The sequence below is a fragment of the Poromitra crassiceps genome, assembly GCF_964638095.1.
Source record: "Poromitra crassiceps genome assembly, chromosome: 14".
NCBI lineage: Eukaryota > Metazoa > Chordata > Actinopteri > Beryciformes > Melamphaidae > Poromitra > Poromitra crassiceps.
The window spans coordinates 21,232,231-21,376,409 of record NC_139633.1 but is presented as its reverse complement, the minus strand read 5'-3'; the positions used below and the strand labels follow the sequence as shown (position 1 = coordinate 21,376,409).

General features: G+C 43.1%; 8 protein-coding genes across 10 annotated transcripts in view; 3 read left to right on the top strand and 5 right to left on the bottom strand.

The window, feature by feature from the left end:
* LOC310789451 (uncharacterized protein) overlaps positions 1-1,137 on the bottom strand; it is a gene marked incomplete at its 5' end in the record, with an annotated part of 4,969 nt that extends 3,832 nt beyond the window's left edge. Inside the window, one exon of the mRNA XM_083651093.1 lies at positions 1,039-1,137. Within this exon, the coding sequence (XP_083507219.1) occupies positions 1,039-1,137 (99 nt within the window). The remainder of the gene's footprint in view (positions 1-1,038) is intronic.
* Positions 1,138-4,914: 3,777 nt separating this feature from the next.
* On the top strand, positions 4,915-11,818 carry LOC310788878 (transcriptional repressor CTCF-like). The gene is made up of 13 exons (XM_083650455.1): positions 4,915-5,120; positions 5,827-6,097; positions 6,213-6,392; positions 6,555-6,924; positions 7,109-7,279; positions 7,594-7,727; positions 7,867-7,987; positions 8,092-8,241; positions 8,982-9,142; positions 9,251-9,433; positions 9,542-9,674; positions 9,946-10,101; positions 10,468-11,818. The coding sequence occupies exons 2-13, from the start codon at positions 5,852-5,854 to the stop codon at positions 10,758-10,760; spliced, it is 2,298 nt and encodes a 765-aa protein (XP_083506581.1). The 5' UTR covers positions 4,915-5,120; positions 5,827-5,851; the 3' UTR covers positions 10,761-11,818.
* Positions 11,819-16,736: 4,918 nt separating this feature from the next.
* LOC310788859 (rho family-interacting cell polarization regulator 2-like) lies at positions 16,737-31,174 on the top strand. 2 transcript variants are annotated; one of them, XM_083650439.1, is made up of 17 exons: positions 16,737-16,863; positions 20,297-20,384; positions 21,127-21,246; positions 22,105-22,183; positions 22,334-22,357; positions 22,450-22,503; positions 22,633-22,782; positions 23,998-24,061; positions 24,158-24,201; positions 24,294-24,419; positions 25,305-25,453; positions 25,570-25,678; positions 27,472-28,107; positions 28,208-28,449; positions 29,126-29,216; positions 29,356-29,449; positions 29,567-31,174. In XM_083650439.1, the coding sequence occupies exons 3-17, from the start codon at positions 21,155-21,157 to the stop codon at positions 29,632-29,634; spliced, it is 2,022 nt and encodes a 673-aa protein (XP_083506565.1). In that variant the 5' UTR covers positions 16,737-16,863; positions 20,297-20,384; positions 21,127-21,154; the 3' UTR covers positions 29,635-31,174. The 2 variants fall into 2 exon arrangements, with proteins under 2 accessions (XP_083506565.1, XP_083506564.1); XM_083650438.1 differs by having other exon boundaries at positions 21,124-21,246.
* A 315-nt stretch (positions 31,175-31,489) lies between these two features.
* On the bottom strand, positions 31,490-39,492 carry vrk3 (VRK serine/threonine kinase 3). Its single transcript, XM_083650580.1, has 16 exons — positions 39,486-39,492; positions 37,787-37,953; positions 37,456-37,614; positions 37,187-37,306; positions 36,942-37,043; positions 36,615-36,755; positions 36,082-36,125; positions 35,865-35,931; positions 34,173-34,257; positions 33,980-34,076; positions 33,769-33,861; positions 33,493-33,625; positions 32,963-33,080; positions 32,661-32,719; positions 32,421-32,557; positions 31,490-31,919 (listed from the first exon to the last, which is right to left on the bottom strand). The coding sequence occupies exons 2-15, from the start codon at positions 37,950-37,952 to the stop codon at positions 32,421-32,423; spliced, it is 1,521 nt and encodes a 506-aa protein (XP_083506706.1). The 5' UTR covers position 37,953; positions 39,486-39,492; the 3' UTR covers positions 31,490-31,919.
* Positions 39,493-49,789: 10,297 nt separating this feature from the next.
* On the bottom strand, positions 49,790-67,144 carry rab27a (RAB27A, member RAS oncogene family). 2 transcript variants are annotated; one of them, XM_083650933.1, is made up of 6 exons: positions 66,924-67,144; positions 59,723-59,883; positions 56,522-56,607; positions 56,282-56,385; positions 53,490-53,613; positions 49,790-52,673 (listed from the first exon to the last, which is right to left on the bottom strand). In XM_083650933.1, exons 2-6 carry the CDS (start codon positions 59,873-59,875, stop codon positions 52,478-52,480), a joined length of 663 nt encoding a protein of 220 aa, XP_083507059.1. In that variant the 5' UTR covers positions 59,876-59,883; positions 66,924-67,144; the 3' UTR covers positions 49,790-52,477. The 2 variants fall into 2 exon arrangements, with proteins under 2 accessions (XP_083507059.1, XP_083507058.1); XM_083650932.1 differs by having other exon boundaries at positions 59,723-59,890; positions 66,936-67,144.
* Positions 67,145-71,879: 4,735 nt separating this feature from the next.
* pigb (phosphatidylinositol glycan anchor biosynthesis, class B) lies at positions 71,880-76,744 on the top strand. The gene is made up of 12 exons (XM_083651056.1): positions 71,880-72,345; positions 72,911-73,046; positions 73,344-73,461; positions 73,579-73,683; positions 74,114-74,244; positions 74,339-74,479; positions 74,562-74,613; positions 74,870-75,081; positions 75,182-75,246; positions 75,347-75,566; positions 75,858-76,035; positions 76,135-76,744. The coding sequence occupies exons 1-12, from the start codon at positions 72,228-72,230 to the stop codon at positions 76,246-76,248; spliced, it is 1,590 nt and encodes a 529-aa protein (XP_083507182.1). The 5' UTR covers positions 71,880-72,227; the 3' UTR covers positions 76,249-76,744.
* A 164-nt stretch (positions 76,745-76,908) lies between these two features.
* On the bottom strand, positions 76,909-86,575 carry ccpg1 (cell cycle progression 1). Its single transcript, XM_083651055.1, has 10 exons — positions 86,486-86,575; positions 85,087-85,166; positions 84,390-84,504; positions 84,012-84,097; positions 83,712-83,901; positions 81,055-81,363; positions 80,645-80,760; positions 79,981-80,097; positions 78,461-79,704; positions 76,909-78,359 (listed from the first exon to the last, which is right to left on the bottom strand). Exons 2-10 carry the CDS (start codon positions 85,144-85,146, stop codon positions 78,176-78,178), a joined length of 2,421 nt encoding a protein of 806 aa, XP_083507181.1. The 5' UTR covers positions 85,147-85,166; positions 86,486-86,575; the 3' UTR covers positions 76,909-78,175.
* Positions 86,576-94,064: 7,489 nt separating this feature from the next.
* Positions 94,065-139,446, bottom strand: prtga (protogenin homolog a (Gallus gallus); the record flags this gene model as incomplete). Its single annotated transcript, XM_083650663.1, has 19 exons — positions 94,065-94,466; positions 94,561-94,677; positions 97,668-97,809; positions 97,928-98,047; positions 98,275-98,461; positions 100,014-100,184; positions 100,823-100,950; positions 101,436-101,622; positions 101,759-101,854; positions 110,145-110,333; positions 112,352-112,657; positions 113,868-114,032; positions 117,104-117,351; positions 117,785-117,944; positions 118,066-118,362; positions 118,777-118,910; positions 119,096-119,240; positions 137,244-137,546; positions 139,380-139,446. 19 exons carry the CDS (start codon positions 139,444-139,446, stop codon positions 94,065-94,067), a joined length of 3,564 nt encoding a protein of 1,187 aa, XP_083506789.1.
* Between the last annotated feature and the right edge of the window lie 4,733 nt (positions 139,447-144,179).

Here is a 144,179-nt window from a genome sequence, read left to right as displayed (position 1 = left end):
ACACAGAACGCTCACCGCCCCAAAAGAAATATCACACACTCTGCCACTAGCTTTCTCTACTGTCTCTAGAGGTGTTCCCTTGTTTAAGTGATCCTCCGGCCTGTCTGTCATACATGCCACCTGAGGGAGCCTGGTTGCTCAGTAACGTACAGCAGGGGGTGACATGATTTCACATGACGAGGGGGAAAGCCTGAGAACTCATTTTGCCAATGGAAGGTAATGTGAAGAAGAGAATTGCAGGTCTACAGCGATACATCATCCTGACCATGTAACATCTGACCATGTAACATCTGACCATGTAACATCTGTGCCCACAAGTAGCAGTACAAAGCCATATGGGGGGGGGGGGGGGGGGTGGTTGACTGCAAAACACAAATTTAGCAGGAGTCGCTGTTACATGATATCCTGTCAAGGGAATTGCTTGAATTTTGCCTCGTTGGACATCGGCAGTGACTATGTCCACAGCCTAGTAGCACTGTGACAACATGTTCAGCTCTATGAATAATGGAGATGATCACACACACACACACCCTCCACACACACACACACACACACCCTCCACACACACTATGCATTGTAGATTTTCCTACAGAATCCTATGCAAAAGAAAAGCAAAAAACACTAGCTTTATTCGAAGACATTCCGACCAAACACCCATGATCATACATAGTCACGCTCTTATACGCACGCACGCGCGCGCGCACACACACACACACACACACACACACACACACACACATAAATTGCAAAGTCTGGGTGCTTCAAACAGCTGGTCGCCGGTACAATGGGAATGCCTCATTCAAGCAGGGACCAGGCATCCTCCACAGTGCTGCTCTCCCTCCATCCCTCCCTTCCCCCTGCCTCGCCCCTCTGTACCCTACTAGATCTCTGCTCTCTCCCTCCCTTCCATTTTGTCCCCCCCCCCCCCCCCCCCCCCCCCCACACACACACACACACACACACGCACAGACACACACACACACCACCTTTCTCTCACATCCCTTTTTTTTTTATCTTTCCTCTCCTCTTTCACGGTACCTGCGGTCTGCTGGGACGGTAGTTGAGTTTTTGTCGGTGAGGTCTGGGTCTGCTCTGGGTGTAGTGCCTAAGCGCTGGTCCGCCCAAAGGCAGCTCCATTGGTGAGACACGGCACGCTGTTGCCGTGGAGCTCTTTTGCCTTGGCTCTGTTGCTGAGGCACCGTTGCTAAGAGCACGAGCACAGCAGTATGTAATGCCTCCAATGGAGTGGGAGGGGCCAGGCTGGCTAGACTGACAGATTTGACAACAGAACCTCGCCTTTCCCAGCTCCCCCTCCCCTCCCCTCCCCGCCCCTCCCCTCCCCTCCCCTCCCCTCCGAGAGAATAACCATGAGCAAAAGATGGCGATAAAATAATGAGAGGCAGAGAGAAAGAGCTAAACTGACAGTGCTGTGATATTTGTACCAGCCCTGCAAATGCACTGAAGAACTGTAGGCCTGAAGCTATTGTAATGGCACTAACTGAAATGAACAAAATGTTCTTCTGATGATTATGTAACAAATTAATAATTAATCTTTTATGTGGAGCAGATGCTCGGAAATGCTGGAAGTGGTGGGTTATCTGTGTAGATTGGAGAGGAATAATGCATTTGGAGGACAGTGCACATGACATGAGTAATGGTTCTCTTATCAAATGCAAAGGGGGCCGTCTCTCGCCCCAAAGACACCGATAGCAGAGGAACACAATGGTTTGTGCCCCGGATTAACAGCTGAAAGGATTGTTGAGAAAACAGAATAAAATGATTGTATTCACAACCTATTAATCATATGAAATATAAATCTATTTCCAGTAGATGACTTTGTTGGATTCAATATTGAAAAGCGAATGAAAGTCTTCATAAGTCTGAGATAAGTTAAGATAGCATCATACTAAAAAGTGGAAAACAGCTGTTTTAAAAATACTTTTGCTCAGTTTTATGGCCTCTACCCTGAAATGACCCAGTAGTTAATAACCACGTATACTGTTGTTATTAACTACAGTATCAACTACTTAATACTGTAGTACTACAAAGAGCTCCAGTAACCTCTATTTCCTGTGGCTCAACTGAAACCTCATAAGCCAACTGGCCATGCAGGCACAAAGAGAGGAGGAGAGCAGCTCATCCAGAAGCTGTTTCCTCTCTGAGTGGTTAGTTCTCTTCCCAAAGCAACACAGCAGCCCAGCAATAGCTTTTTTCCATTTATGAGTCTGTATTAACTTTTCCATATGGAGCATTGCGACATTGGTTATTTTAGGGCTACACTGCAGGTCTATGTAATAGGCCTACATTATTACAACCTACAAGCCAATGTTATTTTAGGGTGACTGAGTCAGATAGACGTCGTTATTTCTACTCTCTGGATCTTGTTTGACAGGCTGTGAAGCTTGGGTGCATCTTCCAGGTTAGTTAGATCCCACCCCGTACTTTCAGTTGTCCACGTGTTTGTGAGAAGCCCTCTCTATTTTTGTGGATATAGCACAGACAAATAAGATGAAGTCAGTTTAACTGAATTAGGCAGAAGATGAAAGACCAGATTGAAGAGCGGATGACATTGTAATCTGAGCTAGGTTCATGAGCAGCAGCTCCTCTGATGAAAGTACAGTTGGGCCGGCAAACAGTGAGAGGGGAACAGGCACAAATACAGAAAACAAATAAAGAGTTTAATTCCATATTGAGGTACCCAAAATTGATAAATAAATGAATGTAGACTTGGCAATGTATATTGTACTTTTTAAAGAACTAACTTAAAGGATAGGTTCATTCAACAATGACAATTCAGTAATTATCTACTCACCCATGCCAGTGGAAGGTCAGGTGAAGTTTTTCAGTCCATAAAACATTTGTGGGGTTTTCCGGGGAAACAGAGTTAAAGCATTCTCCTAAAGAATAGAAGTGGATGGTGACCAACTTTTAAACATTACAAAGAAGAAGAAAAAAACATAAACTGCCTCTTTACTACTCGTCTGGCATAATCCAAGTCTCCAGAAGCCCCGAGATGCCAACTTGACTTGAAATACGTCATGTCCCATTTTCACTGCACTTTCAGCTCACAGCTAGAGTGAAGATTTCAGCTAAAAACAGGGTGTACATGACTTCTTTTCAAGTCAACTTGGCATGATCTCAGAGCTTCTGGAGACTTGGATTACACAGGACGAGCAATATGGAGGCATTTTATAGGCATTGTGGAGGACAAGTACCTGGGAGTACAGTACATTGACAATAAACTGGACTGGGCAAAGAACACTGACGCCCTCTACAAGAACGTGTAAAGCCGTCTACTTTCTGAGGAGCGTGAGGTCCTTCAACATCTGCCAGACAATGCTGAGGATGTTTTATGAGTCTGTGGTGGCCAGTGCCTTCCTGTTTGCTGTTGTGTGCTGGGGCAGCAGGCTGAAGGCAGCAGATGCCAACAGACTCAACAAACAGATCCGTGAGGCCAGTGACGTGGGGGTGGAACTGGGCTCTCTGACAACAGTTTCAGAGAGGAGAGATCCAAGCTATGTATGTGTCATCCTGGACAACGTCTCCCATCCAGTCCATGATGTGCTGGTCAAGCACTGGACCACATTCAGTGCAAGATTGATTCTACTCACATGCACCAGAAGCACAGCCTGGGTGTGTCCATCAAACTCTTCAACTCCTCTCTGAGTCTGAGTCAATAGACTGGCCCTCGGATTTATTTCACCCATCAGCAGGTTCACAACTCTCATTATATTTTATAGAAGTACACATCTTAACTGTGCAATACTGATTCAATACTGCAATACTGTATTTTGTTAAATAGTCCAATGTGCAATGACTAACCAAAATATTTGATGTGCAGTTTACTACCTACAACTTACTTGTGCACTTTACTACTACAATAATCTTGCGATGGGATCACACAAATGTGGGCCATGGGCGTAAAGTGGGCTACTTCTGGCCCCCTTGCTCGGATCACACCGTCTTCTAACTCTGCCTTCATTGTGATCTGAACTACACACCTGTAACGTTTCGTGACTGCATCTGGTAATGATTGTTTTGATGTAAAAAATGAACTACAGACTTGTTTCATTCAATCTACACATCAATTATACAATTCAAACTCCCTACGAAGGAGACAAGAAGCCGGCGATAGGCCCGCCCTACACCTACAACAGCCACATTGCCCTCTCAAGACTTTTTTTACTGCTTCATTTCACAATGCATGTCTTTCTGTAGGTTATAGTCATGAACGTAAAAAAGTCGTATTTAAAATGAGTAATTGTGATGTCAGTGATGATGTCATCAGTGATGTCACTTGATCAAATTGATGTCATCAGTGATGTGTCATCAGTGATGATGTCATCAGTGATGTCACTTGAGCAATTGTGATGTCATCAGTGATGTCACTCGAGCAATTGTTGTGATGTCATCAGTGATGTCACTCAAGCGACTGTGATGTCATCAGTGCAAGTGGGCTCTGTGGTGGTGTCAGTCCCCGAAGTCTCCACCCTAGGAATCGAGCGTGCATAGCGTGCAAGATTCCTAGTATATATCAAATTTTAAAACGTGTGCTAGTTAGTATGTAGGCTAACGACGGTTACTGGGATAAAGTAAAAAACGACTGATAGCATATTTATAGAGATAGTTTCCCATTGGTAAAATGTTGCATGATACATAGGCTACAACACTAGTAGGCTACTTATACTTCTAGGCCTACTTCTTCTGCTAGCCTAGTACTACACAACAACAACAACAACAACAACAGTTGTTCATCATCTTCATTCATCATCTCGGTTCACTCACTGGTCTGGGACACCACGCCCACGCTTAAATTCAAAACCGCGCGATCTGCTTTGCTCTCCCCCCTTTTCCCGTCGGCCCTCTGTTTGCGCATGTCCGTTCAGCACTACGGGTCGCCATTTTGTGTTAGGCCAACTCTTCTAAAGCGGGAGAGAATTAAGTAGCTCCGCGCAAGAGATAAAGACGTCCGCATCGGGACCGAGGGGGGAAACACAGACATCGAGCGTGCAGGAGAACATACCGTGAAGAACAAGGACTCTGAAGAAGTGAAAGAGTGACTTCACCCCCGCACCGGGAAACGTTTTTGTAGGAGCTGTCGGCGGCCTCTAGGTGTCACGGTAGGGCTTGCCGTCCAGGGCTGGCGGGGGGTGTTTGTCTCCCTCTATCGTTATCCAAAACGTTGAAAATAAGTCTGTAAAATACAGCTGCGTGTTTCAGTTGAACACAGTCGTGCTTTAGGTCTATATATTGTAGCATTTTTAGGCAAATGTATGTATATAATAGCAGCGTTACGGTTTTAAGTTTGTTTAGGCCTGTCGTCCATCTTCTCGTGCCCTTTGTTTCCTGTTTTCAGACTGCTCGCGCCTCCCGAGTTACCAAACTACATCCGAGTTGATAACGTTACTTTGTATCGTCTTCAGATGAATATATTGTTGTCCAGAGTATAAAGGTTGTATTGTAAAATGTTTCTATGACTTTGAAGTACATATCGCTAAATTCTGTTCGTCCGTAACATCGCAATCGTTTAGCGAATCACATGACGTTAAATTAAAAGGGAGTAAGTTACCACTCAATGTAAAGAATGATGTCATGTCGTCTTAACTACGATGACTACCACCTTAGTATCTGGGCAAGAGTTTGTGAGTTGTATAGTTTCCAGCTGTCCTCATATCCCCTCAACCTCAGAAGAATTACATTAAAACGTACAAACTTACTACACCCCCCCCCCCACCAAAACAAACAAACTTACAGAGGAAAACCATATCAGTCCCATATGCCATGATCTCTATTTGACTATTTGTATGTGTTTTCCCTATTTGGCAGAGTGTATGTTGGTTGGGCTGCTTCCATGGAGGGTGAGGTTGTTTCCATGGAGGCCGCTTCAGCTGCTGCCTTGGGTCCAGAGGTTCTGCCAGAGGACGGGGAGGCCTTGATGCAGGGGGCAGCCATGGATACACAAGGCGAGGTGTCCGCTGACATGGGGATGATGGTGATGGATGCTCTTGATCCGACTCTGCTGCAAATGAAGACTGAAGTATTGGAGGGGGGCGGCACGGTGACCGTTGGTGACGAGGGTCAAATCATAACCTTGCAGGTTGGTATGGAATATAGAATGGATTATTATGCTGGATAATTATTTATTATCCCCATTGTTGGAGGGTTGCATTTTTGCATTTGTTGAAGTTGAAATGACTTGTTCTGCGACGCAGGTGGTGAATATGGAGGAGCAGGTGGGTGGTGGACTAGGTCTTGGTCAGCTTCAGCTGGTGCAGGTACCAGTCACGGCAGGAACTGTGGAGGGACTCCAGGCCACTTTTGTTGATGCCTCCGCTAATTCCGGAATGGACCCAGTTATCTGTCACACTCTTCCCTTGCCGGAGGGCTTCCAGGTGCGAAACCACATTGAACACGTGAAACCAAATTAATTCCCTTAGTTTGTACTTATGCCATCCGAAAACAATCTACCATACTCTGTGTTAACTGTTGTGCTGCCTACTTCATGGTGTTGAAGGAAAGTCTTCTCATGAAAGATGCACCCTGTTAATCCTCAGGTGGTGAAAGTGGGTGCCAATGGAGAGGTGGAGACTATAGAGCCTCTTGGGCTCCATGCTGCTCATGAGGAGCTTGAGGGGACTCAGATGGAGGATGAAGTGGCGGTGGAGGAGGATGACGAACCTGTTGATTCCCAGCAAGTCGACCCCACCTGGACCAATGACACAGACTACCAGCCCCTTGGCACTTTCCGCAAGTCAAAGAAAGGAAAGAAGAGCCGCCTGCGCTATGCAGAGGATGATCGTGACATTGGTGCCTCGGTCTACGACTTTGAGGAGGAGCAGCAGGAGGGGCTACTCTCCGAGGTCAATGCTGAGAAGGTTGTGGGCAACATGAAGCCTCCAAAGCCCACCAAGATCAAGAAGAAAGGTTAGAATTCAAACCTGTTTCTTTGTATGTATGTATGTATATCCCCAAGTCGCATCAGATATTTCCATTATTCAAAAATGCAACAACAACAAAATAATGATCCTAAAACAGCCTTGTCATCAATGGAGTAGGTATCTGGTGCTTTCTAGGAACCCATTACTGTATCTCTGCTTTTTGTCCCCAGGTGTGAAGAAGACGTTTCAGTGTGAGCTGTGTAGCTACACGTGTCCACGGCGCTCCAACCTGGACCGGCACATGAAGAGCCACACCGATGAGAGGCCACATAAGTGTCACTTGTGTGGACGGGCCTTTAGAACAGTCACACTGCTGAGGAACCACCTCAACACGCACACAGGTACTTCAATACACGCATCTCCACCGCTGTTTCAAGAAGTGTGCTATTCAGGAAGCCACATAATGGTGGGGGAAATTATTTGGTGTCGTTTGCAATGATTTGGCTCATTTGGTGAGTTAAATTACACTTTGCTCTTTCGAAACTGCTCTGATTCCTGCTAAAAATGTTGTTAGACCAGCAATTTCTCCATTCAAGATGAAACGGAGGAGGCATTTACCACCACAAGTTAATTTTCATCCCTGTTTCAGGTGTATTCTTGGTTTTACAGCTTCCTCTTATAGGAATACAAAACCTTTTCTTTCTTTCACTCTTAGGCACACGCCCTCATAAATGCCAAGACTGCGATATGGCGTTTGTGACCAGTGGTGAGCTGGTGCGTCATCGTCGCTACAAGCATACCCATGAGAAGCCCTTCAAGTGCTCCATGTGTGACTATTGCAGCGTAGAGGCAAGTAATCACACACAGATTTTTTCTGTCTTTTCTCTTGTTTTCTATGGATGTGTGTTTATGTAGATATTACTTACCTCATGTGAATTTCCTGTCGTCTGGGATGGGCTGATATTTTGAAGGTTTCTCTGTTTTCTAGGTGAGTAAGTTGAAAAGGCACATCCGCTCTCATACAGGGGAGCGACCTTTCCAATGCAGTCTGTGCAGCTATGCCAGCAGAGACACCTACAAGCTGAAGAGACATATGAGGACACACTCGGGTAAGACGCTCGCAGCATTAAGCGGTCAGAAGATGATCCTGGTTCACAACCAGTTTGAGAGAAGTCACTCAAAAGCCTGTAATACTGTCTCCTCTCTGTCGCAGGCGAGAAGCCGTATGAGTGCTACATCTGCCATGCTCGCTTCACACAGAGCGGCACCATGAAGATGCACATTCTGCAGAAACACACAGAGAATGTGGCCAAGTTCCACTGCCCCCACTGTGATACTGTCATCGCCCGCAAGAGTGACCTCGGTGCGTTGTGTTTTTATTACTAGAGCGTTTCTAAATAGCAAAGTTGTCTCATTTTCTGACACTAGGGAAGTTAAATGATAACCGTATTTGATGTTGGTTCCTTTTTTACTTAATAACCGGGTTATGGAGAAATCACATTACTTTGAACCATGTAAACATTGTAATTGAAATATTGCCATAAGCTGATTAGTCCCAGTACCTTGGAGTATTGGTGTGTGTATGTAAATGTACTCACTGTAGTTCTACTCAACTACTCAACAGGGATTTGGATGAATGTGTATGTATATCGAAGCGAAACTGCCATGAACCAAAATTAACTGGCTCCACTTTTTTTCTGATCCATATACAACTGGTTCAAACAGTCAAATGTAGTACCTGTCAGGTTCCTACAGAAGTATGGAAATTGATTTTTAAAATGTTTAGTGTTTTCCAGGTCTGGAAAAGTATGGAAAAAGGAAAAGAGTATGGAAAAATATTTGTTTCCAGACTATTGTCTATTGTGACTATCTGACTATTCATTTTTCTAAATGATAAATTTCAGAATTTAGAAAAAAAAAATGTATACAAGGGAGTGTTTTATCATGGCATCAGAATGTAAACATACATGTTAACGGTTGGATTTTAAAAGATAATAAACATCTAGCTCCCAACAACTCCCTCTCAACAGGTCTTGTAAGAGGGAGTTGGGTTGGCCCACTTCAAGTTCTTATATCTATACTGACTGACTCTTTCTGTCCTAGGTGTGCACTTGCGGAAGCAACACTCATTCATTGAGACAGGCAAGAAATGTCGTTATTGTGATGCTGTGTTCCATGAACGGTACGCTCTCATCCAACACCAGAAGAGTCACAAGAATGAGAAGCGTTTCAAGTGCGAACACTGCGACTACTGTTGCAGACAGGTATGTGTCGTGTGGAGTATGGATCGGCTGTTGCAGAGGTTTCCGTATCACACCTGGATTTCTCTTTTTGTTTATCTCACGCTAAATTGCTGTCCTCTGACCTCGTAGGAGCGTCACATGACGATGCACAAGCGAACACACACAGGGGAGAAGCCGTTTGGCTGCAGCCAGTGTGACAAAACGTTCAGGCAGAAGCAGCTGCTGGACATGCACTTCAAGCGGTACCATGATCCCAACTTTATCCCCACTGCCTTCGTCTGCAACAAGTGCGGCAAGACGTTCACTCGCAGGGTAGGCCCGCGCGCCGCGATGTCACATAATGTACCCTCCACGACTATCCTTCAGGATAGTTGATGTCACAGGGTTGTGATGGTCATTCGTGTTTTTTCTGCCCTTCAGAACACAATGCTTCGTCATACTGACAATTGCACGGGCGAGGATACCGGTGATGAGAATGGAACCCCGCCCAAAAAGGGCCGCCGTGGCAGGAAGAAGAAGATGCGTTCCAGAAAGGATGATGATGACGACTCGGGTACAAGCACACTACTATTTTCATAAATCACGGGTGTGTGTGTGATTCACTGTCTAGAGGAGTGAGCTGTTTAGTAAACAAGCCGAATGAAGTGGCCACTGAGTGTGACGCTTTCATATTGCTGTGCTTTGCGTCCTTTTGTGGTGGTAGTAGCTTTTGGAAAGACTCGTTAAGTTTGTTCATTATGTTCCAGTTTTAGGTCTTTGTCTTTCCAGCCTAAGAATGAATGAAGGATAATATCACCTAACTTTCCTTCCTCTCTCTCATGTAGAGGATGATGAACTGGACGAGATAATGGAAGAGGATGAGGACCTACCTGAGCTTGAGGTTGAACAGGATCCACCAGTCGTGCCGATCCCGGCCCCCATCGAGCCGCCAGCCAAGAGGAAACGTGGACGGCCGCCTAAGATCAAACCAGTCCCAGACAGTAAGTGTCAGACTTCAGACACTCTTAACTGTTTACTGAAGGTCTATCAGCATTTGATGTTTTTAGTTTCTACAAAAAGTTTCTCCTGAAATTTTAAAATAATATTCCTTTAAAGTAGAGGTTTTCAAAGTCTGAGACTGTGGGCCTCCCCCAGACAAAGCTTGGAAAAAGGTGCCCCCTCTCTCAATTCCTGGATGCCTATTGGACCATGCTTATATTATTTGATCCCATATACACTCAACAATTGAGACAAGATGGCCTGATATTGCTATTTGACATACTTCAGACTCAACCAAATACATAGGTCTGTTTAGGATAGGATTCTATGTGATCTCATTTTGATAACTAACCTGAAACTCTTCATAGTGGCTGCTACTACTATCATCCGTGTGGAGGACGAGGCCACCGGACAGGTGGATAACATCATTGTGAAGAAAGAGATTGAAGCTGAGCCAGAAGAGCTGGAGGTGGAGGAGGAGGAGGAAGAGGAGGGCGGCAATGAGGAGACCCCTGCAGAGGCTACCGGGGGGGAAGCGGAAGGGGCCGCTCAGACAGAGGAGGCCTTGGTCCAGGTGGTCCAGGTAGGAGAGCCGGCACAGGAGGCCCCGCCCAACGGAGACCTGACCCCGGAGATGATCCTCAGCATGATGGATCGGTGATGGGAGGGTCGACTCTGTAAACACACACAGACCCTTGAACACACCTTTGTTTAATTCTCTGTATTTAGGCTCACAAACACACATGCATCCTGCACAGAATTGAACATCCCTGTTGTAAGTTAAGATTTACTTTTAATCGTGTTGCTGATGAAGACTTGGCTAAGTCAAAGATTTTTAACAAGGATTTACCAACCAGAAAAATACATCATGTCTCAGAGTTTGGAGTGGCTATGATGAACAGTGTCATTAGTTGTCGTCCCCCCCCCCCCCCCTCCTAGAAAATTAATTTTCACAAATCTTGCCTGGGGAGGGTTGTATGCTGATGAGGAGAGCACACAGGGAAGCCAGCGATAACTTGATTACAATTTATTTTTCATTTATTTCACTGAAGAGCTCTAGATGCCTCTCAGTGGACAGGGAGCACTGCTCTCCTATACAGTTGACAAAAGGCCATATTTTTAGGGGGGTTGACCTTTCGTGTTGCCCCGTTGAATTGTATTGGAGAGCTGTGTGCCTTTCACCAGAAGCAGTCTGCAATGCATGATGGCAAAAAGATGAGGCTCAGGTTGAAAAAGACCAGAATTAACCTGATCAATGTCACAAAATTACTAGCCACAGCAGAAACAAGATAATTGCAACATTCAGGGGGCTAATGATAAGACCGTTCAATATATCCACTTCAATGGTGGTTTAAAAAAAATTAAATGTGAGATTATTTTTTGGTTTCTTTTACTGTGGATGGTGTATCCTAGATATCAGCCTTTTCTAGTTTTAAGAGCTTTTGCGCCGCTTATATTATGCTCCTTTCTTGCCGATGTACACCCTTGATTCTGCATATGATGTGCTAGCATCATGTCATTGATAGGTGCAAGGAAAGAATGTTTAGCTCCCTCGTGTCACCATTCCACATGGAGTTGATGATTTAGTTTTTTTTGTCAGTCTTTTTTGTACCGCTGACAGTGAAATGCTAGCAGCTTGAATGACGACTTACTGGATGGCAGATGAGAACAGATGTATGACTGTACAACCAATAAAAATAAAGTCGCATTGAAGTTTTAGGTTTCTGCAGTCATGCTTTTCTTGTTGAATAATTTATTTTTAAAATCAATGTGTGATGGGCTTGTGCCGTTCACATTTTTGTGGTACAGTAGGTTTGATCACAGTAGAGCAGTGGTTCTCAAACTGTTTCACATCAAGGACCCCTAAACTGACGCAAATTAGACCACAGCCCCTCATTTGATAAGACTTTGTCCCAGGGTCCCCATCTGATACGGTTTTTGCTTTTAGATGTTTTATTACAGAAAGTGTATGAAACAAATGACCAAAATAGCCATATATATTCTGTCATTGTGTTACTATGGATGGAATTATAGTGAAAATAAATGACCCCCCTTTTGCTGGGGACCCCACTTTGAGAAACGCTACAATAGAGCACTACAGAAATGAGCCAGAAGTAGCATGGTCTGTGGTTAACAAAAGTTTATGGGAGTGGTAATTTGTGTTCAGCAGGCTAATCTTTGTAAACTTGAATCACTTGTGACTTTTGAAATGTAAGTGTGTTCATTTTAAAACTCGATTTTCAGAAAACTCTTCAAAAGGCATAAAAGTGATTCATGTTCGTGAAGATTATCCTGCCGAACGCAAATTACCACTTCCATAAAATTGTGTTAACCACATACCTTATTTTATGCATTTAAGTGAAATCCCCATTCTAAAACCCTTCACTTTTCCCCTGAAGATCCAACATGTCTTGACTTCTGCCTACAAAAAATACGTCATCCCTGCGGTAGTCCATTTGGTGAGAAATGAATGAGTGCTCTAAAAAAAGTCAAATTGCATGGAAATGCATTTTATTGTGCAGGGTCATTTTTAGGGATGGGCATTTTAAGCAATTAAATAGTCGAGTACTCTCCTATTATGAACGAGTAACCAGGTACTCGTTGGGGGAAGGGGGTTTGTGATTACTATGGTAATGACGGAGCAGGGGTAATCTGCTGTGTATGGGGCTGTTCACACAACTTTTGCATTTTTTTTTTGCATATAAAAATGACTCATTTTTATATAACTCAATTTTTTTTGCATATAAAAATGACTCATTTTTATATTATGGTGTTCACACATTTATACATTAAGAGAATTTTAGCTCAAATATGAAACTGATATACTGACACCACTGATTAAGATTTGATATCTTGTTTAGCTTCTGGGGACTTGATTACAACTATTTTACCAGAGGTGTAAAAATTGTTTTGAGCATGATTATTATCTTAAAATTGGCTAAGTGAGTGGTGGCGGCAGTGTGTGTCACGATTGTGTTGTCACCATGATGTCACTTGAGCAATTGTGATGTCATCAATGATATACATTCTTCCTGGCTGAGAATAAGTGGTGGGTGTATAAGTAGGGAGAAGAGGACAAGTGGCGCATCATCTCCAGAGTCTCCCCACTAGGAACCGAGCACATGAGATTCCTAGTTATAAAATAAAACTATTATTTTTAGGCTGTTGCCATTACAAGCCAATGTTTCACTCCTATGTTTTTGAAACCTTGAAGTCATAACCAATATTTAGAGTTTGCAAAATGGGTCATTCATCTAAGTTGCTCAATAAATGTCTAATTTTGACCTTGATGCTAGAATGCATGTGCAATCACATGCCTTTTCTTCCACACTGAGCCATGGGCTATGATGGGTGTAGCTGTAGCAGCTACAGCTACAGTACATCCATCATAGCTCATGGAGCTTAAGCTACAGTGTAGCTTATCCTCAAAACTCTTTCAACAAAGCAGATCCATCCTCCACTGACACTAGTCCTCAAAACCTTTTCATCTAAACAAAAAGGGACTCATTGTTTAGAATGCTATGATGGCTTTTTCAGTTACTTAAGGGCTGTATACTATGGGAGAGCCTATGCAAATTTTGTGAATATGAACAATTATTCTCTGCCAAAGTCAGAAAAGACAGTAACAAAGAAGATCCAAACAATATTTTCGTTTTTACAACCATCTGAGGGCCTCGAGAACCCCAGGGTGCTCTTCCATCTCCCCATGTCACCTATTCACCTTATGTTCAGAATCAGATGTGACTATATAAGGTGAATACTAGTAGGCTATACAGTACAATTTTTCCTCATCCGATTCTCTGTGAAGAAACTCCAGGATTTGCACTGGTTTCTGGGAATTCCTGCTAAACCAGAGTGTAAAAGTTAGCTTGTTCTGCCAGCCACTTTGACAGGATTTGGCTACCATGTGGAGATCAGAATAACATAAAAAGATAGCTGTTTATAGACACAAAAGTATTATAACCAGTCTCTTACCAGTGAGTCTTTCTGCATTTCATATTATAACTTGCATGTCTTGGAGAGTTCAGTCGCGGGCCACACAGAGGCAGAGGTACACACGGCACCAGAAACGAGCAGTTATTTAATTGAGAAGATGAACGGCAGCATCCTCTGTTTTGACACCTGTAACTTCCTGTTTAACTTTTGTTTAGGAAAATGCGCCACATGCTTATCTTCCCCACCGCTTTCTGTAAAGTGTGAACAAACTGTCCTCTGTGCCTGCACGTGATAGATTTAAACTAAACATTCAGACTGAAATTCACATATACACTTTAAACTGAGCACCCATGGGTGACCTGCTGTTTGCTCCTTCCTCCGTTTCGGAACACAACATGCCTGTCGTTTTTTTCCGTTGGCTTCACCGTGGCGTCGCCAGCGCAGCAGCAAAAGCAACGGAGAAAACACAATGACAGAGCCAGAGACATCCTGGTTGCCCCAGCAACTAGCAACAACATGTCTTCCGGTTTGCAGATTTGCTCTCAAAATAAAAGCATAGTGATGTTTTTAGATTAGCTCGTTGATGTAGCAGCAGCAGCACCACCACCACACTTAGATATAGGCAAGAATAAGACAAAGAGAGATAATTATACAACAAGCAATTACATCATGGGGGGCTGTCAGCTCAACTTCACTGTGGCAGTTGACTTCACAAGCTCCAACGGGGATATCCCAGGTCTCCCCAGTATCTACACTACATCAGTCCGCAGGGCATCAATGAATACATTACTGCTATCTGGGCTGTGTGCAACGTCATCCAAGACTATGACAGTGACAAGATGTTCCCCGCCTTTGGCTTTGGAGCCCAGATCCCACGCACCTGGAAGGTTTCCCATGAGTTTCCTCTCAATTTCAACCCAGCAAATCCATTTTGTGCAGGGATTGAAGGGGTGGTGGAGGCCTATAGGGTGTGTTTACCCCAGGTCAAACTCTGCGGTCCAACCAGCTTCTCCCCCATCAGTCATGTAGCCTGCTTGGCTGCTTTGCCAAGCAAGCCCTCCAGCAGACCACTGCATCACAATACTATGTACTGCTCATCATCACAGACATGGACCACACCCGTGATGCCATCGTCAATGCCTCCCACCTGCCCATGTCCATCATCATAATTGGGGTGGGGGCGGTTCCAGAATGCACCAAGCCAGACTCTTGCCCAACGTGTATTGGCCGAGTTACCTCTGCAAGTGGCCTCCTTCTTTAGTTTATTCAAACTGAAGCCTCCCCACGAGCCTATTGCTTCATAGGGGCTCATCGAGAAGCACTTGCACATAACGTGTTGGCAGAAGTTCCCAGTCAGGTGGTGGCATTTTTCAATACCATGAAGATGATCCCACCAAACAACAACTCTGCACCAAACACTGCTGGGACCGCCTAAGACAAGAAGGAACAAACCACAGAGCTCTTCCCAATAGGGGACCAACACCCAGTAGAACCAAGCATGCTTCCAGCACAGAGAATCTCCTCTTTTCGCCCCGCTTCAGCTCATAATTACCCCAAATCCCCTCATCAACCCTTTCTCTCTCTTGTGTAACAAATGGCCAAACGTTGTACACAGGGACCCCCTTATAAGAGACCGTATGCATCCCTCCACTCAGACCTAGTCTCTCCCCAGACTAGGTCTGAGGATCAGAAGCTGGATAATCCTCTGAAGTTGTCTGCTCTTTTCATGTCCTAAAGCAGGGATACTCAACTTGCTTTGCCTGGAGGCCACTTTTGCAAAATGACAGGAGGCCAGGTGCCAGTTAATAAACACACATTAATCATATTAATTTTTCTGTAGCGGATTGTATTTAGGGTGTCAGTCAGAGTTTAGTCTGACAATTTTGTGCACACAGGATAGGTTAAGTTAGTTAGTACATATAAGTACCTGGGTGGTGAGCAGGTGGCGATATTTGAGAATTTAGCTGGAGCTCAGTCAAACTTTATAGTTTTCATTGTGAATTAGGAAATGGCCAGGGGGCCACTTGGCACCCTATCGTGGGCCGCATCTGCCCCCGGGCCACAAGTTGAGTATCACTGTCCTAAAGTAACTAGCCCAGTTACCATTTAAATCATTGTAATTGAGTTACTAAATTTGAAAAGTAATTAGTTAGATTACTAGTTAACTAGTAATAGTAGTAAACTAGTAAGTAACTAGTAGTTTTGGCAGTAATTACTGCAAAAAGTAGAAGTACTTACTAACTAGTACAGTAACTAGTTACTCCCAACACTGCTTATAAGATGTACAGATGGAAGAACATTCAGCCATACCAAATGTGTACATTTTAGAATTATTTACATGCAACATTTAAAAAATAAAGCATACAAAATACACTGAAATGGTGAAATAAAGATACTTTTTTTTTTATCTAAATTTTGTGTATTTACACATTTGCCCAGCAATGGATGGGCTGTATAATCCTCATAATTGCATGTTTCTAATAGTTAACTAGATGAGTAGACTAGTCTATTTAGACTAACTAAATGATATATTTATGTTTTGATTTGAATTCTTTTGCAATGCCATAACTTTACTTTTAACCAGGCTCAGCATAGTCTGGATTTCAGTCACATCTTGGTCAACTGCAAATAAACTTTTATTTTGAAAGCTACTGGCCGGATGTTGTTCGGGAACTGCTGCTGACTTGACCGCAGACACAAAAAACTGCGAAATCGCGGAGGACAGCGCCCAGAGGAGAATACTGGAAACCTCTCCAAACTGTGTTGAGCATCGCGACGGAAATGGCCTTCCCGTCGGATAATGTGGGTCATCGGATTTTAAAACACAGGTAGGGCTGCTGCTATGATCGCCAAGGTCACAACAAGAACCCTGTTATTTTTCTTTACACGGATGCGAGTCTTAACTAGTCTGCCCGACGTGAAGTTGCGTTCTAGCTAATGATGTGTTGGTGTGATGATGTCCCTTTCTTTCCGACATGATGGAGTCGGTCGGGGCTGTGATTGCCTCCCCTCTCTGGCTCCCTGGCTCTTTTTGTGTGTCGTGCTTCGGCGTGAGGACACTTTTCAGAGGGAGAGGGGGGGATCCCGGGCAGGACTCGACTTTTGTGGCCTGTGATGAGCTCCCGGGGTGGGGTGTGGTGGGTAGAGGATATATATATATGGGGGTCGTAACGTCAACTGTTCCCTCGAGTTAGCAATAAGAGCTCGGCGATGTGAACATGGATCCGATACTCATATAGTATCCGGTCGTCCGTTTACTTTAAGTGGCCTCAGTCTAGTAATCCACTCATATGTAATCGAGGTGGTTGTATTTCTTTCCCCCCACACCAGGACCCCTCCTCCTACACACGCTCTCTCACACACACAAACGTGTGGATTATTTTAGTCTAAATGTGCTTGTTGTTGTTGTGTGCGATGTAGTTAGTTAGATGCAGAGCTGAGAAAGAGATAGAGAGAGAGAGGGGAATATACAGCCTGGAGTCTTGACTATATATACGTGCGCGTGCGTGCGGCGCGCGTGTCTCCATCTTCTAGTCGTCGTTCACGCGCGTGACCGGCTCTATTATAAAACTTGTGAGTCTTGTGAGGTGATTGAAACAGCCTCCTCTTTGTTTCCGGCTGCCCGCGGAGAGGATTAATAAGCTACAGGCAATGATCCCCATAATGTCGATGAAAGGGACAAACACGTCACACAGAGGGACAAACACGTCTCAGAGGGACACACTACTACTAGGGCTAGGCGATTGACTCTGATAATCAAGAGTCCTGCTGAGCCTATCACAGGTGCAGGCTTGAGGTGTGTGTGTGTGTGGGTGGGGGGGGGGGGGGGGGGTAAGAAGTGTAGGATTTGTGCTGTCTGTCTGGCCTTTGGCATGATGGCTGTACTTTCATCCATAGCTGGGCCCACCTCAAGCAGTGCTAGGCTAGCAGCTACATCATGTCTTCTGACTTGTGTTTGTCAAAAAGTTGGGGTGTGTGTGTGTGTGTGTGTGTGTGTGTGTGTGTGTGTGTGTGTGTGTGTGTGTGTGTGTGTGTGTGTGTGTGTGTGTGTGTGTGTGTGTGTGTGTGTGTGTGCGCGCGCGTGTGCATGTGCATGTGTGTGCCCCATATGTGCGCGTGTGTGTGTACAGTACCTCGCCATGCTCCGCTCTCACCCTGACCGGCTCCAGCTAATCCTCTCAGCATGCGGTTGGGATTAGAGATTTACTGGACTCCTGAAGCACGGCAGCTCTCAAAACTTTCTCATCTAAACTTTGTACTGCATTGTTATTATTATTATGATGATTGTGCTTGCTGAAAGCGAAGCACAGTCTATTATTGATATTATTATGAACCTTTATTTAGACAGGTGATCTCATTGAGAGACAGGGTCTCATAATCAAAAAGAGAGATCTGGTCAGTCAGCAAGCAGCAAACGAAAACAAACTAAAATTGACTCATTGTTTAGGACAGTTGATGAATACTGCACATTCACTATGTGATGGCTTTTCCAGTTACTTAAAGGGGAACATCACCCAGTTTAAGCATCTGTGTGCTATTACTAAGGTCTGGGAGAGCCGACGCAAACTTGTGAATATGGCAATTCACTGCCAAAGCCAGAAAAGACAAAGTAACAAAGATGAAACTTGTGATGGAAGGATGATGGATCAGATATAAAGTCTGGAGAATGGAAGGCTGTTCTTGTGGATCCAAACAATATGTGGGTTTTTACAACCGTCTGAGCCAACAGTATCTTCTTATACAAGAGATATCAGCTGTGAACCATAGGGTGCTCTCCTATCTTCCCATGTCACCTCTACAGTAGCAAACAATACGGTAGCACTGAGTCCACACCCTGACTATGATGACTATGAGCAGGATCTGGGATCTGAAGCGCATATTCTCCTGTGAGTGATGTTGTCTCTGGAAGAGCATTTAAGCACGTTAAAGGATAATCTGTCTGTCTGTCTGTCTGTCCCGGCGACTCCTCCAGGCCGAGCACTTCACTCTCCTATCTGTTGTGTTATTAATACACAAAGTCTACACACACTCACACAGATGCTCTGTGTAAGCTTTGTGTTATTAACTCATTCACACATCCCATGTGTTCTGTTGGGTTTGGCTCTTGCTCGACAGATTTAGTCCGGTTTAAGTCTGTAATCCCTTTTGTGAGCATCTTAGCCCCGGCACGACACTCTGCTCCTGTAGAAGCTGTTCTGCGGATTATCAGGCCTCGGCAGGCAATATGGTTGAAATCCATATCACCATAATCATAAGGATCCACATCAGGATGTGGCTCACGTATGTCAAATCATCTTCATCCCATCATTGAACAGAATGGTCATTTAGGTGTGATATCAAACAAAGCTGACATTTCCAAATAATATTCCTGCCGTGCCTCGTTTTGTCCAGAGTTTTTACATGGAATTTGCTTGTTATCATCAGATTAGAGAGCAGAATTGTGTGTCACAATATCTCCAATTCGCCACACCATCACAATCATCACACAATACAGTTCCAGTGAAACACGACAAAGGATCATATGATCATGGCTCATTCATCTGACAGTAGCTTCACGCCCCTCTGAGGTGACAGGTCTTCAGACTTGTGTCTCTGATTATTGACTTTTCTCCTCTCATGTGGGAAGGCTTAGCAGAGCAGAGCAGAGAGAGAGAGAGAGAGAGAGACAGTTTTACACAAACAGCCAGGCAGAGATGCTTTTATACTCTCGGGCCAAACCTCTGTGTAGAATTTTCTGTGTAGAATTTCCTGTGTAGAGTCAGCCATGAGACTTCCTGAGCCGTGTGTTAGATGTGTGTGTGTGTGTGTGTGTGTGTGTGTGTGTGTGTGTGTGTGTATGTGTGTGTGTTAGATATGTGTGTTAGATGTGTGTGTGTGTGTTAGATGTGTGTGTGTGTGTGTGTGTGTGTGTGTGTGTGTGTGTGTGTGTGTGCGTGTGCGTGCGTGTGTGTGTGCGTGTGCGTGTGTGCGGGGGGTGGATAAACGGGGAAGGAAGGGGAAGTGAAGCAGAAGCGGAGCGTTGTGGACGCTGGACGCTGCTGCGGTCACCGCATGGCGCTCGCCGGCCCAGACTCTCAACAAAACAATGTGGAGGAAGTGAGAGAGCGGGTTCCCTCCTCTTTCTTCCACCATTTTCTCTCCGCTGACCTCTGGTGTCAGGATCAGGAACACACTCGCTGATCATTAGTGAAGAGGCTTCACTGTGTGGAGGGAAGGAGGGGGAGTTCGGCCTCTCATGTCTTCCTCTCTGTGTAATTGCAGGACATGTCCTTCAGTCTGTTAGAGCTGCTGTGCTGCACACAACTGTCCCAGCATGCTGCAGTAGTGACGGTCTTTCTCCACTCAACAGGTGAGCTCTCTCTGCCCCCCCCCTCTCTCTCTCTCTCTGCCCCCCCCTCTCTCTCTCTGCCCCCCCCCCTCTCCCTCTCTGCTCCCCCTCTCTCTCTCTGCTCCCCCCTCTCTCTCTCTTTCTCTCTCAAATTTAAATGGAATTTATTGGCATGAAATACAATAGGTACTTTTTCCAAAGCAACACTATACAAATGAAAATGGTGTGTGTGTGTGTGTCTCTCTCTCTCTCTCTCTCTCTCTCTCTCTCTCTCTCTCTCTCTCTCTCTCTCTCTCTCTCTCTCTTAATTCAATTCAGTTAAGCTTCATTGGCATCATGCTATTTTGTTAAAACATGTTGCCAAAGCACCTACATGTCCCTAACAAACAATGAAATAAAATCAGAAATGAATACATGTCTCCCTCCCTCTCTCTCTCTCTCCCTCTCTCTCTCATATCCTCCCCTCCCTCTCTCTCTCTCTCTCTCTCTCCCTCCCTCCCTCCATCCCTCCCTCTCTCTCTCTCTCTCTCTCTCTCTCTCCCTCCCTCCCTCTCTCTCTCTCTCTCTCTCTCTCTCTCCCTCCCTCCCTCCCTCCCTCCCTCTCTCTCTCTCTCTCTCTCTCTCTCTCATATCCTCCCCTCCCTCTCCCTGGCTGCCCATTGTGAATGCACTTGTATTGCACTGTCAACTTGAAAGGCCTTATCAGGTTTGTCAGACATGATTTCTCTCTCTCTCCCTCTCCCCTGACTTCCTCCTTCAGCAGAAGAAAAGTGCCTTCTAAGGGAAGCAGGATGTTCACGGGCTCCACCAAACTCCCTCCCACTAAAACACCCCAGCCCGACAGGCTGGATGAAGTGTACGCCGCCCTGCGCAGAGGCCTACAGTGAGTCAACACAGAGATGGAAGGCCATAGAGATATATAAATATCTGTCCTTGTTATTGATTACAGTGGATCGCTGCCAGGTGGAACTTCGCTCAACTAAAAGGGGAAGCTACTCTTTGTCAACATTGAAAACGAAAGCAGAGCTCAACAATAAGGTTTCCCCAGGGCAAGTCAAACGCCACGTCGGGGGAAAATCTAACTTCACCGTGGCTAAACACGTCTCGACAGGCTCCTGGAGGCACATGTTGTTACCTCTCGGTCATATATTATAATAAAAACACAGGATAATATGCTGCATTCATGTGTTGTCGGAATAATCTGAAAAATGAGATCGCGCCTGGGAAAATCCAGGTGAATGGAGTCGGAAACGACAGTACATGACTTTCCAACTCGACGTCATATATTATGCAAAAACCAGGAAGAAACATTGCGGACGGAAGTAGATGCTTTGTTGATGGTGTTGGAAACGTTTGAGTTTGCTCACATGTCATTTTGTAATACGGCATTACCGTTAGTTGCTGTCCACATAAAGTGACCTAGATTAGTTAGAATAGTTATCTATTATCGTTAACCCTGATTGGGTTTCCACATTCCGATCATTCCGACACCACGAGCACATGAACACACAGACGTCGGAAAAACAGATTTTATTTTTGTAGCTAGCAAAAGTTTGCGAGTTAACTAACCCCCACCCATTGTGGGAAACACTAAAACAATCTGTATAGGGGCAAGTAGACAATATGACTTTGGGCAAGTAGATTTCTGACCCAGTTGTCCGGCAAAGTGCGTGTGTGTGTGTGTGGGGGGGGGGGTGACGTTGGAGCCCTGGAAAGTCACAGTGATGGTTTCTGTTTGCAGGTCGTACCTGCAGGTCCACCAGCTGGAGCTGGACAGCCTGGGTCAGCAGATAAGGGAAAACAAGAGGAACGGTCGTCTGGTGAGAAGCCGTCAGTCAAACCAGTCGCACCGTTATGACAATACCAGCCTAGCTGCTGTCACCTCGACAGTATCTATCCCCATTCAGGATGTTCATTTGATGCTTTGTGATGGTAATTGTTTTGTTCTTGTCATGTTCTCTTCTCTGCAGGGGTCTTTGTATGAGCAGGATAAGGTGAGTTTCCTTACGTAACCTCTTTGAAAAGGGTAGAGAGAAGATGATGTATTTGTTTATTGAGTTGGTATTTGTTGCCCTTTTTTCCCCAGCAAGTGAAAGCCATAGAGAGGTTCATGCGCCGCTTGGAGTTCCACCTCAGCAAGGTGTGTACACAGCAGCGGATAATCAGTTGATGATAATATTAATAAACACTATTGGTACAGCTCTTTTCTTCACAAATTGATATAAAATAAATTACACAAATGAACCCTTTGTCAAATGTGTTTTCCCAGGTGGAGGAGCTGTATGATGCGTACTGTATACAGCGGCGGGTGCGTGACGGAGCAAGTAAGATGGTGGCAGCCTTCAATTCCACCACTGGCAGTAAGGAGGCGCGGGAGAGCCTGAGCGAGGCCAACAAGGGCTACAGGGAATGCACAGAGGTGAGTGTTTTACCCATAGACTGTGCAAAGAGATGATGGTTGGTTTGTGGACTCGCGTTTCGAAGCCTCTAGTTTGGTGTTTTGGCCGCTGCCATCTTGGTTTCCCCGCAGCTCGCGTGAGACCAGGGGTTTCCCACAGAGCTGCAGCTCCGCCTGCTATTGGTCCGTGATCGGCGAGCTACGCGATCACTGGACAGGCGACCTGTCAATCACGCCCAAAACATAGTCTGCTTTATCGTCTGCTTTACTCTAAACGGGTGAACAGCTGTCATGAAATGTGAAATTAGCTACACAGACCAAAATCATTTTTGAAACCACGCTGTAAACATGTAGCCGGATAAGCCATCCAGTCACGTGAACTCACATTTTTGTTTCGTTCTACGAGACCGTCCGGCCTCTGTCCCCCGGGGTTGGGCTACTTCAGATTCTACAAGGCGGATGGGCCAATCAAGGACCTGCCTCGTAGTTGACATCATAATCGTCCAATCAGGAATGCCGCTCGCAAAACAGTAATGGCTGCCTCCGTCTAGAGAAATAGACTCAATAACAACAATTAAACAAGAACATGTATGCAACAGTGGAGTTTCTCGGGGGAAAAGATGTTATTTCGTCGTTCTTCCAAGTGGATTTGGATTTGACTGGATCCCACACTGATTGGCTGAAGGACTGGCTACTTCCACCCACTGATCCACGTAACAAAACAGAATGCGAGTTTATTTGTTTATTTATTTAAGCGAACGCCAAGATGCCAGCTAGTCTTCCTGGGGTCCAAGCAGCATATACACATTACATTACATCACAGGCAATCATTAGAATATACACAAATAGAATACAAAAAGCATATACTAAAATACGTGTATGATGCCTCACATAAAAAAAAAGAAAAGAAAACAGAACTGATCCAGATGGTTTTAACCAGGCTAGTAAACATGTTTATTTACGCTGTAAAGACGGGCATTTTAACATGGGGGTGGGGGGATTGACTCACTCTTGTAGCCAGCCTCAAGTGGCCATTTTGAGGAATTGCAGTTTCTACTATTCCCACATTGGTGTCAACGTGGAAGTAGAAAGCCCCCTCGGTTTGACCTAAAGTAATTGTTTTTATATTCTGGTTCTCTGGGGTCACACCCAATCCAAAAAAAGAGAGCTAAAATTAAAGCCACGATGATCATAAGTTCCACCTCCATCTCATCCATCTCCCTCTGTCTTCTGCAGCACATGTGCTCACTGGAGAGTGAGCTGGAAAGCCAGATGGGCGAGTTTCACATTAAGATGAAGGGTGAGTCAGTTTCTGCACATACTTGAGACTCTCTGCTGTCTCTCCACTCTTTATCAGACCCTAGTCTTACTTTCTTGTCCGTCTCTGATGTTCCAGGTCTCGCTGGCTTTGCCCGGCTGTGTGCTGGTGACCAGTACGAGGTCAGAAACACATCAAAACGCACACAGATGCACAGATTTTGCTCCGGTCTCTGTTCCCACACGTCATGTTGGCTGAATGTCGCCCCCCTCAGGTCGTGATGCGTTACGGTCGGCAGCGCTGGAGGCTGCGAGGCCGAGTGGAAGTTAGCAACAAGCAGATATGGGACAGCGAGGATTACATATTCCTGCCTCTCGTCACAGAACTGCTGTCAATCAAGGTGAGAAAATTGGCTTTAAACATACCAGTAAAACTATGTGCACTCAAAAATATTCCATATCAAGTTCATTATAGGAAACTAAAACAAACACTAGGTATTTAAAAACCAAACCAAAACAACAACAAAAAAAGCCTAATAGGGAAATGTCCACCAGATGCGTTACGGCCGCGTTGCAGATCCGGTAAAACTGCCGGATCGACTCTCGCCCATGTTAATAGATGGGTGATACATGCGGTACGGAAAAATTATGCATCTGTTCTATTTTTGTCGGATCCCGCATACGTCTGACGGATTACATGAGTGTGGGTCTGTTTGCAGCCGTTTTTGGATGGATATTAATATAGGTGTGCCTTGAGATTTTGGCTTGCCCTTTGCTGTGCCTTGGACACAAAAAGTTTGAAAACCACTGCTGCCGTAGACCACTATGTTTGGCCCCATGATCCCCTCTGGCTCTCAAAGGAAGTGCCGACAGCATCGCCATCTGCACAACACGTGTGCAGGAAATAGGTGGGGAGAAAAGGTTTGGGATTATTTTGAGCTAAATAGTCTGACTTCAGATTGCTGTTTCGTTTGCTAATGCAATTCATTTGTACAGCATGAAGCCAAATTGGTCCCACCGAAGTTAGCTGAGAATGCATTGAAATAATTTATGATTTAATGTTTGTATGACAGAATATCTGTTGCAAAATACCTGTTCTGAACTTCTATCATTAAATGTTAAAAAACTGCCCCGCCCCACCTAGGGCAGGCGAGGCCGAGCCTAGTGCCTAGCAAAAATAAAAACGAATGAAAAATCCCAACCTGTTCCACATTGTTTGTTGGTAAGGGTCAGAAGCTTCAGCTGATTGATTGTTGTTGATAGTTGAGTCTGCTTTGGTTGCCCAGGTGACGGAGCTGAAGAGCCTGGCCAATCACGTGGTGGTGGGCAGCGTCTCCTGCGAGATGCTCGACCTGTTCTGCCCGCTGCCCCAGACGCTCGCTGTGGATATCAATGACCTGGGAACAGTCAAACTCAACCTGGAGGTCACCTGGAGGTCAATTCAAACTCAGCTCATTCTGTTGTTGTTGTGTTATGATTTCTCCGAGTATGAGGGTAATATGCTTTGCACTTGATCTCACTCTTTGTCTTTGTCTGTTTTTGTTTTTACAGCCCGTTTGATAAGGACGACCAGACATCATCCACCAGTACAGTTTCCAAACGGCTGTTATCCAATCAAAGCCCGCCTGACACGCCCTCCATGCGGGAGCAGGTTTTCTATGTGAGTCACATGACCAGAGAATATTCAATCTCAACATTTTGACTGTCCGCCAACAGCAACATTCTTCACACCTGTTGTTGTATCACCAGTAGTGTTGTTTGTGTGAGGGGTTTGTGTAGTACACTTACAGCATGTGCCGTGTCCACAGAAAGCGTTTTTTGAGCTGCCAGCGCCTTTCTGCAAATAATTTTCTCTGGTAAAGACGTGCTAGGATGTGGGAGGAGCACTCCTCTTCCCAGCACTCCCGGCGGCTAGTGTTTGTGGGTGGAGCACTCTGGGCACCTCAAGTAGAAAACATTTAAACTTTTGGAGAACGCTGCTCATCAATGTCACTTTTTTCTACCGAGCAATCAAAATTGAGGAAGAGGCGGGACTTGAAAGATAAGTAAACACGGCAGAGGAAAGGCTCTGGGTGAGAATTATTAATTGTATTATCTTGTTGGTTTGATGTTAGCTTGCTATTTACCTTGTATTGTTAGCTAGCTAACCTTCTATCAGAGTCAGCTCTGTGTGTTTGTGCACGTTGGAAGCGCTCTGGGCATTCATATTTTTGATATCCGAAGTGCTCCGTCCAGAGAGAAATGCTGTCTGTGGACACGGCCCCTTATAAAGCAGTTTTTCATTGCAAAATATGTTTCCTAAATGGTTTTATTTTCGTTTGCCATTAATTCCTACTGATGGCTGTTATTACTTTCATTTTGCTGGCTTGTTCTGTTTCAGCTGCTCCCTGACTGCTTTGTGTGTAGCGGTAGCAGTGATGTGTGTGAGGATATTCGCAGTGGAGTGTGTGCTAGCATGTGTGGTCGTGGGACAGGCGTGCGTGTCGCGAGGGGAGCGACTCCCCAAGTGAATGATAGCGGTAGTGGGATGTTTGAGACCAACCGTGTGTGTGAACGGAGCTGCGGTCCTTGTAGCTGTTTAATAGTGGTTGAGTAGCGCCTCCAATCTGTCCCTCCTCTTCCTCACCTCGCTGAAGAGCGCGGCGCCGCGGGCCGGCCGGAACCGCTCGCTGGTGGAACTGCTCCATGAGAGCTTGACGGACCGGACGGCAGCCTCACGTTGTGACTTCAGCGGCACAACACCCCGATTCACCTGTTTACAGCTGGTGTGTTGGCATGTAGCTGTAGAGTAGTATGGTGTGCTGTGGTGGAGACAGACCTGAGAAAAGGTCAGAGGGAACATATACTGTACAATGCCACTTTTCTGGAAGCAGTTTTTATAAATTGCTTTATGGGATAGGATAAAATAACGGTCCTTTACAGAAAAATAATTTCAAACCGTACTATACAGGAAAAATTATTTCAGCAAACAAAGACACATAGCACAAGTTCAAATAAGCCAAATTAATAAAATGTCATCTTAAAATGTCTGTAAACAGACAAAAAGACAATGTCTGTATTTGGATGTGATTTGTTCTTTGCTTATGTTCCTCAGGCAAGTCATTCCAGTTTAGGGACCCTGATAGCAAAAGCCTGTTCACCTTCAGTTTGAATCTAGACTGCAGAAAGGCCAGCAGCGCCCTCCGCAGCTGCAATTTGGACATATCTGTCATTAGAGACGTGCGTCTGGTGATTTGTAAGACTGAGTGTAGCATTGTGTGTGTAGTATTGTCTCACTGGGGACAAAAAGGGGTATTGTACAAACTATTTTGTTTCCTGGATCTAATTTGACAACCAACATGCACAAGAAAACCATAATCGTTTCTTATGTATAGACATAATAGACTAGTGACGTTTTAATCTAATGTTTTGCTCTCTCTCTCTCTCCCTCTCTGCGGCTGGGTTCCTCTCCAGTCTCTCCTAAAGAGGCAGGGGGAACTGGAGAACGGGACCGTCTGGTCCAACTCCTCCGAATCGTCCGATGACTCGTCCAGTCCGGCCATGGCGCACCCCGCCCAGCGGCTGGCGGCCTCCAACGCGCTGCAGGCCACGCCCACCTCCCAGCTGTCCTTCGCCCCTCACCGCTCCGGCACGTCCACGCCATCGCTCTCGTCCAACCAGGAGGAGGACGAGCCGGACGGCGCCGAGGCTTTCTGTCAGACGGACTCCCCCAAGTGGTCGGTGCCTAACGGCCACCTGCAGAGCACCAGCTCTGACGGAGACATTAGCCGAGATTGTACTGTGACCGATGAGGCGTCCGTCCAATCAGTGGAGTTTAGCCTCAGCTCTTCCCACGTCTCCTCAAACTGTCCCGCGTTGAATTTATCCGAATGTGGAGAGCCAGAAGTGTGTGTGTCAGCCCAGGAGGGGAACGATGATACATCCAAGGACTCAGCAGCACTTTGGGCCGAACAGTCTGAAGTGGAGACGGAGGACAGCACCACTGTGATGGGAGCAAATGCAGAGGGACTTAGAGGAGAAGCCTTAGAGGAAAACACTCATTCACGCCAGTCCATCCAGGAGTCAAAACAACCAGTAGACCCTCTGGTGGTGAGTGTGTGCATGTGTATGTGTGCGTGGTGGTTTTGCATGGGTAGCCATTATGTTGACGGTGATATTTTGACGCCTTAAATGTCCGTTTCCTCCATAGGTTTGTTTGCCTAGTTCTGCTAGTTTCAGTCAGGAAGTGGAGACGGCCCTGGAAAGTTTTGACTTTCTCAATTGCTCGGACCTGGAGGAAGAGGAGGAAGAGCAGGAAGAGGAACGGAAGGAAAATGACCAAGTGCAAACGGAAAAGAAGGCCGGAGAACACGGAGAGGACCAACACAAGACGGAGGAAGACAATGTAGCGGAGAAAGAGAAGGATGAGGAGGACATATACACTGGAGGAAGGTCAGTATCATCTGGGATGTTTGTGTCAGGAAGATCGCCAGAAATACTTGTTGTTGAGCACTGAATCGTTTCTCAACACCTACTCTCTTAGCTGGATTTCATAACGACTTCATAGAATCTGGGCACCCAGGGTCCATCAGTCTGACCACTAATAAGACAGACCGCTGATATTTGGAGGTTTCCAGTGTAGAGTGTGGACGTCCACGCCAAGACTTCCTGTTCCGTGTGCCACGGTTATTGTTTATAGTCCAATTGATGCGAGAATGGAGTTGCTGATCGATTGTAGGTGTTTTAGGTCCAGACCAGATTTTGGTTAATATAATAATAAATAGCTGCATATGAGATGTGGTCAGACTGTAAACAAGGACAGAAGGGGCGGGACATCCGCTCTACGGTGGAAACCCTGCTATATCGGCCGTCTGTCCCAGTCTTATTAGAAGTCAGACTGATAGACTCTGGGTTCCCTGATTGGACTTCATATAACTCCAATTCCATTTCACATAACTTGTCTGCCCTTTTGTCACCCATGCAGAAATTGGGTGACATTCCCAGTTTATTCATATTGGAGACATTTTACACGTTCATAAACCTGTTTTTGTAAATAAATAAATAATGTTGTAAATAAAAAATAATCTGTATATTTTATGTGATACATGTATTTTGTGTCTCACAATAGTGATGAGGAGGAAGGGGAGGCTCTGGAGATGCTTATGGAGGCCCCAGAAGGATTTAGGAACTCCGATGAAGACTGCTACTCCCAGTCACAGGTAATCAGAGCGTCAATATCTGTTGAACTGTATGCTAATGCAGTTGTGTTCCTTGTCCAGTGTGCTTTGTGTCCATATTTATGTTTATTCAATGGAAGTTAAATAATACAGTGCTTAACAAAATATATATTTTGAAAAGGGGTCGAGTGTGGAGGACCTGCAGGACTTGGGTCAGGTGGAAATGCCTGAGGAGCAGGAGCACCACAGCGAAGAAAAGGGAGATGAACAACCTGGTGAGAGAAGTTGGCCACTATGAGCCATCGTTGTTGATGAAACAGAAATGCATGTCTGATGCTTTGAGCATTTTGTTGATTTGTCTCGTTTTTTTCTTTTTCGCTTTCATCTTTCAGAGGAGACGTCCCGTGATCAGGTGGAGCGTCCCTCTACCCCCAGCAATTTGGCCACTACTGTCCTGTAATGATATAGTGGAACCATAGCTAAAGCATTTCCCAGACTCAGATCTGCTCATACAATCTTCCATTTAGAGAGGAAAGCCCCCAAGGATGTTCCACTTAACTGCTCAGACAAGCAAGCTCTGCCAAAACGGCCGAGATTGTGCAGACAGAAATGTATTTTGCCTTGTTCTGCCCAAGAACGAAAAAAATTGTTGCGGTTTCTGTACTCCAGTCGTGACTGAAGGTCCTTCCACTCCAGAGTTCCCAGTCTCTTGCCTCCACGCACAGACAGAGTTCCATATTGTAGCCCGGGTTAAAGGGGAAAACCACTCAATTTATGAATTCACAAATTGTTGCTGTCAGGTGATTAAAACCGTATTTCTGAAATGTCAACAATTCAGGAACTAAGAAAAACAGTATTGCTTTTAGCTTGATGACAATGCATTTTTGACGTTAAATCTGATGGGGTTTTGAAAGGGTTTCATGGGACCAAAAGCTTAGAGAATTTTCTCAACCCATCGAGGACTGTGCACCCATTCAAACATGAAAATCACCTAAATTGGAGTAATGAGATTTTCACCCCGACAGTGACACATTATCGGTGTATGACGTTAAGGCCCAGGAAAGTCCAGTCGCTATTTGTGGACAAGAACAACCCTCAGAGCTGGAAACCAGAATGTCCAAGTTATGATTTGCAATGTCACGTCAATGCTCTCAGCGGCTGGGAAACTAGACTTTGACTGTGATGTTTGTCTCAAGTTTTATAGCACTGAGCGACAGTGCTATTTTAATCTGTTCCAAACCAGGATTGTACCCTGATAAAGAAAATCCTCTCGTTCCGGGCATCAGACCGTTGTCGGGAATATTCACCAATACACACGGGGTGCAGGGAGTAACATTTCATCGCTGAAATTCAGTGGCATTTCACGTGAAGCCACACCAGAGGTTGTATTGTGTATACAGTATTAGTACTGGAGATAGACACTTTAGACTTGAAGGATAGGACTGCCTAATAATCTCTACTGAGAATCTCTTCACAACGTCCCACCAGATACAGACTGCATTTTGGTCCAGTGTTTACAAACAATGCAAACATACAATTTGCCATTTCAAAATATATTTAAACTTGCATGTTTAGCTGTGTCACACTGCCAGTGTGTGTGTGTGTGTATCAAAAGCTCAGATGATCAGTTTAAGCGTTTAAAACTACTCTTCAATCTAAAGAAGCTATCGAGTCTGTAGTTGTGTACAAGTGTTGCCTCAAGGGGGCGCTATACTCTTTCTGCATTATGCTTTAAATTGATCTACAGAGCCTCTTCATTCAGAAAGTGCCTCAAGTGACAGAAATGCAAGGTTTTACATAAATTAATGCCATGAATGAACGAGAGAGGAGTATGGACTTATGATCATGGGCAAAATACAGTGTTTATTTTCTGAATTACTTACAGAGTGTGCACAATAAGAGAATTATTTACTGTTTCATATAAAGAATTGTATATGTTCTGAAATGTTTAAAATTTAAATGTTATGTTCAGAAATGTTAAAACTTTATAAAGGTTTCTTTGAAAATACCTTTGAGTGTGTTTTTGTGTTGAATGACTCAGCATGCTGCTGTGTGTGTGTGTGGTTTGCTATAATGTGGACCGCGACAGTCTCAGCCCAGGAAGCACTGTGGTGAAACAAACGTCTCACCAAGAGCTCCAAACTGGCTCTGTGAAATTGAGTATTTGGAAACTAAGATGTACTCTAATCCACATAGGAAAATGCTAAAGGAGTGCTCTTTCTATTTCAGGGTTCAGAATTCAATTTCAAAAGGACACTAGGCAACATCCTAATAAAATAGCCATTTATTGAGGCAAACGACACACAAACCCCACGCATCATGTAAAGACACATTTTAAACCATCAGAAAATATCAAACACCAGGCAATGTATAAGAACACTGACACATTTGCAACTGTCACATGACAAATAACCTAAAATGTGTATTATAAATTGCAACTTGTGCTCCTCTGCTATTCAAATTGCAGTGTACTGTGAGCAACAGACCAAATATATGCAGTTGTGTTATGCTTTCATCAAGAGAACGTTACAGCACCATGAATTCATAGTGACCCCCAGAACGAACGTGTTAGCGATATGGTCGACCCACTGAAATTCCTCATGAAACATGGCCCAGTCACTAATAGAAAGACACACAGCAATCACTCCCATTTTAGTGCAATAAAACATCAGATTAAACACATTACTCTAAAATCTGTAAAACTCCATAGTCCATCTTCAAGTTATCTTCTTTATGTGCCATCCTCTGAAGAATAAAGCAGAAATGCACTCATTGTCACACAGAATGAGCTAAGCTCCAGGCAGTGATGTTAAGGCTTCATATTTATATGGTGGCTTTTGAGTGTCATATTTGATATAATGAATGAAACCAGGGATCAATCAAGACAAATGCATTTCTTAAATGTCAAAATGTTACTATGAGCCAAAAAGGCAGCAAACATGTGTACAACATTGTACCACAGTTCAAATAACTATTGTGGTCACAGTGTTGAGCTCAATCTCATATCCACAGTGACTTTTAGAATAAGAGCAAAAAAGTAAAATATATCACTGTGTAGAGAAAGTCCTATAGAAGTTGGAATACTGCAGTGCTTCAAGTGGCAGAATGTCACAATGTAAACGCAGGGCTACGAGCTAAAGCAAGTGGCTGTGTAGCAGAAATGGTTATGTGTAGCAGAGATGGTTCTGTGTAGCAGAGATAGTTCTGTCTAGCAGAGATGGTTCAGGTCCATTTGTGTGCTCTCACCTATAAGCCGAGCGGCTGCTCGAGCGAGCCGCCCAGCCGCAGCAAGGCGGCACTAAGCCCCGCCTTCAGCGCCGCGTAGTCCGGCTGGTCGGAGTACTGCAGAGCCATCACTTCAGTCAGGTAGACCTGCAGCGCACCTGCACCAAGACACATACACATATATGAGCAACGGTCATGTAGCAATACACCAATTTTTGTCTTGTATGACATACAAAATGTTCAGAAGGAACTTTAACTTACTGCAAGCTTGCTTCTTCCCAAAGCAGTGACTCAAGAGTGCAGGCACATCCTCCATGTACCTGAGATGAGATTTAAAATGTTTTAAAGTGACTGCGATTTCTCTCTCTCTCCTTTTAACCTCAAAGACAACTGTGTTTATATCAACTGGTGACTCAGGGGGCTAAGGTGTGTACCATTGGCGCATGTCATTCCTCATTCCGCTTCCTCTCACAGTCTTTGCTGTCTCTCTACACTGTTTAATATGGCTAAAAATCATCTTTAAAAAATTAAAAGGTGATGCCACTGATGATCAACTCTCTCACCTCCGTTTCGCGGCGGCCACCTGGTCGGGGTTGGTGAGCTCAGCCCACGGCAGCCTGCCTGTGTGCCAGCGCAGCATGCAGAAGCCCAGAGACTGCAGGTCGCTGCGTCGAGATGGAGCTGAAAGAAGAAGAAAAACAGAGGTGAGGACATCTTTTTGGTTTGTTTTGCCTCCCAGCATTACCCTGTGGTGTATCTAGACTAGATTCGATCGCCTTGTCTTCTGTGTTTCATATGAATGCTATAAGACAGTAAAGGTCAAACATATTACAAAAACACTTGAAAAAATGCTTATGCTTAGAAAAAATGGTGTCACACAAACAGCTTCACAAGGCAGAACAACTACATACACAATTTAACATAAATAAGAGAATCCCAAATCACTCTTATTATGTGAGACGTGCGTGTGTCTGCAGCTAAAGAGTAAAGATAGATCGGAAGCAGAGGTCGGGTTTGGGTCGGGTCGATTGACTGCAGAATATGTTATAAACATGTTTGTGTAATATCTCCATCATTGTAGTTTTTGACTCACCTGCTCCCTTATGGGCGTCCAGACTGATGAACTCTATGGCGCCCTCGTGTTGCGTTCTGCTAGCTTCGCGGTACTCTACATGCTGCCCACCCGGACAGTACCTGAAAGCATGGCAGTATCCTACAAGGTATACCTACACACACACACACACAATGAATTACCTACTGAAAAGCAAAAGCAGTCAGATAACAATCACACAGATGAACAAATGTGTTAATCATGTGAATGTAACATCAACACTAATCTGTAGTTTGCACACCGCAGAATATTTCTGACCTGCGATTGCTCTCCCGGCTTGATGTAGATGTTTTCTGCCTGAATATCAGCATGAACGTACTCATTTGCATGGATGTATTCCAGCACATCTAACTTTAAGTAGAAGAAAATGTCATGGTTTGTTACATTTGCAGCATCATGGGAAAAGTTTTTGATTTTTCAGCGATTAAAACCATCACCCGAAAAACCATCCCTACAAGAGATAACTCACTATTCGACAGGCAAACTGAAGAATGGTTTTCTCAGACAGCAGCTTTTCTTCATCAACAGACTGCAGAGATCGGCCCATGTTGGGGAAAATCAGAAACCTACGAAAACAAAGAATATGTCAAACCTCTGTCTGCTATCATCCAAATGGAGGCATAGAATGTGTGGGACTTCACAGGCAGACAACACTCTCACACCTGTAGGAATCGGCATGTAGACCAAAGCCCACACAGGAAGGAATCCCGAGAAAATTCAACTTGTTGTGCTTCATCCATTTGTCCACTAGGGAGAGACAAGAAAATGTCATAATGTACTCAGACCATGTCTCTCAGTCTTTGTCAGGTGGGCCTGGTTGAACACATTGTAGGTTCACAAAAGGTATAGGAAGAGGGGTACCCAACTACGGACTTTGATGCAATAGATACAGAACCATATACTTGTGCCCCACTGTTTATGTAAAGGTTTATTTGCACATTTCTAGGGTGGGCGTCACAAAAGTGTTAAATAAATCAAAGTTGTATGATATGTTCAAGATTATTCTCATAATAAATCAGATTTGTCCTTTAAATAAATTGTATTTAGAGAGGGTTGTAAAGTTGTTACTCCTATTGACTAAGCGCTTGTCTACTTCTGCTTTGCTTGAATGATAATAAACTGAGAGTTTGATGTAGTGTTGTTTTACTTTTTATTGTATTCCTCGTATGTAACTTGCATACTGTGGCAATAAAAGTGATTCTGATTCTGATTCTATTGTGTAACTAACTACTGTAGATCACATGGGAAATCGCTAGCAACCAGCTAACAGTGTTTGCACCAATCTTATTGCACCAGGGCCCAGTTGCACAAAGCACCTTAGGTTAAAGTTTCCCTTAGAGTCAGAGTTGAGGTGTCCATAAAATAGAATCGACTGCACAAAACACCCTTAAATTGTGCTTATGTTTACCTTAAAATGTTTAACCTTACGGAGAAGATGTAAGGGTGTTTTGTACAGTCGATTCTATTTTATGGACACCTTAACTCTTACTCTAAGGGAAACCTTAACCTAAGGTGCTTTGTGCAACTGGGCCCTGGTCTATTTCTGGCCATCTGGGTGTCGCTTAAGACAGTGGTTCTTAAAGTTTTTCACATGAGGGACCCCTAAACTAACAAAAATTAGACCACGGACCCCCATTTGATAGGATTTTGTCCCATGGTCCCCCATATGATAAGATTGATGCTTTTAGATGTTTTATTACAGAAAGTGTATGAAACCCATTACCAAAATAGTCAATGTGTTACTGAATGGAATTACAGCTAAAATAAATTACCCCCCTTTTGGGTGGGGACCCCCTGGAACCCCCCAAGAACCCCTGGGGGTCCCCGGACCCCCATTTGAGAACCACTGACTTAACAGACTCTGTCTTTCAGTTGGCTTGCTATATCCTTTGTTAACTCCACAAGAAAATAGTAAACATGTTTTAACCAGGGACTAGTTCCACCCTTGGGTCACCCTTCTGTATGACCTGTTTTACTACAGTCCCCATTCCCTATCAATGCTGCCCCCTAGTGGCACAAAGTCAACATTGCAGTGTCAATAACTAAAACTGAAACAGAGTGTCTTGCAAGCGAGACTACTAATATAACAAACCAACAAACAGAGTACAGAACGATCCATAGTCCCCCCTTTGGTGGGGGGCAATTAGCTGAAAAATGTGGTAACGTCTGTTTTTTCCAAATTAAGAACCATTCTAAATTCATATAATAACCCCTTAGACAATTTTGTACTAAGCTTCGCCATTTCTTTCCTGTTAAAAATGGCTGGGAATAAACATCAAAATTTAGTGCTGGAACTTAAGATGCTGAAGATTTTACCATGCTAACCTTGGGAGAAAATAAATCCTAAGTCTCACCAGATGAAGGCTTAGCGGCTCTCTGCAAGAAGTTCTGTTCGTTGAAGATCCTCCCATCTTTAGCTCCCTAAGAGATATTGTGGTATGTGTGTGTGTGTGTGGGGGGGGGGGGGGGGGGGGGGGGCAAGAATGGTAAATTTTGGCTTGCCTAGCATGTCAAACCTATATTCATCATCATGAGCGTCACAGACGTAACTGCACTGCAGGCTACACTTACCAGTTTGACGATGTGATCAGAGACCTTGGAATTGGACGATGACACTATTTGCAAGAGTGTAGAAAGGAAATGAGGAGAATATTAAGGTGCGACAAGACAGGGCTCGTTTACTATCAGTTTTCTCGTTTTTATAAGACTACATAACTACATAAGACTATTGTGACTATGTGCTATAAATCTCTCTCCTGTGTAGAGCTGGTACAAAATCTGAACACAATGTGAATAGTGAAAACACAAGACATAACATCAAAAAATGTATTATTTCTCCTTGAATCTAAGAATAGTACACTTCACTTTTATTTGTTCACAAACTTGTTTCCAACTGTGGGTTTACCTCTTTGTGCCAGTCTCTCTTTTAATGGATTTTATCTTTGTCTTGTGAATTTAAATCTACTTTAAAAAGTGATTCAAAAATAAAATGATGGCTGACTGATTAATATGTGATAAATATCCCAGGCGGCAAAACGAGAGACAACTCGAACAAAATCTTCAGAACTGAACACCATACCAATATCATCGACACAATCTCTCACCATTATAGACCAGATCTGTTGAGCTCTGACTAAGCAGTCTCCCCAACTTCCACTTCCTGCCCGTTGTGTCTGTCAGCTCCTCCCCTTCCTCTAGTGGCTCCACAACAGAAACACGCTTTGCCTTCTTTACCTTTCCTTTGACTGCATGTGAACATAAACACGACAAATCATATTAAAGAGAAAAGGTCAAACAACAGTCAGGAGCAAAAGATAAAAATAAGAAATGTACATGTAGGTCCCCTCTGGGATAAATAAAGTACTCTTATCTATCCATCCCTCCTTGAGTGTGTAATGTCTTGTGTTTTTCTGATGGCTGCGATAGCTCACCTGTTGAAGGGGACCTAGGTGAGGAAACGGGTGAAGAGACCAGCAAGGAATGGCAATCTACTGCTGTTTCCTCCCCTTTGGAGATCTTTCCCTTTGCCTTCACTGCACATGGATCCAGTCCCATTGCATATAAAGGAGAATAAAAATGGTGTCAGAGGAAAGAAAATAGAGGAATCATATTTTCCACATGACACTAAGTGGATGGATAGAAATGGTGATGAGTTTGTTTTTCTGTTTCAGCTCACCTCGTCCAGGAGACTTTGAGACAGGTGGAGATAACTCCAGCACTGGCTCAGCCTCCTCGTTCGGTTTGAAAGTAACTGTGTGCCGTTTAAGTGGCGACATCTGTAATTTGCCACCATTATCTGTTGACAGAGACCAGAATATAGGCATCGGGCTAGCAACCTATTTTGAACTGTAATACCAATCACATTTTCTAAATCATTAGAAAAAAAATAAAATCAGAACGCATTATTGCTCCGAAAATATCATTACTTCAAGACCATGTAAATACCTTTAGCCCTTTTACGTGTGGCAGGAGTAGGGGAGGGAGCCTCAGGTTGGGTGGCACCTTTGAAGGGGGATTCATCTCCTTTGTCCCCATGAAGGGAGTTACGGTTATTTCGCAGTGGAGGACGAGCACATATTGGAATAGACGAGATACACCCAAGGCCTATAGAAGAGAACAACTGACATCAACTTTCACAGTTTAACACCAGTTCAGACATACACATTTCAAAATACTTCCTTACTTTCTGGGGCCTCATAAGTTGTGTATGAAGCAGGCAGGAGGCTTGTTTTGTTTACTGATGTTGCCATTTCAACACTTTGGAGTGGAGACGCACCTGAAGAGGTGGTAGCAGCACTGAGTGGAGAGACACCTGAAGAAGTGGTAGCACCCAAAGGTGCCGGACTATCATCAGTAGAGGGAAGCTTCACCCCACATGATGGACAAAATCGGTACTCATGTTCCACCTTCTCCCCACAGTGGGGACAGTAATGGACAGGCATCCTGCAAAAAAAAAAAAACAATTAGAGATTAGACAGACAGATTAGACTGACTGACTTTACAGACAATAGATAGGACTCCTTGCGTAATACTGGGCTGATCCTGTGCATGCGTCGTCCTCGCGCCCACAGACTCCACCTGCACTGATGACAAACACACAGAGCCCAGTTCTTATAGAGGCGCTCTGTGCCGAGCAAATTCGGATGCTTTTGACATTTCGCGTGAACCGCTAAAAAGCTGGTTAGCAGCTATAGAGGCTGACATTTTAGCTGCTCAAGTGGACAGCATTGCATTTTCCATACCAGCCAGAAGTCTTGAGCCAAATTTAGGTTGATGTTGCGCATGTTGATTGCAGGTACACTGCACATAAGTTGTTTTTACTATAGCACATTTTCTTATTAGCACATGCACAGCTGACAAGTCAGATTATTAATTTCCACCCACATGACAAATATCCAACAACTACTCCCATCCCATCTGTCATGTACACAGCACATTTTCACTGCCACAGTAAGAAGCTACTTTAGTCCGTGATTGCAAAGTTTTAAGCTTGGATTTTGTTCACTCGTGTATCAGCCAAATAGTCATGCAATTAATAGAAAACTGTATTGAGATCTTTTACAACAGATGAGACAGGAACCAAGCCAAGACACAAACACTGGTCCTGTTCTAGTCTAATATTGAAAAGTAGCAGTGCTTAGAGAATTGACTGTGTGGTTGAGTTAATTTTTTCCACATTAGGACTTCTATGTGCTGCATTGAGTGTGTGAAGACTTCTGGTGTTTATAATATGTATTATACAGTAGTTGGACATATCTTGGTATAACATTAGATGTTCTACAGTTCAGTCAACAGCTAATTTTTGCTACAACCCCAGTTAGTTTCCTTGGTTTTGGCAAGTAAAACTATAGTTATGAATATAAGTATTTCAATGTATATCGTGTGGTGTGTGTCGCTGCCTGTCCCTTCTAACCTTGCTTGATTACCCATGACCACTCTGTGCCTTATACATTCCAGGTCATAGGAATTTTGGTTGCTCGCATTTTTGGTGATCTATGAAGTGAAGCTCATTCTATTCTTCTGTGACATATACAAAACAAGTCCAACCAACAGCCTTAGCTAGCTAAGGTTGGTAGCTAATGTAACCGAGCGGGGCAGTAACGAGAAGCAGCAGAATCCCAGTATCCAGTAACTCTGTAGCACGAAGATGGCGTTAATTTAACATGTGCCACTTTCAGATGTGGAAAATATAGCAAAGAACGATCAGTTAACGTTAGCTAACTTTAACGCTGAGTTGTAGCATTTGAAAAATCCCAGTGAGGGAAGGAAGGTAAAGGGTGAGTTCGTCATCCACGCCAGGGCTATCCCGCTGGCCACTGCTGGCTTAGAGCCTCGTGGAGCCCATGTATCGTGGAACCTGGGTAAAATTATAGATTATATTGATTTCTAAAAGCGTATCCCTAAACCCAAGACTGCTATGTAGTCAGAGGAAGGCACTCCTCCTCCCCGCTAATGTCCGCCAGGCACCAGCCTACCCTTTTCGTTTCCAGCAGAAGTGATTTTCTTCTTCACCTGCTAATATTATGTGGCACCACAGTTGTACTGGTCACCTGCTGCCCCCTGTAGGACGTTATGATGGTCGAGATCAGACATGATCTGGTCGTCAAGCAGAGATGGGTAAAGTACAGATATAACAAAATACTGTGTTAAAAGTAGAGATACAGCAAGCTCATGTTATATTAAAGAAAATTAAATTCAAAGACTATTAAACTGAAAAGATCCCCTCTAAACATGTTTTAAAATGTACAGCAATATAACCCCGACCTGTGAGAGGCAGAAATGTGCCGTAAGGCATCCAGTCTGCCGGAAAGCAATTAGAAGAAGAAGAAGAAAAAGATAGTTCCCGGAAGTACTTGGCAGAAAATACAGAGACAGGACTGCGATTTTTGGTAATGTAGTCAATAAATGTATTGATTTACAATATGTATGTACAATATTTATATAGCACGCCGACATGTGTAGGTTATGTAGTTAGCGTTACATCAATATGTTTCCCCCCTAACTTGTTTGGTACCCTCGACGCGAGACTGAATGAAAAAGTCTCGCGGTGGCTACTGGAACTTAATGTTAGTCAAAAGTAGCGGTTAGCTAGCTAATCACACCCTAATGTTTATTGATATAACGTTATTTAACGAAGGGGAAGCGAAGAAATGTTAAATGTTAAAAAATCAGATACATTTTCTACAAATTTATTAATTCATGGTGGTTTCAGTATGGTAACTGACCAATGCAATTTATGACTTTCAGATAGGAGAGAAGGGAAGGAGACAGAACAGGTGGCTATCAATGTAATTGTCAGTATCAAGTTAACTGACAGCACAATGGGCCAATGGCAGTGGTGGAAAGTAACCAAGTGCATTTACTCAAGTACTGTAGGCCTACTTAAGTACTTGACTAAATGCACTACTTGTAGCTACTTTACTTGAGTATTTGATGCTACTTTATACTTCCATTCCACTACATTTCAAAGGGAAATATTGTAGAATACTTTCTACTCCACTGCATTTATTTGACAGCTTTAGTTACTTTTCAGATGGAGATTTGACAAAATGGATAATATAACAAGCATAATATATTTAAACCAGTGGTTTCCAATCTTTTGGGCGTTTGACATCAGTATGCTACCAAATAGTGATTTCCCTCTAAAACTCATTTCAATAAGAGACAGGAAATGTTTAAGCAAAAATCAAAGATTGCAGAAAAAGTCAAAGAACTGAAAACAGATTTGTGTATCATAACTTTGTTTTTTCTTCTTTTCTCTTGCATTAATCATCTCACAACCTCTCAGATTTATCTGCTGAACCTTTGGAGGGAAAAGTCAAAAAAGTGGCGGCAAGATAGCTCAGCAGGCCAATATAAACAGTAATTAGAAAAAAGGAGCTTCTTGTTGCTTATAGAAGGATTTAATGAAGAAGTAATGTACAGTTATACTTATTCAGTTAATAGAAAGTACATCTTCAAAAGAGAACAAGGGCACAATTTCTGAACCTTTGGAGGGGCCAGACCCGGGCCAGACCCATAGTTTGGGAACCACTGGACTAAACTAGCTAATGTATATAAAGTAGTTCAAACTAGCTCCAGCAGCTACAACAGTAACACGCTGCTTACACACTGATGCTTCAGTATTAATAATCTAATGACGTCATATATAATAAAATGTCAGAGGGACCAAACCACTACTTATTTTGCTGCTAATACTACTTTTACCTGCACTGTAACATGTTAACTAACCTCTTAACCTGCACTGTAGCATCTCAAGTAGGATTTCTCGTACAGAACCCTTTATTGTAAAGGAGTATTTTTACATTGCCGTTTTGGATCAGAATACTTCCACCACTGGTCAATGGACTAGCAGAGCAGTAGCAGCAAATAAGTGGAAAATCTTATTTACTGCAATGAATTCATTAAATAAATCTCTAATAAACTCAGAAATGTGAATAGCATGTCAAGCTGTGCCCTTTTCTCTGTGTTGTCCATATAGTCTCCACCATGGTTTGCTGTGCTGCATGGAGATGCGCCAATCGCTCAGAGAATGGAGTACGAATGTATGGTTTCCCCCATGACAGGGAGAGGAGGAAAGAATGGTTGGTTCAAGCCAGGAGGACCGATCTTATCATCACTACACACAAACACAACAACACCAAACTATGTGAGGTAATCCTATTCAAACACTGCATTTGCACTTTTTCACAAACAAATACCATGCCACTGGGAAGCTTAATGTTTGGTTTATTAAAAATAAGGAACAAGGAAAGGCTTGCAGAACCTAGGGAGATGAGACTCGGGGTCCAGGGTGAGGGTGCTGTCTCGTTAGAGGGAGTCTTCAGGCTCCATTGAATGCTCTTGTGGTTCTGCTGAAAGAGAGAGAGCAGAAAAAAGACAGAGGAGAAAGGTTTAGACCAGGGGTTTTCAAAGTCTGAAGCTGTGGGCGTCCCCTCAGACAAAGCTTGGGGACAAGGATTACTTGCTTACCACAATTTTGCTAAACTCCTGGATCCCATGGGATCATGATTATGTTATTTGATACCAACAATTATTTGATCTCAACAATTGAGATAAGATAGCTTAATTTATTTGTTTCTGACTCTGGGAAAGTGGAAAAAATTGTTTAAAAAAACCTACTACTGTATCGCTGAACTATCTCTATCCCAAATCACATACATTTAGGCTATTCTATGTGATCTCCTTTTGATAAATATTGTAATAACTAATGTACTATTTTTTTCACTGTCATTCACTGAGCTTGTGATCATCGACAGCTTTTGCTGCTGATGTTTAACAAAGATATGACAAGTGGTATCAGTTACTGATGTGATATGAATTCATTTTAAGTTGATTCATGTTCTTGGTTATATTTATATATTTTTATATGTAATAATGAGTGCATACGTGTCCAGTAGGTATGAACAGGGTTCCCACGGTCATGGGAAACCTGTAAAAGTCATGGCATTTCAAAATCTCTTTTTCCAGGCCTGGAAAAGTCATGAAATTAGCCAAATCCGTGAAAGTTTTGGAATAGTCATGGACTTTTTGTGTGTCTAATGAAATTGTTAACAGTAATTTCTTGTCGATAACCTTCCACCTAATTTAACATAACGGCAAATTTATTTTCTGTAGCTGTTGATGTTTATTTATTTATTTTTTAATTACTACACTGGACAAATAGGACACACCTCTTTATATTGGACTTTGCTGCTCCTTGTATTTTATTATTATTATTTTTTTTAATGGAAAATTCTTGTTTTATTTCAATACAGTTAGCTTCCATTTAATGTGATGCAGTGACTCTAAAGCACTCAAATCCAATATAAAGAGGTGTGTCCTATTTGTCCAGTGTAACGTTAGTAATCATTTTTGGCAACCATTATGGAATATGTTGTGTGTGGGAAGTAAATTAAAGTCACTCTGCAGGTACATTTCGAGCCAGAAATGTTTGTCAAGACAAAAAATGGCAAGCTGAGACTGAGAGCAGACGCTATTCCCACCATCTTTGCGCATCGCCCTGTGTTCCAAAATAGGAAGCACACTGATCACAGCTATAGTGCTAAACGTGACGCAGGTATAATAAGTATGAACTCTTAATATAATATTTCTTAATTCAAGATGAAGTGATATAGCATTATTTTGAATATTTATAATTAACAGTGTCATGTCTTCTACATTCTTTAGTTTCAAAGCTTGAGGAAAGAATGGATGAGGAGACTGAGAGAAGAGAAATCTTGCAAGGAAACACTTCCCAATATAAGAGAATGGAGACACTCCAAGAAATCAACGCTCTAACCACGAACTGTGCGAGTGTTCATTCATTCGACCAAGAAGACGATCACAGAATTCTGTCAGCCGTAAGAGTGATGGAGGGGGGCTCCATCACTCTTACTGAGAGTAACCCAGCCTCCTCCACAGACCAGCTGAAGGTTCAACTCCAGAGGCTCAAAGAACAAAAGACGCGCCTACAACTACAAGGCACAACCCTCAGTGAATATTGCCAAAACGAGTGCATCCCCAGGGGCCTAAGGATCCAAAAGGAACCTCCTACAGGCAAGAACTGTAAGATATTCATACAGAAATGGGGCGAAATCTTAAACAAATGTTCACTGGATCTGATGTTACTGATCATTGAACAAGTGTCATCAGAAACAAAAGAGGTTGAATCTATGATCAAAGAACAAGAAGAGAAAATGAAAGAGAAATTAGGCCCTGACTTCACAGCCATAGATGGATCCATCAAACAGTCGGTGGCTAAGTACAAGCGTCTACTACAAGCCAAAAAGATCCAAAAGTATAAAAGGGACACGGACGACTATTCGCAGAACAGAGTGTACCGCTGGGAAGTGATACAAGAAGTGTGTCAACCCTGGAGGAGCCTCGCACCATATCCAGATGTCTCCACTGCAGAAAGCGAGTATCAAAGCGACAGTGAGTATTTCCCCCATGTGTGAAGTCAACAATGCCTCTCGTATGAAAGGGTAACTCCGGGGAATGTCCGGACCTGATTCAACGGGCATAGTCCAGAGTTCATGTCTGAAAGTGGCTACCTTCAGTTCACTTCTCTGCCTTGTCTGCCTTTCATGAAGCACTGAGATGAGAGAAATTTAGCATGACAATAGACCCTAACACCAGGCTGAAATGAAATGGGTGCACATAAATTAAGCGAATAACTTAAATAAACATTTTGATTATTTTAGGGGGGTAGGCAATGGTAGGAGAAACACTGAATTCAGATTTGATGGTCCAGATACAACTATAGATATAGAATGTAGTATTATGTAGAGTGCTATGTATAGTATTGTCTTTTATATCTCTCACACTGTGAGGTCGTGTTGTCCTGGCTTGTACCAGGACTGGGCGATAATTATTCAATATGATCTTTTATAATTTTTCAGTGGAATCATATCGGCACGATATGGTGATTTTGTGAGTGTGCGGGTGTTGTATTTGTACGTGTCTACTGTATGTGTACCTGTATTTTTCTTTCTTTTGTTGTTATGCTGTTGATGCATTTGTGTTTCTAGGACCTCCTCGAAAACTACCGTAGATGATTAATCTCAAGGGGTTTTCCTTCAGTAAAGTTCAATTTTGGTATATTGTGAATGATACACAATTCTGATTTCTAAATGATATTATGAGCACATTTTATTTAAAATCTCTGACATAATGAGGTATGAAACATTTTAAGGAATCTTATTTGAAAGTCAGTTTTGTTTGTTATCACTGCTAGCATTGCCATTTGGTTCAATGGGACGTGCTTTAACTTGAGTATTTAACATGTATTTTCTATAGATGAGCCACATTTGCAATGTATACAATATTTATTTAAAAAAATCCTTGATTTCAACCATATCACCCAGCCCTACCCTGTACCATACTGTCATATGTCTCTGCACCAATGCCACCAAGGTTGACAGAGTAAACCACATTCATATTATTTGGGGAAATTGATTTGCAGATAAATGTGTATTGTTTGGTCCAGGACAAAGCTCCCATTTACAACCTGCTAACAGACTCTGATTTTCTCCTCAGATGACGGCCTCAGCCATGAGCCTGAGGGTTCTCCTTCCCTGTCCGATTTTGGGGGTGCTTCAGAGCAAAGTCCTCTAGTGGTCCAGACACACTCCCTCCCGCAGGGCTCCCCCAGTCCATCACCCATCCGGCACCACCTACAGCAGTCAGACAACAACTTCTACGACCTACAGCAGTCAGATAGCACCTCCTACGACCTACCGCAGTCAGAGTCAGACAGCACCTCCTACGACCTGCAGCAGTCAGAGTCAGAGAGCACCTCCTACAACCTGCTGAACCTGGCAAAAGGTAAAGGGACACCAAAGCACTTACCCTCAACTGTCCACACCCGGGTCTGAAATGAAAGGGACACCCATCAGGTGCCAAATTCCCGTAAAATTGTCTTTGATGGATACAGGTTTAAGGACCGCACACAGACTTTTTCTTTCTCAATTATCGTCTTTAATTCAACACATTGTTTTGACTGAAAGCACTGAGTGGAGAGACATCTGAAGAAGTGGTAGCACCCAAAGGTGCCGCACTATCAACAGTAGAGTGAAGCTGCTTCCCACAGTGGCGACAGTAATGGAAAGGTATCCTGCAACAAAAACAATTAGATGACAGATTAGACTGACTGACAGACAGACAATAGATACGACTCCACTCCACCTCACGTAATACCGGGCTGATCCTGTGCATACGTCGTCCTCAACACCCACAGACTCCACCTGCACTGATGACAAACACACAGAGCTCAGTTTAGAGGCGCTCTGTGCTGGCAAATTTGAATGCTTTTGACATTGCATGTGAACTGCTAACAAGGGCAACTTTGGCCCACGACCACATGTGTCATGTAGCAAACAGGCGACCTTTTTAAAATCACAACACAACATTCCATTTTAAATGTACATTTACACCACTAAGTACTTCAACTGAGATAAAGGACCAGTAAAATACTACTACTACTTGAGTAGGAAATTCCAGCACTCTTATCTACCATGGAACTAAAATTACTTTGTCTAGGGGACATGAATGAATGATTGGCTGCAAAGATCTTGTGAGAAGACATGTACAGTATAAACAGACAGACATAGGATGCTGGGCCATTGAAAACAATTGGTGCATTTGGAAACATGCAGATCAGGGGCTTTACTTAAGAGGCTTGACTATGTGAACACTGTTGTGGAGTGAAATATAATTTTGTGTGTGTCTGCTTCTAGGAGAGAAGTCTTTTCTGTGGGAAGCAGATGGCTGTGGGCGATCCTTTGCAGAATACTCCAAAATACTTCGTAATGCTACGAAAACACATGCTTGTTCATTCTGGTGAGTGGGATACACTTCAAGCTGGAGTTTCTATGTGCTACAGCTATACTATTTTAAGTCTCTCATATCTGTTCACAAGCGATCACACAAAATTCCTACGTAGTATGGAATTAGATTAGTAATTGCCAGGTCTGGATAAGTATGGAAAAAAGAAGAGTATGGAAACATATTTGTGTTTCCAGACTATTGCCCCTATTCTGTTTTCTAAAATATAAAATTCAGAATTTCTAAAAATAAATTGATCATACAAGCAGTTTTTCGCACGGGTGCCCTTTACACACCCTGAAGGTTTCAGCCTGATCGCACGTAAAACGGCCTAGCTGTGGCCGAACACAGAACTTGAAACAAACAAAGTCCACATACTCAATTTTATATATAGATATATAAATGATTTATTATCATAATAAAATGCTGTGCATTGAACTTGCTTGGGTTTGGTGTTAATTTTAGTACCTAGCTACAATCTTCTGGCAATTATTTGGAAACATAATAGCACACATAGGTAGAATCTAACATACTGTACATGTTAACAGTTTGATTTTAAACCATTTCTTTACTTAAAAAACATCTAGCTATAATGATGTGCGTGCCAGTGCAAAACTGTGTGTGTGTGTGTGTGTGTGTGGGGGGGGGGGGGGGCGGATTTGGACAACTTCAAGGGGGCGGGCGTACCTTGAAGCTACCAAGAACGCCCACTTCCAGGTACGCCTCGGTCTTGCAGTCAATCAGACCCTTCTGGGTTTTTTTTTTTAGCTCTGAGGAGCAGAGGTGTCCCCGAAACCAAAGAAAAGCTGCAGAGGGGGGAAACGGTGCAACAAGAGATGGTGGCCACAGACCCATGATGCGCAACTACAGCAGGTAGTGTATAATAACTCTTAATAATTGTAGTAATATTTAATATTTTGAATATTTAAAAATGAACAGTGCCATGTCTTGTTACTTCAGTTTCAAAGATTGAGGAGACTGAGAGAAAGTTCTCTCAATGGCTCTGGGACGGACAACACCTGTTCAGTATCTTCCGCAGGAATCACGTCATGATGCATCATGGCTCCTCTGCAATGTTAACATGTATGACTATTGTATACCTCTTTGTTGTAAAAGAAAGTTTTGAGATGTGCAGTTTTGTATTAAAATGTAATAAGATGTGGATGGTAATAATAGATCATCTGTAGCTAACATTACTTATCACATACTGTATGTCGACATAATGGTCATTCATATTGTGTATGGATATTTTCAGTTACCGTAGTCACTAACCGCAGAATTATCACAGCAATGTTGTTTGTTTGTAATCAGTGCTGTAAAGGGCTATCTGGGGCCTGTACTATGAAGCTAGTTTAACAGATCCGCGATAAGTCCCTTTGATCTGGTTTGACTGAACAGGATCAAAGCTATCTAGTTTAAGGATACTACGACGCTGGTTTTCTAGTCGATAACTGGAGCTGGGATCTGCCTGTGCACGCGCACGTTTTTCGCTCATGCACAGGCGCGCGTCCACGCGAAAGAGGTGCGCTAGCCAATCACATTATGAACAGCTGAGTTGATCCACGCCCACACCCATTTCCACACCCATTTCCTCGTTCTAAGAAAGCGCAGTGCATGATCAGAGTTTTAGCGGATATTAATGTATCCGCGATTTAATGTCAGAATGAAAATCCGCGTTGGATAGTCTGCTGAAGGGCTGTCTAAAGCAGCAGCTTGTATTCACATCAGTCATTTGATTTACTTTGATCAGCGATTTCTGTCTGATACAGCTGCATTGATACAGCAGCAACACATGTAAATGTGTAATCTCAGTCTATACATTTCCACAATCTGTAAGCCTATTTTAGACCATAGATTTAGAAACGCATGCTCAATGAATAATGATCTCTATCACTCATGTGTGTGGTTGCACTGATCGAATAATTCATATATAAAATAGCCTAGTATAAAGCCTAATAGCCTACTATAAAAGAGAAAACTGCTGAACTGAATTGAGACGATGCGGGCATAGTTATCATTGATAAAAACTAGCCTATTTTTGCTCATATATTGGCATACAGCCTACAGGACACAGTTCCAGCTGAAAGATGCAAGAATAGCCTGCATATTTAGTATTGGGGCTATCCCATATCTATATTATATGTATAGGCTTTTCTGGCATGTAGGAGAATATCACCCTCACTCCATTTGAGGGTCCGTTCATGATATGCGCCGCGGTGATTAATAGTGATCATATTTCTCCACGCATCGTTGAGCTGTTAAGACATAAAGTGGTAAGTAGGCTTAATTTAATTATGTAGCCTACAGAGCCACGAATGTTTTGCTTGTTCTATTCTCAGTTGACTGCAATCTATTTTTCATATGGCGATCTTATGAATGGTGAGTGACTCCAGAGAGCCGATATTATATGGGTCTCTCATGGATTTTGATCTTATCCTCTGAAGCTAACCTGGTCGCGACCAGGTTAGCTTTGCAGCGTCAGTTGCCATGGTGATTGAAAGTTAACTTGCTTTGTAGTACGGCTAAACCAGGTTTAAACTCAAACTTACTCGGATAAGGCATTAAACTAGCTTCGTAGTACAGGCTACTGTTCTGTTGTTCATTGTTGTTGATATCAGCTGTTAACTTAATCTTGCTTGCTGCTTGCTTGTTTTTGGCGAAGAGGAAAAGGGGGGGGAGGCATTTGAGCTTTCACCAGAATCCATAAACACTTGAACTTTTCTTTCTGAAACACTTTTTCCACATTTTGTAACGATGCAGCCTGATTTCAAGCTGAGATTTTGTCAACTATCTGTAAACAATAACAAATGGCAAAGGAATTTGGATTAATTTTTGACTCAAAACATTTCCTTTTGAATTTTAATTATTTGGTATTTAATTGTTGGTATTATTTCCTAGCCTGGGTAAACCCAGCCTCCACGTGACCTGCTCTCAGTCACTACTACTACTGTAGTGACTTGAGACCCTGTCTGAGAGCAGGTCACGTGGAGGCTGGGTTTACCCAGGCTAATTATTTCCTGCCTTCCACCCACTCATTCAGGCAGGCTCCTCCCCATTTAAATGCATAAGTGCTAAATTTAGTTTCCCAATCATATTCATTAAAATCTTTTTGGCTATGGTGATAAATTTATAATGGAATGTGTTAATGTGATGTAAAATGCAATTACTTAGGCTACATCATTAAAATGCCAAAATAATGTAAAAGGTACTGGAAAGTACTTAAATTTGACTTGCATCATGGTGAGGTGATTATTTATAGTCGTATATTTTGCAGAAACAACATAATGCAATAGATTACAGTGGCCATATCCACAGCACCTCACAAGTCTTATTTTCATCCTTTTTCCTCACAAACTCTGCTCAGAAGTTCCCAACTTTTAAATACATTATAAAGAACATGATGTGAACCTCTGACATGGCTGTAAATGTTTCCAAGATAGATAAATGAGATATGACATGAGATAAGACATGATTAAATAAATAAAAACATTTATTTTATTTGTTTAAGATATAATTTACATATTTGTCATGAAAGTGTTTGCCAATATCAGATCTAAGTATATTGCAGGCCAATCTTCATGATATAATCGAACAAATTGGATTTTAGTGATCAATTTAATATTTGAATCTGCGGACAGAAATTGTGAGTGAAATATATCTGTTTACATTAATGATCAGTCTTAACTAAATACCTTATCTTACATATCTTGTGATCAGGAATTATATATACTATTCAAGAATAGGTTATAAATAATCCTTTGTGTGTGAAACTGTTAAAATCCAGTTAGGACAAATATTCTCTCATCTTTTTTCTACTGAGTGCAATTATACGCTACACATTTTATGTAAAATGTCAAGTATACACAAAAAAGGTACAAGCGGCTGCATTTTGATTCTAAATGCTCACTATTAAGATAAAGTGTCTGATATAAAAGCTACATTTCATTTTCTTACTTATACAAAGGCTTAGCCTATGCCAAACAATTGCAAAAATAAAACCAAAATGTGGGTTTATTAGTGTAAAAAATCCCCCCCACCAGCTCAGTGTGTCTGGACTGCAGTAGAGGAGGCTGCCTTTTGTTGTATTCCCTTGGTGTGGTGTTGTGCAGATGCATTATCTGAAGTAAGTCAGTTTTGTTAGTTATTTCCTTTGTGTACTGATTTCATCATTATTTGACTTGGATTGATTTTATTACTTAAAACTGTTGTTTTCCTGTTTAATTGAATAATTTGTTAATACTTCTTGTTTTTAGGCAAAAACATCTGCCTACATCTGCCTAGCACCATCAACATTAAGGGATTTGAACTTTAATAAACACCCTTGAAATGTTCCTCTTCAGTCTGATTGGTGTCCCACTTGCTGAGGCTAAAAGTTAACCACATTTAGTAGTTTTTACTTACATTATGCTAAAAAGCAATCCTTCCTGGATACAGCTCCATCCTGAACAACTTGTTTTCATTTGGTTTGTATTTGCTTATGAACCACAGCTTCAGTATTCAAAAGCACACGCGGGTTTCCTCAGGCCATTTACACTGAGCAGAGTGGAATGAAGTGTGACTGCATCTCAAGATCAAATGCAGTCTGAGGACTTCCAGGGAGCCCCAAGAGGAATCCCCATCAATACAGATTAAATTCACTGTTAATTAATTTACCAGTTGGTAGCCTAATGAGAGAATGACGACTATTTTGGAAGTTTCAACCAACTGTTTAGTCACAGACAAGGTACAAAGATATAATTCTGTAACATGTGATATCTACAAAACTCTTGTAACTCAAACTTGTATTTGGGGCTCATGAGGGATCAGTATGAGGGAAGCAGCCCCAAAAGACTGCTGAGCCATGTCTGATTCAAAACAGTAGGCATGTTTGACAAGTGAATAAAACAAGACATTCAGAGTCTGGATCACTACCTGATGCTGCCTAGTGCCTAAATTACTGTAGTAACATTATTCTCTAGGTATTTCGTGCCTACAAAACAATTTGATGTTATCCCAAATAAAATATGAATAGATTCAGACTACTTTTTTCTTCTATTAACTCAATGTACAGCTTTTTTGCACAGATCTTTGAAGGGGAAAAAACAAATGGATGTGTGCATTTTGAGATCCATTTATAAAACAGGATGAAGAAATGCACAACAGTAAGTGTATAAAGATGTCCTGATGTAGGCTACTGCTCAGTTTCTACTTTGAATATCAGTGTATATATGTATGTATATATATATATATACACCAATTCTGTAATTGCCAAAATTGTCATATTGAACTGTAGGTGGCTGTCAAATTGTACTCCATAATTTACATTCAGCAGGCAAACATCACAAGTGTTTATCTAGGAAACAAAATACATTAGTGCTAATGTGGCAAGTAACCGGCTTCATTCCACTAGCAAGATTGTTGCGCTAATGCTGGATAGACAATTTGAGCAACGGTTTTCTTTGCTATAGTGCCAATGAGGTAACGGTCACAGCGTTAGCCTGCACATAGCCTACAGTAGAATCACATCAGTAGTACATACAGTAATTGGCTGCTGGTGGCTAACGCCACCCTTCGGTTCAGCCGCAGGCAACTTTTCAGAGCCAACAAAGAGGAAATGAGGTGACCGTGGTTAACATCAGTCAACGTTTCTCTGACACTAGAAAAGGGACTAAGTGCCTTGGTCGCAGTGTGGATGCACGCTAATATTTCAGCAAGTAAAGAGTATTCACACATTTATAACATTGCATATTTGGCATCGCAGCTTGCTTTGTGGCACCATGTGGAGCGGTGAGGACGAGGCTGGCAACATGGAGCGCAAAAGTCATGCCTGGAAATATGATCAGCATATTAAACCGGTGACCATTACAGGAAATAAACGTCCCATTATGAATCAATTACTTAAAAGACCCATTACATGAATTTGAATGCATGTGTTCAAAAGGCACTTGATTCTCTGACTTAGCAGAAACACATCAATAACAGTTTATCAATAATGCACTGGCTGGTGGGGCAGTGGTCAGCAGTTAATGTTAGTTTTACCTAACACAAAATACAATATATACTCCCTGTTAAAAATCAATGTCACCATGAACGTAGATGTCTTATCAAATGTAATCCATTCCTATTTCACACCAGTATTACAGAGAGGGGGGACTAAAATGGCTCCTCGTTGCTGTGGAGCCTAACATGAGCATTTGCTGCTGTCCGAGCCTTCTGCGATGTCTGGGTTGGTGGGTCCGTTAACTCGGACGGTCCCGTCGGGGATCCAGGACTTGTCGACACACCGCTCCATCCTCTTCATGACGAGGTCCAGCAGCACATCCACAGCATGGCTGACGTTCTGTGCGTTCGCTGCGCTTGTCTCAAAGTAAGGGATTCTGCATGGAAGAGAACACCGAAAAGAAGGATCAGGAACTTCTCATACCATTTACAATGCAGGACAAACAAACCAAAATACCCTCAAAATTGAAACTTATTTAAAAAACACTACTCTATGCCCAATAAAATTGTACACCCAAAACGTGTGTCACAAGTATGGGGTTGTCTGGACTTTTAGCCGCCCCCATCGATTTCAGTGGCCGGTAGTACTTGCCGTGACAAACTCCTTCAGCCAATCAGCGCCAATCTAACTTTTGCCAAATCCAGTCGGAAGAACAGCGAAAATCTGGCGATTTTCTGTCGAGAAATTCCACCAGTGCATACACTTGTTCTAACTAATAACTGCACTTAAGGCTGTGTGTACTCTACTCACATTAGCATTACCGTTTTGCCAGCGGAGTTCTTGATTGGCCCAGTTACGTCATCAACTACGACGCAGTCCCCGATTGGCCCGGTTACGTTGTAATTTCAGGAAATCGATGTGGGCCGCTATAGAAGTCCAGACTGATCCGTGGAGCGAAGCAGAATGTGAGATTGCGTGATCAGGATGTTCTTACCAGGCTATATCTCAAAGTCATTTACAAACATTTTTTGAGGCACAGATCTATTGAGCACTTTTTGTATTCATTACAGGTGTGTCGAATAGGCCCAGAGCAGGATATTTTATAAACGTGCACAAATATTTGCCTTTCAAGGAGGACCAATCTATTCTGACATTCTCCCGCACAGACTTGGGCAAACAGTGCAGCCACTGCCTTCTTGACAAACGTTTGAGGGAGAGGTTCATGTACAGATGATCCAGACATGACACATACCCATACTTCTCTGCCAGCTCACGAGCCTCTTCTTCTTTGACTGCCCTCTGCTCCCCCAGGTCACATTTGTTGCCACAAAGAACAATGTCTGGATTTTCGCAGTACGCGTGAACCTGTAACTGGCCTGAAAAACACAAGTAGCATGTATCATGTATTCAGCCCCATTGTATTGCCTATAGTTACTAGGCCATAAAATCTACTAAAATCTAATCTACTAGGCCCTAGTAGTAGATTACAATACTGTAACTCAAAGGACCTGGGAAATGGGAATAAAGGATAATTGATCTGTGGGACGATTTGCAGGGCTGGAAAAAAGGCGGAGGAACAACATTGGCCTGAAGGTCCCACTTTGGTCCTGGCTTGTTGTTGCCCAAGGCAATGGAGAGGTGACATCTGATGTAATTTTGTAGACTGTAGAGTTAGTGTTTCCACCACTTGGTGTGTAGTCCAAAATCCAACTGAAAAATGGAATGGAGGGGGTATGGTGCATTGGTGGTGCAGTGGTAAGCGCTGTCGCCTCACAGCTAGAAGGTCCTGGGTTCGATTCCCACCTGGGACGCTGTGAGCGCTGGAGGAGTGCGTGCCCATCCGAATGTCCTCGAGTGCCCACCGCCCGGGTGGGGTCGCCAAAAGGGCCCCTCTGTGTGGAGTTTGCATGTTCTCCCCATGCCCCCTGGGGGTTTCCTTCATATAGGAACCCGACACCAAAACATGCAATATCCTGGTCGCTGATGTGGTGCCTCCTCTGGTCGTTAGGGGCCCCTGTTCGGAGGGAGGGGAACTCGTTGGAATAGCGTGATCCTCCCACGTGCTATGTCCTACCGGTGAAGCTTCCCCTGTCAGGTCAAAAGAAGCGGCTGGCTACTGCCCATGTCTCGGAGAAAGCATGGAGCCAGTTTCGGCTCTCCCAAGATTGGCAGAGGGTGGAGCAGCAACCAGGATTAAAAAAAAAAAAAAAAAAAGCACTAACGGGGGATAAAAATGGGATAAAAAATATCTGGGAAAAAAAATATATATATAAAAAAAATCTAATAGGATTTCCCCCCCATGTTTTTTTGTTGTTTTTTTTGCGGGGGGTTCCTATCTGGAGGAAATCCCAGCACGGAGAGGACATGCAAACGTCTTTTAAACGTCTTACCCTTTTATTTCAAAGTACATCACAAACAAAGGGTCCATTCTGCTGCAACTCTACAGCGCTGCTTAATCCAGAACCTTACTTCCGGGAACTATTGCGAGGTAAGAAAAGGAAAAAAGATCCATTGGAGTGAATGGAGATGACGCAACTCTTACTATCAATATGGCTGAGTGGAGTGGAGGCAATGTCAAACTGCAGATGGAAATAAGGAGTGTAACGAGTTGACAATTCTGTCTGATATCAGGCAAAGGGGAATCCCTAACTTCAACAGATGTGATTCTCTTAATCAAAGACACAACACTTTTCTGTTATTGGTTAACATAATGTTTCAATCAGTTGCTGGACTCCACTGAAAACAAAAGAAAATGTTGTAGTCCAGCAGCCCTGGCGCCAGACCAGATATCCAGAGAGGGCACGAGCCTTAAAGGAACACTCCGCCCATTTTCAACCAGCTTTGTATCATTAGAACATCAGTAGTATATCAGAAAACTGTAAACTGTTTTGAAGTCTGTCATTTAATTTGACAGTTATTGAGTGTTAGAGTGTGGACCAGTGACATCACTGGTCCACACTAACTCAAATTAATAACTCATTAACTCAAATCAACTCTCAATAACTGTCAAACTAGATGAATGATGAATAGTTTGACAGTTATTGAGAGTTGATTTGAGTTAATGAGTTATTAATTTGAGTTAGTGTGGACCAGTGATGTCACTGGTCCACACTTTAACACTCAATAACTGTCAAATTAAATGACAGACTTCAAAAGCGTTTACAGTTTTCTGATATACTACTGATGTTCTAATGATACAAAGCTGGTTGAAAATGGGCGGAGTGTTCCTTTAAGCAGGGGGGCACTGATAAAATGTGTCCCCCCCCCCCCCCCCCAGAAGAAAACGGAGCTTTACTGCCCGAAACGTTACTGCAGAGCCAGCACTCCTAGGGGAGAGCAGAGCAAGGAACTAACCACTCTACACTAACACGGATATTGATGTAATGGGTAAATATACCACTCTCATCACATGTGTGTATCACTTACAGTGTTGAGTCATAGTCTATTTTTTATTTGTCTTTATTGAATGTTTCAAAACTGCATGTTTAACTAAGAATGGGCTAATGATTATTTCCACCCACCACTCATTTCATTTGGTTACTTTCATGTCAAAAGTTTGGAAGCAACAAAGTGTAGCATGCTGAGGAAAGTGGGCGGAGTTTCCCAGCATGCTCTGGGGTAGTGTGTTTCAACAATGTGTTTTGGAGATTAATTAAACCTTCTTGTTCTCTATATATGTGTTATTAGTTATCTGCAATGTTATGTAATGACTAGTAGAGTTGTTTTGCATGCTAACTACATTGCTTTACAATGTTAAATGTTGACACCATAAGTGAGACGGGGGTATAGTTTAATGACCCCCTCTGAGTTTCTGTGTTTGAGTGAGTGTGTTCTAAAGTGAATAAAAGGACATTGAGCCCCCCCCACCCCCGTGGCACCGGTGCTGCAGTCCAATCTGCTTGGTTGCTGCTTGCTTCCATAACTGGAGGAATACAAGTTTGATATTACAACAGTCTGACAACAGCCATGTGTCCCTGTACTTGGTACGTGACACCTATACCATCACTGATTCCCATGACTAAAAATGTAAACGAGAGGACATACTCATCCAGTTTCTGACGTTAAGGAAACTTTGTTCATTCGTGAGGTCGAACAGCAGGAGGAAGCCCATTGCATCCCTGAAGAAAGCAGTTGTCAAACTCCGAAACCTGTCAACATACAGACAAACAAAAACTTCATAAGAAACTTCATTCATCATCAAGGATAAAACACGTCTTTTGAAAACAGCTGAAGACAACTCCAGGTTGGAGAGTGTGACAAAGCAGGAGATGTCAGTCTGCATACCTCTCCTGTCCTGCGGTGTCCCACAGCTGAATGTGGATCTTCTGCCCTCGGCCCGTAGTTCCATCTGGACCGTTTGACTTGTATAACTGGGGGACAGAGACAGGCAAGGTCTAGATGTTTTTTGCACTCCATTTAACAGGGGATATCAAAGTTACAATGAATTTAAAAAAAACTTTTCACCTTGATAGCTAATTTTCCATGTCATAACATACAGCTACTTAACAACAAATGCCATTTTCTTGCATTTGAACATCACAATACCATTAGTTTTACTTCCTGGAAAACAACACCCCCCCCCCCCCTCTCTATATAAAACTGCCCTTCTCTCCCTGATGGATAGTCCATTGTTTTCCAATTTGTTTGCCCCATTTTTGAATTCATTATGTCCCCCCCCTAACGTCCTGTTTCAACTGGAAATGTCAAATTATGGAGGCCCTCTCAAAATGCAGTTTCATTGTGACTTTTAAAGCGTTTCTACCCGTGTTCCGTTGTGGGAGCAGCCAGCTCTACTCTGGTGTCTCTGATAACAGGCGCCTAGCTTTAGGATTAGTCCGCTCTCGACCTGAGCAACCATGAAAGTAAAAGAAAGGCTGACTTGTTTAGCAGCTGCTCAGCCCTATCTGCTTCTTAGAGGATGGAAACCATTTAAAGCAGGCGTGGGCAATTCTTTTTTCCTGAGGCCACATGAGAAACCCAGATTGTTGCTGGTGAGCCAAAAAAATGTTGTCATGTGAGGTCAGGTCAGGTCACTCCCAAAGCACGAGGGCCGTTGGTGCACTTTGATGACATCACCATCCTGATTTTATCACTAGATTAAATCATAGAAAATAGGGATGCACGATATATCTGCAATCATATCGTATCGGCAGATGTTAGTCATGTTTTTAACATATCGGCATCGGTCTTCAGCCAAATTTTCCCATTGAGAGGAAACATTGTGATAAATCTATGATTTATGGGCTTTTCCAAATGTTTTGGAAAATACATATTAAATACACAAATAAATATTTTGGAAATAAAGAAATGCATTACTTTTTCTGAAGACAGAGTAGGAAGGCTGTAGCCTGGGTAAACCCAGCCTCCACGTGACCTGCTCTCAGACCTGCTCTCAGTCACTACAGTCACCTAGTGACACCTAGTGAGAGCAGGGTAAGCCTGAGAGCAGGTCACGTGGGGGATGGGTTTACCCAGGCTAGGAAGGCTGATCCGTGAGCGGCTGCTTCTGGGACGCGGGTCGGGGTCGTAATCGGCCTCGGCTGGGTCTACTGGGCGAGGGTGTATGATGTTGACAGACCCGAAACACCCCACGACCCCAGTTAACATCACTGATGACGCGTCCCAGCGCATGCAGTAGTATGTACAGTATATTTGAACCTAAACCCCTGGCTCTCCCTGGCCAGTGACACTTGGGAATAGACTAGGTGACAACCAAGTATAGTTTGGTGAGAAGCTGGAGAGACAGTTGACGGTCGGAGAGACGGCATCTGGAACGGTATGGGCTTTAGCACCCCAGCCTGGCTCTCTCGTGAGGGAGAAATCCACAAACGCTACGGATCAGCCTCCTGAAAATCTGCGTAAACATCGGCGCGGCCTGTGGTCCTTCAGGCTAGAGCGAGGTGCTCGGCGCAGGTGAATGACGTGCAGCGCACAGGCCTCCTTGAGGCATCCTCCCTGCCCATGGTATGGCATGGTAGGATTGCCTTTTTCCGCGGGAGGTTCTGGTGAGACGAAGGAGGTGCCCGGCCTGGAATCACCCCACAGGGCCTTAGACCTCCATGCACCGAAGGTCTTTCAATACTGCTGTGTAGCACTAAACTCTATTGCAGCGGATTGGGCGTGATCAACCCTTCCGCGGGCAACGTTGCAGACAGAGTAGGAAGGCTGATCCGTGAGCGGCTGCTTCTGGGACGTGGGTCGGGGTCGTAATCGGCCTCGGCTGGGTCTACTGGGCGAGGGTGTATGATGTTGACAGACCCGAAACACCCCACGACCCCAGTTAACATCACTGATGACGCGTCCCAGCGCATGCAGTAGTATGTATATTTGAACCTCAAATTCACAGTGTTTACATGTGTTGTTCAGTATGTACAACATTTTATTAGAAATGTGTTTTTATACAGATCATATCGACATCGGTAAATATCGGTTATCGGCCATACCAGCAATGTTAATATTGGTTATCGGCATCTGCCAAAATTTTCACATCGGTGCATCCCTAGTATAAAACATATTGTGCACTTATTCTTCAGCATTTATTATATTGAAAATCACTCCAAACAGTCAATTTAGTTCATCTCATTCAATATTTTTAGCAAGTCAAATGGTGTGGTTTGTCTTAGACCTCCCGGGCCAGGCAGAATCATCAGGTTCTGGCCCCCAGGCCATATAGTGCCCAGGGTCTGCATTAACCCAACAGTTTATAACTTTGTACCCAAAGCATGATCGGTCCGATTACTTACTATCGTGCGTAGTCACCCCCCAAAGGCCCATTCTGAACCAGGAAAAACCATGACAACGTCTGAAAGGCAACTCTAGACCAGAAAAAAATCTGGACTGATGCAATTTTTCAGTTGAAACGGCAATTGTTCAAACTACTTGTTTCGAAATGTTCACTCAAGTGCGATTGCTACATCGCTAACATTTTACCGGAAGACAGTAATGGAACCACTGAAGGACTGAATCAGTATTCATCAATGTACAGTACTTTAGTAGACTATATATATCGTGAGCCAAAGGTCAACCGCATCAATGAGTGCATACTGAGTAAACACTGAAGTACTCTTATTGCTCAGCTTGTTTGCTAATATGCTACAAAGTGTTTATTCTTAAGGAGGGTGCTACCGTTCAGCCACATTAGTCACCCTTGGAGCGTTACACAGATTCCTTATGCAACACTCGTCGTCAGTCCTCTTTTGTTACAAGACGTTTGCTTCATGGAGTGGGAATGCATTTACGCTCTTAATTAGGTTGCCACACACTTTTGTAACTCGCACTGAAACAAAGAAAGTGGAAAACATGTGTGCCATTTTAAAATGACATGCTCATTTAACTTAATAGAAAAAGGTTTGAAAAGAAGACCCAGTCAACAAGAAATCCCAACAGAATGCCGAAAAATAACAATGGCTTGAGAAAACAGTATTATTCCAAAATGTCCCACATAAAACCCACAAGCATTTAACGTAGCAGAAGACGTCAACTTACCACTCTCTTTTCTCTAAAGTCTATTCCCACTGTAGTGATGAACTTGGAGTTAAACTTGCCATCGGTGTACTGGTAGAGGAAGCTCGTTTTTCCCACTCCAGAGTCCCCGAGGGCTAGGAATTTGATGAGGTAATCGTATTCCCCATCAGACATAGTGAGTCCTTATATCTGAGACACACAAACACACACAAAACAGAGAACAAACAGTCAGCATCATCGTGCCTAAACTTTTTCTGTAAACCCAAGGCAAACTACACTAGGGCTGCAACTAACGATTATTTTCATAATCGATTAATCTGTCGATTGTTTTCTCGATTAATCGATTAGTTGTTTGGTCTATAAAAATGTCCGAAAATGGTAGCAAATGACGATCAGTGTTTCCCAAAGCCCAAGATAATATCAGTTTACTGTCATACAGGAGTAAATAAACCTGAAAATATTTACATTTAAGAAGCTGGAATCAGAGAATTTAGACCTTTTCTCTTAGAATTGTACTCAAAACGATTAATCGATTATCAAAATAGTTGTCGATTAATTTTCTGTCTGTAATTGATTCTGTAATTGATTCATCGTTGCAGCTCTAAACTACACTAATAATCTGAGTATTTTGAGATTTTACATCTCAGACCCATGCACAAAATGAGACAGACAACACTGAGATCAAATGACAATATACTGTGATTATAATATTACCCCCCCACCCCCAGATTATGGAGTGAAACTGTAAAAGAAAGAGAGTGAAGCTATAAAAGTAAAGAGACGATAGAGAGAGAACCAAGGTGACACACAAACTGGATCTGAAGCCACACAGTCAAAGCACCCTACAGTTCCCCAAGCAGCTCACCAACCCACTCAAACACGCATGGAGCGTTCGACATTTACGGCTGTCTGATTATCCGGGACAAGTGGAAAAGGGTGGGACAGTAGGTACCAGGGTGGGAATTAATACATGATGGTGGCCATGGCCTCCGCTGCCCCTCCCTCTGGCCGTGATGCCCTGAGATCCCTAAGGCCACCTTGGAAGTGCCCTGCTGCCTACCAGCCTGCTACTGTCAGTTGCTTTAAAAGCATCAGTGGTCTCAGTTTAATGTAGCCTGCCCTGTGCAAAGGGCACACATTACAGAAAGATCACTCTTCATAATGTCAATAGAGCAATGACCTTTGTGCCCTGGCATGTTGCCTTGTGCCCTAAAAAAATAAATAAAAAAATAAATAAAATAAAATAAAATAAAATAAAATAAAATAAAATAAAATAAAATAAAATAAAATAAAATAAAATAAAATAAAATAAAATAAAATATGCCCGAAGGACAGATGGCCTTGCCCCTAAAATGACGAAATCCCCACCCGGGTGCGTACTTCCAGTAAGCTGCAGATTGCCAGTTACCAAACAGGACATCTTTGATACATTAGCATTTGTCCACTACAGGGCTAATGCATTATCTGTCTCTGTCAGATACACTAAACAACTTTTTAAATCCTAACACATCATCATGATTCATGAAAAGACTGGGTGTATATATACACCTAAACGACTTGGTTTATGCATGCATATTTCTTTATGACGACTGAAAAACATGGGATCGCACACTTAACGACTACGCCAGATGAGTGATGATCATACACTATTCGACTGCAACTGAACCAAAATGAACGCAGCAAACTCGCACGAGAACACGAGCTCTCGCGGTACGCTACGAGATGCCCGGTAGCAAAGCAAACCCAGGAATATCGCATAGATATATACAGTAAATTCCCATCATACTAGTTTGCTGTTGTTGTTGCGCCACCATCTGCATGGAATAAAGGATTAGTATTGAGACCTTTAGCAGACCTTTTTCCTCAAATCCTCAAATTTTGTCTCAAAATACTGAAACACAATGAGAATTATAGCATAGAAATCCAGACTTTTCTTACAGCTACACAATGACAATAAGAAGCAGATTTCTACTGGATGTTAAATTCCCAATGAGCATTCCTACACTACAAACTAAGAAAACAGCAGGAATCACATGACCATGGCATAGAAAAGGATTCAGACATTCTTTTACTGTGACCGGCACTGAAGCTTTCATTCTGAGCAATAAGCAGCTTAAGGTCTCGTGCAAAAATCAAGCTCCATGATAAATGTGGTGTGATGGAAGTGGTTTGCTCACGAGCTGATGGGCCTCAAAGGATGGTGAACTATGATTATGAACACGAAGTCTGGCATTCCGCTTGTGGCGAGATCTCTGCAGCTACAGGCACAGACTCTGTCGGCGTTTGTAATATTTTCATTTCGCTTTAAATGTTTCACTTGGCACTCACTTTTAAGACACGGGCCTTTGAACAGCCTGGCCAAGGAGCGTACGCCAGTTCAGCATCATCGTATAAACAAATTCTTAAAACTCATATTTACGTAATGATCTTTAATGTTTGACAACCACTTTTTACATGACATTTTCAGCTTCTTGCTTTGCTTACATTGATTTTTACTACTACTGATGTTATCTGATGCTTTTTGTAGAAAAGGGTCCATAATGGCCCACCATCAGGCCTGTTCTTGGGGCAACTGACGCCCACGAACCAACGCGCCAACGACTTAATGATGATGACACCACCGTGACTAGGGCTGCACAATATATCGTTTCAGCATCGTCATCGCAATGTGCACATGCGCAATAGTCACATCGCAGAGCATGCAATGTCAAGTAAGATAAATTAACTGATAACATACAGTAATGCATGCCCTCTCGGTGACGTTCTAAGCTCTTTTCCTACTAACTATAGTACTTTTACTCACTTAGGATCCTGCAACTCACCCTGTCTGTGGCTAAAAACACACTAACTTCCTAGTACGTCAACCGCGCACGTTACCCACTAGGCCACCTTCTTAAATGAGCAAGGCTTGATAGACCTATTCAAGACTTTTGGTGAAAATTCCTGTATTTTTTCATATCGCAATATATATCGCAGAATAAAAAAATATTGCAATGTCAGTTTTTTCCAATATCGTGCAGCCCTAACCGTGACATCATCAATGATGATGTCAAGAGTTCACCTGTGAGTTCATCAGCGATGTCAGACGGTCTAGGCTGACTGTGATGGCAGACGGGACTTTATGAGGTCACCGATGATGTCATACCTCCACGGACGTTGTGACATCACCAACGATGTCATACACCAAATGTGGGGGGTTATATAACAAGGTGTTATATGCATTCTCTCCATGTATTGTTGGTCCTGTTTACCTTTCTGTATACGACGTATACTGCTTCTGCCTGATACTCAATAAAGATAGCCTGAAAAGACATCTCCGTGGTTCTAACCGATCACTGCCCGTGAGCCCTCAACTACGATCCAGCACACTTCACACTTCACCCGAGGCAAGCACACAAGCTTCCTTACACTTTTATTTAAGCTCTTTGTAAGTGTGTTTTGAATGCAACCTGACCATTCATCCACACAGTCTCTAGATTCTTATCCTCCCTGGCTTCCTGATGATGGAAAATACCTTCATCCTTCAGGTATTCACAGCCACTTTCCATCAGTGTCAAATCTTCAGAAAACCTTAGGTCTGCCTCATAAATAAGCATCCCTATTTTATTAATAATATAAATAGGTTGTGGCCATTAGCAGGCAAAAACTTCACTTCTGTTGTTGATGAATATAAATAATTGGGTAATGTGAAATGTATTTCAAATGTAAAATTCCATCTTCCCTGCATGTCTCACCGCATGCATTTTCAAATCATTCAGCATCAGCAGCGTCTCGTGCACAAAGTCAAAAAGAGTAAATACTTTTTTTTTGCCACTTATTCCATTTTGATATTAAAATGCCAATTTGTTGAATAAAGATACACTTCAGTAGTCAAATAGCCTTCATTGTAGCGCCAAGTCACAATGAACTCTGAGAACCAAAACAGAGGGATTACTCACCAATGGTTATTATCAGATATATTTGTTCATCTTTTTTCCATCCCAATTATTGACATCACAACCCTGAGAGAAAACTGCCTGTAGTGTGCTGCTATCCAAACGAACGTGAGTCAGCAGCACAGGATATCTGCAGGTTACTTGCAGTGGTCTAAATCAAGCAAAACCACACTGTTGAAGATGCAGATTATATAAGTAAATTTCCACAGACTCACCAAGATAACTGAGCATGCTCGTTTCACATGGTAAAGTGAAAAGAAGGTAAGTGTTCATGAATATTAGTAGTAACTACCACCGGCACCTAGTACGTACTCATTACAAAAGTAACATATTACATGTAATATATTACTTTTAGCAGTAACTCAGTAATATAATTTATTACTTATAGGATTTCAGTAATATTATACCAGTTACTTTGTCAAGCAACTCAAGTTATAAATTGAGTAAAAAAAAAAGGACATATTTAAATAAAGATAGAATAATTTCCTAATAGTCTGTTTTTATACAAATAACCACTACAGATGACAATAACAAATGAAAAGATTAACATTTAGAATTTTGGATTGTTTAAACTGACCAATGCGGTTGACATTATTTTTCGGGATAGTTCCAGGGCAGCGATGTCCTTCTGCTGCTGCTGTTGTTTTGGTGAAAGTAATGCAAAAGTAGTGTAATAAGTAACAAGTTACTCTACACAGACAGCAATATTGTAAAGTAACTTATTACTTTCAAATTAAAGTAACTAGTACTATGTAGTATATTACATTTTGAAAGTAACTAGCCCAACACTGCCTAGTACACATAATGGTGTTGAAAACGGAATTTCAACACCATTTTGTAGTTATCTCATCACACACTATCCCATCCTCCTATATCACAACTTGAAAAGGAAGCACAAAAGCTATGGTGGCAGGGCAAGATGTTCTGTTGGGTTAGGCAACAAAATAGTCTGAGTGCAGTTAAGTAAAGGAAACAGGAACTATGTACCTATTACCATAATTACTGTCTAACACACACCTTGCTGAAGGTTGTTGCTTAAAGTGAACTCTAATGCATCTCTAAACCTACCCTTTACTGGATGTAGACTAACTAGTATTCAGTTTAACTTATTTACCGGTAAGTCAAAATGGTGGAAAGGAGCTGGTTTTAAGAAAACATTAATTCTTGGCAAGACATCTGTCTCCTCAGCCTACATCAAACTCTCGGGCTACATTGTGAATCGTTGGCTGGGAGACGGGTGTTTGTCCGCCAATTTCCAGCTTGCCTTATTAAATTGCCCATATTTACCTTTCTCCCTCAGAGAAAAACAAGTGTTAACCTAATCTGGGCTAAATTGGTCTACTTTTAAAGCAAAAATAACAACTCTGTACCTCTTTATACACTGTGAGGCCATGTTGCACTAAATACCAAGGTGTTACAGAATATAGGATTTCCCTTCCGTCTTACAAACAGCATCATTTACACCATGTGACACTAAAACGACCCAGTAAGTGAATTCTTCCAGGTGGGGTGGAGGCTCCTCACAGCAGAGGCTCACTGACTGTGAAATGGTGAAAAAACTCCATAATCAACTACTGCAACTGCCTCACCCGATGTCTAGTATGGAAGTGGTCAGGATTTACCTGATAATTTTGTGACATTTTGTTGTTATTATTCTCAATTGTTCTATTTAATTGATACTTTGGTCATTGATACTTTGCAGATTGTCTAATTGTAGGTTTTATATGGAGGTGAATTAAGTAAGGAGTGAAGTAAGGAGGTCAGATTGTTTGGAGGACCACCGGGCTGAGACCTGGAGCAGCTCCAAGCGGTACCATGATATGCCTTTCAGCTGCCATTACTTCCTCAGTTGTAGCAGCAGGACTGAGGGAATTAGCTGTGTTTGCCAGGCAGCTACACCCACAGACCAGCTCCTACCACAGATCAGCTCCTACCACAGACCAGCTCCTACCACAGATCAGCTCCTACCACAGACCAGCTCCTACCATAGATCAGCTCCTACCACAGACCAGCTCCTACCACAGACCAGCTCCTACCACAGATCAGCTCCTACCACAGATCAGCTCCTACCACAGACCAGCTCCTATCACAGACCAGCTCCTACCACCACAGACCAGCTCCTACCACAGACCAGCGCTTACCACAGACCAGCTCCTACCACAGACCAGCTCCTACCACCACAGATCAGCTCATACCACAGACCAGCTCGTACCACAGATCAGCTCCTACCACCACAGACCAGCTCCTACCACAGATCAGCTCATACCACAGATCAGCTCCTACCACCACAGACCAGCTCCTACCACAGACCAGCAAACAAAAACCGGCTTGAATCAGACATCGAGAAGAAGTTGCAGGACCCACCCTGCCTGGGCAGCGGTCCAACACAGAGGCTGTCCGCTCCTCAGTAAAATGAGGAAATAGCCAGATGCCACTGTAAAACTGTTCAAGATGAAAAGGGATGTGGCAGAAAGGCGATACTAAATGCCTCTGCGCTCTCTTGCCACACAATGTGTTAAATCATATGCCACTCAGAAAAAAATCTATCCAAAGTAACGGGTGATAATATAGATATGAATGCCAAACATCTTTCAACTCCGGAAACCAATGTCACTAACCATCCAGTGATTAGAAATACCCGTTGAAGAAGCCCAACCAACACCAGTAGGTATGTGGGAGGATACATGACTGAAAACAAACTCATTCCCACGATGAGACAGAAACTCATGAAATTGATTAACTGAAACAAATGCCAACAAAACTAAGAATGGCGGATAATAAGCTCAGCTGGTCCCCATGTGGTGATCGTCCTGGGTGGTCAGATGAGCTCTCACTTGACACTTTTGGAGATGATATGGATCTCTAGAGGACATTTTGCAACTTCCCACCATCTGACTGTCACACACAGAAATCTAGCAACCTAACGTTATGTCTGCCAAACTGCCTGGAAACTGTCAAGAGGTGTTAACTATATAGTCCTGCAGGGTGAAGGACTGATTTAGCTATCACAGACAGAGGTTTGTTTTGCCAGTTTGGATGGCGAAAACTAACATTACAGTTGAGAAAGACAGCTGTAAAAGATTATAATACCAAGACCAAAAAAAACATGTTTTCCAGCGTCAGTGGTCTTGGATGATGTGAGGGTTCAAATTGAAGAGCTGTAGGCAGTTGATCAGTCATTATTGTAGCAAATAATCAAGCTAGCAAGAAAGTTGAGCAAACTTTGCAGCCTCTCGCTATCTCCAGACAGATGCAGTTTCCTCGAGTGACATTTCCTGAAAATACACTGAGCTACTCACCAGCCCCTGGGCGTTGCTGCGGAACGTTTTGGTGATGAAAAACAGCTGTAAACCTAATCGTGAGGCTTTCCCGAAACTAGTCAACTCAATGAGGACCGTGCTTTCTCAGCCGCCCCTTCTTTGGGCCATTCGTTGCATTAGCTGCCTAGCTTCATTAACACCACACTGTTAGCTTACGTTACTTTCCCTGGTATTCATGCTGAGGAGAAGCGAGCGAGCAAGCGGCTCCTCCCACCAAGCTCAGGGGCCGTGGGTTTCTCACCAGCTAATGGAGACTGCGGGGAAGTTTCTTTAGGTTCGATAGTCGACTGAACGTCTGACTGTCGAATATTTGGAGAACCACTGAGCTACAGGGCCACGAGAGATGTAATATGTATTATTATTATCATTATTACTAATACTACTAATTAATAATAAATCATTCTCAGTGTGAGCTGACTGCACAGACTCAAGGTGGGTAGTTTCCACACTTCAGCATCATGGATGAGAGGTCAGGTGAGATGAACGTGTGCCAATTAATAAATGAGTCCTCTACAAATAACTTTTTAAGTCATTTAATGTGTATTACGGTCAAAGTTGTAGCTAGCTTTCAAGTAAATTGAAACTGTCTTTTAACTAATAATACCCATTCTAAAATGTGTGTTTTTGCCTTCTTAACGGTGCAGCCAGTCATGTCACATCTGAGAGGCATGCTGTTTGATTGGGGTCGGGGATTGTCACTATCAGGTTCTTTCCTGGATAGGATAGGATAGGATAGGACAACCTGCCACCTGGAGGAGACTTGGGGAAATGCTCCTCCACTAGTTGCATCCAGGCTTTCATGCTGAGGTGAACACTGTTTGGGCCACTGAGGAAATTAGGAGGTAATGAAGGAGGAAGGGTGTAGGCTACTGTATTATTTTTGACACAGTCTGTTTCACCACCTTGCCTGAAAACATTTATTTTTTCTTGAAAACAGTCTGTTTGGGCCTCACTCACCAGGCCATTTCCCCACTTGAATCTGAGATGGAAAAATTTCTTTTGGTCAGGCTGAAACCAACTTGGTTAGCCCTTGAGCCTTCATAGACTATAATTCAGTCAAGTCGCAGCTGGCTTCTTTTCACAGTGTGAAGTCACCTTAAAAGTAGCCCAATGGGTATATTTATTGTTTTAGTAGGCCTACCATTGAGTACCTAAACTCTTGTTTGACCAGGCTAGAAACTAGGAAATCTATGTAGCCTATGGGACTTTATAGTCATAGCCTACATTAGCTGCTTTTTCAGTGTTACAAAATATTTTAAAATGCCAATATTATATATCTTATGGTGCTGTCCTGTTTACTAAATGAATAAACCTGCTCACATACTGCAGGGCTCCAGTTTCAGTGATTTATTGCACCAAAGATCAGAGTGACGTGTTGAGCACCAAGCTCAGAAGCTCTTCATCAGTGTTCACATTTGGCTCAGCATGCCCTTTTTGGCTTTGGATGTACATGCTTACTCCTTTTCACCATCCTGTTTGCTGCACTATTTAGATTCAAAACATCAAATTTGATTTATTTATTTATGTGTCAACAAAGCCAATTTGCAATATATCCTAATGGGTTTATAGTTTCTTTTAGGGGTGTGATTTTTTGAGAAAAATGTTGCCAGTCTATTCTTCATATGTGTAGGGAGTGTGAAGAACAAAAACAAGAATTCCGTGCAATTTTCATTGTTTCATTCACAAGTGTATTGAGAAAATAATTAAGTCAAATTATTAAATACTTTATGTTACACAATAACAATCACTCCAAGAGGCATGGGTTCATCTATTCTGGCCTTTTATCTGGTGTGGCCTCTGGTTCTGACAGTCCACCAGCCTCTGACGCAGCTCCTCTGGCTTCTGCCCCTTCAGGATTCTCTGGGAGTGACAAACAATTTTCCTCTGATTGACTCTGATTCTTTGGCACATCTTGATTTTGCTGTCCAGGGCTCTTCTGCAGAGACTCAAAACAAGGTCTGTAAATGTAAACGCCACCACAAATTCCCACCAGTGTGGCAACGGCAATCTGTGAGAAGGGTATCCTCTGTCGAAACATGCTTTCTCTCGATATGGAACCGAGAACCCCAATCAATCCTTTCACTGAGTCACAAGATGATCCTGGAAGAACAGAACAGTGGTGTTGAGGCATTAAGCACACTTGGAACAACCATGCTAGTGCAAAACAGCATTGACGTATACTGGATCACAGAGTGTGAAGAAGTGTTCCTCCTTCAGAGAACAGGAGGCTTCTCTTCGTGAAGAACAGCTCTTATCCAACTAACTAACTAACGAACAAACTAGTTAGTTAGTTAGTTACAAACACAGTTCAGGACTTGTATGACAGCAATCCAAAAAGGACTGAAGCTGGACAAAGGGTGCCCCTTGAACTAAATAGCCCAAGTGTTTGATATTCATATTGTTGGGTGTTTTTATTTTGTCCAGCAAATTATATAATTTTGGAAGCACACATTTGAAAGCAGTATTATTACAGGGATAAATCATTTAACGTCAAGTATAAATTATAGCCTAAACAATTTACGATTACTATTATTTTGAAAGATCCAGATCGGATGTCACAAACGGTGCCGTCTGCTAGCTTGACAGTGACAAAGACAGTGACCTGACCTGTACCACAAGGTCCACAAAATACATTTTTGATTGAGTGGACATTGACATTCCCTACAGCAGCCATGATGTGGACCGGGTCGAGCCAACTCACCGAAGTAATCTTTTTATCCTATGTGTTTGAAGGCACCAGACAGCAGACACGAGAACACAGTGCTCGGAACCTCGGAACTCTCTTCTTCCTTATTACTGGCAGACCGCAACGTAAAAAGTTCCACAGCGCCTCCTACTGTACCGGTGTGTTTAGTGTCATTAATTAATTCAACTATTCCGTATTCCTGTATAGCCCTTGGGGCGGCTTTAGCTCAAAGGGTAGAGCGGGTCGTCACCCCTCACCCTTCACCCGCCAATCATCCTGGACAAAAGAGGTCCGTGGCTCGATCCGCAGCCAGACCACAGACCACACCGCTAAGCGGAGGGAGCCCAGGCAGAGAGAAGAAGCCCCACCATAGGACAACTCACCAAAACTCATAAAGCATTTTATCACATAGCCTATTGGCAGGTTTGATTTTGGGAGGTAACAATATAGATAAATAACAGGTGATTTTATTTTACCAGGCGTGACTCCGGTGTAATACCGCTAGCTGTATGTAGGCTACCCTCTCATCAAACATCGCACTGGATGTTCAGAACCACTCTCAAAATATTTCAGAACAAATGGAAGTCCTATTTATTACTTGATGCCCATCTTTAAATATAAAGTCACATTTGTGCCATAAATGATTTGTGCCATAAACGTTAACATACATTATGTAAAATATATTTCTGTATCATCATATAAGTACCATGGTTAAAAACATAATCATAGCCATTGAAGTTGCAATGAAGCTATATATATTCACCATGCTGAATTAAATTGCAATGAGAAAATGGCGTCGGAGAGTGAGAGTGAGAGCGAGAGTGAAATTGAATATGATCAGGATAATAGGGGAATTGAGAATAAACGTAAAAGTTTGTCGAGTGTTTCAAGTGGTACAAGTCAGTTAGTGAAGAAAGTGAGGAAAGGGTTAGGTTCGGATAGTGAGTGTAGTCGAGCAGTGAGGAAGAAGCAGGAGTTTGTAGTGGGGATGAGGGTGGTTTCATCGAAAGAGGATGGTATATTTAGTGATCAACATAAAGTAGGGGAGTTTGTGGAGAGGATGCTTGGGCAGGTAAGGTCAGTTAGAGTAGCAAGAAGTGGATTAGTTATAATTGAGTGTGTTTCAAAAGAGCAGAGAGACAAAGCTGTAAAGGAAATAAAGTCGTGTAGAAATAGGGCTACTGGAGGTGAACGTGCTAGTGCAGCTATTGTAACATGTTTTGTACTTGGATCTGAGGTAAGGAAGAAGGGTGTGGTGAGTGGTGTGCCTCTGTCGGTAGAGGCTGAGTTGTTTGAAAGTGTGGAGGGTGTGCTGGAGGCAAAGAGATTGACACGATATCATGAGGGGGAAAGGGAGGAGAGTTTGTCTGTGTGTTTGACCTTTGATGGAGAGTTGCCTGAGAGAGTGTATGTGGATTATTGTTGTTATAGGGTAAGGCCGTTTGAAAGAGCACCGATGAGATGTTATTGCTGTCAAGAGTATGGTCATGTTGCTGCTGTGTGTAGAGGGGTCCGGAGATGTGGGAGATGTGGGGGAAAGGAGTGTGAGAGAGACACGTGTTTAGAGGAAGACAAGGCAAAGTGCCTACACTGTGATGGTGATCATCATGCGGGTTCAAAGCAATGCCCAAGGAGAGTAAATGAGGTGAAAGTGAATCAGATTAGGGTAAAAGAGAAGGGTATGTCATATGCTGAAGCTGTTAAAAGAGTGGAGAATGAGAGTGATAAAATGGAAGAAATTGAAAAGGAACCAGAGAAGAAACAGAAGGGAGTTGAACAAATCATTTGTGTGGACAAAAAAGGATTTTTGACATTTATGGCCATGGTGATTAATTGTACAGAGCAGATCAAGGGGAAAAAGGAAAAGATTAAGATGATGATGGATGCAGCTAGAAGGTTCTTGAATGTTGTGGACATTTCTGGAGAGGAGATTGAGAAGGCGCTGAGGGATGAGTTCCCGACGACTGAGCAGTAGAATGGATATATATAGAGTGACTGGGAGCACTATGGGTGGATACATGATGAACACTGTAAATATAAAGAAGACATCAAATTTCATTTGAACTGTGGAGGGCAGTAATACGCCTAGTAGCGTCTACACTGCCGGAAATAAAAAAGAAGAAGAAGAAGAAGAAATTGCAATGAACAAGGAGGAGGAGGAGGAGGAGGAGGAGGAGGAGGACCTTTTATTGTGAAACCAGGATCAACGTTCTACAGGAAGTGCTCGTGAACACGGAAGCAGACTGCACAACTCTTGTTGTTGTGGATAGTATTCGATAATATTGCCTTATATAATACTAATAATAATAACAACAACGACACCACGTTAATAAACGAAGATACACTCCTTCTTATTCCTCCTTAGCCATGGCGTGAGCTCGTTTGAAAAACCAACAGCCAACATCCGTTCCTTCAGGGTAGTTAATTCACTGCATTCTAACTTGTTTACTTGGGAGCTTCGAGTGAACAAACCTGATTGACATCTCTTGTCTTGGGTCGGTCAGGTCACAGCAGCGACAAGCAGCGACAGGTGACAGTATGCTGCAGGAAGACAGAAGACTTTGGCCGTAGGAAAACAATTCGTGATGGAAACTATTCGCGCGCGTTTACCATTAAACTTTGGGAATAAAGTTGAAGATGTGAAACTGAGGAAACGAAAATCCCAACTCTACAACAAGGAAGATGCAAGTCCTCTAAATAATGGTGGGACCCTGCCCTTAAAGGAACACTCCGCCCATTTTCAACCAGCTTTGTATCATTTAGAACATCAGTAGTATATCAGAAAACTGTAAACGGTTTTGAAGTCTGTCATTTAATTTGACAGTTATTGAGTGTTAAAGTGTGGACCAGTGACATCACTGGTCCACACTAACTCAAATTAATAACTCATTAACTCAAATCAACTCTCAATAACTGTCAAACTAGATGAATGATGAATAGTTTGACAGTTATTGAGAGTTGATTTGAGTTAATGAGTTATTAATTTGAGTTAGTGTGGACCAGTGATGTCACTGGTCCACACTTTAACACTCAATAACTGTCAAATTAAATGACAGACTTCAAACCCGTTTACAGTTTTCATACTACTGATGTTCTAATGATACAAAGCTGGTTGAAAATGGGCGGAGTGTTCCTTTAATACATTTTATTTTCTGCAATTGCAAGTAGGATGTGCTACTGTCTCTATAAACCAGTGTGTGTTTCTGCACTGATGATAACAAAACTTTTTCCACCTAAAAACTGAAATTATGTACTGTTGACTCCTCAGGTGTGTTAGGAGGAGGAACCAACGTTGCACTGTTTTGTGTGGCTTTCCGTCTTGTGAACTGCTTCCTGGTCCAGACCAGCTTCGTCCCTGATGAGTACTGGCAGTCGCTGGAGGTTTCTCATCATATGGTTTTCAAATATCCTTTTGGGGGAAAGTAAAGGTCCAGACCAGTAGCCATTTATTTATTCATTTTGTAAGGGTATGGATAAAAGCAAGCATATCACAGCATTTTTGTATCTGTAACCAGCAAATCTTCCGTATTTTTGTCAACTAAAATCATAAATGTATTGTCAAAATTGATAAAAAAAATTGTCTGTAGACTGACTAATTGATTTAATCGACTAAATCGTTTCAGCACTATTGGGAATTAATATTATTGTATTATGTTTAAATAATTGTTACTATTATTCTGTTACAACCTTGACATTTTCACTTATGGGTATCTGACCTGGGAATGGAAGGAAGGAATAAGAGGATTCTCCTACCCACTCTTCTTTGCATTAATATACAAGATATTACAATTTATAAACTATGACTCAGTTTATCTCTTGGTAAGTCCATATCTCTTTCACTATTTAAGGAAACTTTTTTTAATCTGCATACTTTTGACCAGATTAATTTCTTGCGGTCAAGTTGTTTCACTAAACCTCATCTGTCCGGTTCTGCAGATTTGGCTTCCACGGATAATCCAAGCTCTGCTGGCTGCATTTGCGGATGTGAAGTTTTACCTGCTCATCCAAACACTAGAAAACCATGATGTTGCAAAGTGGACGGTAAAGATTTAGCCTGTTTGTTACAATTAATTTCAATTAATTTCATTCATCCTTTTTGTTTTGATTCCATGCAGGGCTTCTGCATTTGCAAGATGTTCTTGTTTGTTGATGTTGTTTAAAGAAGCTAAAGTCCTTACACTCAAAACGTAAGCATCAAGTGAAGAGGAAAATGAAGAGAATGTATTCCGTAAATGGAAAATACACAGAAGGAAAGTGTAAAGCATGAAAAACATATTGAGCATCAAAGAAAACATATTGCTGTATGATACTTTCATCCATGCAGAAGTTAATTCTGAAATTATGCTGTTTTGTTTAAAAAAAAAAAAGTTAAGCCCCCCTTTGCTTTATATTTTATGGCTTGAGTGCAAGAAGTGTTTTGTGTTGTTTCATGGAGTCTTAACCCTCTGTTTCATCTTTTTTCCGTCTCCAGCTCTTTTGCCACCTCTGCTCCTGGTTCTCATGGTTCTGCTGCACCCGGACCATGACCAACACCATGGAGACAACACTCACTACTCTGGCTCTGTTTTACTTTCCCCTGCCAGGCTCCAAAACACACAGCAGGTCAGAGCCCACTGAACGTTTAAACTTTCGGATTAAATTGAATCACATTCATCTCCGAAATAGATTGTTTCTGTAAACTGTTGTTTTCTTGCAGTAAAAAATATTTGAGTCTGGTTGCCTTGGCAGTCATCATTCGTCCGACAGCCCTGATCGTTTGGCTTCCGCTGCTGATCTACCATTTCTGTCGGGAAGACAACAAGCTCGGCCTCATCACTCGCCACTGCGTTCCCATCGGGTTCGTACTTTCACTCTGCCATCTGCTTCCACTGCAGTTTCTCCTTTTCTCTGTACTCCATAATCCTCGGTCTCATTTGCAGGGCTTTGGCTGTTGTGATCTCAACAATAATTGACTGCCTATTCTACGAGAAGGTAAGACCTATTTATAGTATTCCCATAAGCATGTAACATGCTTTTCCTAGCAATATGCCGTTTACCATGTACACAGATCATTGGCTGTCATTTGATTATCACCTTTTAATCTATTACAATCATCTATTATTTTCCTACAAAGAGGGCTGTGTGGTGATGTAACAATACTATGAATTGAGTTTGAGCAATTTGTAAATTGAATAATTGCCTCTTCTGAAGTCAAGTGCAGAACTAACAGTAGCCCTCTGTTCACCAGTGGACTCTGGTGCAGTTCAACTTCCTGAAGTTTAACGTCCTGCATGGTGTGGCTGAGTTCTACGGCTCTCATCCCTGGCACTGGTACTTCACCCAGGGGTTTGCAGTTGTGATCGGTCCTCATCTTCCCTTCTTCCTTCATGGATGCACCATAGCTTCAAAAAGATACAGAATACTGCTGGTGGCGCTGGTCTGGACAATCATGGTTTACAGGTAAATTTGTGTTTTCAGTTTTCACCCCTGGTTGCATGTAGTTTTTCATGCTTATAAGTCACGTTATAAAGGCAAACTGTCATTGAATTCTTTTATCTAGTTTGCTTGCCCACAAGGAGTTCAGATTCATCTATCCTGTGCTGCCGTTTTGCATGGTGTTTTGTGGTAAGTGCCTAATTTAAAATTAAAAGTATTTTTCAGGGTCGCTAACAGCCAAAACAAGACTTCATATTAATTGCCTGTTTTTTTGTAATTAATTGTACAGGTATATCTTTGGCAAATTTGAAAACGTGGAGGCGAGCTGCTGCCTACGGCTTACTGGTGACCAACTTGTTTCCAGCTCTGTATACTGGCCTGGTACACCAGCGAGGCACCCTGGATGTCATGAGCCATCTGCAGACACTGTGTGACATCAGCAGCAGCCCGGCCCGTCCCCAGCCAGACGTCCTCTTCCTCATGCCCTGTCACTCCACTCCCTTCTACAGGTATGCCGATCCACACCAGTGGAACAGTTGGCAAGTTATGAACTGCACCATGGAAGTTGAAAATATATTTACATTGCATTTTCAAAGTAGATTTGGAAAATAAATTGCTTAATGGTAATGATTATCTTATGCCACACTCATATAAATTTAGTTGAATTTACTACCTTGGATCTTACTTGAGACTTGACCAGACTTTTCAAACCTAAAGAACCCATTGAATGCTGTCAAATAATTTAATCAGGATACACCTGCCTGTCAAATGCAGCACCTGATGTTCCGTTCTCCTTGCAGCCACATCCACTGCCCAATAAAGATGAGGTTCCTTGAGTGTCCTCCAGATCTTGGAGAAGAGGGTTACGTTGAAGAAGCTGCAAGATTTTTCGACGAACCTCTAAATTGGCTGAGGATTTCATTTCCCTACAAGTCATCTCTGCCGACTCACCTGGTTTTGTTTGATGTTTTGGAAAAGGTAAGATGTGTTATAGCTGGTAATTCTGCACAGTAATATAATTTGTGGAAATTTCTTATAATTGTGCTAATTTAGCTTTTTTTTTTTTAACCATTCCAGGAAATCTCTGCCTTTTTGGAAGGGAATAAATTCGTGAGGACAGCAGAGATATTTCATACTCATTTCCCTGAGGGAAGAGTCGGAGGAAGCATCTTTATTTATGAAAGGCACTGACAGATGACAATGTATTTTCCTTATTGAGAATGTTTCATATTTGCTTCTGAAATAAATATTTTGGCTGAAATGTTGATTTAAAAAGCCACTGGTCAGACACACTTGTTAATGATGCTTATTTAGGATCAAATTTAACTTTTTTATTTATTTATTGGGAAACATCCCCCCCACCAACACATATAAATGTCAAATTAAGTTGCCAGCTCCAGTAAAAATGAGATATGTGGAATGTTAGAAAACAGCATTTAACATTGAAAGCAAACTGCAACCATGTCAAAGCTGACAAAACAAAATGTGTAGCAGCGAATAAGACAATTATGGGGCGGAAAATGGAAACATCCAAAATATGACCTACATCATTGCATTGCATTTTTGTCTAGATTTAACTGTACACAACAGTTATGTTTCCAATTAACATTTTCCCCAAGTAATTTTTAATGAGTTGTCAAAAAAAGATTTCCTGAAGTACATGAGGGGTGAGAACTAGAGTCTGAGAGATTTTGGGCAAAAAATGAGCTCTACAATACATATATCAAAATAAATCTCTTGAGCTCTTTCTACAGTCAATTCTCTCTTTCTACTGTCAATTCACATGTTCCCTACAATTCTAAACCCATCCAGTTATACAGAGTTATTAATCAAAAACCCTAACAACACTGAACAATTTGGGCACTTAGTGCATTTATGCCCTTTTGGTCCCGATGACTTTTTCCAAATACAAAAAAACAATAGATTTTTCTTATGAAGGGCAAAATATTGTTCAAGTAATTTATATTGTCATCCACATGTTTATGCAAATTTCATGTTCAAGATTGAATTTAATAAACAAAGTCAGAACAAAGTATGGTCATTTTTTGTTTTGGCTCTCCTGTAAAGTTACGCCCCTCTGGTTCTTCTCACCCCTCGACAATTAAGTTGACTGCCACCTGCCCTGTATTCACATAATGCTCTAGTTCAGGGATTTTCAAAGTCTGAGACTGTGGGCCTCCCCCCAGACAAAGCTTGGAAAAAGGTGCCCCCCTCACTCAATTCCTGGATGCCTATTGGATCATGATTACGGTATGTTACAACAATTTAGCTCAGATAGCCTAATATTGCTGTTTGACACACTTCAGATGACACCAAATACATAAAAAAAAAGTCTGTCTGAAGGCATTTAGTTGTGAATCTAGGAAAGTGGGAACAAAGTAAAATTCTGCAAAACTGCTGTATCTCTGAACTATATACAGTATAACCAAATCACACACACTTAATAAGGCCTAAACCATGTTTAGGCCTTTAGGCTATTCTATGTGATCTCCTTTTGAGAACTCATGTCATATTTTTTCACTTCCATTCACTGAGCCTCTGCTGAAACTCTCCTGTTTGTGTGTTCTTGTGTTTTGTAACGCCGGATGTGGCTATGGGCACTTTTTGCCCAAGACAAATTTTCCTTCTGGGACAATAAAGTTTATCTCATCATCTCATCTCATCTCAACTGCTTGGAGCCCCCCTGGGGAGACCCGCCACCCACTTCACGTTGAAAACGCTCCTCTATTTCCATTCTAATTTTTTATTATTATTTTTCTGATTTCCCCCCATTTTCTCCCCAATTATACTTGGCCAATGTATTCCCATGCTGCTCCACCCTCTGCCAATCTGGGGAGAGCCGAGACTACCACCATGCTTCCTCTGACACATGCGCAGTCTCTAGTTCCATTCTTACCACAATAATTTAAATGCAAGTAACATTATTTGCACATGACATAAGATATGCCACATTTTACACTCTAAACTTAGGATTACTTCACTAAACACAAAACGCTCGAGGACATTCAGTAGCATCAAAAAGTTAAATTTGTGCAAAATTACAAGAAAAGGACTTTCAAACTAAAAACCAAAAATAGAATTTGCAACTATGATCAGGTTAAGCCTATGTAGATATTTTTCAATATTTTGGATCAAACGGCATAGGGCCCAGCTCTATTTTGACGTCAGCCATGTGTCTGTCTGCATTCCTTCCTGATTTGTTCCACTTCCTCTCTCTCTGTGGTCGGGGGCGGGGCTTCTGCTGTTTACGCTGCTGCTTCACCTGGGGCCCCTCTTTAGCGTCTGCTCTGTCAAAAGGCCTGCTGTAGGATTGCAGATAAAAAGTAAACAAGTATCAGAGTGATGTGTTTTGCACAATATGCAAAACTTGGTGCATTATTATGGAAGAAGGGAAGAGGCATACCTTGGACCATAGTATTTTGAGTAACTATCTCCAAAGAAGTGCCTGTACACATACTCGTCAAGGTCTTCGAAGACATCATCATCAAGGCCATGATACTCGTGCATGTCTTCCAGGTAGTCTTCCACGCCACTGACAAAGTCTGTGAACAGCATCTGGTCATGGATAAACACGCCGTTATGGAAGAAGTTGTTGATGAATTTCTCCAGCTCTTTCCAGTGGCGGAAGTGGTCAACCTCTTGCTGGAGGTAGCTTTGAAGGAGCTGGTTGAACTCGTCCGCTCTTATCGGCTCCATGGCTATGTTGAAGAGGCTCATGGATTCTTGGTAGGCACAGTCGAAAACCCCAGAACAACCCTTGGGAGCGGTTTTGTGGGCGTTTGTGTCCTGATCTTCCTGAACTTTACTCGCTGATTTTCGAGTGTTGTGGTTGCTCTGGAAACAGTCGTCTGTGGGTTTGTGCTGGTGTCTGTGGTGCGGCTTGTGGGACCCGTGCTGCCATGACTCCTTTGCATCCTTTTCGCCAAATCCCTTGCTGTAAGACCCTCTGGCATTGTTCATGAAAGTCGAGGCCGAGTCCTTGAAGTGGCGGAAGGTTGATTTGACAGAATCTGAGAATTTCCTGAGGTTCTCCTTCACAGCCTCCTTGGCTTTCTTGATCTGCTCCTTGTGGTGGTGAACAAACTCCTTGGTAGAGTTCTTGACAGCATCAAATGTCTCTTTCACCTTCCCTGCCATGCCATCTTTTGTTTTTTTTACTTTGGACTGAGTGTCTCCTTTGGCCCTCTCTTCTTTGGTTTCCACGTACAGCCTCTCCCACAGGTCAGAGCGTTGCTGCTCAAAGCTGAGTTTCTTTTCCAGCTCCATCAGACTGGACTGTAGCTCTTCTTTCTCTGCATTGGCTTCCTCTCTGGCCGCAGTGCTGTGACTGCTCAGCTGAATCACCTCTTTCCTCAACTGGTCTGTATCCATCTTCTCCTGGTGAAGCTCCTTCCTCAGTGTCTCGATTTCGGCCATCAGGCTTTCTGTCAGCTGCCCCTCGCCCTCCAGCCGGTGTTTCAGAGTCTCGATTTCCTGTGAGGAATCATGCAGGGATAACTCAAACTCTCTGATCCTGGAGGGCAGGTTTGTCACTTCCTCCCAATTCCTCATCTTCAACGGCTGGTTCTCGGCTATCAACCTCTGCTGGCAAGATGTCCTCTCCTCAGTCATCTGTTTCAGGTGCATTTCCAGGTTGTCCCTCTGGGCCTTATTGGGAAAAGGTGAAGGACAGGAACCAAGTATAGCTCATAAAAGTCATGGTTAAACTGGTGATTAATTTTTGGGTGGTCAAAATCTTCACTGAATGAAAACAATCATTCTGCCTCTTAAGAGGTGAACAACAAAACAAAATGCAGCAGCATCTTTTTTGCAGCAATGATTTTACACTCATAGTATCCTCCCAACACATCATTTGTTATAACATTTATATTTAATCTGTATTTGCTTTATGTCTTCCACGTGCAACATGGACTTGCAGGTTACCTGAATCTGTGCCTGCTTGATTCTGAGCTCCTGGTTCTCGTTGGTAACCCTCTCCATTATTCCTGGGAGTGACTCCATGATGTCATGCTCATATAGGTCTGCTCTCTCAATCACTCCCTAAATGTGTGAAAACACCATCAGCAATGTGAGCACAAGCACTGTGGTGACAAGTGCTTTATAATGATAATAATAATAAGAGCCCCTGGGCCACTTCATGCAGACTAAGCCAAAGGAATACTGGAGCACATTGTTTTCAATTATATGCTTCATTTAGTTCAGTGTCATAATAGTTTAGCTTGTTTATCTATCTTCTCTTTTTTATAAAAAAGGGAGCAAGTGGGCACTCTCTGTCTGTTCTCTGTTTCAATTTTTGTCCCACTGATGGTGTCATAGGCATTGACATCACTGATGATGTAATCAGTGATGTCATAAGACTAATAATGTAATCAATGTCATAATAGCAAAATCATCTTATGACATCACGGATGATGCCTAGTATATTAATAATAGATGAAATATAGATATAAATAAGTTGCATTTTATGCAAGACAGACAAGTCACAAGCATGGTGCAAAATGGACGGAGTGACTGAGTAGTTACATTCAGCTGGGAATATTTGGATTTATGAGTTGTTGGCTTATCAGTTAAACTTCATGTCACTGACCTGGCTTGTGAAAAGATGTTCTTTCAAATGCTGTTGAAGCAAATCCCTGACGTCACCAAGCTCATTATCTTTGCTTTTCTCCACGGTCTTCTGCCTCTCTTGAATCTGGGCTGTGCCTGTCAAATAAATAAGAAAATGGCTTCAGAACAAGAATGTTCTTGAGTTGCCCAGCCAAAACCCAGATTTGAATCCCATTGAAAATCAATGGGGATGACTTGAAGATGGCTGTTCACATGGATGCTTCACATCCAACTTGATCAAGTTTGAGCAATTTGTTATTGTTGTGTTTCATCTTGAACAATTTTGCAAATGAGTGCATTCCATTCTACTTAGTGTCTATTATAAGCGCAATTTCTGCATCAGCAATAACATCAGTGGATTCTTCCAATTCTATACGACAAGTCTCTTACCATGGAAGTGACCAAAGGCCATGCTGATGGCTATGACGAGGGCCAGCAGGATACATTTGTTGAGGATGCTGCCGATGTGGCCTTGCAGTGGGGGGGCAGTGGGCTGTACTTCACCCTGCTCCTCCTCCTCCTCCTCCTCCTCTTCCTCACTTGGACCAGACTCCAGTGCCTCTTCCTCGGGCTCCGTCGCCACGCTGGTGGTAGTACTCTTCCTCAACCTTCGTCTCCGTACAACAGGCGTGGCGTTCTCCACTGCCTCATCCTCACTGCTGCTGGAGTGTGACATTGCAGGCTGCTGCACTGGAAAAACTACAGCAAGATAGACAGATTAGATTTAATTTGCAGCGGACATGTTGAAAAGGAATTAATGAAGAAGTCCAAACAAACTTAACATGCTTGGAAACCATGCATAATTAAAACAAAACTAATATTACCACTTGAAATATATATATATAATATATACCACAACAAGAAATTAATTCAGTAACAAGATTTCTGTGCAGTATAGACAAAATGTATATTCATAAGAAGCCTTGATTCACTAGTGTTTCTCAAATGCTTTTGAATACATTAAGCAGAAGGCAGCCAATACAAAACAGATTCAAATTAAATTTAACCAAATCAAAATAAAAAAACAATGATGTTCAACAATCCTCATGTTGGTTCAACAATTAAAAAAGTATTCTCTCCCTCCGATTACTGTATGGTTTAGTTATGGTATTATCTCAATTCTCCAAAAAGAATAACTGCATGGTTTCACCAAATTCACACCTAAAAATGTGTGCATGCATAAAAGTATCAAACACTGAAGCTCAGACTTATAACTGATGACACGTTATCTTTGTTTTCTAGTTTCTGGCTTTGAGAACTTCTGCGCCCTAGAGACCATGGGAATTACATTTATCAATCCTCAAGTTAATTTAGATATCAATAACACTTAATCTTACCACACACACACACACACACACACACACACACACACACACACACACACACACACACACACTTAATTTTCTTTCCCCACTGGCAGTTGCAAACATGCTTTAAAAGAAGCACAACTAGACCGACAGGATTGTTCGTGGCAGCAGTTATCAGGGTTAGCTCTGCAGATAGCTGAGCGGGATGAGCATACTATCATTTTCACTCAATATCAATTAGGCCACCTGGGGGAGAGCGGCTTCCAGACAGCTGGCTTTTCAGATGGTCGCCTAACTTCCACAGACTCTGTGGAAGACGTGTCCACGCATTCAATGTCACATCTGCGTTGGGAAGGGAAAAACAGGCAGGGGGAGAAATGTTTTGTTGCCGTGTTTCTCCCTTTGTTGTCGCTTTGTGTCCCTGTGCTACTATGGATTTCTCTGTGTGGAATTTTGGCTGTACTAGGCGATTCCTAGGCTTGCCCGCTGCGGGGCCTCGCCTGTCCTGCAGCTCGCATTCGCAGCTCAGCCGCTGCGCGGCCTTGCCCGCCCATCACTGATGATGTCACAATGCCTCTGACATCACTGATGTCACAATTTACGACATCACTCTGAACCATTGACCTATATATAATGGACCAACATAGCTCATTGACTTTGACACAGCAAAATGAAGCTCACTTCCGGATATTGTTTGATTTCGTTTGATTGGTTGAATGGATTAATGCTACACGGAAGTACGAGGAGAAGGGGCGGCTGCCCCTAGCGGCTGCCGGGGGAGTTTCCGAATTTGCTCTCTCTCGCTTATCGCCGTAATGCATTATGGGTAGTCTGCTACTGTGGCTAATGTAGCCGCTAACGCTACTTACTTTACATTGCAGTAAAACGGCACTGAATGACCAAATTGATTTAACTTTTAACCATTTCGAGAAACACTGTTTCCATACGGACCCCCAGCATTGGTTAGTTGTTTATAACGTGACTCTATTTAAAATGTTATAACGTACTCCGGTTTCTGTGCTGAATCCAATGGTCTGAATACAGAGATGGCTTAAGGCTTTATCTAACGGTATAAATAACGTTAAATGGTCCGCCATGTTATGGACGTTAGATGTATGGTATCTATATAGTTACGTGTGTCTACTAACATTATTAGAATATCATAAAGTAACGCTATTTTCTGATAATTTGCTCAACTATACTTGCTACCTGATGCCTTGCGGCACATTGCTGCCTCTACCGGTCGGAAGTATTACTGTTCTTTTTATCCAATGTTTGTCGTCAATTTTCCTCGAAATGGGGCTATCATTTGGAAAACGGAGCGCGTTAGAGCATGAAAAAGACTTGAAATTGTTTTTTCAGACCATACACTAATTTGGAAAGTGTTTATTTAATACATAGACCGAGAGAGAAGTTGTCTCCTTTCCCATATAGTTGAATGGTGATGTTCCTGGGAGTGCTACACAAGCTGCGACCCCCACTGGCCATTTGGAAATAATGCAATTTCCGCATTGGCGTCAAAAATAGGCAGGCTGAAATGCCCACTGCTCTGAACTATAGCCTTGTGTGTGTAAGTGAATTTATGACATCACTGATGATGTCATTGATGATGTCATCAGTGGGACAGACAGAGAAACCGAGAAACAGACCGACAGAGCCCTAGCTCCCATTTATATACTGATGATGATGATGATAAGTTGAAATCAAATCCGCTTACAGTGTGTAGTGCTGCAGTCTTACCAGTCTCGGCAGCGGAGAAGGTGTACTGGCTGCTGGAGGAGGTGCCCAGGTAGAACTGCTCATTGGCTGCTGCCTCTTCCTCCACCACTGCATGCTCATCTTCCTTCATGTCCCCTAAAGTCACAATGTCTGAGTGGTCGCTGGAGGACCACAGTGGCACATGCTCTTTCCCCACGGTGCCACCTCCAGCCTGGAGAGGATATGTTCAAGATGGTTGGTACAGAGACTGGCAAGGGGGTGTCATGTGGTTTCAGCAGAATGTAGTGAAAACCCTGCAGATGATTGTCATGGTCTTCTCACCTCAGCAGCAGACAGTGTCTCGTCTAAGGGTTGTTCTTTCAGAGTGTCGTCATGTGAGTCACTGCCCCTCTCTTCGGCACCCTCAGCTGAAATGGAAGAAGGGACTGTCAATCAATACCAGCTCACATAATACAGAGGAGATGGCCAGACCTCTTTTAAAGCTGACACTGCTAACTGGCATTAAACTTAATATCTAGTCATTTTTCATGTTGCGGTTCTGTCATTTGTTGTGATTTTGTCTACCCCTCGCTGTATATGTCCCTGTATATATTTAGTATTTGATTATATATTTATTATTTTGTCTACCCCTCGCTGTATATATCCCCGTATATATATGCCAAATAAGCAGGGGGTGACAGGGCATCAGATGATCCTTACCTCCAGGCAGAGAGGCAGGTGGGTCCTGCAGCTGTGGCTCCACAGCAGGACTGTCCAGCAGCTCAGCCCCATATTCCACTGGCGCCTCCGGTCCCAGGGTCTCAATATCTGAACCCTTGGAAACACAATGGCTGACATAAAGTACAACTGGAAAGACATGTAGTAGACTCTAAGACATGCAACAGACATACTCCATCCTTACATGCTTATCGATAATGTGGTGCTTCTACAGTAGACTCTTGTTACTTCTGTGTTCATAACTATATTTTGAGTTTTCAGGATGTTTAACCAGGAGAAAGGCTCGTATACACAATGTCATATCAGTGGACATGCTACATGGATAAAAGCAACCCCCCCACCCACCACCTTAAAAACATAAAATAATAAATATAGCTGCAGCAATGGGTCGTGGCCGGGCAAGTCTCAAGGCTTTGAGCTATTATGACATCACAATTGACATAAAGTACAACTGGAAAGACATGTAGTAGACTCTAAGACATGCAACAGACATACTCCATCCTTACATGCTTATCGATAATGTGGTGCTTCTACAGTAGACTCTTGTTGCTTCTGTGTTCATAACTATATTTTGAGTTTTCAGGATGTTTAACCAGGAGAAAGGCTCGTATACACAATGTCATATCAGTGGACTATACATGCTACATGGATAAAAGCAATCAGGAAACATGATTCATACCTCATTACTTATAATAGTCCAGCCACAAGACGACTCTGCATCGCTCGAGGTCGCTGACATTGCCGTCAGTTGTCAGCAATCTATAGGAGAGGAAAAAGGTTAGTTTTTATACTCTCATCACTTATATAGCATCAGTCAGGAAGGATTTATGACATCAACTGATGACATGACAATTGCTCAAGTGACATCACTGATGACATCACTGATGACATCACAATTGCTCAAGTGACATCACTGATGACATCACAATTGACTCAAGTGACATCACTCACTGATGTCATCACTTCCATCACAAATCATAACTGACACCACCAGTGATGTCCTCAGTTATTTGCCTAGGAATCACCTAGGCCTTAGGAGCGTGCAAGTTTGCTAGTATAGAAAGAAAGCCCACTTCACAGACCAGTGATGTCCCAGTTACTTTGTACTTTATTTTCTACATGTCTGTCAGCTTGTTCTGAGCACGTTATCATCGTAGCAATTTCAGAAAAGGTAAGAAGATAGCGCAAGTGTGATGATAAAATCTGTTGGACTATTTTGATTATAATCAATTTATTACTGCTTCTATTTTTGGCTGGGCCAGCAGGGGGCAGCATCCACAGCTGGCGACCAACCCAAGAGGTCCGTTGGTCTTAGTTGGATGACAAGTTTTATGAGTTCAACAAATGTTAAACCAAACCCAAATCTGTGTAAAGCCGGACATCTAGGTTCAAGCAATACTGAAATTGCCATCTGCTATTGGCTGTTCTTATCTTTGGTGCCAGCTGCCAGGCGATGTCACCACCTGGCACCAACAACAAACTGAAATAAAATAAACAATATGAATCATAATGCTGACAACGAATATTATTAACACTAAAGATCAAAACGGTAGCTAAATGCGGTCAGTTAAGATGGCCTCTGTCTCTGCTGCTCATCACTCAAGAATGTAGACAATTTTGGCATAGGCTATTATATTATAATATATTTTTTCTGTTTAAACTGTTGGCCAGGCTGCCTGACCAGCTAGGTTAACGAGACACCAGACCTGGGACCTGTTTGGCCAAATTAATTGGGTAAACAAACAAACGGACAGACGGAAACAGCGCCCACTAGCGAGCCGCACACCCCAAACACTGGCAAATGATGTCACACAGTGTGTGCGGCAGCTAACACAGGTCTATTTCGTTTACTTTAGGCAGCTCAACAGCCGTTACAAGCTAACGTTAGTAACGTCTGTTACCGAGCAGTTACCATAAATAGTGGTATTAATGGTTCGCAAGTTCACTAACATTAACTAGTAACGCCACCTTTCTGTGCATTGTTCGTGCGGCATCTATGTGAGAGCATGACGTTTGTTTAACTGTCGCAGCTCGACATCATAAACCGTCAATTTTAAAAACTAAAGAAGTTAACTTACCCGAAGCTTGATGCTCAACGACGAGGCAGTTGATCACAACACAAGCTGTTGCAAAATTATTGCAGTATGCCCTACAGTTACCCATATAACAACACTGCGAAGCCGACAAACTGTATGTGGCTATGAATGGGAAATGTAGTTTTATGGTGGAATAGCCGACGACTGCGCACCCGTTCCATAAACTATTGGAACGACATTTCCCATGGTGCTGATAGTCAGTCACGTGGCCAAACAGGCTCAGCAAGGGTGGAGTTGGAGCAAAAATGCGTCCCCGGAATGGTCCCCAGAGAAGAAGAAAAAAAGAAAACATAAACAAGGAAGTGTGACAAATGAACCGCTTCAAACTTGTCACATCTGCACCGTTGCAGCCTCGATGGAAGGCTCGGCGCAAACACTCTTGGTTTTTTGCAAAAGCTATAGAATGCACGTGCTCGTTGTTTATGAACTAAGATTATGTTTCGTCTGCATTTCTGCCAGGAAGCCCCCCCCCCCAGCACGCAGCACGCAGCACGCTGGGTGTATCGATGACAACCTCGCGTCGGCGCGTGATTTCTAACCCCACATAGGATAAGCAATAACCACGCCCTGTGGCGCCGGGATTGGCCAGGAGCATTGAAGCTTGGGACTAAAGCACCTGGGGGTTTTCATCTTTTAAAATAAAGATGTTTAAAAAACTATTGCTTGTTACATTTTCAGTGCTGTACCTTTTCTCTGGGTAAGAATTGAGCTTGAAATTAACGATATGATACATTATAATATATGAGCTATGAACGTGAACACAACACCGTTTATATTATTGCATGTTTTTGTAGATTGTGTACATTGTGTAGATTACAATTATTATGCTTATTATTATTATTACTATGCTAAGGAAGGTAGGTGACCATAATTAATTTCAATGTCCGCTCTTGAAATCGCTGTCCTTCTCAAGAGCTTATTCAGTTGGTTCATGAAATCGCTGGTGTTGCTCCTGGCCAATCCCGGCGCCACAGGGCGTGGTTATTGCTTATCCTATACACCAGTTTTATCCTCATTTGATTCTGAAGCGAAAATATAGCACAATACATGTTTTTCTTTAGTTATGTAGGAATTTATTTATCAGCAGAGGTCAGTGTTGTCAAGGCTATGCCAATGCCTTTCCCTTATTACTGCAGTGCCGTGGTGTCCAAACTTATTTGAATGGGGGCCAGATTAGATAATGTGAAATAAATACCAGGGGGCCAGTTGCTTCTCGCGTCATATGGGTTATTAAAAAAAAATCGGTAACGCTAGAATACAGCCTGCAAATAACCATGTAACTACAGGGTAACAAGACTGTACTTATAGTGTAACTACAGGGTAACAAGACTGTACTTATAGTGTAACTACAGGGTAACAAGACTGTACTTATAGTGTAACTACAGGGTAACAAGACTGTACTTATAGTGTAACTACAGGGTAACAAGACTGTACTTATAGTATAACTACAGGGTAACAAGATCTGTACTTATAGTATAACTACAGGGTAACAAGATCTGTACTTATAGTATAACTACAGGGTAACAAGACTGTACTTATAGTGTAACTACAGGGTAACAAGACTGTACTTATAGTATAACTACAGGGTAACAAGATCTGTACTTATAGTGTAACTACAGGGTAACAAGACTGTACTTATAGTGTAACTACAGGGTAACAAGACTGTACTTATAGTGTAACTACAGGGTAACAAGACTGTACTTATAGTGTAACTACAGGGTAACAAGACTACTTATAGTATAACTACAGGGTAACAAGACTGTACTTATAGTATAACTGCAGGGTAACAAGACTGTACTTATAGTGTAACTACAGGGTAACAAGAATGTAGCCTACTTCTAGTGTAACTACAGGGTAACAAGACTGTACTTATAGTGTAACTACAGGGTAACAAGACTGTACTTATAGTGTAACTACAGGGTAACAAGACTGTACTTATAGTGTAACTACAGGGTAACAAGACTGTACTTATAGTGTAACTACAGGGTAACAAGACTGTACTTATAGTGTAACTACAGGGTAACAAGACTGTACTTATAGTGTAACTACAGGGTAACAAGACTGTACTTATAGTGTAACTACAGGGTAACAAGACTGTACTTATAGTGTAACTACAGCTACAAGAAGTTAATTTAGCCTGTAACTAACTACAGGGTAACAAGACTGTACTTATAGTGTAACTACAGGGTTTATACTAAATTCACTTCTTGTACCCCATAGTTACACTATAAGTACAGGTGTGGTACCTCGTAATTACCCTACAAGTACAAATCTTTTTACCCTGTAGGGCTAAATTCACTTCTTGTATTCCGTAGTTACACTATAAGTAGTCTTGTTACCCTGTAGTTATACTATACGGTAAGTACAGTCTTGTTACCCTGTAGTTACACTATAAGTACAGTCTCGTTACCCTGTAGTTACACTATAAGTACAGATCTTGTTACCCTGTAGTTACAATATTATAAGTACAGTCTCGTTACCCTGTAGTTACACTATAAGTACAGTCTTGTTACCCTGTAGTTACACTATAAGTACAGTCTTGTTACCCTGTAGTTACATGGTTATTTGCGGGCTGTATTCTAAAGCGTTAATAATCACATAGGCTATACAATTGTAGGCTACTCTAAGGATTTTGTTTACCATCTGAAAATATTAGTTCCGCCTGCGTAGTTCTTGGTGCTTATCTACAAACTGTATGATAATGCTGTCATCGTTAGGTGAACGGGGAAAAAACGCAAAGTAAACTTACTTGATTAACCAATACTGTGTGGAGGGCCACATATAGTATATTTTAAGAGACAAGCCGAGGGCCACTTAAAATCAGTCCATGGGCCGCAATTGGACCCTGGACTTTGGACATGCCTGCCTTACTGTGTGTGTGTGTGTGTGTGTGTGTGTGTGTGTGTGTGCGTGTGCGTGCGTGCAAGTGCGTGTGTGTGCGCGCACGACCATGGTCCGGACCAGTTAGTGAGTGGTCTGTCAGTGGTCTCTGTGGTCATAATGCAGTGGTCTGTCCACAGACCATGGTCCCTTACAGTTGACTAGTTTCTACCACTAGGGGCATTCAAGCTAATGGTCCAGAACAGTCAATGTGTGGTCTGTAGTGGTCCTTGTGGTCATAAGTCAGTGATCTGTTCACAGACCATGTCCTAATGGTCCGGACCAGTTAGTGAGTGGTCTATCAGTGGTCCTTCTGGTCATAATTCAGTGGTCTGTCCCTGTGGTCATAATTCAGTGGTCTAGTGTCCACAGACTTGATTTAAAAAAATCATCTCCGTACATTGAACATCAATATTCTATATTTTAACCATCACCATTGTTTTTGTCCATAACTTAGCTAAGTTAGACTAACCAGCAGCTACAGACAGATGTTTAACAGATAACAACCACACAGAACTGAACATCAGTCCTCCAGTTACCGTATATACTATATTACCCTGACATGACACCTACTCTCAGGCCTTTACCTAGTCCACATCACATACAATAACATCTGACCTCACCAAGATCTCCAACAGGCAAATGGGACAGCTGACACAGCGCTTCTGATAATAAGCATAAGCAAACTGCCAAGAAAAAGAACACAATTGTTTTCCTCAGTGTTCTCATCTGTCTTTTGAACCAGCACAGGAATTGAGTGGCTGTTTAACACCTGAATGAAAGAAATTTAAATATAAATTACAACTGTAGACAAGTTGCTATTTCTATACTTTTATTTGAACTGGGAGCTTTTTTCATAATTAACCACTGTATAAAATCTCCTAGGTAAACATTTTTGGCAGAAACATTCTTGCAAGTAATTTTGATGAGGGACAAAGACAAACAAAATACACCAAAACATTAACGCAAAATATCAGAAAACCATTATAATTACAAAAGGTACATTCAATTTTCAAGACTTGAAATGTGCTTTCACTTCAAAAGGTGGAGCAGCAGTGGGTTCCCCTGAGATTAACTGTAAATGACCCACAGCGCCCCACCTTTGCAGCTGAAGCCATCTGAGCCTAAACAGTTACTGCAGAAGGGACAACAGAGCAAGTTGGTTCATACACAAACCAAGCTCCACATCTTATCCCTTTAAATTCACAGAAAGGACATAATTCCAACATAACACCATTCATAAGATGAAACAGACACATCTTGTATCCCTTGTCTGGATTTCTTGCATCTTGACCTCAACCACACACACATCGAGGACCCAATTGTATTGCATCTGCATCTATCGTAATAACAATAAAATAAAATAAAACTTGAGGTAGCGATGATGTACCTGAATGGACTAGCAAACTCCAGTGGTCACTTGTAGTATGACATGATAACATGCAGTTTTTATAAAGTGGGAGGCCCGTATTGTGTCATTGCTCATGCTGCACATATTAACCGCTTCAAAACATCACTTGAATACATCGTTTTGGTTTCAACGATTTTAACATCAAGCGAGCATGAGAGCAAAGAAAGGCACTGGTTTCAAGTTGTGGCCTACAGATACAGGATGGTCAACCCCCAAATATTTAGCTGCGCATTTGCAGTGGGGCTTTCATGTCAAATATTAATATTATTTTAGGAACTACTACTATTTTAGGTACTATGGTAAAAGCAAGATGCATGTGATTCCACAGTAGTAACAATAACCCAATCTCTCAAGGTTAATAAAATGGGGGGGGGGGGGGAATAAATCATATTCAATCACAAGCACAATGTACCTTTTCCATCTTGATTTGTCATTTAGTAGAAACACTACATTGTTTTCAAATGACAAAATGTAGGTATGAGAACAATGAAAATGACAAAATATCACACAAAGATAGGATGCATTTTAACAGATCTCTTGCCAATATGCAACGGTGACCTCAAAAATCTTTGGTTTACATTGTTTGCTTTTCAAAAGAAAGTTAAACTGATTGTGTCGCTTTTCATGCAAACAGCCGCCTCTATTTCCCCTGATTGAATCCTCTCGAGAATCCTCTGATTGAGAATACAGCAACGTGCAAATGTTGATGCATCCACTGACTTTTTGCACTCCTTGAGAAGCGATTTTATTTGATTTCAGAGCTATTTTAAATGGAACATGTTCAAAACCTATAACTACAATCTGAAAATGAACTTGAATGAACATTAACAAATACAATTAACAGTGTTGTGAGTGTTTCATTTAATTTTATACCTTAACATTTTGAGAATTTGCTTTTCTGAAAAACTCCAAATACTTGAGTTCTAAATTATTTTGTTAATTATTTTTTACCCATTAACGGAAAGAAAAAAATCAAGAGATGCACATTTACACACGACTGCACTGTTGCAACAGATTCAGAATCAATATAATTTACTGTATATAACTCCATATAATTTTCACCTACAATGTACAGACCTATTTGCAACAGTCACATTTTTCGAGGACATCTACGACAGGATAATTTGGTTAGCGTGCATGAAACTGATTAGATTTGTCACTTCTTTATCCATCTTTAAGTGCCTGGGAATCCTGTGGGCACTTTTGTCTGAGTTAACCCGCATCACAACTCGTTTGGTCACGGGACAAGGCCACTAACGTGCAAGGCTTTGTTTTCAGGAGCAGCATCTCAACTGATCTGCAAGGCCACGTTTCATCTTTGGTCTAATGCATAAGACTGTCTCACATTCCTTATTCACCTTTTGCCAGAGATCAGTTGAGAAGTTAAAAGAAATCACGGAGCAAACAACTCTTTGGCTAAAGCATCAGTCACCGCTGCACATTGGCTGATAATACAAAACTACTTGAAGGACAAGTGCTAATCTTTATCTACCCTACAGTCAAACTACTTGGAACAAAAGTAACTACAATGTGTACTCAGTATCACATATCTAACAAAAATATAGATTTTTCAGAGGTAAAATGACTTTTGGTGTTCATTCAATTCTTCACTTTCATCTCTGATTAAACACTTCCATTGCTTTGCTTTTCAACAATCATACTTCATAAGTGTTGCATCCCCATGTGGAGCTTCTCTCTCCAAAAGATTAGACTTTGGTATTATTAACATCTGAGAGAAGCTTTCCACATTAAGGCCAATCATAAAGCTTCAGGTTTTCTGTACCAACATGCCAATTCAAGCATGTTCAGCATGAAGACGTCAACAAAGAAAATAGAGCCTCTCGCACAACAGAGGTCATTTGAACTGAAATGAAACTAAAGAGGCCTTTTCATCTCTAAAGGAGGGCAGCACAAACATCTGAACACTGGCACACAATTTCAGAGATACATTCATAGCATATCTACTAGGCAATTACGCACTACAACAGTTTAGCACTGAGAAGATACCCTGTCAGTTGATCATGTAACATTACATGACTTTTCAATGGACTAAACCTTGTTCCCTGAGTTTAGGAAAAATAACACAATAAAATAATTTGTTAAACGAGGTAGTATAAAACGGGAATCGCAAGGGCAGCTGCACATTGAAATACAAAACAAAAGCAGACATTCATCATTTTCCAATACCATTACTCTATAATGGCTCAAATGAAAAGTACAATCCTTAATAATACTGGCTCAATATGACCTCAGCAACATCTGAGGACAAACACAAGTGTGATGTGCATCTTGTATGCCTCGATCCACACAGCAGGCGGAAAGAGACAGGAATTACACAGCTTTTAGGTGAAAGCTGCAGCGCCCTTACAACCCAAATATTCAGAACAAAAGAGGAAAGACAAAAAAAAATGGGAATGGCAATCAGAAAAAGCCATCAGGAAGTATCAAATGTTATGTAACTGAAACAACCCATCACATAACGTAGGTATAAGTAGTTATTAAATATACAGTGGAAGTTTACCCAGAGGCAAACCCGAGGTAGATAATCAGCAAAAAGGACTCACACTTCCCTTTTGCTCCAGTGATAAACTCTCTTAAATAATGCCAGAAATGTAACAGTCACTTTTCACATTTTTGACAATCTTTTTAAACATTCATGGTGGGTGAGTTTTCTTTTCTTTTTCTTCAAAAAACATACACAGAAATTAAGAGAGGGGGGGAGGAAGAGAAAGACAGACATTCGTTGAAAGAAGAAAGGAATCGTGTGAACCCCTCGGCTGCGTCTGCTGGCATCCTGTTCATCGTCTGTTCAAATAATACAGGATAAAGGTGAAGAGGGTCTCTCTCTGTTTCTTTCTCCCTCGCTCTCACACCGACATTCAAGGTCACGGTATACTTGCCACGGAAATGAATTGGCAGGTACGACTGGACAAAAGGACACTTTTGTGGGGGGGAAACTAAGCTTGTATGCACAGGTTTACTGGCCGAACTCATCAAATTCTTTGTATTGTATAATTGGTCAAAAATATCATGCTGCTGGAAAAGCATCTCCATAACTGCAGTGAGTAAACAGATTTAGGCAAGTTCAACTTCGGTGCAAGTATACCGCCACCTTTTTACACACACACACACACACACACACACACACACACACACACACACACACACACACACACACACGCATACACACACACACACGCACGCACACACACGCACGCACACACACACACGCAGGCACACACACGTGCGCACGCACGCACGCACGCACACTTAGAGAGAAAGTGCAGACTGGGAACTGCTCTGGGCTTCGTGACGATGGCATCCGTTTTCAGTGGCTTCTGGCGACTTCAGCTCAGGCGGACTTTGCTTCTCCGGCTCGCTCCCCTGTTGGCTCCCCTCAGCGGAGCCGCTGCACTCTGAGCCCTCGCTGACCTCCGCTCTCAGAGATGGGGGCCGGCTGCTGGGACCGGAGGACAGGTTGGTCGTCTCCATGTCGTCGTGAGAGTAGCGGCCCGAGTCGCCCGTCTCGCTGCTGGAGGATCCCTCCGTGTCACCGGGGGGGCGGAGCCGGGTCTGCGGGGGGCCGGGCTGGTCCCCAGACGTGGACAGCTCCTCCTTATAACACAACACCGTGCTGCCCGGCAGGTAGGAGTCTGATCCGTGTCTCATGCTCTGTACCACAGATAACAAGCGTTTGTTCAGTTATGAGCTTTTTTTTAAGTATAAAAACTGACTGGAGGGGAGGACTCATCATTCTCAATCTTACCTGCATCATTTCAGCATCCCTTTTCTCCCCCTCATTGCTGAAGGCAAACCATTTATTTCTCTTCTCGGTGTTGGGGTGAACAGGTCCAAGACAATTGATCATTAGATTTGTTCCTCCCTAAGAATGAAAAAGAATGAGCATTAAATCACACTGATCACATTACTGCACGTTAAATAACACTGACCACATTAGACTGCATGTTAAATAACACCGACCACATTATACTGCATGTTAAATCACACTGATCACATTATACTGCATGTTAAATAACACTGACCACATTATACTGCATGTTAAATCACACTAACCACATTATACTGCACGTTAAATAACACTGACCACATTATACTGCATGTTAAATAACACTGACCACATTATACTGCATGTTAAATCACACTAACCACATTATACTGCATGTTAAATCACACTGATCACATTATACTGCATGTTAAATCACACTAACCACATTATACTGCATGTTAAATAACACTGACCACATTATACTGCACGTTAAATAACACTGACCACATTATACTGCACGTTAAATAACACTGACCACATTATACTGCATGTTAAATAACACTGACCACATTAGACTGCATGTTAAATAACACTGACCACATTATACTGCATGTTAAATCACACTAACCACATTATACTGCATGTTAAATCACACTAACCACATTATACTGCATGTTAAATCACACTAACCACATTATACTGCATGTTAAATCACACTAACCACATTATACTGCACGTTAAATAACACTGACCACATTATACTGCATGTTAAATCACACTAACCACATTATACTGCATGTTAAATCACACTAACCACATTATACTGCACGTTAAATAACACTGACCACATTATACTGCATGTTAAATCACACTAACCACATTATACTGCATGTTAAATAACACTGACCACATTATACTGCATGTTAAATAACACCGACCACATTATACTGCATGTTAAATCACACTGATCACATTATACTGCATGTTAAATAACACTGACCACATTATACTGCATGTTAAATCACACTAACCACATTATACTGCACGTTAAATAACACTGACCACATTATACTGCATGTTAAATAACACTGACCACATTATACTGCATGTTAAATCACACTAACCACATTATACTGCATGTTAAATCACACTGATCACATTATACTGCATGTTAAATCACACTAACCACATTATACTGCATGTTAAATAACACTGACCACATTATACTGCACGTTAAATAACACTGACCACATTATACTGCACGTTAAATAACACTGACCACATTATACTGCATGTTAAATAACACTGACCACATTAGACTGCATGTTAAATAACACTGACCACATTATACTGCATGTTAAATCACACTAACCACATTATACTGCATGTTAAATCACACTGATCACATTATACTGCATGTTAAATCACACTAACCACATTATACTGCACGTTAAATAACACTGACCACATTATACTGCATGTTAAATCACACTAACCACATTATACTGCACGTTAAATAACACTGACCACATTATACTGCATGTTAAATCACACTAACCACATTATACTGCATGTTAAATAACACCGACCACATTATACTGCATGTTAAATAACACTGATCACATTATACTGCATGTTAAATAACACTGACCACATTATACTGCATGTTAAATCACACTGATCACATTATACTGCATGTTAAATCACACTAACCACATTATACTGCATGTTAAATCACACTGATCACATTATACTGCATGTTAAATAACACTGACCACATTATACTGCATGTTAAATCACACTGATCACATTATACTGCATGTTAAATAACACTGACCACATTATACTGCACGTTAAATAACACTGACCACATTAGACTGCATGTTAAATCACACTAACCACATTATACTGCATGTTAAATCACACTGATCACATTATACTGCATGTTAAATAACACTGACCACATTATACTGCATGTTAAATCACACTAACCACATTATACTGCATGTTAAATCACACTGATCACATTATACTGCATGTTAAATAACACTGACCACATTATACTGCATGTTAAATAACACTGACCACATTATACTGCATGTTAAATAACACTGACCACATTATACTGCCTGTTAAATAACACTGACCACATTAGACTGCATGTTAAATAACACTGACCACATTACACTGCATGTTAAATAACACTGACCACATTAGACTGCATGTTAAATAACACTGACCACATTAGACTGCATGTTAAATAACACTGACCACATTAGACTGCATGTTAAATAACACTGACCACATTAGACTGCATGTTAAATAACACTGACCACATTAGACTGCATGTTAAATAACACTGACCACATTATACTGCATGTTAAATCACACTGACCACATTATACTGCACGTTAAATAACACTGACCACATTATACTGCATGTTAAATAACACTGACCACATTATACTGCACGTTAAATAACACTGACCACATTATACTGCATGTTAAATAACACTGACTACATTATACTGCATGTTAAATAACACTGACCACATTATACTGCACGTTAAATAACACTGACCACATTAGACTGCATGTTAAATAACACTGACCACATTATACTGCATGTTAAATAACACTGACCACATTATACTGCACGTTAAATAACACTGACCACATTAGACTGCATGTTAAATAACACTGACCACATTATACTGCACGTTAAATAACACTGACCACATTATACTGCACGTTAAATAACACTGACCACATTATACTGCATGTTAAATAACACTGACCACATTATACTGCACGTTAAATAACACTGACCACATTATACTGCACGTTAAATCACACTGACCACATTATACTGCACGTTAAATAACACTGACCACATTAGACTGCATGTTAAATAACACTGACCACATTATACTGCACGTTAAATAACACTGACCACATTATACTGCATGTTAAATAACACTGACCACATTATACTGCACGTTAAATAACACACTGAACATTAATCTCTCCTTCTACGTGGCTCTGATGTGCTGCTTACATCTGTAGTAAGTGTAAAGGGTTAGTACCTTGGCGTCAATATAATGCTCTCGACTCATCATGGGTACCATCACATCAGCGTTCTCAGCCTGTCCCTCAGAGCCCAGATGAGCTGCAGTGGTGGTGGAGGCGTTCGCTCCTTGTCTGTGCATTTTAACAGCTGAAAATCTCCTGGAGGAAAACAAGCACGACAACGTTGACGACAGAGGATACTCAAGAAAAAAAGGTCACATTTTTGCCTCGTCCCCCCTGTGAAAAACAGTGAGTCACTGTTTGGACAGATAATGACCTGTTTTTGCCTCTGCAGACGATGATGAAAGCGCAGATGATGATGCAGATCAGTGCGATGCAGACTCCTACGATGATCCCTGTCATCGACTTTTGGTCCAGGTGGTAGAAGCCATCTGCAAAGTATGAAGTCAATATTGTCAGATAAACCCATATTATCGTTATATTACAGTCTCAAGTGTGTATAGCAGCGTGTATTCTGAGTCCCATCGCAAGATGTCAAAAAACAATGCTGTCATGATAATGTTGAAAAACGAGTCAAGTAAAACTCCTTTAAAAAAAGTAAAAAAAAAAAAGGGGGGGGGATGGCTGCGAGTGGACGCGTGGCCCTGGAGACTTGCTCGTCACTGACCTGTGGTGTGCAGGGAGCCGTGGGAGAGTCTGGGAACGTGACCCGTGGATAAGACATCAGCCCGCACCTCCAGCTCCACCGTATGAGAAAAGGGCCCATCGCCCATCTCGTTAGATGCAGAAACCTTCACCAAATAAACCTGGCCGGGCTTCAGCTTCTCCAACAGCGCCATGGTGATGCCCCCTGTCAATGAAATGTAGCTGTGCTGTTGAACTACATATTTTTCATAAGCCTCCATTAGGTTAAAAAAAATAAAAATAATAATAATGTGTTTTTCAAACCAGATTACTTTGGCCATTAACTTTCCAGATATCTGATGATTCACATCCAGGTATTCTGTGACCCCGCTTGCTCTAAATTACTCTGAGACACTCTGTGGTACATGGTTTGGTAAATGAGATGAATTAGACATAAGATCTGGTGATAAGAGTGTGGTGATAGGGATTTTCTAGTGATATTTAAAATTGTGAAATATTTGGCTACATACTAAAGTTGGCAATTTACGCACGCCATGGACGTTGATGTAAAGTAAATATATTGACATTTTAGCTGTATAGAGCTTTTCCATAGTTATTTTATAATATGTCTGAAGAACATGTTGATATTCTCAAGTCTCATCTTGTTTCCTCTGTCATTATGCCTTTGCATTTCCTGCATTAACGTACTTAGCCGCTCGCTAGCTAGTAGTAGCTGAATTGTTAGCCTCGGTGGCTTCTAGTCAACTGCGCATGTTCACGACGTGAGCACTCGAATGCCAAGCATGCCGAGTACACGACTTCCGGTCTCGTATTCACGGTAAACATGAGCCCTCTTGAACGCAACATTACACCCTGACTTTAATTTGCACCCTAGCATAGTTCAGCTGACCATTGAAGAACAGGGTTTTGTAATGCAGTGAAAAAATAAACATAAACATAAAAACAATTCTCATGGGTGTGAAGGGGCTATTTGTGAGCAGCCTCTCAGCGGCAGAGCAGGGGGTCAGGGATCAGAGCCACACACATTCCCCTATCCAGTACCACCCAGCCCCCTCAGCGCCGTGGCCCCGGCAGTCAGAGGAAGGGGGGGGGGGGGGGGGGTGCTCCATTTAAGCGATAGGGGGCTGGGGGCAGGGCAGGGGGGCTTTGTGAATAGCTTCACTTTTGACCCCTTCAGAGGCAAAGGGGGAAAGATTGGGTGTCCTGTGTTTCCTGGGGTCATCTGCTCTTAATAACACCTACCTACAATCTGTGGCTACACATCAACCACAAGCAAACAACTGCTTTTCAGTTACTACCCCACATCAACTTTTGAGGGGAATGGGATTACCACGATTTTGACCCAAAGGTCATGTCAAAACGTGATTTTAATTTTCAAACTCTTTTTACAACTCATTTAAATGACTATGATGAGCAGCTTGGTACACAACAGCACAACATAAAGCTAAGCTGTACTCACTCTTCCAGGTAGAATAAGGCCAATAGAAAGTTACTCAAAAGTTATTTTTTTTAACCACAGAAGAAGTCCAGTCCACACTGTTCTTTCATTAGTGAGACAAAAGCAGTGTGTTCGGCCAATCTCGCACCAGCCAGGAAACACAAAGAGCACAGGGCTGGAGGATTAAATGAGTTACTGATTTCCAATGGTCCGTTTATCTTGGAGAAGGACAGGTTTTGTGGGCCTGAGCCCCTGTAGGCCAGCAGCTCATAGCATGCAGCTCTTTCGCTATGCCTCTCTTTCCCCACTCCTGCTTTACCTTCTCTTTTGAGGATTTGCCATTCGCCAGCGATCCAGGCCTTCCTGGAGGCGTACAGGATGGTGTAGCGTGTCACGGCTACGTTGGACTCATCCGGCAGCTTCCATGATACCAGCGCGGTGTCTTCCTCAATAAGAGTTACTTTCACACTGGAGGGCGGCAGTCTGGGGGCTGCGATGGAGGAAAAGACCACAGTCAAAATAAAAATCACCAAAAAATATACATCCCATAAACACTACAACAGAGTAAAAGGTGCCTTTTCAATACACCGAGGGGATTAAGGGAGATTCATATAGAATAGAATAATTTACCAAAATGTTACATAATTAAGTGAAATTTCACATACGGTACACTTAAAAATGCAGGTATCTTTTGAGTGATATAAAATAACAACATACAAATATCATCACATCGGGTGAAAACTTTGTCTCTCCAAAATTTGCAAGAACAAGAGGTTGACAATGTTGCATTCTTTGATGTTATCCAATCGATTTTGAAATTATCCAATGGATTTTGATAAACCCAAAAAGTATTTTCTCAACTCATAGCAGAACATTTAATACTTCATTTGACATTCACACATGAAAATCACCCAAATTGGTGTTACGAGTATATGAAATAATATCATTCTTCACTTATAGCAAGAGAGCGTCCAAACTAATTATCATTGTGTCGTTCAATCTTTGTATTTAACAGTCAAACAAAGATAGTTGCAAGCTTCATACACAACACGTGGAATTAAATCATGTATTTAGACTATTAACACTTAGAGATAGAGACTTAGGACTTGGAGATTTAGAGATGCTCACCTTGAGGGAAAGTGGTCTGATACACCACAGGGCTCCAGGGGCTGGCCAGCTGGTCGAGGTGGAGGCGGATGGCAAATTCATACCTGGTGTTTGGCTCCAGGTCTCGAACCAGGAGGCTCTGCTCACTCCTGCAAGAGAAAGCAATAACAGAGGTGTAACCTCAAGGACTTGCCCAGCAGATGGAGCTATGGGACCATGCTAACGGTGAGAGAGAGAGAAGCCAGTGGTGATCTGAAAACTTTCCTCGACTGTTTGCACTGAATTGCTGCCAGAGGTAACTTGTGCTATTCTTGAGACTGAGATTATGTTGTAAAGTGCAGGAAACAGTTTAGATGAGGCGTTTGGAGAGGTTACAGCTGACTTTGGGCTATGACAGCCAACTTTGCTGATTAAGTGCCAATATTGCTGCTAATAATATATCACTGTATTAATACGACGGTTGAAATGTAGCATGAAAACAACTTCCAAGCCATCATACAGTAAGCTGCACAACAGGCACAGGTGAATGAACACAAGGTCATAAATCGACCTGCATTGAAAATGAAAGGAATTCAGACTGTGCAGTTGAAAAGTGCAAAGAGGTGTCTGTAACGTGCTGAGAGGAAGCACTCACGTCTGCAGGTAGAGCACCAGAGAGGCGTTCTGCAGGCCCACAGGGTTGCAGCGGACGGTGAAGTTGACCGTTTGGCTGGAAGAGAAAGCGGGGCGCCCCCAGTGGAGAAACACGGCGCTGGAGCTGTTGGTCTTGGCGTACACGTGGTGAGGAGGCGGCGGCGGAGGCACCAGGCGATCTCGAACGGCTGACGGACACGGAGAGAGAAGTGTTCAAGTCAACGGGTTTAGAAACACAACACTCTGCCTCAGGTGCTGCCTACACTAATTGCTGATGTGCATTTCAAAAAAAGGTGGTGTTTCCAAGTGTTTTGTAGGACCTACAGACACATCCAGGGGTGCTGACAGTCTGATCTGCTTGGTAGCCATCACCGATGACATTGTAAGCCAGGAGCTTCACATGGTACTTCTTCCTTGGGTCTACAATCAGGAAGGGAGAAGATTAAATTAAATGTAAATATAAGTCACATCGTAGACAAATTAAAAACCCTCACTTCGCTTGCGGCAAAATACAAACGCCGTTCTGAGGTCTCAATAAGCATAGACAGATTTAAGTAGACCAGCATTCGGTATTTAATGTCATAATTCACTGTGGGCCATATGTGCTTTCTTCAACCAACAGGAGGTGGGGCTGCTGAGATGAAAAGGGACCTGGGCTCAGTGAGGTTTGGGCTCTGACGCTGTGGTGGGAACCTGGGGCAGATGCTCAGTGCTGCTGTGAGCGCTTTGGTCAGTTTGTGCTCCACTCAGGGCAGCAGGACAGAGGACCTCCACTATCCATCACCCTGTCACCCAGTCCATCACCCTCGTCTGTCACCCAGCCTTTTCATTGCAAATCAGATGGCCTCCCCCTGCCCCGGTCAAGCTGCTGGTCAGTGGTCAGTAGCCACTCCTATTCAGCTCCAGAACCCGGGGGTTAAATCGACGGACAAAACCTCCTGGGAAGGACAACGCTATCGGTCAACAGCAGTTCCCAGCATCAGTGACCCTAAAGGCCCCGTGTTGAACAAAAGCCATCTGAACAAATGTTCCTTTTTTTTTTTTTTTACCTCTAAAACAATAGTCAGGGTTCAAATGTTGCATACAGTATTGTGACTGAATATCTGTAGACTCTTCAGTGACTATAAGCAACTTCCTCACTGAACTAGAAGAGTGCACTGGCCTCCGCCAAAGCCAATAGTCCAGTCTGCTATTATGACGATTTTGTTGAGTCGGATCGGATCTGCTCCCAAAATTTAATGGGTTCTTCCTTCCAAGTTTCATGAAAATCGGCAAAGTAGTTTTTCCTACTAACTAATCCTGCTAACTAACAGACCAACAAATGAGCAAACAAACAAACTGCAAAGAAAAAGAACCTCCTTGGCGGAGGTAATGCACTGAAACCTTTTTTTATTATTACTTTTTGGGGCATTTTGCCTTTTTTTCATAGGACAGTAGGCAGACAGGAAAGGTGGGGAGAGCGGATTCGAACCCAGGTAAAGGACTGCCTTTGTGGTACGCGCTCTACCAGGTGAGCCACTGGGACGCCCAATGCACTGAAACTGCCAGTAAAACACTGAAAGGCAAGGCAGATAAACCCACTGGACATAATGGCCAGTAGAAAGAAGCTGATGTTTACAGATAAACCCACTGGACATAATGACCAGTAGAAAGAAGCTGGTGTTTACAGATAAACCCACTGGACATAATGACCAGTAGAAAGAAGCTGGTGTTTACCGGCTAAAGCCTAACAATGGATTACACTCCCCCTCTGTAAAGGGCACCCTGAAAGTCCTCATTATATAATAATAAGCTTTTGGGAACAGTATAGCTGTTAGTTACTGGGGTGTGCTTCTCCACTCTGTAAGCTTATACAGCACAGGGACTGACACAGGGACCACTTTACTTTCTCTCATGCTTGTTCACATGATTTCTAAAGTGAAAATCATGTACAGTATGCACTTTCTTTTGCTTGATAACTGATAACATTTGACAATTGTTTTGCTCCAAAACTTTGAAGTGTGTTGGAAGGCCGAGGAAAGGTGATTGGTTTTGGTATTTGATGGTGGGGCCACTTTCACTTTTTGTTGTTATTCTAATATGGAAATGACTCTTTTATGTCTCTGTTTATCAATATCTCAAATCTCAAATATAAGTTATCATGAGTGTGTTAACCCTGAACGGTTTGTCCTTACTAGCCAGCTAATGCCAAATGTCAGCTATTTCAACAAATTGCATCTTTAGGCTCCAGTCCAGTCCACATATTTCGTGGCTCTGGAAACACACAGAAATGGAAAGCTCAAGTACCAGTATTTGTATTTTGTGTGACTCATCACAAAAGCAACACTCTTAATACTATTAAAACAGCCAGTGAGGGGCTTGAGGGAAGTGGGAGGGCACAGGGGGGGGAAGATGAAGAGGGGTGGAGCTGAGCTGCGTGGAGCCCCAGCCCTGAGGAGCTTCAGTGGAGCCAGGCCAGGCCAGGAGGTCACGCTGAGATAAAACTCTGAAAGAATCTGAGGTCATGGGTGTGGAATATGAGATGAGCCCCTTTTTTCTGCTCAGGATCGTCCCTGTAGCCCAAACCTGAATGTTTCTACACAATTACCATTAGGAGAGTGGGAGAAAAACGGCATAAAGTGTGTAATAATTACTTGATATAAGTCGGATTAAGAATTGCTGCTGATTTACGCATTTGCATGCAAATATGCAAAACTCTCTCTCTCTCTGCATAGTATTGATCAATGTGCAGCATGTTAAGATTCAGCAGGGAGCTGATCAGAATAAAGAGAAGTCATCATCTCTACTGATATATTTCTATCTTCTGCCGCCGGACGCAAACAAAAAACACGTCTAATACGTATAATGACCACTTTATTCTTCACAGTCAAGCAGGTTCTGGACATTGCCTGGGCACCTCTAAAGAGGCGCAGGCAGAGTCCCTCAGTATGCACCTCCACCCAGGCCCGCAACACAATGGGCCCCGGCGTAATTATGCGAGAGAGGGGCTGGGAGAGGGGGGAGGCTGTGACATCTGGGCCACGACCTTTGACCTGGAATCTGGGCAAGCTAAATCCTGCAAAAGGAGGCCTCGCTGTGGAGGGGGAGGGTCAAGCTGAGGAAGTGAGTGGAAAAACAGGGAAACACCAAGAGCCAAAATAAAATGGCACTTAATAGGTGATGACACAGCATGCTAATAAAAGAAAATGGAGAGTGACAACTTTCCAGAATATCCCAATGGACAATTTTAGCGCTGCAGCTCTTTCAAACATACCTGAGGCTACTAGTACTAATAAGTAATTTACTGTATTATATAAAATGACCAAATCACATTTTCTGTGCAATTTGTAAGTATCCATAACAATATCAATAATATCAACTTAAAAAGATTTGAAACTTTCAAAAGAGATGTCTGCAGTCCATTGAACACCAAATCTCTATTAATGATAAGAACATGCTGATTAAATAATCACACAATAGTACGCAATAATCATCAGCTGTGGATACAACTGGCTCAAGGTTATGAAATGACAGGAAGAGGCCGTTTCTATTAGACACGGACATAGCATTGCAATTTGAGACAATATTTGACAAAATATAAAAGTGTGCTGACTTTTTATACTCTGCACCCTTCAGTTACCATGCCTTCAGTAAAGACATGTTCCTGTCATTCCCATAGGGATAAATCTCACAAGGCTTTGCTCCCATAAATAATGCCAGTCTGTATTAAAGGGATTTTTTTTTGGAGCCGTTTGTGGTCACCTGATTTTTACAACCAACATGCAGATCCTGTTGGCCCCCGAGGTTTTGTTCTCCCCTGAGAACGGCCCCCCAGGCCGCGGCAGGCAGGGCCTGAACGGGGCCATAAATGTCAACTCCCACTCTGACCCGCACACCCACATCTATCATCTCTCGCTCTTCCCCCTTCTCTCTCTGGCTCACACACACTCACACACAGACCAGTGTTGGGCAAGTTACTTTCAAAATGTAATATACTACATATTACTAGTTACTTTACAATATTACTGTCTGTGTAGTAGAGTAACTCGTTACTTAATACACTACTTCTGCATTAGTTTCACAAAAATAACAGCAGTAGCAGAATGACATCGCTTGAAATCTCCATCTCCATCTACAGTGGTGTTGTCATCTCCATTGACAACACCACTGTACTGCCCTCCAAAACAGCTAAGAACCTTGGGGTGATCCTTGACAACCAGCTGTCTTGCTCTGCCAACATAGCTGCTACAGCGCGCTCCTGTAGGTTCTCTCTCTACAACATCCGCAAAATCCGTCCCTTTCTCACAAGAGAAGCGACTCAACTCCTGGTCCAGTCTCTTGTCTCCTCCCGCCTGGACTACTGCAACGTGCTCCTGGCCGGCCTACCTGCCACCGACATCCGACCACTTCAGCTCATTCAGAATGCTGCAGCCCGTCTGATATTCAACCAACCCAAATTCTCTCACGTCACTCCCCTCTTCCAGGAGCTCCACTGGCTTCCCATCCCGGCCCGCATCAAATTCAAGACACTGGTACTGGCCTACAGGGCAGTACACCAGTCAGCTCCCCGGTACCTCCAATCCATGGTCAGGTTCCAAACCTCTCAGCGCTCCCTTCGCTCCTCCACCAGTGCAGGTCGCCTCGCCCCTCCTTCGCTACGGGGGCTCAAAAGTCGCTCATCTCGATCTCGACTCTTCTCATCCCTGGCACCTCAATGGTGGAACGAGCTTCCACCTTCGGTCAGGACAGCTGAATCACTGCCGATCTTTCGGAAAAGACTAAAGACACACCTTTTCAGGCTCCATCTGGGCCCTTCTTGATCTAACTTCGCTCTCTCTCTTTCTTAAAAAAAAAAAAAAAAAAAAAAAAAAAAACTAACCAACCTTGTACCACTAACCTAAACTTGTACCACTGTTCTTTCAGAAGTTGTAGTTGTCATAGACTGTGCTCCATAGTTGATTGCTCTATTGCTGACAAAAAATGTGTTATTGTAAGTCGCTTTGGATAAAAGCGTCTGCCAAATGACGTAATGTAATGTAATGTAATGTAAATCAGTATAAACAATCCAAAATTCTAAATGTTATCCTTTTCCTTTGTTATTGTCATCTATAGTGGTTATTTGCATAAAAACGCACAGTTTGATTAGGAAATGATTGTATCTTTATTTAAATATGTGCTTTGATTTTAAAAAAAATAACTAAATTTGTAACTTGTGTTACTTGACAAAGTAACACAGGTATAATATTACTGAAATCCTATAAGTAATAAGTTATATTACTGAGTTACTGCTAAAAGTAATATATTACATGTAATATGTTACTTTTGTAATGAGTTACCCCCAACACTGACACAGACACACACACACACACACGCACACGCCTGCACGCAACCACAAAATGACCCTTCAAACGACGGGCGGAATACAAATCTAGTTTTCACACTAAGCACTCGTCTTCCCGGGTGTTTAAATCGGAGGAAAGGCGCTGGACGAGGCGCATGTCGGCCTGCGGCTACGAGATAAATCTACAGTTGTGTGCACACAGCTAACAGGTATGTTAGCACACAGCTCTGGTGCCAACAGGTATGAAAGGTATTTCAGCCCCGCCGACAACGACGTGTTCTTCCAACGGCCCGGGAGAAGAATACACATGCGTGGAAAGGTCGCAGTATTTCAACACCATGTCATTTATACATACGACTGGAGCCCCTCCAACACATTCCTCTCTTTCAGGGTGTGCTTTCAATCTTGCCGGATGGTCATAAGTGGTAATTTAACAGCCCGGCTCGGAGCGAGTCTTTCTGCACCTTGACACAGAGATGAATCAGCAGCGTCGCTACTTTGGTGATCAGTCTTATTGGCAACAGAAATATAGGCTGGTCGCTGGTGTGGCCTAGGCAACATCAGGCAGAGGGAACCTCATTTACAGTAGAACTACGTGAAACGTGTGATATTGATGTCATATATATTGATGTGATATTGTAAGTCGCTTTGGAGAAAGGCGTCTGCTAAATGGCATAAGGTAATGTAATGTAATGTGTAAAAATCACCTGCTTACGAATGATGTAGACACAAATGCATGCAGAATGTACGCAAATCACAAATTAACAAAACTTTACATAGGATTAACTTTCCTCCATCTTTCCTGCTCATTCATGTCTTGTCATATATGGTTGCTGGTGTCAAAACAAAGCTTGTGTTGTGAAAAATCAACTTTATAAACGGTCATTAATTGATGTGAACACTTTGCTTTACATAAAATGTCTTATTAGAGGCAATTACTGTTGCGTTTATTAGGCTTTCCACGGTCAAATGGTTCATCTTAACACCTCATGAAGTTCTTTAGATCGCTATTAGATATATATATGAAATATGAAGCAGAATAAGGATTTGAGTAATTACAATAATTCTGATAATAATAGTAATACCAATAATTGATACTATAGCTTAAGAGTGATCAGAAAGTAGTAATGGGTAAAAAGCTTGAACGCAGTTTAAGTTGAAAGCAGGGTCTTCTCTGCCACATGGGAGGTCAGACGCTGCTCTACACACCTCTCCTCGTGGAGCTAACTCACCGGGAAAGATGGCAGAGCTGCAGCATAGTGAGCTCACAAGAAACCCTCATTGTTTGGCCCCGGCTCGGTTGGTGAGAGGTTGCATTTCCTTTGACTCTTGGCTAATAAACTATCTTTGTGGCCCTCAAAGCCAAACACAATGAGAGTCTTTGATGTCAATGCTCCTCCAGCAACTCTGCTCAAAGCAGTCATAAAACACATAATAAATCTCCCTCCACAATAACAGCTTCCCTCTCTTCAAAATGTGGCCCTGCAATCCTGCTTTATCAAAGAGGAACAAAAAGATCATTTAGGTTTGGTTTTTTAACCCAGGCTGTGTTTTTGATGCTTCTTGATTCCTTTACTTATTTTGCAGATTGGCTCGGCTTCTTATTTATCTGTTTGCCGCACCTGTGATTCTTCCCTGCTACCATTCATTCAACATTCAATGCAATCTGATGAGGAACTAAGAGTTTGAACAAACCGCGATAGATATGTCCTTCCTGAACAAACCATGAAAGATATATCCTTCCTGAACTAGTCAGTATCACCATACGTTTCAATATCATTTGGCGTCTAGCAAAATGAAAATGAAATAAAGGAAAAACAGAATCAATAAAACAGATGCTACAAAACCTAATTGGCATTTCTCAATTATTCTGATTTGTTATCACTATAATTATAATTGTACTATTATTATTACTATTGTTATTATTAGTAGTAGTAGTAGTAGTAGTAGTAGTAGTAGTAGTAGTATCAGTAAGACAAATACGTAGTCTCAAAACCCTCAAACCACTGAACTGAATAAAAAATGGCTGCAGAAGTGAAAGTAACACGTATAGTAATTTATACCGCCTCCTCTCCTTTCCTTCTGACTTTCTTTCTAATCCCATTCTAGTCCCAAGCTTCCTGATTTACAAGTCAGCTGCTGACCACCTGGCTGACCTCCTCTGGCCACAGATGGTCAGTTGTCCGCAGCGTTGGCCTGGGACTGCTCCACTCTCAAACACGGCAAAATGAATCTGACCTGGAGGCCAGAGGAGCCGCGATATAGCCAACACCATCCAGCAGCTGTTGAATAGACACACACTGCAATCCTGAGCAAAGGTTGGGAGGTCATGGCAGTGGGTGGGGTGTTGGCTCGTCCCCGGCCTGAGGAACCTCTGCATGCCACATGAAAAGACCTGAACCAATTAATCACTTATCAGCTTGGCTGTCAATGGACGCTGCCGCTGCTCGTTATCTCATTTCGCCACCCCAAAGTTGTGAGCCAAACATTTGAGGATTAACCAGTGAAGATATCGGTTAGGAAGTGAATTACAATATTCCAATCAATCACTAACCGTTCATTAAAGTGTGTAATTTCTCTGTTTGACTATTTTGCTAAAACGCAGTATTATGGCAGAAAGAAAACTCATTACAGCATGATGTTCTGGGGGTCATGTGGACTAACTGTAAACTGATTATACGCTGTAATTATTTGGGCTCAAATTCACCGGTGTGGTCATATTTCCCTTTTTCTCCTCCTCCATAAATTCTCTGCAACGCAATGTGAACTATATGGCACTTGACCCATAATCACCATGAGACCACCATTAAACATAACCGGCTATGCTAATGAGGTCATTAAGTAAGTTAATTAATGCATTATTTTTTTCAAATATTTATAATTAATATGTACTTTGTATCTCAAAGCATGAACGCATTACAGTGGTTTCTTGAAATTCTTCCTTAACATGTAAATTTATGCAGCAAGGTTCTCCAAAAACCTCCTCAGATCATCTACTCTGCTGTCTACAGTATACAGAGAAACACACACAGATGCCACCATAGAGTAAACTTTAGTGACAAAACCCAGCTCCCAATGTCTAAGTTTGTGTCAATCACCAGCGACGGTGCGCCTGGCTTCATTGGCAAATGCAAGGAGGACGTCGAATGTTCTATAGTCTCTCGTGCTTCACCTCGTACCTGAATCGCTTGGTTTGTCCAAGTAAAACTCTTTTTACGAAACGTCAATGGAAAAATGAATGGGGACTCACTCGACGCCCTTAGGCCCCGTGTGGAACCCGGAAGAGGGCGTGACTTAGGCACTCTATAGTGTCCTGCACACCAGGTACCACGGTGGCGGTGACATAAAACCAAATGAGTAACTTAAAATGAGCAGGGGGGGAAACCTCACCAAGGCCTCCAATGGTGTGTCTGTTATCGAAGGCGCGCAGCTGGATGGGGGCGTTCTCAGGCTGGCTCTCCTCGTGGTAGAAGAGTCTGTAGCCTTGGACGCTGGCTGAGTTTCTGACCGTCAGCTGCCAGCGGACGATGATGGTGGTGCAGTTTAAGGGCTCCAACTGCAGCTCGGGAGCCAGAGGAACTGCAGAGAGGGGTAAAGAGAGATGTCTTATCAAAGATGCTGAACTATCCTACAGTGACAAAATAAGGATATTTAAATGGCAGTGCCATTCCATTAACTCCTCATTTGATTATGAGATACAGCACAAATATAACACATACAACCTTGATCTGCACAAAGTATTTTCTTACTACTCCAATAACCAAGCCATACTTTGCACTTTGTTCAAGGAGTAAACCCACACATTACTTTGATTCAATCTAGAAGCTTGTTGGAGCAAAGCAAATCGATTTAAAAAGTGAAGCAGAATAAGGAAAACTACCGTAAATTCCGGACTATAAGCCGCACCTTTTTTCCCGTTTTTTGGCCTTTTTTGGCCCCTGCGGCTTATATAACGGTGCGGCTTATCTATGGATTTTTTCCAAAAAAAAAAAAAAAAAATCTCTCTTTTTTAGCACTCTTTCTAACTATAAATCCACTTCTGTTTTAATTTCCTCTCTTGCCCTCTTTTCACCACACCGCGGACACTGTGTGCACTGTAAAAAACAACACAGGTGGTGTTGTGTTATGTTGTTTTGTTGAAATGTTAATAAATGGGAGCTTCCTCAAACAGCCATCTCTTTCCCGACAATCCCCTCTGTGCATGAACCCTTACATATGGTAATTAAACATTAAAACACAAAAAAAAAGAAAAAAAAAAAAAAAAATACCATTAAAACACCCGCGGCTTATAGTCCGGTGCGGCTTATATATGTAAAAAACAGTCAACTTTGCAGGTGCGGCTTATACACCGGTGCGCCTTATAGTCCGGAATTTACGGTACTCGAACAAGACTTCAAAGTTATCGTTCTTCTATTCTGTAGCATATCATTTAAAAGTCTGAATCAAATACAAGACAGCTAATCAGCACTAATCAGCACTAATTGCTGGCCTTGTTCTTAGAAAACAGACATTTCTCCACCAAGCGGTTTGCAGGATTTATCTGATGGACATAAGAGGCTCCTGTCTAACAGAGGATCCCTTCAGAGCCACTTCACTCAGCTTTAGGGAGCAATATAGTCACTTGTGATTCAATAAATTCAGATGCTTTTAGTTTTACAGAGGGAACAGAGCTTAAATTCAGATGCTTTTAGTTTTACAGAGGGAACAGAGCTTAAACTCCTGTGTACTTTTAAAATGGAGACAGAGAGCAATAGGCAGGATAGGCAGGAAAAACAAATCCCCTCCCCTCCCCCACCCCCCAAAGCCTCAGATGCAGCTCTAAACACCCATATTCTCCGTCCCACCCAGAGGCCTGGGTCCCCCTCTTTATGACCCATGACTGAAGCCATTCCAATGTTACTGACAGTGCGGGGCAAAGGTCGCCGAGTAACAAACGCAATGCCTTAACAAGATTATTAGAGCAAGCTCTTCTCCTGGTGCTCTCTCATGGTCCAAATAGAGCCGAGAAGAAGAAAGCTTCAGTGACCAATTCAGCCTCCTGGGTCAACTGGGTCTCTGAGTAGAGGTTAATATGTTTTCTATGTGCCTGCGAGGCACACTGTGACTGATCTCACTTTGTTCGGCTCGTTTTGTGGGAGTCTGTGTTTTGCATGCATTCACTTCACTACACAACAGATTCTGATGGCAACAGAACCATGTGGTCTTCATATGTGCTGGTATGTATATTACTGTGACAAACAGGATGAGCCATGTCAGATACAACAGACACTGCTTCTAACCCTGTGTACCTTAAAGGAACAGTTCACCGAAAAAAACGAAAATTCTGTCATCATCTACTCAGCCGTTTCATGGCAGTTGAAACACAGGTGAAGTTTGTCCATATAACACACACGGTTTTCTCTCTTTAAGGATTTTTCATAAAGACGAGACTTACTTACTGCCCTATATGCCTACTGGCACGTAGGGCAGCAACAGACGAGAGATAATAACTAATTAAACTCTGCAACATCAGCTGGAGAGAAAAACACACACATTTCAAGTAAGTTTGATTGTTATCTTTGTGATTACAAAAAAGTGGAGAGTTTCCGGTGTTGTACCTCGAGCGCTGGAGGCCTTTGGAGTGCGGTGGGACGTCCAGGCGGACTGCTCGCCCCACCCCACGCTGGTGGCGGCGGCGATACGCAGCAGGTAGATGGTGTCGGGCTGCAGGCGTTCCAGGAGATGCTGGGTCTTCTCTCCGGGCAGCTCCATCTGCGTGACCGCCTGCTCGGCGCTGGTGCGGTAGGACAGGCGGTAGGCCGACACCTGGCCGCGACTCAGCTTGTCCGGGAGCGGCTGCCAGCACACCTGGATGTCGCTGGGGCTGCGGCTGGTCAGGCTGAGCTCAGGGGCGCGGAGGGGAACTGAGGACAAGACGGGACAGATAAGTCCAACAGAACTCCTTCATTCATCAGGCGGTAAAGCCAGTGTGATCATGTCCCCAGATTACGCTATGAAAAACTACAAACATCCCGGAGTCAAAGAAAACAGAAAAGTGACCCTGAAGGTCCTCCTGACCTGCAGGGAAATGCTTATACTAGATTGATTATCAAGGTTCAATATTCAGGGGAGGCAAGATTGTGGGGAGCCGGGGTGAGGGAGTATGTGTGACCTATTCAAATGGAATGGGAGTTGTGCTTCTAAAAACATGCTTGAGAAAAGCCCTTAAAAATACAACCTGTGTATATTAATTTCTCCTGTCCTTGATGCCGTGGAAGAAGACAAACTGAGCCTGACAACTCCAGGATTTGGCCAAATGCTGGACACAAAACACATCATGGGGGCTTCTGTTTGTAACAGTCAAGGATTTGACTAGCATGAGACTGCGCGACTAGTACAACTATTTAAAGTGATATATTATTCATGTGATAATCTGACATGTGTCTTTAACATTCAACTAATCAAAAAAGACATTCCATTCTCCTTTATTAGATTTTGTCTCAAGCCTCTTTGGCACACACGTATTAAAGCTGACCCCAAGTCTGCCCTGTGAGCACAACAGTGCATGTAATCACATGGTTTAATAACTTGAGTCACAGAGAACACAGGCATGGCAGCCTTTGACCCACAGGCTAAGACCACGGGCAAATGAGGTTTCTCTGAAATTCAAAAACACTCGCAGACAGAGTGAAACACAAACACAAACAGATGCATACACACAACACACACACACACACACACACACTGTGCACACACACACACACACACACACACACACACACACACACCGTTACTCAGTAACACATGAGGAATGATTGGGCAGAGGAGGACAGAGAGCAATCAGACAGGCAGCAGACACCTGTAGGAGGTTTTATAGAAGGGAAACCTCCACCAGATCCACTAAAGTCAACAAGGCAGCTCGTTCACTGCAGTTAAAACGTGCTGTAAACAAACGTGCTGTAAACAAACTCCACTGAGCCCCCGTTAGAGCAATGGGCTAAGGCTCAATATAAGCCCCTCCCCCTTTACTTATCCAATCTCAAACTCTACTTCGGATCTATTTCAGATTTGTAGTTCATGGTGGGACGGATGGCATGATTGTAGTTTAGGGTCTGTGTTGGGTGCGTGGCTCACCGTCCTCGAGCGTGCGCTGGAACACATGGTCCGACATGCGACTGGCTCCCATGGGCATGTAGGCCACGATGTAGAAGGTGTAGTTGCGAGCGGGCTCCAAGTCATCAATAATGTAGCGAGTGGTATCATTGCCAATGACAACTTGATATTCCTCATTGTTCAAACCTAGGCAATGAATCAAACAAACAAACAGGAGTTAAAATAATCAGAGCGTGAATCATCTTGTGTGCATGTGTTGCAGTTACATATCAAAATAAACCAAAGCAATAGTACTTTTGTTCAGTACAATTTTCTAAATCAGTGGTTCTCAAACTTTTTTTGTTTTGCTTCGATACCTACTTTCCCTGATTTCTGAATCCAAGTACCCCCTTTACCCTAGCCTGGGTAAACCCAGCCTCCACGTGACCTTTATGTGCTCTCAGTCACGCTACAGGCATAGCCTGTGACGTCACGTTGAAGGCTGGGTTTACCCAGGTTACCTTTACCCGGCTACAACATTTTGCTTAGAAAAAACTGCAAGAGAAAACTAAAGCATGTGATGCAATGAATGAATGAAAGCCCACCTTTTGAAGAATATAACTAAAATAAGAAATGGAGTGAAAGAGTTGAAATGATTGCCTCCTGAGCAGATTTATTTTAATGTTTCATTTATTTTCATTGTCATTTTATTCTTACATTTTTCCATTTTCCCCTTTCTCTCAAGTACCCCCTGTAGTACCTCCACATACCCCTAGAGGTATCATTTGTACAATGCATTTGTATTATGACCTTTTCCAAATGTATATAGACCGTTTTACGATGGACATCACAGGGTTAGTTGCGCACGGTATGCAAACCTCCGCGGGAACTCAAGCTGAAACGAGAGAGATCCCCGGAATACAGGAAAAAGACGTCTTGACATTCCCACTAGGAATATGACGATGTCCGGCACTGCAACTTTGGCGATGTTTGGATCCTAGACCCATCCTGACAGTTAGAATGGGTCAAGAAACCTCACCCCATTGAAAGAGTTTGCTTATTTGTGTAAGGTAACCTGTCTGTTGCTGGCAAAGCTTTAAAATATGTGGAGGAGGCGTCGGGATCTTCCATATTTCTATGACAGCTGAACCGCTAGTTGTAACTTTCTGCAACGAAATACTGAAACTCTGGGAGATTAATATCTGGCCTGTCATACTGTCCATCAAAAAGGAAAGAAAATCAATGTTTACATTGTTGCATAAAACATTGTAATTTATTTGAGTGTGAATGTTTTTCTTAATTGAATTTGTACACTGCCTGTTATATGATTGATGTTGGTGGCCAAACTTATCCAAGTGTAAAAACAATTTTCACCAAATCAGATGAGGTAAAGGGAGATGTGGACATATAAAAAAAAAATGCAATACAATCCACCTCAGGTCAAATACAATTTTGCCTTCAGTCCAAAATATTATCAATACAAAATCATGTAATGATTTTACACAGCTTCTACAGTGTCTACAGTACACTTACTGTAGCTGTGCAGGGTGCATAAAAATGGCAGAAAAACTGAAATGCACTTTGTCCAGTTGACATTTTAATCTCCAACCCAAATCTCACAACAATTTCTCACATTGCCTACTGGCTGATGGTTCTTTAATTAGTGCAGATTAGGAAAGTCGCACAAAAGATGTAATTGTATCCTGGGCACACAGAATTGCGCGGGCTGATTTCTGACCTGGTAAACAAGCTCCTTGAGGGTAAACAGAAAGGCCTTGTCCCTGGGTCTGAATGCCTCAGTAAGCCTCCCTGAAAAGTGCAACAAAGCCTGCCTTCCTGTCCAGCTCACACTCCCCTCACAGAATATTCACATTTGGATTAGCACACTCCATCACACAGGCTAATTAGTTCCTCCTTTCATTACAGCCTTCCATTTAGTACCAAGCCTCCCTGTCTGCGTCCTCAGGTGCAGAATGTACTGCCTGGCTGCGACTCCTGTCAATGTCAATGAACAGCCATTCTCTGAGACTGGGTCCAGGGAGAATGTGTCACTACATCTCCCATCAAAAGCAGAAAATCCTTGATAGATGCCAGTCATTCAAGGACACATCGGGGAGAATTTGTTGAACTTGTTATCCTTTCTTTGTATGCTTCCTGATCCCTCCATAATCCAGCAGGTGTTCCTTTGGCTGCTTGAATTCTGTACATGTCGCCTCCCCAGCAGAGGTCAATGGCCTTATAATGAGGCACAGTACTTGAATGAACATGCTGAAATTGTTTCCGTTTGTTCGAATGTGACTCTTGTCGTCAATGGCAAAAAAAAGTTCCCAGGAAAGCTGAATGGCTTTTTTTGCTGCTACACTACAACCCTTGTGCTTTGGTGAATAGTTCCCCCTGCACCCTGTATTTTATCAATTAACGGGGATCCTGCATTATTAGAACTCCCTCCATGGGGCCATGGGGTCTGTGGAGGGCCTGTTCCCGTGTGTGGAGAGAGAAAGCCGCTGTTCTTATTTTGCTGGAGGAATCACTTTTTTCCCTTGACCTCTGCCCACCAGCGCACTATTGACAACAGATGGTCAGATTCCCACATTCCACTTTCGGGGGCAAGAAGGAAGTGGGAGAAAACCTGCTAGTTCCTGAGGCCAAAAAGTCCATTAACATAAAATGTTTCCATATATTAATGATTTCCTGCCTCTAGAGATAAAGCCGCCCCTGTGTGTCAAAAGGACAAATGAAAGGTGTCGCTTTTGTCGGGTGAAAGAAAACCTTGTATCTCCAAAATAGAAACTTTTCAGGAGCGACGCCGACGGCCTTGTTTTCAGCTAAACGACTGGCTGGGCAACATATCGATATTATATCGATATTGTGATATGAGACTAGATATCGTCTTACATTTTGGATATTTTAATACAGTATGGCATAAATGTTGTCCTTTCCTTAAAGGCTGAATTACAGTAAAGTGATGTACATTTCTGAACCACTTAGTCATATCCACATTACTGTGATGATTATTTATCCCCAAAAAACTCATTGTGTAAATATTTTGTGAAAGCACCAATAGTCGGCCTACTACTATTGTTGCAATATCAATATCGAGGTATTTGGTCAAAAACATTGTGATGTTTGATTTTGTCCATATCGCCCAGCACCTAAACGACTGTGTATTTTTTGTTTCTTAAGCTACATGTGATCCAACTGAAGTTTCATCCAACAACAACAACAACAACAACAACAACAACATGATCCCTGTGTTTGTTTGCTCCCACATGGCTCACCTTCAGCCTTCATGTAGTGCACTGAGTAGGCGATGACTTTGTCCGAGTTGTAGAGCGGCCTCTCCCAGGCCAGCAGGATGGCGGAGCTGGACACGGTGTCGGCCCGGACGTTCCTGGGCGCGCTGGGCCGGTCCTCTGACATCACCACGATGAGCCGCGCCATGGACAGCACCGAGCCCTGCTCGCTCTCCGCCTGGCACTGATAAATGGCATCGTCTTCAGGGATGATCTGGTTGATGACCAGTTTGCTGTGGGACACACACACACACACACACACACACACACAGACACACACACACACACAGACAGATGAGTACACACACAGATGGCTTCACCTTAAGGCTCTGTTACTGCTTAGTCGTTTAGCTCCATCATTGACTTTAACAAGCGTAGAGAGTTGGATGAGAATTGCGAGCAGATTACAGGAAAACCAACTGAAACCCCATTTGCACTGTTGTAAATTATTCAGTTTCCTTTCTACTGTGGGGACTGGCTGATGCATTATTTATTGAAACCGTTTCACATTGGCAAATGAAGACTATTAAACTTGTGTCTAACGGGTAAACGGGTTAGGTTTCCTGTTTTAATTATCTCCCCGCATATAGAAGTGTAGCCTACTCGGCTTGAGAGCAAGGGATTTACAGATCCACAACAGTAAGAGAAAGACTTAAGACTTCACACCTGTTGTACATCTTGATACGGCCGTTGGAATGAACTTTCTCTCCGTTCTTCAGCCAAGTGATTTGGGGCACGGGAACGCCATCGGCCTGGCACACAAAGCGGGCGGTGCCGGCGCGCGGGCGGGTCAGGCTCTCTGGCCACTCCACCAGGGAAGGAGGAGCTTGAGAAGGAAGCATCAAAAACAATGAGAAACACATACAACCGCATCATTAAGGACTCATTGATGACTTCATAACTGGTAATCCATGAACAGAACATAGCCATCCTGTGTGTCTTTTTACCAAGCACAGTGATGTTGGCTGAAGCGATGGTATAGTTTCGTGTGCCGGGAGTGGTGGCTCTACACATGTACACTCCTGCGTGCTGCGGCTTGATGTCGCTGATGATGAGGTTGCCGTTTCCCAGCACTTTGGTGTTGTAGACGTCAATAGACTTGCTGTCGGCTCGGCTCCAGGAGACCAGCGGCCGGGGGTTCCCCGTGGCCATGCACTCCAGGACGGCGCTCTGGTGCAGCGACACCGTGCTGTTCTGCGGCCCGGCGATGATGCGCGGCCTCTGGGGGAGTTTGGGGATGGGTGCTGCAGCGGGAGAGGGGAAGGGAAGATAGCTTTGATGGCTACGACGTGACGTGAACACTGTTGTACATTCGACTGAAACTTCATACTAAACCACAAAGCATTCTGCTTGCTGTCCCTTCACCCAACAAACTAACTTTTCAACAAACTATCGGCAAAATATCCACCGCTGCTTGGGAGATAGACAGACTGGTTCATAACGTTACTGTAATATTGTAATAACACAATACAATACAAATGACATACAAATATACATAATGTCTTCCGTACATTCTGAAAATCCAACAGGGAGTTTGTGATAGAGTTAGGGGGGGGAAAGCAGTTGGATGGGACATAGTTGCTCATGTATAATGTCTGTTACACTGCTAAGCTGTGTGTTGATGTGTACATTCATTAACAGGAAGCTAGGTGACACACCTGGGGTGACGGTGAGCGTGGCTTCGGCGCTCCGGCGGCGGTTGGCGATGTTGGTGGCAGTGCAACGGTAATTCCCTGCATCCTCCTGCTGCACCCCGTGGATCTGAAGAACGCCACTGGGCAGGACTGTGATTCTGGACGACACGATGACCCCCAAAAAAAAGAGATGAATCAACTTGTATCACTGGCATTAAATATAAATCAAATGTTTCTAACAACTGATAAAACTGTGTATTCTAAAACAGAAACACACAACTGCACACTGCATGTTTACAACCTCGGTAATCGAGTTGTCCGTTGGAATCAGCGGAATGCATACCTTTCAGTGGCGAGAGGTAATGTGACCCGGTTGAACTCCCACGTGATGATTGGAGGAGGGTGTGCTGTGATTTTGCAGGAAAACCTGGCGACTGAGCCTTCTGTCACCACTATGGGTGTTGGCTGGAGTGCAAAGGAGGAGATACCTGGCAACAGAACAGAGAGTCCATTTTAAAACAGTTTGGATATTTGATTTGGTAGGTTTTTGTATCACTACTGTGAAAATAGTGTGATTTTCTAATATTTCTATGTGTAATGATTTTCCACCCTGTATCAGCTCAAATCAGGGACGTGCACAGATAGACCCCAGGTGGTTCCCACGCACCTGCCCTTTTGCCCTCTGAAGGTGCCCTTTTTGCAAGACACGTCCGCGGCCGACATGACTGTGTTTCAGAGGCTCTAGCGGACACATTTCTAAAGCTAGAGTGAAGATACTGATATTCTCTGAATCTAGAATGCCTAATGCATCCATTGTCACCAAGGGGGGATAAATAATGCTAAATAACAAAGTTAGGCAAAATTTTGGCGAGGGATAAACTGGCATGGCCATTTTCAAAGGGCCCCCTTGATCCCTTACCTCAAGATATCTGAATGAGAATGGTTTTATGGGTACCCGCCATGAGTCTCCCCTTTACAGAGATGCCCACTTTATACTAATCCCATGCAGTTTTGGGCAAAAACAGTGCCGTTTTCTGCATGCAGTAGCCTATAAATGTGTTCTTTTCGCCTTCTATTTGAATATTTCTGCATACTGGGTGGGGTCCCTAAAACGTCTTGGAATTACATAAATTGGGGATGACTGGAAAGCTGAGACTCCTGTGGATTCAATGAGCCCAATTGTATTCATGTGTGATGATGTTAGGCCCCATAGTAGCCATTTCATTGTAGTGAGACCATTTTTCGAAACTTGACCTCACTGTATAAAATGAAATTTCTTTTAGTTACTACATTGTGTCTTACATGTTTCTGTAGTCAGAGATGGGAAGTAACTAAGTACAAATACTTTGTTACTGTACTTAAGTAGGATTTTCAGGTATCTGTACTTTGCTGAGTATTTATTTTTCTTACAACTTTTTACTTTTACTCCCTACATTTTAACAGAAATATCTGTACTTTTTCAAAACAGGCTAGTTACTTTAGTTATAATGCACAACAGTCAAAAACGATCTCTGTCTCTCTCTCTCTTGTCGCACATCCAATCATCATCATCATCATCATCTTCTTCTTCTTTTTGGTGTTTTATGGCAGTTGGCATCCTCAATGTTGCATTACCGCCCTCTTCTCTTCTTCTTCCATCCATCCACTGTTTCCCTGCCGAGAGCTTAAAATTGCGGGTTTGTGACATCATCAGTGATGTCATAAATCAGGGATTGTGATGTCATCAGTGATGTCACTTGAGCAATTGTGATGTCATCAGTGTCACTCAAGCAATTGTGATGTCATCAGTGATGTCACTTGAGCAGTGTGACGTCATCAGTGATGTCATAAATCCTTCCTGGCTGAGGCTCTATAAGGTTGCGTACGCTAATTTCCCTCCAAAAACGATCATTTTGACCCTCAGGTATGATAATTCAACATTTCCCACTGGCAACACTGATAATGCCTTCTGTTTGAGACACAGCATACAAGTCGGTGTGGTACAGTGACAGATCTGAAGGAATGGCTGTTCCAGCAGGGTATGACGACATGCAGCTCCATGATGCCGCCATTGCAGGAGACCTGGACAAACTGAGGAGCCTGCTGCAGGAAGACCAGTTCAGAAGGCAGATCACTGAGCAGTGTGTTTATCTGGGTTGGACCCCTCTGGGGCTCGCAGCCCGGCTGGGTCATTCTGCCTGTGTGGACTACTTGATCACACAGGGAGCACAGGTAGACCTACCTAATGGGTATAACCGGATGCCTCTCTGGTGGGCCGTGAGCTACATTCACCTGGACTGTGTCCGAATCCTTCTGGAAGCCGGGGGCCGACCCTAACAGAAGCATACACCCCTCATACTCATACACCCCGGTATACCGGGCTGCCCGGGATGGATGTGCTGCTGTTCCTGTTGACATAGACACCCTCGAGATGTCTCCTCTCTACATCAGTGCTACACACAACCGCCTGGACTGCTTCCGCCTGCTGCTCCAGGCTGCTGGCATTCTGACCCATGATGTGGCTTCTCTCCTGCTGGAGGTGGTACTGCAGTGCATAAGAGGTGCAACATGGCCTTCGTCCAGCTGTTGCTGGACCACGGCGCTGACCCGGCCCTGGTGACCACAGGACAGGCACAGCTGGAGCAATGGGCGGATCCTGAGGCTCTCAGGGTCTTTCTGGAGGCCAAGGGATGTCCTCGCAGTCTGGCCTACGCGTGTCGGATCCAGATCCGCCAAGCGCTGGGCACACATCGCCTGAATCAAGTCCACTCCCTACCACTAACACAAGTGATGAAGGGCTTCGTGCTCCACGAAAACTGACTTGAGGCTTGAAGGGAGTCTGTTTATTTATTTTAATTTTAAAATAATTTTAAAGATGGTTTAACACAACAAGAGTGACATTTCACTGCTCATACATACAGAGGAAGAAGACAGCCAAGCAAGCAGGCAAAAACTCCAGTGTGGGAAAATTACACCCAAAAAGACAACAGTATGCATTACTTGTAGTCTACAAGCACAATGATGGCTAATGCAGGAAGTTTGGTTGGTTGATTAATTTGTTGAGTAGGTCTAAAGTCAGGTGTAAAACACCCACATTTTGTATTTAAAATTTTGTATGTCAAAAGCTGTTTTTTTTTATATAATGATTATTAATAATCATTATATTGGTCATTACCATACTGATCAATGAATCGATTAATTGATCGGTAACATGACCAATTAATCGATTAAAGAAATTGATTACAATTTGCATCCCTACTTATTAGCATATGATTTATCATTCAGATGTTGTCAGTTTAAGATAGAGTGAAAAGAGAAAGGAGACTCCTTTCATTTGAGATGTCCCTTTGTTTTGAAAGCTGGTGTTGTGTTTCTCTCAACGTGACCAACGTGACCAGACAGCCAAGACATGAAACCACGGGAAAGCCCCTCAAATCTGCCACAAAGTCACTTGGAGAGATGCCTCATCAATCAGGTAACAAGCTTGAGCATAAAATAAACCATATTTATACTATTAGGCTATATCATTAATATCAAAAGATTCAAGCAATATACATTGTATTGAATCTAGAGCAGCAGTTCAGTCCACACAAGCAAAGGAGAAAAAAGTTAAAACCAATTCCTTTTGAAAAGTATTGACGAAATAATATGTTGTGGCTAATTAATTCTGAGTGGGAGCCATGTAATGGATGATAATGCTAATTTCTTACAGATGACATTTGTGAGTTATCTCTACGCCTCTGCACACAAACATTGATGTATTTCATAGTGTCATCCATCTCAGTCAGATCCAGTGGCTCTCAGAAAACAGAGATGCCCGTTCGTTACCTAAAGCTACCGAGCTGCAAGAAGGTGGAGCAGCAACATCCTGCCATCATAGAGAGAGGATAGAGTTTCCCTGAAACTGACGGCAAACAAACATGAATGAAAATGACCTGTTACGCTGAGACAAACAGCCAAAAGTGCTGCTGCCAACACCGTCTAATTCTTAGAATGGTTGAAGTTGTTGTTCTCTGTGTAAATGCCTTCTACAACAACGTTTCCCCCCAGGCAGTAAAATTCCGAAAAAGCCATTAGGCTCGCCCACTGCTGGACCATCCCCCATCTCAGCTAAACAAGCTTCAGGTCAATAATTTGTTAAAATAAATCAATCGCATTGTTGCTCTTGATAATGACCAAATACTGAGAAGAACAAAATATATTATTAACAAAGAGCCGCAGAGCTATCCTACATGTAGATAACAGTGACTTGGATTACTTATCAAACAAATCCAATCATCCCTGACACACACTATGGGGCCTGTGATGATCCAACAAACAGTATTGGAGGTTTTCCATCCAATCAGGAAAAAAGCGACATCATTTATTCAAGCAAATGATACTATTCCTAGTTTGGCGTGGGTGTTTCTCAAGATACAAAGTAGCTGCTGCTTGTTGTCAGGATGAAACTATCTCCTCTTAAGTAATGGATGAACAAACAGACTGTGGCGCTCTTTGACCTCCATGCACACATCCAGTGCTCTCCTGCTGCCATGAGCCTTCAGCACCCGGCAGCAAGGACACAGAAAAGAAGCGGACGGGACATCCAGGTGAAAACATGTCTGCCCAACATATTCAAGGTGTAGAAATCATAAAAAGCTCAATGGAAAGCTAAGCGAGTTTAAATATTTGTTGAGTGAGCACTAGCAGCTAAAAACACTGAAACAAACCCCATAAAGCCAATAAAATTAGTTTTACCAGAAAAAACAAAAGAAAAAAAAAGGAATTTCACAAACCCTAAGGGAAAAAAGAAAACGTGTGGGTGAAATGGTGATTGTCTGGCTCTGCCAAGAGTTAGTCCATCCCTACTGCAGATTAGCTCTGATTTCTTCAGATTTCACAGAGCACTCAGGCCAGGATATCTCACAACATTATATCCTCCACACTCCAACTACAAACGACAACATGCAGCGTTCATCTCTGCTTTGGAGAAACGGGTAGAGGGAAGCCCAGCCCGGTCATAAACACACAGCAGTCACAGCCCCGTCATAAACACACGGCAGTAACACAGCCTTGATGGATGGCTGCATGTAAATTGTGCTGCCAGGTGTTGCAGTGCCAAACAGCAGGAGAGCGCTGAGTGCCAAGCAAAACATTCAGTGAATCATCCCCACACACTGACAGCACTTCATACTGAATTCACTGTGTGTACTTCATACTGAATTCACTGTGTGCACACTGACAGCACTTCATACTGAATTCACTGTGTGCACACTGACAGCACTTCATACTGAATTCACTGTGTGTACACTGACAGCACTTCATACTGAATTCACTGTGTGTACTTCATACTGAATTCACTGTGTGCACACTGACAGCACTTCATACTGAATTCACTGTGTGCACACTGACAGCACTTCATACTGAATTCACTGTGTGCACACTGACAGCACTTCATACTGAATTCACTGTGTGTACACTGACAACACTTCATACTGAATTCACTGTGTGCACACTGACAGCACTTCATACTGAATTCACTGTGTGTACACTGACAACACTTCATACTGAATTCACTGTGTGCACACTGACAGCACTTCATACTGAATTCACTGTGTATACTTCATACTGAATTCACTGTCTGCACACTGACAGCACTTCATACTGAATTCAGTATTCATACTGAATTCATACTGAATTCTCTCTCCAAATGACGCTGCACACTGATGTTTCTGGAGGAAGAAATTCCTCATTTTTCCAGTGGCCAAGGAGGGGAAGATGGTTTCTGTCACTAAGATTATTCAATAAAAAAAAAGATCACATTGGAATTCTTAACATTCTACCGATAGCTCCCTTAGCGGATTTGAAAGGCAATTTTGCTGGGTCTATTTTAAGAGCTGGAGCACTTTCTTTTTGTTGTTGTTGGGGTCATGGGACCTGATTGGTTAGATGGGGCAGGGGGGGGGGGGGGGGGGGGGGTGAACAGTTACAGGAATGACGACCCCGTCTTGTTTATGACTCACCATCAATACCATTAGCTGTAGCTGTTGGAGCAGAATGTGAGGGGAGGGGGGGAAATGTTATGTGCCCACCATATTCTCACAAATTGTCTTTGGGGCCAAATCCTTTGGCTGAGTCCATTTGCCATGGATTTGTTTAATCAAATTAATGTTGAGCTTGGGCCTCTGGTGCTGCAGGCCCAGACCACCGGCATACTGTTTGATATGAAGAGCCCCCCCCCGGGCTCTTTAAAAGATGCCACTAATGTGCTGAAGTGATGTGGCTGGAAGGCACACGAGATGAGCTGCACTGATCCTCTGCCGCTCCACTTTGCCTTTCCGTTCACTCAAATGATATCGGATTGACAAACAGCGGGATCATCATTGATTATTGATTAACTACTAAGACTAGGTTGAAAATCTATAAGTGCATGGGTTTGTCAGGCATTGGCCAGAGCACTCACAGCTGAAAATAGATGGAGATTGACCTTCTGCTTTGAGTGATGATGTTTGCCAAGGGGCGTCTAATGTTCCTTTATGAAATAATCAAGGTGCTGAACAGAACAGAACACTTCAATGAGAAAAGCTCTTTGGTCTGCATAGTTATCTGTACTCATCCACTGTCCATAGCTTACAAATTAAACAATAAAAATGACAACTATGGGTTTGTGTTTTCCTTTTCCTTTCTTCTACCAAAGCAGACACGCCTTATAGCACTTTATAATGGGCCATTTTGGCCAGTTTGTTTCCAATGAGGGGTAAATACCTCAGCCTATATTTTCCCAAAGAGCATGAAAAAACAGTTCCGACCATCTGCCCTTCCCAGCAACCTCACCTCTCACCTCTGACCTCCACAAATCCTGGCTAGCACACAACTCAGCCAGAGTCCTGCATGGCCACCCCAGAATGCACTGCAGCTCGCTGCCTGCTCCCCAGCAAACTGCCAATCAATCACTCAGGAGGACCTTCTCCAACTGGGAGCAGAGCGCTGACTTCCTACTGCATTTAGATTAGATGCCCTTCTGTAAACCTCCCCAACAGATTTTTTTCCCCTCCTGCTGCATCTCACTCTGACATCTGCCAGTTGTTGATACAAAACACAGAACACAATTGATGTGTTTTTATACGTGCTGTCCAGCTGCTGCAAAGCATTACATCACTGCTACAAAGTACTGTGAATTAGGGGTGTACTACTGTACATTAGTTCACAAAATTCATGGTTCGGTTCGGTTTGATGCGATACAGGGGTGTCACGGTTTGGTATGTTTTCGATACAGCAAAAAAAAAAGTAGAAATGCCAGAGACATTTTCTTGATGTTCAAATTTCTAATTTATTTGAATTTATTTGACAATTCTTTTATTTTCACAGTCTAGTTACAATTTTTATTTGAATTTAAGACAATGTTTTTTTTTACAACTTTAGTCTTTTTTCTCTCAGTTTTAGTCGACCATGATATCCTTGTAGAAGACTTGCACAGTTGAGCAGTGAAGGCCTCGTTTCGGTTTGCGGTTTGCAATGCGTATTGAACCTACATCCTGGGCTCGTACCTAAACGGTTCGGACGTGTATGTTACACCCCTACTGTAAATATAATAAAGCTGTAAGCTGCCCTGAGTGTCTACGCATGGCAGAGGACAGTCTTTCCCCCTCTCTCCCAGTCTATTTTAGACAGCGGAAGCATCAACCTTTTCTCAAAGCAACACACAGCTGAGGCAGGTTGAATCCCAATGTTAACAGTCTTGCATACTTGTCTTATGCCACGTCTTGTCCAGCCAAGTCTGTCAGAGCCTAGAGTTCACTGTACCAACTACAAGTCTGTCAGAGCCTAGAGTTCACTGTGCCAACTACAAGTCTGTCATGAACCTAGAGTTCACTGTGCCAACTACAAGTCTGTCAGAGCCTAGAGTTCACTGTGCCAACTACAAGTCTGTCATGAGCCTAGAGTTCACTGTGCCAACTACCAGTCTGTCAGAGCCTAGAGTTCACTGTGCCAACTACCAGTCTGTCATGAACCTAGAGTTCACTGTGCCAACTACAAGTCTGTCAGAGCCTAGAGTTCACTGTGCCAACTACAAGTCTGTCATGAGCCTAGAGTTCACTGTGCCAACTACCAGTCTGTCAGAGCCTAGAGTTCACTGTGCCAACTACCAGTCTGTCAGAGCCTAGAGTTCACTGTGCCAACTACAAGTCTGTCATGAGCCTAGAGTTCACTGTGCCAACTACCAGTCTGTCAGAGCCTAGAGTTCACTGTGCCAACTACCAGTCTGTCAGAGCCTAGAGTTCACTGTGCCAACTACAAGTCTGTCATGAGCCTAGAGTTCACTGTGCCAACTACCAGTCTGTCAGAGCCTAGAGTTCACTGTGCCAACTACCAGTCTGTCATGAACCTAGAGTTCACTGTGCCAACTACCAGTCTGTCATGAACCTAGAGTTCACTGTGCCAACTACAAGTCTGTCAGAGCCTAGAGTTCACTGTGCCAACTACAAGTCTGTCAGAGCCTAGAGTTCACTGTGCCAACTACAAGTCTGTCAGAGCCTAGAGTTCACTGTGCCAACTACCAGCCTGTCAGAGCCTAGAGTTCACTGTGCCAACTACAAGTCTGTCAGAGCCTAGAGTTCACTGTGCCAACTACCAGTCTGTCAGAGCCTAGAGTTCACTGTGCCAACTACAAGTCTGTCAGAGCCTAGAGTTCACTGTGCCAACTACCAGCCTGTCAGAGCCTAGAGTTCACTGTGCCAACTACAAGTCTGTCAGAGCCTAGAGTTCACTGTGCCAACTACCAGTCTGTCTGTCACCTAGAGTTCACTGTGCCAACTACAAGTCTGTCATGAGCCTAGAGTTCACTGTGCCAACTACCAGTCTGTCAGAGCCTAGAGTTCACTGTGCCAACTACAAGTCTGTCAGAGCCTAGAGTTCACTGTGCCAACTACAAGTCTGTCATGAGCCTAGAATTCACTGTGCCAACTACAAGTCTGTCAGAGCCTAGAGTTCACTGTGCCAACTATAAGTCTGTCATGAACCTAGAGTTCACTGTGCCAACTACAAGTCTGTCATGAGCCTAGAGTTCACTGTGCCAACTACAAGTCTGTCAGAGCCTAGAGTTCACTGTGCCAACTACAAGTCTGTCATGAGCCTAGAATTCACTGTGCCAACTACAAGTCTGTCAGAGCCTAGAGTTCACTGTGCCAACTACAAGTCTGTCATGAGCCTAGAGTTCACTGTGCCAACTACCAGTCTGTCAGAGCCTAGAGTTCACTGTGCCAACTACCAGTCTGTCAGAGCCTAGAGTTCACTGTGCCAACTACAATTCTGTCAGAGCCTAGAGTTCACTGTGCCAACTACCAGTCTGTCAGAGCCTAGAGTTCACTGTGCCAACTACAAGTCTGTCAGAGCCTAGAGTTCACTGTGCCAACTACAAGTCTGTCAGAGCCTAGAGTTCACTGTGCCAACTACCAGTCTGTCAGAGCCTAGAGTTCACTGTGCCAACTACCAGTCTGTCAGAGCCTAGAGTTCACTGTGCCAACTACAATTCTGTCAGAGCCTAGAGTTCACTGTGCCAACTACCAGTCTGTCAGAGCCTAGAGTTCACTGTGCCAACTACAAGTCTGTCAGAGCCTAGAGTTCACTGTGCCAACTACAAGTCTGTCAGAGCCTAGAGTTCACTGTGCCAACTACAAGTCTGTCAGAGCCTAGAGTTCACTGTGCCAACTACCAGTCTGTCAGAGCCTAGAGTTCACTGTGCCAACTACCAGTCTGTCAGAGCCTAGAGTTCACTGTGCCAACTACAAGTCTGTCAGAGCCTAGAGTTCACTGTGCCAACTACAAGTCTGTCAGAGCCTAGAGTTCACTGTGCCAACTACAAGTCTGTCATGAGCCTAGAATTCACTGTGCCAACTACAAGTCTGTCAGAGCCTAGAGTTCACTGTGCCAACTACAAGTCTGTCATGAACCTAGAGTTCACTGTGCCAACTACAAGTCTGTCATGAGCCTAGAGTTCACTGTGCCAACTACAAGTCTGTCAGAGCCTAGAGTTCACTGTGCCAACTACAAGTCTGTCATGAGCCTAGAATTCACTGTGCCAACTACAAGTCTGTCAGAGCCTAGAGTTCACTGTGCCAACTACAAGTCTGTCATGAGCCTAGAGTTCACTGTGCCAACTACCAGTCTGTCAGAGCCTAGAGTTCACTGTGCCAACTACCAGTCTGTCAGAGCCTAGAGTTCACTGTGCCAACTACAATTCTGTCAGAGCCTAGAGTTCACTGTGCCAACTACCAGTCTGTCAGAGCCTAGAGTTCACTGTGCCAACTACAAGTCTGTCAGAGCCTAGAGTTCACTGTGCCAACTACAAGTCTGTCAGAGCCTAGAGTTCACTGTGCCAACTACCAGTCTGTCAGAGCCTAGAGTTCACTGTGCCAACTACCAGTCTGTCAGAGCCTAGAGTTCACTGTGCCAACTACAAGTCTGTCAGAGCCTAGAGTTCACTGTGCCAACTACCAGTCTGTCAGAGCCTAGAGTTCACTGTGCCAACTACAAGTCTGTCAGAGCCTAGAGTTCACTGTGCCAACTACAAGTCTGTCAGAGCCTAGAGTTCACTGTGCCAACTACAAGTCTGTCAGAGCCTAGAGTTCACTGTGCCAACTACCAGTCTGTCAGAGCCTAGAGTTCACTGTGCCAACTACCAGTCTGTCAGAGCCTAGAGTTCACTGTGCCAACTACAAGTCTGTCAGAGCCTAGAGTTCACTGTGCCAACTACAAGTCTGTCAGAGCCTAGAGTTCACTGTGCCAACTACAAGTCTGTCAGAGCCTAGAGTTCACTGTGCCAACTACCAGTCTGTCAGAGCCTAGAGTTCACTGTGCCAACTACAAGTCTGTCAGAGCCTAGAGTTCACTGTGCCAACTACAAGTCTGTCAGAGCCTAGAGTTCACTGTGCCAACTACAAGTCTGTCAGAGCCTAGAGTTCACTGTGCCAACTATCTGTCATGAGCCTAGAGTTCACTGTGCCAAGTTGCCAACTACAGAAGGACAAACATCCTCTTTGTCATGTCCATCCCATTTTGCCTGAGCATAATCCCACAGAATTAACATAAATGTGCCATCAGCAGAACCAGATGAGCTGACCCTAACCCCCCAGCAGAACCAGAGGAGCTGACCCTAGCCCCCCAGCAGAACCAGAGGAGCTGACCCTAGCCCGCCAGCAGAAGCAGAGGAGCTGACCCTAGCTGCCCAGCAGAACCAGAGGAGCTGACCCTAGCCCGCCAGCAGAAGCAGAGGAGCTGACCCTAGCTGCCCAGCAGAAGCAGAGGAGCTGACCCTAGCTGCCCAGCAGAACCAGAGGAGCTGACCCTAGCCCCCCAGCAGAACCAGAGGAGCTGACCCTAGCTGCCCAGCAGAACCAGAGGAGCTGACCCTAGCCCCCCAGCAGAACCAGAGGAGCTGACCCTAGCCCCCCCAGAAGAACCAGAGGAGCTGACCCTAGCCCCCCCCAGCAGAACCAGAGGAGTTGACCCTAGCCGCCCAGAAGAACCAGAGGAGCTGACCCTAGCCCCCCCAGCAGAACCAGAGGAGTTGACCCTAGCCCCCCAGCAGAACCAGATGAGCTGACCCTAGCCCCCCAGCAGAACCAGATGAGCTGACCCTAGCCCCCCAGCAGAACCAGAAGAGCTGACCCTAGCCCCCCAGCAGAACCAGAGGAGTTTGGCTTCTCGCCCCCCGGCAGCAGATGTGCCTGCTGCTGCCAGCAGCTTGACAAGCTGAAGGTCAGTGGACAGGTCAGGGCTCAACAAAGGTTCCCTTACAAATATCAGGAGGCAGGTCAGCCGCCATCTTTCCTCCTGTGACTCCGGCCACTGCCGGAAGATCGAACTATTTTATTTTATTTCTAAAACAGATGTGTTGCACTGACATTCGACTGGCTCAAGCTGTGGGATGATGAGATAGTACAATACAGTTGGTCTAAAAAAAATTATCCATCTCAATTTGTCACATCAACTGTCCCATCAGACAACCACGTCCCTGTCAAAGCACATCTTACAAAGCCTTCTCAAATGTGTCAGATGAGACCACAGCCCCAAAGACATCCCCGATGCCAGGAAAGTGTCAGGAGGACATTCTCCTCGAGCAAATGAATCAGTCCTACGTTCCAGCTAGTGTCAGGAGGAGTTGTGAGTCTCTGCTGAACCATGCAAAGTCATCACATGATGCTGTAGTCAGCAGCATCCAGAATGGAACAGCAGCACGCTCGCCTCAGCCTGGTTTCAACACTCTGGATGATAGAGGGCATTTGTGCAGGGTGCTAAGCTGTCTGGATGGCAGTGAGGGCCCCCGAGGGACCGATGTTTTTGGGGAGACATTAAGATTGATCATCTTTCTGCTGCTCCCGCAGGCTGCATGCTGTATTGACGCCATTCAGCAGTGGGAGGAGGACGTGCAAATCCTTGCTCCGTGTTTTTATTCGTTACACATTATGTAAACATACCTGCTGATTAACGGCACAGAGGCAACAGAGCACAAATGAGCTGAGTGATGAGTCAGTGACCCCACCCAACATTAATAAGGGCTTCTGGGAAGAAGAAAAAAGAACGCTGATAAGCAAGGAGAAGAATGTGACGCTGAAAAGCCCCACAAATCAATCAGTGAGCGGGTGGCAGATGTAGTGCAGCAGCAGCTCCACACACACACAGGCTGCAGGACAGTCAAGTGACCACTGGCCTGGCTAAACAAAGAGCTATTCCCATGAGCGGCCTGACCTCTCGAGGCCGGCCGGGCCAGGGGGTGGGTGGGTGGGTGGGGGGTTAGTGGGCGTTCAGCCCCTCCTCCACTCCCTTATCTTCCAACAAAGTTTTCCAATCACTCAGCAGCAGCTCCTCCACTCAGCAGAGACAGTGGCTCCATTGTTTCTAATCTCGGTGTCAGAACATCGGCCTGAAGAAGAAGTCAATCGGCCAGTAGGTGCATTCGGCTCTTTAATTAGCATTTCATTCTTTGAATGAAACGATATGATTGGGGGGGGAGAACAAAATCAAAACTTGTTAGTAGTCCGACACGCTCATGAAAACAAAGTAGACACACTGATTGGAACGATTAAAGCGACTGATAAAAATGGAGGCGCGGCGTTATTGTCGGGAAGATTTAAGCGCTGGGCTCTCGTCTTCCGAGCCGTCCATCTATTGAACAGTTGAAAGAAACCTTTGACCTCTGGGGACTGACTGCCGTTCGAGGGAACCATGGTAACCTTTGGTGTCCAGCAGAGGAGAAAAACAAGAGCCCAGGCCTCGAAGTTATTTCACTTAAGGCTATTTCATTCATCCACGTCACATCTCATACTGTGCCAACGTTTGCCTTCTTCTTATTGTGCCGAGCCGCTGCAAGTCAGATGTGTTCCTTAGCAACCTCAAATTAACGCTGTGGTCCTAGTGTCCGGCCTGCATAATATTATGGACAGAGCTAATAGCAACCGCTTATTCAAATAACTCCTTCAAAGCTCTTTGAACTCTTTGGTTGAAACTTGGACAAAGCTCATATTTATATTACTACAGTGATATAGAGAGGCAAAGTCACCGCCTACTTCCTGCTTCAGCACTGTACCAGAGATTTTCATCCGCCATTTATTTTCCCATAGACATTTCGTAAAATGCTTATAATCAACCAAAGTCTCTTGCACACCTGAGAAGTCTTGTGGCAGGTGCGTAGGTGGAGTAGAATCACTTAGAAAAATAATGGACACCCGCACACTGTCTTCACTTGCTCAAAATTGGAAATTTTCCAATTTTGAGCAAGTGAAGACAGTGTGCGGGTGTGCATTATTTTTCTAAGTAAAATGCTTATAAAAAATAGTTTTATTGGTTCAAACCAAACGGTACAGATATATTTAGAAACAGGAGAGATCGCATAACATTTCACTTTGACCAAAACATAAAGAAAATGTTTTTTTTTATGTTGTTTTTTAAAGTTTTGGTCCGAGTGAAATGTATATGGTCTCTCCCGATTATAGCGTTAGCTGAACCGTTTGGTTCGACGAAGTACAACTATTTCATAAACATTTAACGAAATGTCTATGGTGAAAGAAGGGCTTTCCGCACACTTAAATTTGCACTAAAATTCACATTTATTGTGAGCTTTGAGGTCTTGCTGACCGAAAGCTCACAATAAATGTGAATTTTAGTGCAAGCCCTTTCATTGTGGATTCTGCAGTTGTTTTTCCAGCACCTTAACCAAGACGTTGCCGGATTGAGCGGTGGTCCTCCCTCAGTTTCACGAAATGTCTATGGGAAAATAAATGGCGAATGAAAATCTCTGGTACAGTGGTGAAGCAGGAAGTGACGTTCCACTTTGCCTCTCTATAGCACTCAGTGTGAGAATAGCCAACCCCCTCCCAAACTAGATACAAGCCAAACAAGATGCTAATCTGTTAAAGCCATTACAAAGCACAGCCTGTAGGTCTTCCGTTGACATTGAGTGGGATGTTTCTTCGACAAAAGGCTACTGTTATCTCAAAGCGATCGTTAACTTTCTACGGAATTTCCTACACTGAGTTTTTTTTCCATTTTGTCTACGTAAGACAGTTGTGAATGTTGACTAATTCTTGGGGACACCCTGACGTCACACAACCAGAACTGGGGGCACGCCACACACCAAGTCAAAACAATGAGCGCGGACGTGAATTCTGTGAACAACCAAGTATACCAACGACACAGACGTGGTCTGACCTTCGGTTTTTGATCCAAATATTACAAAATACCCCGCTGATTCATAAGAGGTCTAAAGTCATGTTATAGCAATCGGGCGCACTTAGTGACAAGGAAGACAACAGTAAAACTGACAGGTGTTTGTGTTGAGTTTGGCGTAACACACAGGAGAGAGAACCACGTTCCCCTCGTATTGCGTAGCAACGACGCTGGAAGCTGACCAAGAATACGAAGACACAAATGAAATGATGTGTGCCGACATGCAAACGCTCTGACATCCAACCAATGTATACACGTGGGACGTGTCATCGCCTTTGTCAGATGAAAACCTTGTAACTCCAGTTCAGCTGATTTTCATATTTTAACTTTAATTGATGTGTGGGTGATGAAGTTCTACTCCCCTTTAAAAAAAAAACTCACTGGATCAACTGAAAAACACATAACTGAGTCAAGCTGAAAAACAAGACTGTTTGTGATTCTTAGCTCCTGAAAAGTTGACACTTTGGAGATAGCCCACCAGCGATAAGATACTTTGAGAAGAGCTAATTGATATGGCTTCACTATCCCTCCTGTATGTGAATGCCTTGTGTACCTGCGGTCAAGAAGAGGCCTGGCTGAACGGAGGCCGCTCAGGAGGCCATCTTTCTCCGTCAATCTGAAGACTACTGACAGAGGTCACGTGATGAGGCTCATGTGTCACATGCCTATTCATCAAGGCCAAATCCCCTCTCACCTTTGTGCTTTAGCAAGCCGGTGTTTAAGGTGACCCATCACATTCTTGAAGGACTCAAGTCACTAGCAGCTTCAACATACATAGACCATCTGCACTTCAGACACAAAGACAGTTCAACTCACAGTCACTCACAAGACGGGTGCAATTTCATTTGAGTCCAAAGGAATAATGGTGCTTTATAAAGAAGTGACTGAGCCAAAGGAAAAGACTTGGTAGTGAGGGATCTCTACGTCCAGAGGTGAGAAGAAGCTGTGGACAGGAGGCACTAAAAGTCCCCGGCCGCCCACATGTTGCTCTATCACTCTCCCTGCTGAGGGATTTAACACCTGAGTTAGCTGTTGTGGCGTTTTGTGTCCAAATTAAACTGAGTCAATCTCTGATGTAACGTGTAGCATTAACATAATTAGCCTTGCAGTGGTGAATAGGCCCAGCTGTTCTGTCCACTGAGATCTGGACCAACAATTGCCCCCAAAAGAAAGCTTTTTTCTTCTGATGCACGGGGGGGGGGGGCAAAGTGGACAAAAAGGGTCAGAGTGAAAAGCTTTTCAGTCTTTGGCCACAGAGCGGTGAAGCAGAACCTCCAGCCCTGCACTGCTAAGACCTGCAGAACCTCCTGCCCTGCACTGCTAAGACCTGCAGAACCTCCAGCCCTGCACTGCTAAGACCTGCAGAACCTCCAGCCCTGCACTGCTAAGACCTGCAGAACCTCCTGCCCTGCACTGCTAAGACCTGCAGAACATCCAGCCCTGCACTGCTAAGACCTGCAGAAGCTCTAGCCCTGCACTGCTAAGACCTGCAGAACCTCCAGCACTGCACTGCTAAGACCTGCAGAACCTCCAGCACTGCACTGCTAAGACCTGCAGAAGCTCTAGCCCTGCACTGCTAAGACCTGCAGAAGCTCTAGCCCTGCACTGCTAAGACCTGCAGAACCTCCAGCACTGCACTGCTAAGACCTGCAGAACCTCCAGCACTGCACTGCTAAGACCTGCAGAACCTCCAGTACTGCACTGCTAAGACCTGTAGAACCTCCAGCACTGCACTGCTAAGACCTGCAGAACCTCCAGCACTGCACTGCTAAGACCTGCAGAACCTCCAGCCCTGCACTGCTAAGACCTGCAGAACCTCCAGCCCTGCACTGCTAAGACCTGCAGAGCAGTGAAGCAGAACCTCCAGCTCTGCACTGCTAAGACCTGCAATAAAGTTTGCTCATTTAGACACTCAGGGACACTCAGGCTGTGGTATTAGGTAACGGCAATTCACTTTTGTGCGTGTGTGTGTGTGTGTGTGTGTGTGTGTGTGTGTGTGTGTGTGTGTGTGCACGCGAGCACATGCGCTATTCTCAGCAACCCCCACTGCTACCATTGTCTCCTTCAACTGAGCATTTCTCAGGTATGTGCAAATTTTATGAGGTTCCAGATAGACCCTCAAGCAGGTCTAAGTGCCATTTTAAAACAAACTAGTAAACTCTACTGTCAGCCTTTATCACCTCTTCAGTTCAAACCATAAAGCCGGTAAACCACTCAATTAATAAAACTACGCACACTTACCATGTCCAGTTAATATCGGACGTGGATTACAGTAGAAATGCATGCCAATAAAGGGAACGTGTAGTTTTAGAATAATTCCGATAATTCTGAATATACTCAAATTCAATTATATCAAGTATCTCGACAACTGTTGTAAAACTTGTGTGTTTTATGTCATTATGTTTCATAAAGCGAAACTTCCCAGACAATTATTTGAAAAGAGCTGACAACACTATGCAGTGTTTTTCTACCAGTTTTTCATCTAAAGTGCACATCATGGGTATAAACCATCCTGGGCAAAAGCAGACAATGTTGTCTGTCTCTCAACATCAGTTGGATCTACTCAACATCAGGATCACATCAGAGGAGGAATGCACGCCAAAGTAAGGCAATCATCACCCACCAGTATGTATTACTGTGATCAGTGACGTTTTTACACAGCAAGGGTCACCAAGCAGGATATGGAAAGTAGCTCCTGTACAATATCTCAGGTGGATTAAATTAAGAGGGAATTTCCCCATCCTGCAGGGAATGTTAAAAACCTGTGGGTGGGCAAGCATGGGGGGAGAGGGAGGGGTGGGGGGGGGGGGGGGGAGGGCGAGGGGGAGGGGGAGGGGAAGGCATAGGGTAACATCTTTTCTGCAAAAGTGGCACAGCAAGAAGCACGGCCTGGGGGGGTGTGGGGGGTGACACCCAGGAATAGGTCCCAAAAGACCCAACTCTGCCTGAAGCGTCCCTACTCCCCCGTGAGAGAACAGGCCAACTCTCACAGCAGCGCTGGAGGAAAAAGCATTCCAAAAGAACAATTCCTCCAGCGATCAGGGAGCAATAACATGAAAGCCCGGCCCGGTGAATAGGGGTCATCCACTCTTTAGCGCTGGAGAGCTGCTAGCTCCTGGCCAGCTCCTGACCTTTCAGATCCGCAGCTCCTTCATTAACACACCAATGGGCATATTCTCCTTCCAAATAGTATCTGTTTCTGGCCTCCTAACTTTGAAGACCTCCCCCTTCCCCCACTGCTACCAGCCTACCACTAAAGCCATGAAAAGCTTCTCTTCCTCCCCCATTAGCTGGATTAAAGAAGCTAATGCCCAAAATGCAACACTGAGCAGTGAGGAAAAAACGAGGATGATCCATGCAGGGAGATTTGAAACTTAATACGCACACCGTCGCACGCACAGCTTTAGACTGTCAAATCTCCACTTCTACTGATTACTACTGTTGTACGCCAACAAACGTTAGCAGACAACTAGAATACGATCGATTCACATCACACTTCGCCCTCCATGCTGTCACGTTCCCAACATGATCCCAGTTTTATTACGGTAGCCAGCAGGTGGTGTGCTGTGCAGTGAGTACACCTCACCCGAGACCTCAAGAGACGCTCTAGCGACAGAGGCTAGAGCCTCCTCGCTAGAGACTCTAGGAGGCTCTAGCGAGGAGGAGGAGCGAGGAGGCAACCTCGGGCATCATGGGATGCTCTCGGACCTAGAGCATCCGCCTCCCATCCCATGATGCCAGAGGCTGCGAGTTCGATTCCCAGCTACGGGGGGACTACACAACGCGGGTCACACCAGCATGCTACTCACTTGCGATTGTAAGACGGGCTTTTTGGCTCAGGATGGCTCCATACTTGTTCTGAGCGAGGCACTGATAAAACCCTTCATCTGATTTGTCTCCTCTTCTGCTCTCCACCTCCGAAATATAAAGGGAGCCATTGGAGAGAAGGTAGACTCGATCGTTCTCCGCTAGTTTTACTCTGTTCTTGAGCCATCGGACATCGATGGGCGCCTCTCCATGCGCCTGACAGTCCAAGATGACGGCGTCTTTCCGCATGACAGTGACATCATGGGGCTCCTTGATAAAAAATAACTCGCTAAAACAAAAAACACCTGTGGAAAGAGAGAGGAGAACGGTCAGAGTTGAGAACGTGAGGTGCTGGTTATCAGCATGGGGCCGACTGAGGCTAGAGGAACATTGAACTGATGGGAATCCGGCAAATCCAATATCCATCCACATTGGTCTAATTACAGGCTTAGAAGTGAGTTCATGATTGAACGGTCATCCACAGCATACAGTGAACTGCCATAGGAATCTGCAGTGTTATCTTCTGACAGTCAAATCACTTGCAAACTCAAGTTAAAATAGTTCTACTGAACTATGGATGCTATGTATGGATGCTCCGGCAATGGATTGTTTCTAAACTCAAATGGGTTTAAAGGAACACTCCGCCCATTTTCAACCAGCTTTGTATCATTAGAACATCAGTAGTATATCAGAAAACTGTAAACGGTTTTGAAGTCTGTCATTTAATTTGACAGTTATTGAGTGTTAAAGTGTGGACCAGTGACATCACTGGTCCACACTAACTCAAATGAATAACTCATTAACTCAAATCAACTCTCAATAACTGTCAAACTAGATGAATGATGAATAGTTTGACAGTTATTGAGAGTTGATTTGAGTTAATGAGTTATTAATTTGAGTTAGTGTGGACCAGTGATGTCACTGGTCCACACTTTAACACTCAATAACTGTCAAATTAAATGACAGACTTCAAAACCGTTTACAGTTTTCTGATATACTACTGATGTTCTAATGATACAAAGCTGGTTGAAAATGGGCGGAGTGTTCCTTTAAGTGTGACACAAAGTAAAATGCTCTACTATGGTGAATAGGGTTGTATCCTGTCCTGCTAGCAGGAGGTCTACTGTCCTGAGCTACAGTAATCACATTGTCTTTCTACTGTACTGCACCTTTAATCCAATTACTTATGGCTCATAAAGTCACAGGCTGAAGGTGAAACGGCTGATCCCATTACTCCCTTTAGAGAGCAACGTATTACTGAACATGCATGTCACCTTTGTTGAGTGAGTAGAGAACTGATATCTGCCAGACTCACTGACTACATTTTAAAGATGTCGATTTCTGATTCAACAGCCTTCAACTGTATGCGATGTTTTCTTAACCAAGGTCTGCTGCCCCAAAAGCAAGGCATGATCCTAAAAGGTTGTGTCCTATGAGCGCCATGCGACACCTATAAGTTACACCAACTCTATGACAATGATGTAGGCATAAGAGGCTATTGATAATGCACATGAATATCGATATGCTTGGTTTTGTTGGAATGATAGACACACACACCACTTCTCTCTCAGAGCCTGTTACACTGAAGTTAGATTATCACAGAGTAAACAGAAAAAACCCATGTCCCTTTTTCTTCCTCTACTGACTCTAAACGTTACTTTACTCTGACATACTCTACGTTACTCTTCTTCTTCATCATCCTTTTTGGCCGTTGGCAATGATGTCATACACAAAACACTCAACTTTTGATACTGCTGAAAAATATGATGGCTAAGGTAAGAATTGGGGGCCGTTTAATTCACAGTAGGCTAGGCTACACCAAAAATAGATGATGCGCAGCAGTGCTCCACCTGCAAAGACATTGAGAGCTCGTGGTGGGGTCCACTTCTGAATAAACTGCTTCAGTCTGTGAGGTTCATTCATTCATGCTGTAAAAATGTCGCACACCAGCATCAGCATCTACTGGTACTACACAGCAGAAGTTTTGCATTGAACTCCCTGGCTACAAATGTGAAGCCAGCTAAACTAAACTGCAGACAGCGCGAGTCCCACACTCATGGCATGCACAGTGGTGTGGCTGCTAACGCTATGTTTTAAGTTCCTCACAAAATGCAGTGAAAACGTAAAACGTTCCTCACCTGAGATTGGAAGAAAAACAAAACAAAACAGCAACCGCTGATAGAATTTCCCTTTGACAGGCGCCATTTATATGAATTGTCCGTGCATGCTAGTCTCTCATGTTGTCTCCTGCAGATGAGCTGCTCTGCTCTGCTCTGCTGTGAGCGCGACTGACTGACTGACGCTCGCAGCAGCCTGGACGAGCTGTCCGCTGCCTGCATGTTCCTCAAACAGGCGGCTCGGTTACTTTGAAGAAGGGAAACGCAACTTCTGCTCCCTGGCGCCACCTAGCGGTAGAACTGGGTCATTTCCTGATGTAGAGTTCAGTCCAGTCTACACTACAATCAATGGTCTACTACACACGCCTTTTATTTTACACAGCAGAGTTTACACAACTTTTTAGGCTGACATACACCTTTAAGACACATTTATACTATACATTTATACCACAACATAGTAGTATCAAACTGATTAAGTGAAGTAAGTGAATATACAGGTATTTGTTAAACAATAATGAATGAATGATTTTCTTACCATTTATAGTGAACAAAAATATAAAATGCAACACTTGTTTTTGGTCCAATTTTTCATGATTTGAAATAAAAGCTTAAAGGAAAATAAAGACTTTTTCTATGCACACACAAGGCTTATTTCTCTCAAATTTTATTCACAAATCTGTTTAAATCCATGTTAGTGAGGACTTCCCCTTTGCAAGATAATCCATCCATCCACCTGACAGGTGTGGCATATCATTGCACACTGCACAGGTATGCCTTGGGGTCGACATTAAAAAAGGCCACTCTCAGATGTGCAGTTCTATCATCAGATAGCCTACTGACTGATCTTCAAAAAATGCACATCTGTAGCTCTATATTCATAGTTCAGAACCCAATAAATGTCTCTTTTTCCAGATAAAACTGTACATTTTGGAGTGGCGTTTTATTGTTGGTCAGTTAGCACCATGGAGCCACAGTGAACTGCATATCCAGTGTTGCAATTATATTTTTATCCAGTATATTTCTTTTTCTTGAGATGATCACTGACTGGAGGTGACATGTCTGGTATAAATAAACAACCAGTATGGGTTGAACAGCCCCCCCCCCCCCAATTACAGTCCATTCTGAAAATGTATAACGATCATCAACAATTCTAAGGTTTGATTGTTTTCATTCAATAAGTTCAGTTCACTTGCTGTGTCAGTGGTACCAGAGGATGGACTTTGCTGCAGTTTAATCAGGGAGGTGATGATGTTAGTCAATCTAGATGCCTTGGTCTGTGAAAATGGCATAAAAGCTTGAAAATAAGTTCAGTTTAGGCTAAAATAATGAAGTTCCTCCTATCATATGCTATCATATACTACATTATATATTTACTGTCACTGCATATCACTGTCACTGTATGTCATATTTATACTGTCACTGTATGTCATGATACTGTATACTACTGTAACTCATAATCCTGGGTGGGGTACAATGTATATTGAAAGCAGGTGTTTCTGTGCTGTTGATGAATCTGTGTCTTCAGAGTATCCCCTCATTCTTAGGGTCATGCACCCACTGAGTGACTGCTTTGATGAGTAGCTGCAGGTGAAATGTGATGACCCTGTTGGTCTGAGTTTCAGTCAAAACAGATACATTACTCTGTGTCAGCTGATATCAAATAAACATATCAAATAGCAGATGGTTGCACCGATAGTCTACTGAATACTTGAATCAGCAAATGTCCAGTCATGCTGACAATAGTTTCTTAGTTGAATCCGGTGTCTATTATTGTTTTGCTGGCTAGTGAGATGTTTTCTAGGTTCTTTTTTCCATGTTGCACAAAACAAAAAGTTGGCAGAATCCTTTGAGGTAGCTACAAGAAGTGGTTACTGCTAGATGTGTCAAACTTTCGCCTTTACAGTCTTTCTAATGTAGGCTACTGGGGCAAGTACTGAGGGAATGGATTGAGCTGGAATCTAACAACATGAAGGAAGAAATTCTAAAGTGTGACATGCTGGGAAGTCTGCTTGAACTTGAATATAATCACTTTCGTAAATGCTTGGTAAGATGTTTGCTCAATTCATATTATAAATGTCACACAAGCCATGCACTCGTGATTATTTGTTTTGATGTTACTAGCAATTGTAATGTGTTAATGTTTCAAGATGAAGTTTATGGAAGTGGTTTCTACTAGGATGACTGACTCCATCCTCCACACACAACATCACTGAATGGAGTTACCGAATAATTTGATGAGCTTGAAAACAACACGAATCCTATGCTCTTCTCACTCAGTCATCAGTTCTGAACCCAAATGAACTGGAGACTCTGGGGCCATACCTCACACCTTCATACCTCACAACTTCATACCTCACACCTTCATACCTCACACGGTCCCATCTTTACCAAACTAGCCTGTGTGACTGGCCATTTAGTCAGGCCTCACTCGCAGAGTTGGCATGCAGCCTCTCTTCTCTCTCCCCAGAGCGTTTTCATAGTCAACTTCACTGGTTGATTACAACTCCTCTCACCTGTGGACTCCTCTCGAATCTGGAGCACCTATGGGCTGCTCCACTCTGCAGCTCTCCATGGTGCTGAACCTCTCTTGAGTCATTTTGGCCACTAATTATCCATTTTTGCCCATTTAGGCAGCCCTAATTACCTAATTCAAAAATCTCCATTAGGTCACCCACAGAGGTGCTCTTTACACCTCGTGAAAGAGTCAGCACGATCACACGTAAAATAGCATAGCTGTGGCCGAACACAATTCTGCTCTTACGACCCTCACTCACTCACTCACTCACTTACTTACTTACTCACTCATTAACTCACTAACTCACTCACTCACTCACTCACGCACTCACTCACACACAGACACTTTGCATTCTTATTACTAGTGGAATATCCGTCCCTGTGTGACTGGCCATTTAGTCAGGCTTCGCTCACAGAGTTGGCATACAACCTCTTACTCTCTCTCCCCAGAGGGTTTTCATAGTCCACTTCACTGACTGATTCAAACTCCGCTCACCTCTGTGCTGCTCCACTCTGGAGCTCTCCATGGTGCTGAAGCTGTGTTGAGGCATTTTGGCCACTAATGAACCATTTTTGCCCATTTAGTCAGCCCTTATTACCTAATTCAAAAATCCGGCTCCATTAGGTCACCCCCATAATCATATTCTGCACAGCACTCATCACATCACTGATTGTACGTCCCTCTTTAAGAGCATCAGCGACATATAAAATGCTACAGCTTTACTCTGACAACAATGCTGACGCAGCGTTTTTCCCAAACAGCTACAGTGTACTTCACAATGGAATTAGTTAAACTACATAAGATCGACCTTGTCAAACTACATTGCCACTGTAGACATAAGTTCAGCTCTTCCCAAGCAACGTTGTGAAACATGATTGGGATGCAGAATATCAAAACTCTCATTATCTGTAGCCTAAATAGTGGCACTTCTGAATAAGACCTGCATGATAGTGCAAGTGACTTCCTCATACATCCTCTTGCTCTTCTAGCAGTCACTTTGCACTTTCTAACCAGGAGCTGTATTGATGAAGGGGGATGTGACCTGATCACAATGCCTCCCCCATTGTCATAGAGCGACTGGATACCAAATGGTGCTATGGATTGAAAAAAATAAATAAATAATGGAAATGAGTTAGTAACCCTTGTCCTCTAAAAACCGGGGCCTGCAATTACAAGGAAGCATTGATGGGAGCAGGACAGCTGCTGTGTAAATGTAGATATTGATCCAATGTCCATCTCTTATTGTGGAGAGAGAAAGAGAAAGAGAAAGAGAGAGAGAGAGAGAGAGAGAGAGAGAGAGAGAGAGAGAGAGAGAGAGAGAGAGAGAGAGAGAGAGAGAGAGAGAGAGAGAGAGAGAGAGCCCTCCCCCTCTGCACCCTGATTCAGCAGCAGGACCGAGGGCCAGCTGTGCTGTCCATCCGGTCAAAAATTAGAAATTAAAAAATTAGAAATTAAAAGAGAGAGAGAGAGAGAGAGAGAGAGAGAAAGAGAGAGAGAGAGAACATAAACTTGGTGGATTATGACTGTTTTTGAGGTTGTTATATAATTAGTTTATATTCAAAATACTATACATTCAAATTATTACCTGATGTTCAACATGGAAGATTTCTAAAATATACTGGATCAATTGCTCAAAGCCTTGAACTACCCAAAATGCTTGACCATAGTTTTACTTTTGGGCTATCAATCATTTTGACGAGTAGGTGTAACTTTAGTCAAATTGTGGGTAACTCATTTTCAAGCAAAGCAGGTTCAATTATCCTGTCAAATTGAATGTAGGATCATACAGTCTGAGTTGGATATTGAGTATGGAGTCGCTATTAGGCTGTCTGAGAAGTATTTAATTCAGTATGAATGCAAACGTTAAATCTTTACTGGCCGTTCAAATTTTGAACCCCTTCCCACATTAATGCTATGTGAGAACTGCCTCAAGATATTTTGCCAAATTGATCAAAAACGTCAAACCTCTTGTAATACATGCTACAGTGATTACATTGCCCGCCACAGTAACCTTTTACACAAACAGCATTGATTGCCATTCTCTAATTAAGTTTCCTGTAAAATAATTGCATTCGGAAGCCAGATAATTGAATGCAGCCTTGGCGCTTATGTCATGGTTTCTGGTCTTACATAAGGTGAGAAAGTGAGTGCTGGGCCTCCTGTATGGGGCCTGCTCACTGGTGGAGGGGGGGGGGCTCTCCGGGGTGTTTAATCAGGACCTCAGTTTCGGCACCTGCCAATACGGCACAGCTTGGGGGTGGAGTGATGATCCGCCTGCAGATGAACCGGGGTCAAGCTGCCAGGCC

What these genes read in the sequence shown, in the direction of transcription:
- LOC310788878 (XM_083650455.1), top strand. Translation starts at nt 5,852, where the DNA reads ATGGAGGGTGAGGTTGTTTCCATGGAGGCCGCTTCAGCTGCTGCCTTG. An exon ending in CCACCTCAACACGCACACAG is followed by an intron (nt 7,280 to 7,593) that starts GTACTTCAATAC and finishes TTTCACTCTTAG; the next exon opens with GCACACGCCCTCATAAATGC. An exon ending in GATCAAACCAGTCCCAGACA is followed by an intron (nt 10,102 to 10,467) that starts GTAAGTGTCAGA and finishes AACTCTTCATAG; the next exon opens with TGGCTGCTACTACTATCATC.
- LOC310788859 (XM_083650439.1), top strand. Translation starts at nt 21,155, where the DNA reads ATGTTCACGGGCTCCACCAAACTCCCTCCCACTAAAACACCCCAGCCC. An exon ending in ACAAGAGGAACGGTCGTCTG is followed by an intron (nt 22,184 to 22,333) that starts GTGAGAAGCCGT and finishes TCTTCTCTGCAG; the next exon opens with GGGTCTTTGTATGAGCAGGA. An exon ending in GTGCTGGTGACCAGTACGAG is followed by an intron (nt 24,202 to 24,293) that starts GTCAGAAACACA and finishes CGCCCCCCTCAG; the next exon opens with GTCGTGATGCGTTACGGTCG.
- vrk3 (XM_083650580.1), bottom strand. Translation starts at nt 37,952, where the DNA reads ATGCCTGTCCATTACTGTCCCCACTGTGGGGAGAAGGTGGAACATGAG. An exon ending in GGACGCCCATAAGGGAGCAG is followed by an intron (nt 33,081 to 33,492) that starts GTGAGTCAAAAA and finishes TTCTTCTTTCAG; the next exon opens with CTCCATCTCGACGCAGCGAC. An exon ending in GTGGCCGCCGCGAAACGGAG is followed by an intron (nt 32,720 to 32,962) that starts GTGAGAGAGTTG and finishes ATCTCATCTCAG; the next exon opens with GTACATGGAGGATGTGCCTG.
- rab27a (XM_083650933.1), bottom strand. Translation starts at nt 59,875, where the DNA reads ATGTCTGATGGGGAATACGATTACCTCATCAAATTCCTAGCCCTCGGG. An exon ending in GACACCGCAGGACAGGAGAG is followed by an intron (nt 56,386 to 56,521) that starts GTATGCAGACTG and finishes GTATGTTGACAG; the next exon opens with GTTTCGGAGTTTGACAACTG. An exon ending in GAGCTGGCAGAGAAGTATGG is followed by an intron (nt 52,674 to 53,489) that starts GTATGTGTCATG and finishes TCTTCCATGCAG; the next exon opens with AATCCCTTACTTTGAGACAA.
- pigb (XM_083651056.1), top strand. Translation starts at nt 72,228, where the DNA reads ATGGAAACTATTCGCGCGCGTTTACCATTAAACTTTGGGAATAAAGTT. An exon ending in TCTCATCATATGGTTTTCAA is followed by an intron (nt 73,047 to 73,343) that starts ATATCCTTTTGG and finishes TGACATTTTCAC; the next exon opens with TTATGGGTATCTGACCTGGG. An exon ending in TGGACAATCATGGTTTACAG is followed by an intron (nt 75,082 to 75,181) that starts GTAAATTTGTGT and finishes TCTTTTATCTAG; the next exon opens with TTTGCTTGCCCACAAGGAGT.
- ccpg1 (XM_083651055.1), bottom strand. Translation starts at nt 85,146, where the DNA reads ATGTCAGCGACCTCGAGCGATGCAGAGTCGTCTTGTGGCTGGACTATT. An exon ending in GGACTATTATAAGTAATGAG is followed by an intron (nt 84,505 to 85,086) that starts GTATGAATCATG and finishes TGTGTTTCCAAG; the next exon opens with GGTTCAGATATTGAGACCCT. An exon ending in AGACACTGTCTGCTGCTGAG is followed by an intron (nt 83,902 to 84,011) that starts GTGAGAAGACCA and finishes TATCCTCTCCAG; the next exon opens with GCTGGAGGTGGCACCGTGGG.